This window comes from Homalodisca vitripennis, chromosome 2, assembly GCF_021130785.1.
Source record: "Homalodisca vitripennis isolate AUS2020 chromosome 2, UT_GWSS_2.1, whole genome shotgun sequence".
Lineage (NCBI taxonomy): Eukaryota > Metazoa > Arthropoda > Insecta > Hemiptera > Cicadellidae > Homalodisca > Homalodisca vitripennis.
Genome location: NC_060208.1, coordinates 187959975 through 188081161, shown reverse-complemented (window position 1 = coordinate 188081161; position 121187 = coordinate 187959975). Strand labels below are relative to the sequence as shown.

At 33.3% G+C, this 121187-nt stretch overlaps 2 protein-coding genes across 2 annotated transcripts; one reads left to right on the top strand and one right to left on the bottom strand.

Annotated features, from left to right (window-relative positions):
• Positions 1-19443: 19443 nt before the first annotated feature.
• Positions 19444-40094, bottom strand: LOC124355174 (modifier of protein aggregation 4). Its single transcript, XM_046806176.1, has 3 exons — positions 39936-40094; positions 21438-21561; positions 19444-19768 (listed from the first exon to the last, which is right to left on the bottom strand). The coding sequence occupies exons 1-3, from the start codon at positions 39940-39942 to the stop codon at positions 19705-19707; spliced, it is 195 nt and encodes a 64-aa protein (XP_046662132.1). The 5' UTR covers positions 39943-40094; the 3' UTR covers positions 19444-19704.
• Positions 40095-46635: 6541 nt separating this feature from the next.
• LOC124355936 (cleft lip and palate transmembrane protein 1-like protein) lies at positions 46636-112960 on the top strand. The gene is made up of 15 exons (XM_046807087.1): positions 46636-46836; positions 48461-48618; positions 50474-50574; positions 52663-52853; positions 53294-53420; positions 53961-54101; positions 55997-56142; positions 56812-56817; positions 57408-57425; positions 60491-60752; positions 103313-103672; positions 107689-107883; positions 110338-110473; positions 111258-111373; positions 112773-112960. Exons 2-15 carry the CDS (start codon positions 48463-48465, stop codon positions 112867-112869), a joined length of 2052 nt encoding a protein of 683 aa, XP_046663043.1. The 5' UTR covers positions 46636-46836; positions 48461-48462; the 3' UTR covers positions 112870-112960.
• The last annotated feature ends 8227 nt before the right edge of the window (positions 112961-121187 follow it).

The following is a 121187-nucleotide window of genomic DNA, read 5'->3' as shown; positions in this document are numbered from 1 at the left end:
TTTCTTATTCATAGGGAATGTTTTTTTAGAAACTAATATATCACATTCTATTAAATTTGTGATTTACAAATCCTGTTAATTTAAGAAACAGTAACTGGTGGGGTCATTGCTATTAGTGTTTATACTCAATTAGGTCTTATCATTATGTAGTGATTAATGAAATCACAAAATATATTAATGTTTTGAAAAGAAATATTTATCTTATATTAATTATATCTTGATGACATTTCAGTATTTGTACTGATAATAACTACAACTGTTATTACCTATACTCATATCCAAGTTCATCAAGAACAATGATAATTGCAGCAGCTGAAAATCTAATATGTTAATTTTATTACTTAAATTATTGATTAAATTTTAAGGTTTTAAAATTAATTTTTAAACATTAATAATTGAACGTGCTACCATTTTATATGTCTACTCATCTACAAAAAATTCTCGAAGTGAAACACACACAAAGTTTAAGCTCTTGAGTTAACAAGAACTAAACTATTTAAAAATAATTATATTGTAAATAGGGGAAGGGCATTGCACAGTAAGGAGAATAAATTGGACAGAAGAAAGTTATTTCAAGCAGCCAATCATTATATATCAGGCCAGAGTCTCTGTGGATGAGACTCCATTAAAACTGTAGGATTTTGGTTGCCATTTGTCATTGGACTGTTAATTAAGAACATTATCTAAAATGGCTGATCCAAAAACAAGAGTACGTTTCCATTTAAATACATGAAGTATTTATGATCTTGTCTATTTATAAAAAAGTAGTGTTGATGTACTCAAGAATTAGCAAAGCATACACAAGACAAAATTCAAAAGCATACAATTTATGACTATATTTGAATTTATTTTAAAGAGATGAGTCAAACAATCAAAGTTCTAATATTTTTAATCACTTTAGCAGAAAACTATTCTAAAAATATTCACAGTCTCTCTAAATAAAAGATTCTGTGTTTGTTAAATAAGGAAAAATATTCACAAAGTAAATACTATTAAAGAAATAAAAATTTATTATTTTGGTGATTTTTCTGAAAATTACTCAAATTTTTACTTTTATAAATTAAGAAATTTTCAATCTAGTTTACACGAAAATAAAAACTTTTTAAAAATATTCAAATCAAATTTAATTCATAATATAGTTGCTTCTAAAAATATAACTTAACAAGTGCAACAAAATCTAAATCTGTACATTGCTTCAAAATAAATTAGTTCCCAACGAATGTTATTGCACAATATTGAAAATACTTCTTTATAATAATGTAATACAACCCATACATGGATCTTACAACAGCAAATAACACTTTTTTAACTGCAACTCTTAAATAAATGAAATAAATACCATATTACTTTCATGCAATAACAGGTTAATAAACAGATATGTAATACAAAAACAAGGGTTTATTTGGTGTTCTACATCGTGTACCAGAAAGTATGAATGATTGAACTGTTGTTATAGCCAAGATAATCATGCCAGTTGCCAAGGTACTCATTGACTGAACAATGTACATGCAAGTGTTTACTTACCCAGAGATTGGTACTTACCAGAGCTTTAATGTTAGTACTATGTTCACCTTCTCAGCCTCCTTGAATATATGTGATAACTTCCTTATGGAGACAGTTATCACAGTTATATTAATCTATATTGGGTGCATTTTGAAAAGTGGTAAAAATCAATTTTCAAATAATCTTTTTTGTCTGCAAGTCTTAAAACCAGTTTTTTTTCTAAATTGTACTTGGTTTCTGTCATTTTTATTATTTAAAAAAGCCATGAATGCCAGAGGGGGAGTGAAGAATAGCCTCATACTCAAAATATGAGTTTGAATCAATTTGTTTAAGTAGTAATCCCAACATTGAACACTGACTTCAACAGTTCATCTGTTATGTCAATGATCACCTGGAAAAACTGTGTAGCTCTTACCAATGCATGTTAAAATAAATCACTTTTTCATGTTAGGTTTAAAGTGTGTTTCCGTTTTCTGTTGGCTTTTACCTAACAAGTCTTTTATTCCCTGAGATAAAAATTCTTGCCATTGTATATTCAACATAAAAAATGCATTAATTTCATTTCCGATTATTAATCTTACAAATTTTTATTTTCTATGATAAAAATAATCCAATCCTAGCAGACGCCTCACTGAGGTTAGTACTAGGACCAGGGCAAGCTACTTGGGTGACAATGTTTTAGGCAGAGAGAGGAAGTACCGCAGTATTAGGCTGAAGCAAGAACCATGATATAACACAGCCACAAGTTACGCTTACTTGAATTATAATATAAAATTAAAATAAAACTATGCTTCCTAAAGAATATTATATTGTTATGATATGAATGAAAGTAGAAACGATAATGTTACTTTACTTTTTTAGTTATGTTGGTGGAGAGGTGGGTATGCCCAGGCTACACTTCTCCCATGTGCCACCAAGCTGTACAATTTTGCTATGAACAGAGTTCCATGAGAATCTTATTTTATGTTCCTTGTTGTTTATGATTTTTAGATTTCAATCAGTAAAAGTATTCAGTTAAATGGTTTTTACTTTTTCCATTATTTGAAATATCTGTTTTGGCAACTTTCCTATGAACAACAAATTTATATGCTTTCAATTTTTAGTATTCCCAGGTTAGAGTTCCAAATGGCAAAACAAACCACTCACAAAATCAGCTGCTGTAAATATCACCCTTACATTGAGACTATTCATGTGGTATGAACTTGTCTACAGTGTTCATATTGTAACTTGCCTACCCTCTGTAAGACTTCTTACTCCAGGTATTGGCACATGTTACGTTAAGATAACTGTTTGAAGTTAATAATGAGAATAAAATATTTATTCAGTATTTTATAAGGTGTTGTTGTTTAACCCAAACAGTTATGCATTAATTGTACCATTCATTACAGATGGAGAACCACAAAACTTACTCTAGACATAATATTAGTGGACAGGTGCTTCAATCATAAATATTAGATATTAACATTATTAATTGACTACTTTTGTTCTGTCTTCAAACTCTAACATGGTGAAGCAATATCTAGTATTTGATCAGTCTCACCATAAAAGAAGGCATTCCAAAAGTATATGCTACAAAATTAACATTTTTTAATGTAAATAACCTTATATATGGATCACATGTTAATCCTGCTGCTTCGAGCCCAGATACTAGGTACAGTTTAATTTCGAGAATGGTATTCTAAATGACAGATCTACACACTGATGTTACTAAAAGACCGTTTGGTCTAGAAAACATATTTGTTTTCATAAAAAAGTCTTTTACTCACAACATAACACAACCAGCTGCACTGTTGATTTTAGTCCCGTAAGAACATACACACATACTTTCCATTTATAATATACATACAAATTCTTTTTAGATTTGTCAATATTTGTATTGGTTACTCAGAAAAATTACAAAATTTTTGTATTTAATCTTTTAAATATTCAAAAAGTATACACTTTATAAGCAAAACTACTTAGCATTTGATACTTATTCATCATATCTGTAAAATGAGATGTCTCCCATAAATCTACAACCTATTTTAAGTGTATAAATGTACTCATATTTTAACACTGTCATATGGGGTAAACTCTATGTCATTTTACAACGGCAGGTTCTTAAGGGCTCATTGGTCATAAACATCCAAAACAATTTTATGAGTTATAGATGTATTCAATGATAACTGAAATTATATAAATTAAATGTTGGAAAAGTGGTAAAAATAATTGAGAAGTATAACCAAACTCATGTACTTTGTAATAAAAAGTATTACATTTTGTTTTCAAAAGTTTATCAGACGAATTCAACGTGTTCATTGGGGACCACACTCTTACGAACACGTAAAAAAGTAGAAACATGTCATTTTTAATGTCAGAAAATTAGTGATAAACTCATAGCTGATAGGCCTGTTGTATCTGTCATTTGAGTGATTATGAAGAATATGCTGGCACTTCTGTGAATACTCCACACACTCATAGCTCACACAAATTTACTCAGAAAAACAATTAATTATGATTCCTGTAAACCAAATTATTTTCTTAAAATTGCAATCTATAATTAATGATTGATGTTTTGAATTTTGCAAGAAAAATACACTTTTTGGTGATTTGGTAGGTTTCACTAATTTTAAAATTTTACTTGACTTATAAATAAAAATTAATCACTAAATGACCAATTTGGCAAATCTATTTTAACATATTCATTGGGGTCCGAAGAAGATTTTGAGGAAGAGAAAAACAGGAAAAGATTCCTGAAATATTTAAGAATTCGGGAGAATAATTATATTTACACTACGTCCAAAGTTAAATGACACTAAAAAGCTATTAACACTTTCAGCTGAAGTTAACCAAAGAGGCAGAAACATTTGTTTACATTTAAATTTTAGAAAATTATCTTATAAATAAAAATGAATCACTATATGTGAAGTGCTAATCTCGAGAACGGCTTGACCAATTCTTTTTAGTCTTACGTAAGTAAATATATTTTCTTCATTGGGACAAAAAAAAACTCTATTTCTCTAACAATGGCACTTGAAATATCTTGGACTGGAAGTAGATTACACAAAGCTTTTTACTTAAGTAGGTCTTTAAAACCAACATATGTATATATTTTCTTGATCAGTTAAATAAATTAGACCGGAAATTACTTTAATCGGCTGGAACTGACTCTTTTTGACCGCAGTAACTTTTCAATCATACATAAGTTCATCAGAACAAAAACCATCAGGCAAACTATAACTATGACACTTGACAATCTTAGACAGAAAGTAAATTAAAAGAGCCGAAATTAGACGCTTTTTCATCAAAGATGGTTTTTGATGGTATATATTTTCTTGATTGGGACTCGAAGACAAACTCAACTATGGCACTGGAAATACCTTACATGCAAAGTGAATTTAAACAGAAGGAAGTTCACAATTTTTGGCTGATTTATGTTTATGAGACTTACATGTATATTTTTATATTACAACAAAACCTAAAATAGAAATAGTTAAACTTTTATTTAATTTTTTAATCTCACCACCATGAAAACTACAATAATATGTACTGTATAAGTCTATTTCTGTTCAAAAAATACCATATGGCTCCATTATACATTGTAAATGCTTTCACTAAAAAGGTTTTGTCCTTTGATTTTTAAAAGTGTGTGTGAAGCTGTGGGTAACTGCTAGTGTTATATCAAACTAATACAATTTTATTTGTCATTCTTATAGATTTACATTTTTGCTATCTTCTATATGTAATACATTTTACATAACAAAATATTTTACAATTTTTTTCAAAGGCTGAAACTTCATATTTTATTTCAACAAAATACTGTTATTTTCATTCTACATATGAAAAGTAAAAAAAAAAAAAAAAAAAAAAAAAAAAAAAAAAAAAAAAAAAAAAAAAAAAAAAACACATATGAACTTTACATATGAAAAGTGTGCTTAGACACAAAACATTATCATTATGATATAATCATCATCATCATCATCTGACGTTTCTGTTATCACGGGTCGTCGTACACAGCCTCCTCCACTTTTGTCTGTCATTCCAGGTCTCCTCTTCCTCCACCTGCATTTTCTGTAGTCCCCTTCTCTCTATGTCTTTCCACACTTGATCCTCCCATCTTCCTCTTGGTCTTCTTCCTCTTTCCTCCTTCTCCAGTGCTATTCTAGGCATTCTATTATCTCCCATCCTCTTCACATGCCCCATCCACTGTATTCTTCTTCTTTCCATTGTCTCTTGCAGTGAAACTACCTTCAATCTTTCTCTGGTTATTTCGTTCCTTATTCTATCTCTTCTTGTAGTCTTCTCTATCCCTCTTAAAAATTTCATCTCTGCAGCTTGCAATCTGCTTAAATCATTTTTAGTCCACGTCCACGTCTCTGCTCCATATAATAAAATTGGTTGGAAATAAGATTTATACATCAATACTTTTGATTCTTTCCCAATGTTCCAACTCCACACAATCTTCTTCACCATATTGAAAAACTTTCCACTCTTCCATATTCTGTTTCCTATCTCTTCTCTTATTTTGCCCCTATCTGTTACGATACTTCCTAAATAACAGAAATTCTTCACCTTTTCAAGTCTTTTTCCTTCAACTAACATGTCTTTGTTATTTCCTTCCCTTCTCTCTACTTTCATTACTTTACATTTTTGTATGTTCATCTCTAAATTTGATATAATACAAAAGTAAATTTCTTTATGTGGATAAAACAGTATGAAACATGAATGAGTAACTACACAAAATCTATGTTTTATGAATTTTTGTAATATACCTTGCAAAGACTCCAAAAATACCTTGCTAGTATAGTTCATCATTGCCAGCTCCAGGGTTAAAATACAGCCCACATTTAATAACAACTAGTTTTCTACTTTTGTGACATTGATCATCAAACCACAACTAATTTTTTTTTTTTTATTGGATCACTGTAACAAATTTTCCAATACACATAGTTGTATCATATAATTATTTGTAAATATTCGATTATACTATGCATGAAGACTAAATAATTGTATTATTTCTTAATTAAATGTAAAATAAACTCTTAATATATATTACAACAACAAAATTTAGCTTTTAAATATTGAACAACTATAAAAATTGATGTGTAAAAAAAACGGTAGGGGTACATTTTCAAATGTTCAGTTCTTTGGGCCTAATAACCTTGTCAAACATTTCATAATGCAAAAATGAAAAATATTTTTATTTAGTGAAAAATAATTTTGAAATTAGAAATAAAAAACAGATGAAATAGCATACATATAGAGTAAAAAATATATAGTGGTAATTGAATTGAATAAAAATTACATAAAACATAATAAAGATTTACTACAAATAAAGAGTAAATACAATGATTCCACTTAAATGATGATGATGACTAATGTGATGTTGAGTAGGATGGTGTTGATGGGACATTGACATGTTTAAAGCCAAATTTAGATATATTTCCTGAAGCAGGATGGTGGACAACAGTGCTGCAGGCTTGACAGAAAATTCTTGTGATTCTAACACCCAACTTCTTATAGGTAGACAGCACAATTTACCCAGCAGACAAATTGTATGGTGAGACTCAAAATCACCCACAGATACAACTAGCGGTTGCGGAGGTATAGTAACCAACTTTTTGATAATGTTAAACATGAAGTCAGACCTGCTTATAACCCTACCTTGGCTTGTTATTTTGTAGAGTATGTAAATATTCAAGATAACCATGACTCTGATGATTAATTTATACTTCATTCACCTTCCGCTTTGAGCTTCAAAACAAAGTCATTCCATCTCAAGCTGCCTGGTTTAGCCTCTGAAATCTGAGGGCTACACCTATCTGAAGGCGGTTTAGAATCACTTTTTGGCGACTGTCTATAGATGAGGCTTGGCTTCAGAGAATTTTGCGCTTAATTGGTTTGAAACATTATTCTATTGACCCTATTGGATGAATTGCGTTCAAGGATCTATAATATAACACAACAAAATAACTATTTTCATAATGTACTTGCTGTTTAGAATTCTCCTGGTAAGTGTAGTTCTCAGATTTGACCTCTGAAATCTGAGGTCTACACTTACTTGAAGACAGTTTAGAATGACATTTTGACAACTAGCTATAGATAAGACTCGGTCTCAGAAAGTTTCACATTTATCAATTGGTTGAAACCATTTTTCTATTGATCCTGTTGGATGAATTGCGTTCCAGGATCTAGAATTGTATCTACAAAATGTATCTAAAGAATGTGTTGTTAGGATCTCTTCTGGTAGGTATAGACCTCAGATTTCAGAGGTCAAACTTATGACAGCTTCAAAATGGAATGACTTTGGTTGTTTCGATGGTCAAGGTGGAAGATGAATGTAGTACAAATTACATCAACTATGTTGATCATCCTCCTCACTAATACCTTTGGACTATGTTCACCAATTAGAAAAAATCATACCTGCATTGTTGTAAACTATTTTCCTTCAATATTTATTTGATGATTTGCAAGGTCGTCATGTGATATATACACTTGTTTTTAAACCAATATAACCTGTATATTGATTGTAACAATGTATCAGCATGGGTATGATCTGATGATTACCACACCTGCTCAAAAAGTCCTAGAGCCATGACCCAATGTACATTATATAAGCACACAAGACTGGTTTTACTTGAAATGGAGAGAGAAGCTTCCCCTAATAGAGAATCAATTATCAGTCACCTAGTAGAAGTAGAAATAAGAGGGTATTGAAAGTGTTAAAATATGAAATGATATATTTTCTACAATAATATTATTTTAAACTATACCATTTTAAACTTAATACTCAACACTGACTAAATAGTACAGGTCTAGATTATGACACTGTAAATATTTATTACGTTACTATGTTTATTTACACCATTTATATACATATGGTGGTATATATTATGTACAAATTTTGAATAATTTAATTTGAATTTGACTATTTTTAGTTTTATTACACAGCTAGCTAGATCCTTAAAGAGGATGTATATATGGTCTTCAGTGTCTTTATTTAGTTGTCTGAAGACTTTTATTTATGTGTCTGATGTTCAGTTTCGAGTGTACCAAGCTATTAAAACTATAACCTGAAAATAATACATTGTTTCATATTTTTGGTACTTTTGACACCATTCCCAACCCCCAAAACCAGTGTGGCTGATTATCAGTTCTCTTTTTAGGAAAAAATCCTCTGATTTCAAGAAAAATCAAGTTGTGTGTTTATATAGTGCTAATTGCCTCTCAGCTTCTTAAATATTGGTATCTCAACCTTTTCTGTACGGTAGGCTGTGGCGAAATGAAGTGAAACATGAAATGAAAAATTATTTATTTAAACAGGCAACGTTAGGGCTATATTGCCTTTCTTACACTTAACCTGTGACAACAAGAAATTAACAAATTAATAAAATTTTAACATTTAAATGAAAAATTAACAGACAAATAAAATAAACTACTTTTGTAAACCCTAAAAAAACACATTCAATAAAATGATATTTGAAATTTACACATACAACTAAACTAGTTATAACTAATTATTCTTCCTAAATCATAACTTTAATTTCCACACTATCTCACATCCATCCCTCTACCAGTGCCATGCCCTCAGCATCTGAGACCAGACATGCCTCGGCTAACCACTTAAGAGTCATATTCTTCAGTATCACCACAAACCGGGATTGGCTGTCAATGGAAGTAATTGTGGTGATGAGTTGGACGGGTTTTCTTGTTACACATTCCCTATATTTCACAAAAAGGATAAAATAGTACGTAGTAGCTAGTAGCTATTTTCTGAAATAAATAAATTCTGTCACTGCCAGCCTGGCTTGCATATTGCATAACGATCTGACAATACATTACGTTGTCTTTTTATCAGTACCAATGAAGTAGACTCTGCACCAGTACAAATAATGTGCAAGAGACTGGTTTACATAGTAATTATCAATGTACAGGGTTTCCAAATAACATCAAATATTTGTTTTTAAGCATAACATGGAATCAAGGTATTTTCAGATATTAGATGTGACCAAAGGATTAAATAAAAGAAATCCTACGAAAAAAATTGAGAAATGAAAATGGGTTTTAAGCACATTCATGATGATATTTTATACTTACTAAAGAATAATAAGCATGCCTAGAGGTAAAAGTGTTATCAGACTTAATGAATAACTTTGACTATTTAATATTTAAAGATGTTATGAATCTCACTCCCAGTTTTGTCATGCAGAGAATGTGTTCTGTAAGATAAATCCTTGATAAAGTCAAAGATAGAACCTAACAAGAACATTACAATGGAATAGCACAAGCATGGGATGGACAGAGCCATACATAATATCATTGAATAGGCTGGATTCTAATTACTCAATGCCTCTAACATAAAATGGATAATCCTATTGCAAATTCAGAGTGTAATACATTTTAAAACATTTAGTTGAAATTAGCTATTACAAAGTTCCAAGGTATTTGAGAACTATATACATTGAAAATATTCATTAAAATTTGCAGATATACATCGATCAAGGATAAAAATGTCAAATTAAGGAACCCAATCTAAATTAACATAAAGTAATTTGTTGTACTCTAGCCTTCATTGGAAAACGCTGATTTAGACTGAAAAATGTTCAGTTCTTCCTAGAATAATATTTGTTCAATAAAAAAGTCATGGTAATGTTGTGGTTAAAATCCATGCAATCATAAATATCCATGTCAGCTTCAATGATAATTTTATTAATCTTGAATCTCTGTCATCTTAAAACCAAAGGCATTTAGTAACTTTCCTTTGTCATTTTTTTCATGTTTATAATAGTTTCAATTGCACAACCTTTTCAATTGTAAGATAACCAAGGTAGTTATGTGAAAACAGCTTTACTCCTGCACTTTTATCCTTCCAATTTAAATTTGTTCTAACACTATCCTCATTTATAATTTCTTTCAAAATGTTTTACAAATTTTAGTTAAACCAGAAAAGGAAAAAACAAGAAAGGAAGGTTGCTAGTACCTACAATATTGAACCTTTAGCCTCTAAAAGTAGCAGTCAAAAGTTTCCTTGGTTAAGGCCATTTTCAGCCTCTATACAGAGATTAATTCTTTATAACATACACATTACATGGTCAAATCCTATAGTGTTGTATATTTTTGTTTTTATACATTTTCATTGATATACTCAACATAAATATAAATAAAACTTTTGTTAATGTTCAAATTTTTTTGTTTTTGTTTTACTTGATTTATATAGTTAACACTACTTAATATCGATAGCATATTTAAATTGAATTGTATATTTGTTTTATTTTGGTTTTGTATTTTATCTATTTGATAAATGATATAAAGATGTTTATTTTAATACCTGTTCTCATCCTACTGATTTGTCACCCAAAATACTCTATTGATTAGTTTTATTTAAGTTCCTGAAAAAGCTTATAAAAAAGTGGAAATTTTTATATACTTTGGTAAAATTTTGAGCAATGAGTGTTCAGCAAAAGTACATTTTTCAAAATTATTGTCCTAAGCAGCAAAATAATAATAAATGTATTGATAACACTTTTGTCAATATAGGGCATAATGAAATAACATTTTATTGGAGATTGAATGATAAGTAAATACAATATAATATAATACAAAATTTACGGTGTTTTTTACTAAATTTACTTACAAAATAAATTTTGTAGGTTATACAAATAATTATTATTTTATGTTACTAACTATGCAGTATATACAGCAAGGGAATCCGTTGCCAACCCTTTTAACTTGACGGTATATTTGACCCTCCAACTCAAAATATCTTTGACTATATCCTATTTTCGCCAATATATTTATGGAGGAATTTTAACAAAACTCTTTAGCTTTAGCTCAATTCAAACTGAAGATTTGGAGGAGGCTTATGGATGATACCTTTGTTGTTTTTTCTCATGGAGACACTAAATTGAATAAGTTTCAGAATTACATTGATAGTATTTCTCCTTCCATCCATCTCACAATAGAAGTTGAAGTCTAAAACAAACTTCCTTTTTTGGATGTGTATGTATTAAGAGATAGGGATGTCCTTAGTACTACAGTTTTTCAAAAGAAAACAACACACAGGAAAATATTTTATACTATCAATCTAACCATTAAAAATAAGTCAAAGAAGGAATAGTCTACTCGTAATTTGATAGAGCAAAGAGATATTTGCTTGGCTATTTGCTTAGATAAAGAGGAATTTATAACAGTTGAATTGGACAATGGATACCCTCTATCAGTAATAAACAAGTGTCAACGAACCAGAAGAATCAATCATTCCTAAATCAGATAATCAGATTAATAATAAATTTACGTTTATGTCCATCTTTTATATGCCGGGATATCAGAGAAAATTAAAACACTGGGTAGAAAATATAACATTAGAACTGTGTTTAAACACACAATACTCTTAGTCTCGTAAAAACAAAACCGAAAAATGGCAAATAGGTTCCAAAACCTGTGTTTACAGTATAAAATGTAGTTGCAATAGGGAATAAATAGGACAAAAAGGCCCCATTAAACATAAGGGTAAAAAAACAAAAAGAAGACACGAGAAAAGGGCTAACAGAATAGTAAAAAATTGTACATCATTGTTGTTCCGAAGACCATTGTATGAATTGGGATGAAGCTAACATAATACATCGGGAACCTAATTTCTTCAAAAGGAAGTTAATTGAGGCTTCATACATTAAATTTCCAAACCAACCGATCAGGCCCCTTTCTGAAAAATGAACTAACAAGAAAATCTTTAAGTATCAAACAGATTAGATATTTGTAATAAACCAATGTGAAGTCACAGTATAGTTTTATGAAGTTTATCTAGAATGAACTAATTATAAAAAATCCCACACCCGCCCCCTTCATTTTTTGCCGCTATCTTGTTTCTACCATGCCAATTGCCATTTATTATTAGCCACTGGTCAGTTCTATTTGGTTAGCCGGTGAGTGCAGATCTATAGTGACCTGTATTATATAAAGGCTGGTCCATCCATAATGCACGATGATAATTGTTAGTCACATCTTAACGTCAAGTATTTTGCCCAACTTAATTTGACATTTTTTTGTTTCAGTGTTTGACAAATTCAACCATGGAGCAGCGCGTTAAGATTGTTGAAGCATTTATTTTACGAAAATGGACGTTCAAATCAAAATGCATTTTGTGCACTTCGTGATTCAGGATAATCGACCAAATGTGTCCACAATCGGGAAAATTGTGCGCAAATTTCAGCAAACCGGATCTGTGGGAAATGTGAAAACACCTGTGCGTGCTCGCCCAGTTCGTTCTGCGGAAAACATTGGTGTTGTTCGCGATAGTGTGGCAGAAGAGCCGTTAACCTCGACTCGTCGTCGTGCGCAACAATTGAACATCTCACGAACATCACTGATGCGAATATTGCATAAAAATTTGAATTTACACGCTTACAAGGTTCAATTAACTCAAGATCTGAAGCCTACTGACCATTTCAAGAGTCGTCAATATGCCGAATGGTTGGTTGAACAGACAGAAGTCAATGGTGATTTTTCAAAGAAAATTATCTTCAGCGACGAGGCACACTTTCTCACCTCAATGGATTCGTAAACAAGCAGAATTGCCGCATTTGGGCAAATGAGAATCCACGAGCGATTGTTGAAAAGCCGATGTATCCAGAAAGAGTGACTATTTGGTGCGGTTTATGGGCTGGCGGCGTCATCCGGCCGTACTTCTTTGAAAATGACGTCGGCTAAGCAGTTACCGTGAATGGTGTTCGCTATCGTGAGATGATAACGGACTTCTTGTGGCCAGAAATTGAGGATAGGGACCTGGACGATATGTGGTTCCAACAGGATGGAGCCACTTGCCACACATCCAACGAAACAATGGCTCTTTTGCGCTAGAAATTCAATGGCCGTGTTATCTCACGTCATGGCGATGTTAATTAGCCGCCACGATCATGCGATTTGATACCGTTGGATTTCTTTCTTTGGGGATATTTAAAAGAAAAAGTGTACGTCAATAAGCCAAGAACAATTCAAGAGCTAAAGGATGAGACAATTCGGCATATTAACGACATTGAGCCTCAATTATGTCTCAGAGTCATTCAAAATATGGAGCATCGGATAGAGGTATTCCACCGAAGCCGGGGCGAACATTTGGCCGTTATTTTGTTTCACGCATAATTGTCATAGATCCTTATATCATAATAAAATATATTAAGATAATTCTCTGAAAACTCTTTGTTTTATTTACAATTTACCTCGTGCATTTTGGTTGGACCACCCTTTAGTTCAGTTTAAATAATTAGTCTTTAGTTTTATTTGTGTGTCACAACGGTCTGGTATTTTTTTATTTTAAACTAGATTGTAATTATGTTATTTTTATTCACCTGATGAAGAGATCAGATTGCTGATCACTGAATGATGACAAATATCCGGAAAATCCAGTTTCCTTACAAAAATAAGCCAAATTGATCCAGCCGTTCTTGAGATTAGCGCTTAGTATTTTGCGATTCACTTTTATTTATCAGTTGTTGGTTAACCATCTTGTCATAAACCAATGCACTAAAGAAGTGATATCTTGTTACCTGGGGCATATAATAAATATTATAATGTAACTTATTTTAATTAGCAGTCACCTGTGGTTTTGTAAGCAATCTCCTATTGAATAACAGATAGTCATAGGCATATCCTTTATAATGCTATTATAAACACTCCTGGAAATGACTAATTGTCACTGGAAGATGTTCCAATCTCCTGATCAATTTCAGAGTAACTAAATTTTTAAGTTTAAAGAGCAATTTTTTGAGGTTCTAAAGTCGGAGGGTGAAACAATTTTTATGTACCCATGAAGTACAAAGATTTCCTTTAACATTCCATAATATTTGAATGAATAGCTCCAACAGTTTTAATAACACTTGAAACATTTAAGGCCAGAGTGGAGGAATACTAAATCCAATTCCATAGTAATCTTAGTGGAAGTACATATGATGTAGTTTGATTACCTAATTTTCAATCGGATGTATATGATACGTATTATTTCAGAGTTCATTACTAAGAGGTTAAAAAGAAAACAAAATTTTCATTACATCTTATTTCAGTTTTAGCGCGTTAAGAAGTATTCCTGATTCAGATAAATTAACACATACACCATAATAGACTTTTCCTAGTTTCCATGATCCAAAAATAAACACATATTGTGTCTGAAAAGCCTACTTCAGTCAAAAAGCATCTCCATCCAGCCATTGAACCTACTCCCAGTCTAAGGTACTTTCAGTGCCTTAGTAGGGTTGTATTGTTGCCCTGACCAAGACAATATACAAGGATCATCTGGAAAGTAGTAACTGTTAGCCTTGCATGAAGCACTGATGACGCGTGTAGCCGCTGGGCAGCATCAGTGGCTTGTCTGCCTGCTCTGTATGAGGTTGCATGATACTAGTAATTGCCTGTGTTGTGTCAGTGATTGTTTATTATGTTTAAACAAATTGAGAACACCGCCAGTTGAGAAGTGAGGACCGTAATTACATTTTTTAATGCATAAAACATTTGACCTTGTGGTATTCATCGCCAATTAAAGGAGGTATATGGAGACAATGTGTTGGACAAGTCGTTTGTTCGGTGCTGGTGTAACTTCAACCCAGGGAGGAGGAATACACTCGACAAGGAGCGTTCAGGAAGACCATCTGTCACTACAGACCAACTGCTGAGCTCAGTAGACGAATGCATGAGGAATGATCGGTGTGTCACAATTGATGAACTCTTTGAACATTTTCCTAATATTTCTCAAACAATAGTTCATGAAATTGTCAAATACCATCTGCATTATTCAAAAATCTGTGCAAGGTGGGTCTCTCACAAGCTTACAGATGATCATAAAATTCAAGTGTATGGCTGCAGCACTGAAGGAGACTCTTTCCTGACTCGCATCATTACTGGGGATGAAACATGCATCACCTCAGAGTAAACAACAGTCAAAGGAATGGTATTATGATCATTCACCAACCAAACCCAAAAATTCAAGGCAGTTCCGTCCAACAGGAAACTCATAGCAACCATTTTCTGGGATTGACAAGGTATACTGCTCATTGATTTTATGGCCTGTGGAGACAATTAATGCTAAAGCATATTGTGAAACATTAAAGAAATTACGGCAGGCAAGACATAATTGCTAGCGATATTTATTATCTACAGGTGCCATTCTTGTTCATGACAATGCAAGACCTCTACAGCTGCGATAAAACAACAACTTTTGCTGCAATTCAAGTGGGACACCTTCGCCCATCCACCGTATAGCCCGTACTTGGCCTCTTCGGATTTTCATCTCTCTATGAAGCTTTATGAATGAATTGTGTAAAGTTTGAAAATATTCTGTGCATAAATGGGCAAGTAATATAAAATCAAACATTTAAACCTGTTCGTGGGACACTCTGTATATACACCTTCAAACAGATTGAAAAATATTGCTTGTGCTATCAAAACAGAACCTAACCTCCTCCATTACAGTTTTACTGATATTGAAGTTCGAGAAATGGCTTTTAATGTTAAACAACAAGTCAAGTGTTGTGCATAGGCTATTGCTTTTGGCAACATTACAGAAGCAATTAGAAAATTTCAGGTTGGCTACCTAGGAGTTGAACCACCTAGCAATCCAACAATAACTAAGTGAAAAAAATCTTTTGTTAGAAACTGGAAGTGTTGTATAAAAGTACTATAGATGATCAAATGAGGAAAGAGAAGTACTAGTATCCACATCAATGATCCGCTTTCCAGGTAAACCGAACTCACTAAGGAAGATGGAACTTGAAACTGGTGTTCGAAAGTCTTCAATACAGAGAATAAGTAGGAAAAACAAAATTAAATTTTATAAAAGTCAACTAGTCCATAATCTTTTTAAAGATGATCCGGACAGGAGAGTGGAATTTTGTTCTAGTATCGTTGAGTTTCATGACCTAGATCCTAATTGGCATACTCAAATTGTTTTGAGTCTACTTACTACCTCAATGGAGCTGTAAATAGGCATAATTGTAATTATTACAACACCCGTAATCCACACATTCTTCAACAGACTCTACTCAAATCAAAAGAAATTACTGTTTGGGCAGCTGTCTGTTGTAATGGGGAGCTATCTTACGACATTTCAGACAGTACAATGACTAGGAATAGGTATTAACAGGTTTTAAATGAACAAGTCTTGCCTCATTTTACATTTCCAGAAATGGATCAAACAATCTTTCAACAAGATGGTGCTCCTCCTCATTCACAAATCCTGTCAAGCAATTACTAAATGACAACCTTCATGGCCGTTGGATTGGTCGTGGAAGTTATTTTTTAGATTGGCTGCTCAAATTCCCAGATTTAATTGTGAGTGAATTCTTTCTATCGGGTTACTTAAAGAAACAAGTACATGGTGATCAGTTGTTAACTTTGGGGGACGGCCCATCGGGGGTAAAAAGAAAATCTTTAATAACAGCCTATCTTGTACATAATTTTAAAGATTTAGTAGAACTGAAAACAAAACCGCAAACCGGACTTTAAAAGGTTGATTCAGTCGGAAGAAATTGCTGTTTTAAGTTTTTAAAATATCTAACCCTTTCCGGGCCAGGCGGCAAAATATTGCCGTCGGTGACATACGCAAAAAGCACCAGGCGGCAATATATAGTCTCCTTGATATTCGTTGTTTTCTTAAATAAATACGACGTCAAATGATTAAAGTTTAATGTTTTTTTTATTCCCTGGTATATTTGTAGATAATTAATATGAATATCATTTTTATTTTGGAGGCCTATGCATTTTTATTTCGTAATTGTCACGTGACATTATCAGCTGACTCGATCTATTGTTGTTAATTCTTTATGCTTTAGTGTAATCGTACTATTGTACGCTAGATTCTTCTTCATTATTTTATTTTGTGGTTGTAAATATTAGTAGTTTTAGTCGTTACGTGCTCAGCTATTGTGTGTAGTAGTTACAATGACTGACAATTTGCGATCTTACTGGAGTGAAATTGTAAGTATATTTGTAAACAGAAAAAGTGTAAATAAATTTCAAATAAAATTGTGTAAATATTTCTTGGTAAATAGTGTTTTTTAACGGTATTGAAACTGTTTATGGATCCTACAATCATCTGTTTACCGGTACATCCATAATGTGAATATTTATTTTAAGTTTCTTGCAATGTAAGAGTCAGTTGCTTTAACACTTATAAAATGTTGCGAAGTACAATTATGCGTATTTATACAAAATGTGTCATAACAAATTTATTTATGAGAGAAATAACACACAATTTTGTATGGTTGTTCCTTTCTAAATGTACAATATAATAAAATAGCTCCCCACAGTAAAATTATTTTTCCTTTTTTAGTTATTTGCATAAAATAAAATAAAACATTTTTTTGTAATCTATTAAAACATTATTTTTTAAATTACTTAAAACTACATCTATATATTTTTTTGTTGATAGTATATATCTATACGAGTAATTTGGTGCAACTTTTAGGTCATTCTCTAATTTTTATGAAAAATTATAAACTTTAATCTAAGAGACTGCAAAATCGCCAATTTTAGCCTGGCACTTTTGACTAGTCACAAGGGGATATGAGATGTGAAAAAATTTTGCAACATCTCATATTTGGTCCTGGTCCTGAAAGGGTTAATACATTGAACATAAGAAATAACCAATACTGTACGATTTAAATGAAATACTGATTTGAGTGAAATAACTGCAATTTTTCTGACTCAATCAACCTTTTGAATTCCGGTTTCAGAATTGTTTTAAATTCAACTAGACCTTTAAAATGATGTACAACCAACATAGGCTGTCATTAAAGATTTTTTCTTGCCTCCGATTGCTGTTCCCCAAAGGTAACACAACCGATCACCATGTTCACAGAAAAGTAGCTTACTATTACCAGCAACGATATGCCAAAATTGATTGTGACATCTCTGTTATTTAAATGTAATAAATTCATTACAAGACTTAATTGTCACCCTATATATATATATATATATATATATATATATATATATATATATATATATATAGTCATTCATAGTAAAATACACAAAGAATCGTTTGAAAATTTATATACAGTAAAACCAATACGATCAATAAAAAACAATTCAAATACATCAAAATTAAGAAATTTAGAACAAGCATGTCAAATTGTCACAAAATCTAAATTTCCCTATGGATTAAATCTTCGATAAATTTAAATCATCTGAACACTCATCTAATCTTTACACCCATAGTTTGAACATATGTTTATCATTTCAAGAATATTATGCTTATTAATAATTTATTTATCTGTTTACATGTATGTTTTAAATTATTTTATGTGTTTTGTTATGTTGTTTTGACCTGAAGAAGCGTAATGCGAAATATAGTTAATTAATATTAATATGTTGGCCTTTTTCTACATATATATATATATATAATTATATAGATCTAATTTCAATATATATTAAACCACAAAAAGTACTTGCTTCACTTGGACTCAAACCCAGACCTCTCACTTGCTGGGTGAGTGCACTACCACTACACCACAGAGCCCTTACTTTTTACAAATGAATTATTTTGTATTAGGCTGTTTGTGTCACATATGTGTTAATATAACCCAACTAACATATGATTTGGAAAACCAAATGCCAGTCAAACGACCTATTTACATTAATTAAATTTGTATGAACAACAATAGCCTAATTTAATTTTAATAAAGATTGAATTATAAAAAGTACTTGTTACGCCAGGAATCGAACGTTCATGCATCTAGACGGTTCATCCATCTAACCCACAATTGAGAGGCAAGTCAACTGTTCAATAACAGTGCCTCGTCTATTGCTCATGCACCATTATTTATTCATTTTTAAGTATTAGCAAGAATTTTCTAAAATCTAATATACATAAAATTATAACAACTTTAGAACAGATTTCTTGATTATTTTATCATTATCAAAAGAGTGTCAGCTTCTTGCACACATACGTCAACAAGGTAAGAATATCTTCTGGCATTTCTATTTAATCATTATATTTAGAGACAATAACACAGATAATCAAAAGAACATTTCTGTACAAGAGCGTACGAGTCCAACACGATCACTGCAGTCAAGCTTCCCAGATAAATAAATCAATAAAAAAAGTGCAAACAAAGCTTTTTACAGCTCTTTATTTCCAAGTTAGTGAGAAATGGCACTATCTAGCATGTAGAAAATTTAACGCTCTAAAAGTTCATGATTTTGAGTGACTTGACCGAGACTTGAAACACTTCTGTTTTAGCTGACAGTTCCTTCCTTCTGCATTGCTTTCTGCTGCTTCATTCTCATCATGTCTGCATCCCTGCACAAATACACACAAAACATAAATAGTTAGTTGATATGATAGTTGTATGAGTAATACACTCCAGTTTAGATTAATTTTGTTATTTCCTTTCAAAACATGTATATCTGATATTATTTTTAAGAATGCTGTAAAAGAAAAAATTATATAAATTTGAGGAAATTACCAATGTAAAACCTAGTTAAAGGAGTCTATAAACAGCATACAAAGGTATTTACACATTAAAAAAAGTAGAACACACAAAGACCATCAAAACATAATTTATATTTTTTGCTAAGTGGATTGAAACGGTTTATTTTATGTTGAGAGCAATTATAAGCCTAGGAAAAGCAATAAATAAAGAAAAACAAATATTATGGTTCAGATATTAAGTAAAGCCCTCCTGTAGATTTTGTACACAAAAGTATGAGATGTATTCAAAAATTACCTGACTTTAACCCTTTGAGTGCCGCCTGGGTTTTTGTTTGTTTTGTAGATAAATATATTGTCTTTATAAATATAATATATTTATTAGTAATTTAACGTTTTTATACCAATAAAAAAAACATTAACAAAAACTTTATGAGCAAAAACATTTTGTTTTTTATTTTGACACAACGTAGTGTTATTGAAATATTTTATTTTTTTATTTTCAGTTATGCTATCTTATACTCCATTTAATTCTTTACAAAAAGACATATAACATTTTTTGTTATACTTATAATTAAAGTTTGGAAAACAAATATGAAAATATGATCCGCTACAAAACTAGAAAGTTTCTAACCTAACCTGACACTCTGTGTCTTGTCTACACTGCTAAATGCTTGAATCTAATGCCTGTAAAGGTCCTCATTGTCAGCAATGTTTTTACGACTCATTGTTTATAAAAATCACTGAACAAACACAAAAAACAAACACTATACAAATGTATTTAGTAAAGTACTAGCTGCTTACGATCACCGTAACTCACGGTCAAGTCATTGTTCTACTTACACACAGACTAGAACAACATAAACAAACAAAATAATATGAAGATACTAACAATACAAACCCATTTAAACTTAAAAACTTTCAATATTTACAATAATTTGTGAAATAAACACCAGCGCAAACAAAACATGTGACGGCTCGTCCGTGTCGCTCTCGATTCTAAACTCGACTAGGACGCGCTCTCTTTACAACCACCGTAAAAATCAGAATCTACCCAAAATTCAACAAAACCTTCATCAAAAGTTACGTTGAAGCCTTTGGAATATCTATGTATAGTCATTGAGCCGATTTAGATAAATACTATATAAAATATAAGCATTACTGCAGAAGTCGCTAACAGCGATTCTGGCATTTCTTGCATATAATGCAGGATCGCAAATAGCGATGCTCCAGCACTCAAAGGGTTAATCTAAAAAAAGGATAGATATTCATTTTAATATGATTTTAATATTAATGTTCAGGCATTTGTAGTACATGGAAGTGAATATATAAATATAAAACAAATTTTGTTTGATACTTAATACTTGTTCTTATAATTTAACACTGAAAAATACATTTTACATATAGCTGATGAACTCACTTTCATGCTATCTGATAAATTAATTAGTTGGTTTCAAAATTACCACATATCAAAAACTACATACCACACATAATAAATACTTTTGTGTGTATTCAAATACACCATCCATAAAACACTCACCTCTGTTTTCTCTGTTCTAAAGTCATTCCTTTATTGGAATTTTTGTCATTAGCCGCTTTCTTTTTGTTGATCTCTTGTTGTTTCTTCTGATTCTTTTCTCTTGCCAATTCACGCTGGTTACCCCCTGTAACATATTTTTAAGTGTTAGTCAAAGTAACTGGCAGCATTTCAAAAACAATATAATTAATTACATTACCTCAGATGGTAAAATTAAGGTTTCTGCTAGTTACAAAAAATTGAATGTTGTTTTCTAATGCACTTAAGAGTTGAATTGCAGTATAATGCTAGTCAACATGCTATTTTTTTAAAAAATCATTATTAAATTCAATGTTAGTACGTACTAGCTCATTCCACACCCTGGTATTCATAATCAAGTATTTTTTCTTTTATACTGGGTCAATTTCAATTTACAATCAACGACCAAAAGTTCATCCAAAAAAAGGGTTCAATTGATACACTGTAAACTACAAACCAATATCACTGGTAGTTTCAAAAACTGTTGAAAAATCGTATGGACTCTCATCTCCCACCTCAAACAGAAAAACCTAGTCGTGGAGTATGAATATGAATTTTTGCTGGGCAAATTAACAACACTTTTATTATCAGCTTGATAGCATATATTAAGGATGGTATAGCTAAGAACAGTAACTGTTAAATTGTTTAACACAGCCATTTTCTTAGATTTTAGCAAGATTTTTGAGTACCTAGAAGACAAGTGCATTGCTGTAAAGAAAATCCTGAAGGTAAACTTTATGCAAACTCCCTTTATTAGAAACAAGTGGGTTAAAATTAATTTTCTGGGTGATCTCAGTTAGTGAAGCTCAAACTCAAAAGTCATTGGTGTTATTAAATCTTGCCGTTCCAATTGACTACCACTAAAAAAGAGATGTCCCACATGGCTCTGTACCGGGTCCTATCACATATTATCAATATAGAACACATATGGATTACATAATGATCCTATGGGCCAATGAAACTATTGACTTTTTTCACTTTAGGGTGTTCAAAGTGATTTTTTATATTATTTATGTACTTAATGTAAAAATTATTAATAAACTATTACAAAAGTAATAATTCACTGAACTCAACCCAACATAATCACTTTTTAAAATATAAGTACATACATAATGTGTACAGCAGCTGTTGTAGCTGTCAGCTGATAAAAGATCAATAGAGAAAACTAAAAATAAAAGAAACTTTAACTTCCAAGATATTAAGGAGTTTTGATTAATTTTCTTTACAGGCATATGCATTTTACCAAGATAATATATACATCTTCAAAAGTTGCATAACATGAAAGTACGCAAATGTGCTGATGCCAATTATGTGATGGCCTAACACATTACCATTCCAAGGGTTAATAAAGGATAATTTGAGAGGATAAAAGGATTACTATTGCCTCCAATATGTGTGACAATAACAATTTCTGTGTAATATCTACCTTGTTCTTTAGATATAATATCTTCATTAAGCAACAAATGGGTAAGCTTTCACAAAAAGATAAACAATTCCAAATATGGTAATCACACTGGTTTGAAAACTATCATATGAAGTGGGATGAAGACAGTGTAATAAATACATTGGGAAGAGAATTTTTTCAAAAGAAATTTTTCAGTGATTGGAGCACTTGTGGTGTACTATTGAGTACCTACACCACTATACTCTTGATTCACATGTCAACACTATACTACATCCTCACTTACTAAAACAAATCTTTTAAACATGACAATATGAACCAGCATCTGGCATTGATTTGTTTCAACAAACGGACTTGTTAAAAAAATTCAAACTTACTGTATACATCTAATACCTTTATTTGATAAAAGTATTTTGCCACAAGTGTAGGAACTTTAAAGTGAATTATAGCTTGAAACACTACTTGGTAATTCTAGAGATAATCGTAATCTGGCTTCATTATCAAACAGTTGATAACAAGTTGCACATAATAGAACACAACAGATTAGAATAATACTGGTATTGTATAAATGAAATGGTAAATGTATTTAGTATTTTGTTTATCAACACATGACAAACAAATTTGGGAATAACTCAAAATCTAAACAGGCAGTATACATTTTTATAAAATGAACTAACATGCAAAGAATTAAAAAAGCATCACTTGTTAAGTGACTGACCTTGAAAGAAGAAAAGGCTGAAAATGTCAAAATAAAGTACAAGCCTGTTGGAGGGCCTACCTTAAAATAATGGTGGTTGGCTTGGGTGGAAGTTGACAGGATCAGTGATTTTCTTATATAAGTGTACCAGACCCAAAACTTTAGTTTGGAATTTTTGTTTTTACTATTTTTTTTTGTAACTTGATTTAGGTTTATTTCATGTTGTCTGAAGAAACCGGATATTTCCGGACATTTGCCATTGTTCAATGCTACAAAAACTCTGTAATACTACGTTTCTGAGATCTGCAATCTGATCTCTTCCTCATGTGAATAACTAACCTAACACATAATTAAAATCTTGGTTAAAATAAACAAATTATACCAAAGCCTTGTGATACGCTTGTGACACGTATACGACACAGATCACAATCGGTCTGAATTCACCGACCTAGGACGGATTTAGCAATGGCAAATATCGGGAAAATCCCGTTTTCTTCACAATCCCTCTATCGTCAAAAACAAACTTCAATCAAAGAGGTATTTATTATTGAATCATGACCATAATAGCTTTTAAGAGTAAAAAAACCCCATTTAAATCACAATAACACCCATAATTCTAATATCCAACAGGAAAATAACCTGTATATCTATGTTATATCGATTTCAGGAAAATAACTTGTTCAAATTAAAGTAGTTAAATATTTGTATTAAAAAGTAATGAAAGTTATATTGAATAGATGCTGTGTACACGAAGCAACACTTTTGATCAGAGGAGTGTTGACAAAACATCAGAGGTGTTGACAAGAATTGACACCAACAATTGAACAAACAGCTGGAGTGGAGAACACACTTCACAACAACACATAACTACTTCCTTCCATTATCCCACACAAATTGCCCTGTATTTCTCCGGCTTGCCATTCAATAAGACTACGACACAGTCCATTGCTACTTTGTTTAATTAGGCAATCATAAAACAATTAAATATGGCATGATGTTGCTTTAATACATAACTATAAAATGAAAAATATGGGGAATCAGGTCTTTTAACAAACTAATTTAGACCAACGTAAATAGATAGTGTAATTTTTAACTTTTCAAAATCCCAACATGCGTTACTGATAGAGTACAGTTCCTATTAGACGAACACATTCATGACGTCAGCTTTGTACCAGACTTTAATTGCTGTTATTTTTCAATTGAATTATGTTTATTCAATTGTTCTCCGTTTCCTCCAAGGGATACCTAAAAAATCAAGCAATCCTGCACCCGATATGGTACACGATAGTCTGAGGTATCATTTAAGCGTGGGATCAAATTTAATAAATCACCAAGACAGGCAAACAATAAAAACGCAAAAACGAAATGCATAGTAACGTGTACACCATTGGGTGTACAACGAACTTTACAAAAACCCGGTGTGTACCCTAACAGGTACACAACAGCAGTTGTGAAAGATCGCGTAAAAATAGAGTACACATGGTCATGAATGTGTTAAAACAGTAGACAGAGGTTTTGTGAATGAAACTGTGTAATCTTGGTTTAGATTTATTGTTTTATAGTATAAATAAATTTTCGAAGTCCATAATATCAAAAAGTTGTATAAAATATGTACAAATAACATAATATTAATTAAAATAATATTTTATTCTTCGATAGATGTGGTATACGCCTGCCGGTATTGATATCTACCAGTGGCCCACTTGTAAAATTGCACAATTTCTGTCCAACTTCTTAGTTTTCATATATATGAAACATAAAAGCAATATTTAATTTACCAACATTTTCAAACCGATTTTATTTTAACAAAAACAGTGTTGTCTTTTATGTCATTTCATTATTTATTGTTGTAGTTTGAAGTAGTTGAAAAACGCCAAGTGTTTAGTTTGTGGAGTAGCAACAATGTTGATATACAAAATATTGGTACTCACCTATTACTACTGAAATATTTAGCAGGCGAGCTGACGGGGGCACTAGTGGCACAGATTCGGCTGAATATCTTAAAATCATAAAGTAAATTTATAATATACATCCTGTCCACTTTGTGGAGGACCCATAACTGACTGAATTTATTAGGATTGGGAAAGAGGTAGATATTAACTAAGAGGGCCAACAATGTAAATTTAAATTTTCTGAAAATTAATTCTTTTTAACAAAAAAATTCTCAACAAATAGGTATTCTGTTATTTAGAATACAAGAATTTGTACAGATAAGAGTTAAAGCCATTAAGAGTAATACACCCTGTTTCCGGTTTAACCTGAGGTGACATCATGACAGAGTTCAACAGCCCAACTATAAATTTAGGGGGCATCAAACCAGTTCGGTCCAGTTGCAGTGCGTCAGAGGACAACATAAAGGATGTTGGCCATTGTGGCAATCTGATACTTCCCACTTGCCGACACGACATGACACAACACTGTGCTCTGTCTGTGTCCGGCACACAGAACAATTAGTGGCAATTTGGTGTTGAGCATCTTATTAGTTAGCTCCCTTATTGCTGTGATTGTCTTAGACAAACAGTTCAACAGTTCAGTATTCACTAATTACAGTGGCAAGAGACAAAAATTAGAACTGTATCAGCTCATATCACATTAATGTTACATTAATTCACATAAATTATCTCAGAATAAAACACTAGGTACCTAATTAAATAATAAACTATGAATCACTCAGAAGCTTACAATGTCTCATTAATTTCATTCTTATTTATTTTAATCACTATTATTAATAATTTCCAATTAATGTCAAGATGTAAAATGTACTTCATTCCCTCTATAGAGTTTAACCGAACATTATTTCTTATTAAGTGATAATCTAAATAATTTTAAAATGTTGTTTAATGTTATTAAATTATTATGTTTCATTAATATAGTCTAGAAATTACTTATACAAATTAATAACATTTGGATTTTATTAATATTGCAACATAGTAAATAAATTCCTTTCCACCTCTTCATACAAAGTTCTGTGTGTTTAATAGTGTATTGGCTTGCATGTGCCTACATCCATGTAACATTTTGAAATAATTGTGAACTGTTTTACAAGGTTATACATACTCATAGACACCTAAGTATAACATTTTTTCTCTCAGGTATCATCACAAATTTCTATAATATGAGTACAAGTAAGACCACTATACCAAAATCACTTCCAAAATATTTTGCAGATTTTAAATTAATAACTAAAATTTCAATATGTATATAATTATAAACCTTTTAACACTTTTTAAACTTTTTATTTTCATACTATGTACATTTCGAATTCTGGGAAAATAAAAAGTTTAAAAAGGTTTATAATTATATACATATTTATCAAACACTTTTCGAGGCTACATCTCTAATAAAATTTCAAGTTTTATTTTTGTGATGGTTGTTTATTAAGATTCAACACTGTATATCGTTTACAGTGTGCTTTTATATACTCAAATCTCAGATTACAAATACACTTTAACAATCCTGCAATCATGGTTTGACTCTGATCTTCTCGTGAAGCACTACGAATATTGTTAATCAGAGTTGCAGATTTTTTAATAAAGCATTATAAGAAATTTAACCCAAAGCTATTTTTAATGGTAAATTATAAAACTTTCCATAAATGAATTACAAAGAAAAAGCTCCTGCAAATCATGTCAGTCGACACAATTCTTATAGAATCTGAGTTTATCCCCAATAAAAGGTTTTTTTATTTTGTCACAGAAAAGCAAGAAGCTAACTTCTGATAGAGAATGCCTAACAGTATACACGATTTGTATTAAAATATACTACAGTTGAAAACAGGATAGATAAGCAAGAAGAGGAAATATTCAGACTCTGCTCATCCTCAAATAAGGAAAGTTACGTCAAGTTTTTCAGTGTTGAATAACTATAACCTTGAGAGAGAACAGACAACTACTAGTCCCTATTCTACTACATACAAGTAACTGGTTATCAATTCATCACTTTTCAGTTATGTTTCTCTACTTAGATTTTTTTTAAACTTCTTCCAATACTGTAATAGTATATCATTGTTACATATATAGAGGTTTTAATAAAAATCACACATTTTTATGTTTATTATGATCAGAGAAATCCAGTTGTTTACTTCAATAATATACAAGGTTCGAGTATGCCACATCATATTGAATAACAGGTTTTGCTGAGGTTGTATGCAAAACTTCAAGTTTAAAGCTTATTTCATTCTGATGGGTAGGTTACAGATGTTACTATGTCATATGATCATACTCAGTTTGTTTACAAATTTATTTATTCTCTGATTTTCTCTTTGCCACCATGGTTACCTATAAGACCGATGTAAAAAATGTTCACTAATGCTCAGTAAAACCCCAAAGAGTGGCAGGCAACATCATTGAATTTGGCGATGCCTCATTAAAGCTTCATGCAAAATTTCAAGTCTATAGATCAAATTGTTCTCAAGATATGCAGACAGCCGGACAGAAATGAAAATTTCCAGTTCTTTGAAATTTGGCCAATGCTTAGCCTATAAGCTCATTTTTCACAACTAATTAATATCACTTTGAAACATTTCATTTGTTCTCTCTTCAGTCTCAACACTGGCTATCAATAAACATATTGTTCATAGTTACTTGTATGTAATTCAATATATTACACCAAAAAAACACAGATTTTTTGTTGTTGCAAAATCTTTTAAATAGCGATAATTTTAAATGATTTTATTATAATGTCTTGTTATATCAAATATAAAGTCTCATTATGATGGCTCACCATTTTAGTTTCATACTTACCTGTTTTACATTCAAGATACCCATCACTGTTCAAGTTCAGAATCAGAATATTCTTTATTCATTATTCATTATTTTGTATTGAGAGTTGTACTGAATGGTGATAGACATTATACTTATGATTTTTTAAATTAACATACATAGTAAATAGGCTGTTTATCAATATTATACAAGAATATTTGTATTAGAAATTATTCTAAGTTTTCTATAAATTTCTTATCACTAATATTTTGTATATCTACTGGTTCAACCTTGTAAGTGAATCTTTGATACTCCTTTCATTATTAGATTTTTAATTTGGTTATTCTTACATATGTTTGTTACTTACAATAATACTATAATAATAATTATTATTATTATTACTCTCCCAAATCTCATAGAGTTGAAATAGGGGAGTTATTGTAAAAAAAAGAAGATAGGTTTTTCGATTCAGCCACTATACATTCTGGATGGCTGGTCTGCCTCACCCTGTATAACACATTCACTACCAAGGGTCACAGTAAAAGTGAGTAGTGACACTTCCAATATATATGACTCTGTGCCCTTGGTAGTGCTCTTGATAGCCAAAGCATTAAACTTCATTCTAAATGGAGTGGACGCTGTCTTAAAGATTCAAACAAGTTTCACGCCAAATATTACTTGAAATTAGTCATTAGTTAATTTAGCCATTTAGTTCATTCTAATTGGAGTGGACATTGACTTAAAAGATTCAAACAATTTTTATACCAAATATTACTTTTAGCTAGTCAGAATACATAACTACATAAAATAATAATAAAAGATTACTAAAGATAGCCTACATTTACACAGAAATTCTAGATGCCAGTTAAATAAATGAAATAATCAAAAGTCATCAACTATTCTTAAATGTCTTGTGATATTTACTTCAATAAATTAATATGTTATCATCAAACTTGTCAACTAATAAAACTGTTAAGTAAAGGATCATATTTGAAGTCTGTCCATCAGCTAATTTAGCATGATTCAATATCTTTAACTGGTAATTTATTTAGTTGGTCTCTATTTCTCAAGTTATTTGAAACTACCCACTACATAGCTAATATATTTGAGACATGATACTTTCACCAAAATTCCCAAGTCAACTTTACTAATACTGTTCAGTAGTTTACAGTTCTGATGAAGTAGACATGTTGTTGACTAATTTTCACAAGATGTATTAAGTAAGCATTTCACACTTGTAAAAGGTGATAAACATGTGCGTCATTAATTAGCTTAATCTGAACCTGACTAAAACCACTAGTTATATTACTACCAAAAGAGTTAATTATCAGAAAATTGTACCGTGACATAAAATTAGAATACAAAGATTTATTTAATTTATTTTTCTGATACAATATTAGAACTAGCCTTGATTAAATCTAAAAATTTAGAATTAAATAAAACTTTTCCACAGTGTAAGTGGTCTTGAAAGAGATGAGAAATAAATAAAGAATTTCAATAGATAATTCTATAAATGTATCCACCACCGGAAACAGGATTAAAAACAAGTTATAGGATGGTTTGGACTGTATGGCGAAAGCAAGGAGACCAGAAATAGACAATAAACCACAACAACAAGACTTTCACCTAACGAGAGAGGTGAATTGAGGAAATCTGCAGAGACCTTGAATGGAGTTAATGTTCAACACTACTGAAAAACAAAATATTAACAACACTACATAACATAGAGCACAAAAATTGGTTTACTTTGACATTGAAGCATGTGCTGTAAATTTGTTATTTCGCACTAAAGGCGTGAAAGTAGTTGAAATTCACTGCCAGAATTGTGATATGTAATGACAAAAACATTGAGCGATGGAATGGCATTTAAATGGATAAGAGATTTAAAATGTGGCTAAAAAATATTCATGATTACAAAAGGAGTGGATGACCCTCAATAATCACCGATTTATCTGAGTGGCAAAACTAATCAGATCTCATGACAGCATTTTGCTAGGAACAATCTGATAATCCACCAATTTAGTGCCCAGTGATTATAATTTGTTGTTTCATTAGAAGAAGCATCTTGAAAGTCAGCACAGCAATGACAACAATAGCGTCAAAATGATTGAGCTGAAGTCACTATTAATTCAGGTAGCAATCTTAAATGCAGTCAGTATACAAAACGTAATTTTTAGTTATGATAAGTACCTTAATCCCTAAACAGTTTTATTTTTGTACCTAAAATTATGTTGTTTGACTGAATGTTTTTTCTCTGTTTTTTACATGGACAGTTTTGTAAAAGTTTAGATATATATACCTTTTTATGCAAAAAAGTTATTTTTAATTTTTTTTTTTTTAACTTTCATTATCCGTGTCCATGTCATCATCACGCAAACAAAGCCAATCAGCTATTTGTACCCGGCTATTGCTATGATACAATTTTCACTAGAAAAATTCATAAATACTTCAGGACAGGTGACATGTAACATGTGGTTATTATCTGCACTGTGTGACTATAGCAAACTCATCAAGGTGCAGACATTCATAACAAGTACTGACATCTAGTAAAAAAATACTAGACCCGCAGTTGTCACAGAAATGCTATTTTGTACAATATTACAGCACACAACCGAATAAAACAAGAACAATAAAATGCTGCGTGATATAACATTAGCAACCCAATTTTAAGCAACCACTATGAACGTAATATTCAATCAGACCGTGAATATTAATAACCGTGAAGAGGTTAATATTGATGGAAATTGTGTAAATAGTAGATCTAAATATGCGCTTTGATATAACAATAAAATTGTGAAAAAAGTTTACTTCATTTTAGTATATATCAAAACGTACTTACTTTTATAAACCATGCTTCATATAATCGATGGCATTGCAATTTTATCTGCTTCTATATGTAAATAAGTTGTTAATAACAATTAACTAAACAGTTTATTTATTGTTGAGTAAGTACTAAATTGTTATTTTACTGTATTAGTTTATTTTTGGTTTCATTCTTTACATGTTTATATTTCTTTAACATCAGTGCTGTTTTATTTAATATTATGCCCATATATATTGAATTTAAAAAATAATACAAAGTAAAACCGCAATTCCCAAAAAAACTTATAATTTTGTAAAAATTCTAAATTAAATTAATTAATGAAATTAATTATGGCTGCTCATCTTGAAGTTTACTTTTATAAAAAGTGACTTGATGAGTGCTTACTATTTTTTTTTATATACCTCTCCTAAAACAAGTCAATAAAGAATTGAGAAAAGTTTTTAAGGAAATTATTTTAGTATTGTATATAATTTATTCCATGAATATATAAAATATTTACCTCTGATATTATAATTTATTATATACCATTACTTATGTGCTAGTAAATTGTTTTTTGTTAACATACACCATTAGTATAGTAATATTAACTTTTATTTGTAGTAAGTGCAGATTCATCATATAGAACTTAAAACGTTTTTGGAGAAAATGGGATATTTAATGAAATTACATGTATTTTATTTACTATGACAGGAAACTTTACTACATGGTTGGCAGATTTAGGAAGCATGTTCATTTGTCAAATATTTGTATGATTGCAGTACAAGATTACTTAAATCAAGGTATGTAATTACAAAATACATGGAAGGATCTTTTGCGGTAAAACAATTCATAATAAAAATTGAAGTTTTTTTTCTTTATTTTAACAAATATACATATTTAACAATCACATTTATAGTTTTTTCAACCCAGCTACTCAAACATAAATTCTACAAACAAAGAAAAATTTCAAATTTACATATTTTCTGAATTTTAAGGTGCATATTAATCTATTGGAAAGATTGAATTGAAGTTCTGGAAAGCACAAATGTGAAAGATATTTTATTTACAGACATGTAAAATTATTAGCCTTAACAGATTAAAATACAACTGTAACAAATAATATATTAGAGAATTTTTTATTATATTACAATAAAATATATAAAGGAGACAATATTAGATTTTTTATTGAGTAGCCCTTTATTTTCACCACTCTGATAATAAAAGTTAAACAGTACATAAAACAACAATGTATGAAATGGTACGAACTGAATGTCAACAGTACGGTATGGTTGGTGTGTATGTCTGATAACAAAGAACTAGTCATAAAACAAGTACTCTAGTTGTACTAAGATTGTTATCTAACTTTGAACGATTCACTAAAGTATGAATCTATTTTGGTTGTGTTAGAAATCTCAACAATTATTCACTCCCATGTTTTAACTGATTTATAATCTGGTTTCGTACACAGTCTTGATTATTCATATAGAAAGAAGTTAGTTAATAATCACTGGTTCACTGGTAATAACTACAGTTTTTTTTGTGCCAAAGAATACTCTGCTTAATAGTGTCAGATTAATCTGTATCTGAAAATAATTAATCTTAAAGTGTTCACATTAGCGAATTTTAAACATAGACCTACTCCAATGATTTCTGTTTACTTTATATACAATTATTATAAAATGCATATTTCAACAAAGTATGCAATTGCTTATTTATTTCAATTACAGCTGTAATTAAAGTCAACAATAGCAGGTTTAGTTTTCAAAGTTAAAGGACTAATACATTACCTTTCATCAATATCTTGGTCCTACCAATAAAAAAAAAACTTAAAAAAATTATTTTTAATCCTATGCTACAAGTCCTGGTCATGATGCATTAGAGCACTGCCACATTGATAAGTGAGCTATCTGCACACCCAAGACATCAAGTCAGGATAGATGTTGTGCCTAACGTTAGAGATTTTTTGTGGTCCGGTGTGCACTTATGAGGGAGTGGTCCTGTTGTAAAGCGTGTGGAGGTCCACCTTAAATTAACAATGGTTGGCTTGGGTGGTTTACGGGACCAGTATATTCTTGTATAAGTAAAAACAAAACAAAAATAATTTTACAAAACCACTTGATTTGTGTTTTTTTTTTTATGTTTTTGCTAGGCATCATATCATAACCATAATAATAGCTTATAATGGTTAAAAACCCGTTTTAAACCGTAGCATGGTTAGAAAAAATTACTTGTAGTTGGAGAGCAATTAAGCAAAAAAATGTAATTAAAAAGACATTTAACAACCCTTTTACTGCCGACGTCCGACATATCGGACGTCGGCATTTTTGTTGCCGAAAACGCCCAACGTCCCCGATATGTCGGACGTCTGTTTTTTTTATTGTTACTGGCTACTGTTTATGTTCAAATGCCGAAATATTCAGGTATTGTTGGTTGTTTAGGAGGGGAAAGGATAATGAAAAGAAGCCATTTGAAGAACTTTGGATTTCTATTTTTCGTCGTCTTTGACTAGAATTGACGAACTAAACCTAGCTGTCAAAACCAGATGATCGGGTTAGATTACTGAAATCTTCGTTCATTGTTGTTGTTTTACAATGTTATCGAAAGTTTTTTGAAGTGTTTACTTTTGTTGATCAAGGATAAAATGGTAGTAAAAGAGTTACATCTAACTCTCCTGTGAGTGAGGGAACAATAATTAAACCAGTCTAATCGATGTGGGTGTACAAGTGCAAGACGAACTGAGTGACAATTTCCTTCAGAATTTGTCAGATATTCAGATGCCGAGAACGATTCTGATAATTAGTGTTAGGGCTATTGATGACAATCAAAGTGATGTGGATGACACTGATGACGATCCTGACTTTAATCTTACCATCAGATAATGAGGAGTTAATTAGATAGTGAGGGGGATGTGGCACAGATAAGTTTACCTTCAACTTCCACTGGTAGGCCTAGAGGAGGCCTACCAGTTTTGGGGAAAATCCTCATAGTGCAGCTATGTTTCAAGGTAGCACCCTTCAAATTTGGTATATGTTCTAAGCATTGCTCTAGTTTTTATAATGATATCATGCTCAAAATTTTAGTATAATTTTAAAAAATAAATTATCAGATGCCAAACACAATTTTTATTATTTTATTTATTTTTTATTTACATAATTTTTTAAAATTAAATAAAGAGTTTGTTTCAAATTAAAATTTCTTTTTATTACTTGGAAAAACAGCATTTAAATACGAGTAAATAAAGTAAAAATTAATGCAAATCTAAATGAAAAAATAAAAAAGATACAGCAATTTTTTTTGTAAATGAATGCACAACACGATTTTCCCCCTGGCAATTTTTGACTGGTACGATAAAAAAAATGGCCGGCAGTTAAAAAGGCGTTAAATGTATGGAACATAAAAAAATTTAAATATAATAAGACAAAAAATTGCTCATCAAATTTTAACTAAGGCTTGGTAAAACAGTCATCTTTCTGAATGAACACAATTTTTTTTTTTAAACTCCAAAACACAGTATGATTTTGACTGGACAACAAGTTCATATGGCAGGGAAATTTAAGCATTGATAAATGGATATTCTCGGACAGATTAATATGTCTTCAATATAATAATTGCCTTAAGTGTTGGTAAAGCAAAACCCCCTACTGTATTTATAAAAATACTTATGCATTGAAACGCAATGATGTAGTTATTAAATTTAATTAATTATAACTTATAAAATACAATTTTTTTTTTTTTTTTTTTTATTTTAATAATAATATAAAATTAATCAGTATTATTCTAGTATTCTTAACAAACATGTTAAAAAATAGATATATGTTTAATATTATTTGGAAAGATAAATTCTGATGCAGCAATTGACTAATTTATTTAAACATGTGTTTAAGGGGGGTGGCAACCATGTCTCAGTATTCTGGTGAAAACATACCAGTTTATTCACCTTCGCTATCCACTGTTGTGAAGCTTGATATAGGACGGAAAAACATTTTTTAATGATTACCAGTATTGAAAAGGTTGTTGCTTAAGTAAAAAGGTATGCACCCAAATTGACAAAGATGGTGCCAAATTATTAAGCTTAATAAGTAAAAAAAATGAAATAAATAAATGTAAAAGCTATATCTTTCTTTGCCACTCAACTTATGGAATTACAAAAAGTACACTATTTTACATGTAGGCTAAACAATTTTTGATTACAAAAAAAAATTATTAAAACAGAATTCATATTATTGATAATAATGCATTTTTGACAAAATAGAATTTTAATTGAGTTTAGTAAACTTTCTCATTTGTGCCTGCTGTATACTTTGGAACAGCCAGTTCGACTAGCTAGTGCTCTGTGCTGGCGAGGTGCACATAGAAAGAAATTGAGGTTATATGAAGTTAAATATTTTTTTTTTATTTAATACATAAAAAACCTAACCACTATATGATTGGCTCTTAAAAAGATACTTCCTGAGTCCAGCTCAATAAAGTGAATTCAGTTGTTCATCAACCTCATTTTTCAAGAATTGATTTCAGAAATGAAAAGCAGAAACAATGAAAGATATGTTAAATGTTCTTGTTATGATACACCAACATTAACAAGTTTCTAAACAGCAGCTTTGCTACATGACAGGACAGCTATATGACAATACACATTGGTCTCTGCATTACACTTATACACTTATGCACTGAAATGTAATGATGTAGTTATTTATTTGAACTACTAACAACTCCACAATAGTGCTATTTGATTGCCACTACACTGACAGTCAACTAAGGAACTATTACGAAAGCACATAGTAAAAGTTTAACAAGGACGTTACAAACAGAAAATTATTTTTTTCTAATTTGTCCAATTGTGTTTTTTTTAAGCTGTTACCGCAAGTCTTGTATTTTCATTGATGCTTCACTTAGTATGTAATAATAATAAGATGTTTTATTAATTTTAGATTTGTCCTGGATAGTTCTAGGTTTAGGCATTCTGAGAACTATCTTAATAGGGATGCGGACCCAATTTATCAACTACAATCTGGCAAGAAGAAAAAAAAAGAACCTGAAGATTCTGACAGCAATTTGGTATATGAAAATATTGCTAAATTTGTTTACAATATAATTTCTGTGATTTTGATTCATTCCCATCATGATTACCCATATGACCAATGTACAAGTACTTGTACACGCTCAGTTGAATTCCATGGAATAAAATGCACAAACATTAAACTGCCTAAATAGAAATGAAACTTTATGTAAACTTTAAGTCTATAAGTATTAACATAGACAATTAAAAAAGGCATAACAGGCTAGTGGTTCAATTGACAGTTCAATAATGCATACGCATGTACCTTTAGAAGTTTTTAGTAGTGTAAAAGACACATACATAAGCAATCTAGGATGCACAGCATAATACTACATTAACACAATAATGATGATACAATAATGATAATTCATGCTGTGTCACGGTGCCAATGCTAGCTGACACTGTCTTTATCCTTCCCATCGTTTTCATCATTACTGGAATTATCATCATATTCTTTATTCATAAAAATCCCAGCTTAAAATTCATTTGAAAAAATTTTTATACAAATTTCTATACAATCGATACAATTGTGTTTATTTTCTAGTCATTTACAGATCATAAATATTGCGTTCATCAACTACGTATATTAAATAAACTAATGTAATGACAAACAAATGACTTATATAAGTTTACAAAATTCCACTCTTCTATCAAAATCATCTTCTTGTAGTTTTTGTAATAATTGTATTTTGTAAGGCTTACAACTTTATGTTTTTATACGAGGTGGTATCGGAAAATTCCTGGACTAGGTCTGGTAATTTTTGTTTCTTACCTGGGCTATTATTCGTTGTTATCCCCTTCAAAGTAAGCTCCATTTGAGTTGATACAACAAACCCAGTGTTTTTTCCATGACTGGAAATGTTCAACAGCTTTTCCAGAAAGATGTGAAGAACTTTGTGTATTCTTTTTGTACGTCTTCAATACTGTCAAAACGCTAATCTTTCATTTGCATTTTCATTTTTGGGAAGAGAGAAAAGTCACAAGGGACTAAATCTGGCGAATAGGTGGTGATGTTGAACGGTAGCCATCACAGTAGCTATATTAATTTTGGCCAAAAATTGTTGTTTTCATGGAAGCGTGAGCTGGTTCGTTGTTGTGATGCAACAGCCAGTTTTTGTTTTCCCACAAATCAGACCTTTTTCAATGCACATTTTCCCTCAAATGCATCAAAGGACAATACAAATCTACTATATGTCATTTATTGCCTGACATCTTATGAATGAGATGCCGAATTTTTCCAACAATTTCATCTGCTTTGCTCTAGGCAGGTCGTCCTGAATGATGATTATCTTCAATTGAAGTTTTGCCGGCCTTGAAACGAACACACCACTCAAAAATATGTGTTCTACTCAGTAAATGTTCTTCAAAAAAGCTTATTGAAGCATTGCAAAAGTTTCCATTGGTAATTTCTTAAGTTTAAAGCAAAACTTGAGTAAGCTCTTTGCTCGAATTTATCAGCCATCACAAAAATCGCTAAGTAATGATAGCACACAACAACAAAACTCAGCACAATGACTCAGTGACTATTGTGGCAAAGGCTACTGGCACACCGGCTTGTACACTACTTTTTGGTCTTCCAGTTTTCAAATGGGTTTTTTACATTGCCTGTCAATTCAAAACGTTGAACTGATTTTTTAAGTACTGCTGAATTGACTATTGGATTACTTTCAGAAAATGTATCACCAAACAAATTCTTTCTTTCGCAATATAACCTGACATGGTCAACATAGCCACACATCATTAACAGTGTAGCCTATCTCTATCAAGGCTAGTCAATAACATTACAACAAAATCATCAAAGTAAGTACTCAAGATGCTTACATAATAACAGTTCAGTTGTATATGGTATTTATGAAAGAAATATCAACAATCAACTTAGAAAACCCAAAGTATAAAGATTTTGATCAGTTCTGCCTTTTTGACATCATCTGAAATGTGCTTTCTATTCAGTTTGAGGGTGCCAGTGCAGTACGTTTTGTTGGACTGCAGTTAGGAGGCAAAAGAAAAATTATTATAATAATTCTCCACGTATAAAGTGTGTCCTACAAACAGTTTACCTCTTATCAGATGCATAACAACTTTGGTAGTGTGATCTTTGCTTCCAAAATCTGGCTCCCAGAGTATGCAGCAAATCAAACAACTAATCCCTGAGGCTCAAAGAGGGAGTACAATTTGATGGCATATTTATGATTTTTTCCCCTTATGTACTGCATAAACACAATATTAAATGGCCTCTCCACAGTACTAATCCATTGTCAAGTGAAAGTCTCTTACATGAGCAATATATATATGTGTATATATATATATATATATATGTGTGTGTGTGTGTGTGTGTGTGTGTGTGTATATATATATATATATATATATATATATATATGTGTGTGTGTGTGTGTGTGTGTGTGTGTGTGTGTGTGTGTGTGTATATATATACATATCAACCAAATTCCTTTAGCCTGTCCTCTGTTTCAGAGCGATCACGTTCTTGCAAGAGTGTAGGCCTGCATCTCAAAATAAATAAAAATCTGTCTCTGCTTATTTGTTCTCGCAAAGTACTAGATCAAATAATCTGGATGTTTTGCAGTAGTCCTGGTAGTGGCTGATTCTTATTGTTCCTATGTGAAGCAAAATAACTATGAAAACTTTTAAGTTCTGGTAATTCAACACCTTGCCACTTATTTAAGCCTATTCTTGAATTTTCAGTTAATGTTGGTTTTAAAAATATTTGAAAACCTTATTTGTTTGTTTCTCCAACAATACTTAAAAAAAAATATATATATATCAGAGAAGTAGGTTAAACCAATCGATTGGCTAGTTGTCACCTGGTAACAGTACTTTTTAAAACCTATTTTCCCTTATGAATTCTACGCAGTGAAAATCCTGTGTAGAAGAAGCAGACGGAGGATTGTGATGGTTAACATGTCATCCTAATGATCACTTTCTTCCCCATTCAGTTCATAATCACCATCGTCACTTCATTCAGGATCACTGTCACTTTGGTTTAGAACAACAATTTTATTTCTAGTCACTGAAGCAGCAATAATTGTACAACTATAAATAAATATAATTCACTTTTTACAATACCCTAACACCCAAAAGTAGTCAACACAACACAAAAGCATGGCGGCACAACAAAAGGCACGAACCAGAAACTGACTGCACACAAGAGAGGTTGTAGTCAGTACACAATGCTACAGATCACAAAACGTTCCCCAAGTAATGCTAGTTGGCGACTAATGAAATAGTTGTATGTGGGCATAAGCACAAGGAATCCTGTGAGCAGCACTGATTTGGCAGTTCAGAATCCAGAATTTCCTTCTTGATGCACTCAATGTGTTAATATAACATAGGTTATTAATACTCTAGTTTTATCAAAGAATATAAAGCATCCATAAACTTAGGCCTACCAAAAACAACTAATAACAGCAAAACTATAATTTTACAAATAAATTGCCTTAGACTCGAAACAGTTCAATAGTTCTTATTGGCTATACTATTTAAAACAAATAAATTAAATTGGTGCCAAAAAAGTTATAGCAAAACAATGATTACTGATAACAAACAAAATTGTAAATAAAAGCCATGAGTTAGAGAACACTAACCCAAATCTAGAAAATGCTCATAGTGTGCAATGTTGGCTAAATCTCAGAACAAAATCAGCATTATGTGATACAACTTGATTGAAAACTAATAGGCCTATCTTGCTTGATTTACTAAATAAATTTGAGATCAGATTAAATATGTGTTAAATGTTTAAATACTTCTTAAGAAGTATATAACTACTTAGGCTAAATGGATTATATATTATTTTAAACAAAAGAAACTTACGTGTCATTTTGGATTGTAACTTGATCTCCGACTAGCAAGCAAATTTTCCAGAAAACTTCTTGGCTACTGAATTGCTTTCACAAAAATTTCTGCCAAACAGACTCTCCCCCTACCTTCTCTTCTCTTCTCTTCTCTTTCGTTCCCGATGACGAATAGTCAACAGTCAACAAAAAGAGTAAGTTAAAAAAAAGAATTCTATCTAAGCTTTTGGTACTGTAAAACCAACAAAATAAACTGCAGTATGCAATATGAATTATAAATTCTAGACGTTACTTCGTAAATTACTTAAGTATATTTCATTGCTTTTTCTGTGCACTCCTAAGGTATTTCGGCAATGATTAACAAGAGCAGTTCATAAAATATACACGGTGAAGGTACTTAAACCTGGATTAAAATCTCTTACACAGATATTTACAGTTTCTTCCATACATAATTACAATGTAAGATAATGTTTTGTATCAACAAGAGGCACACATTTTAATTGTAGCCAACAGTATAACCAGTTTTAACCACTAGAAAAAAATGGTTTTCTTAACATAAATATTAGACAATACTACAGAATTCAGAAGTTTATTCATTAGAATTGACCAATCGAAACAATGTAGGTTACTCCAGCAAATTATGAACAAGATAAGTTATCTATACTAGGCAATTCTTATTTAGGCTAAACATTTTTTTGATTTACTGTAAATAGGATTAACAGCTAGTAAGATTTTAATTTTATGTTTAAATTTACGCGAAGGCAGTTACTTTGTAGCTAAAAGGATTTTATTGTACAACTTCAGAACAATAACCACAAAACTTTTCCAAGTTTTAGAATATCTGTTATTCTCAATAAAATATTACTTGAGTGTAAAGCAGTGTAGCTATGGCTTCTATTACAAAACATAAAGTCATTTAAATTCTTTAAACATGTACAATAATATATCAGATAAACATTGCATATTGATTAAGCAGATTTAGCTTGATAAGGGTTTACAACGGGCCCGATATATACTTTTTTATAAATAACTTATATAAGCTAAGAAATTGTTCCCCTAAAGCATAATGCATAAGGACGAGTAGTCACTCGGTAATAGTCATAGAAATGTCCAAAGTACGCAATGACAAGTGAATTGTTGATATTCTACCCCTTAAAACTGTAATCATTAAGATTAAATTGTAAACCCATTGTTTCCTTGAAGGTGGCATGGATTTATTTAAAAACCAATACCAAGTTCAAAAAGGACACCTGTACATTTTATTGATTCAGTTAGAGCTTTATGGCAATTATAATTAAAAGCCATTAAACTTTTTGGTCATTAGCATTTGATCAGTTCTGAATTGCATTAGAAGCACCATCAAGTCTCGACCGTAAGAACCCATTCCCCCCCCCCCAGATCAGAAGATAGAAAGGGCTAGGTTGTCAACAAATAAATGAGGATAATTTAGTTCATCCTGAACCTTTGAGGGTAGGTCATTAATATAAATTATAAAAAAATTAAAGCCTAAAACGGAGCACTGCGGAACTCCCTCTTCAACCATCATTTTAATAGGACATGACACCATCCAGAATACAGGAGTTCCATATGACCCGTTACATGAACTAAACTTACTACAGCCACTAATCGATAACAAGTCAGTAATATCATCAAATAATATAATAAAACAATATCACGACGACGACACAGATGTTAAATAATTAGCATACGGACAATAAAAGTATTTCAATAACAATATCGATACCAGGATAAAAACTAACAATATTAATGATAATAAGTTGATGCCCAACAGTAATAACAAACCATATTAATTTCAACATAGAGAACTCGTAATAATCAATGACCGAAACAACAATTTGTGTAATATTGTCAGGTTAGAGGGATTTAAAATACTTGAAGGATTTAAAGATTCAAGAGCATTATTTTTTTAATAAGTAAAATAAGAATGAAATATATTTATGTACTGTACTCAGGTTGTAACATCCGTGGTATAAATCGATAGTAGCTTAAGGGGGTGAAGCAAAAGCTCTTGTACAGATACGTCAGGCTTGAGTTCCGTTGGGCACTTTGAATTCAATAAGGTGGAGGATCTCAAATCATTGAGTGAGGACATTGATGGGTTTAAATGCGAAAACCAGTCCTTCGTGTACTCAAACGCGGGATGTTGAATTTTTAAGTTCACCGTTGTCAAACCCACCCAAAGACAACACTCTCGATCAACTTTCTTCTAGATTCTGTCATGAATTGTTAAGTTTTTTTTTTAATCGGTACTCCAGATTAAAGGAGATCACTGTATTTTTTATTAATTATACATAAAATTTAAAGAAAAGTGTGTCATATTCAAATCGGAAACGTAATTATCATTTTTCGTCGTCAGAAAATGGAAATAATTACTTTCAAAATAACGAAAGAATTACCCTTCCAAAGTTTACATTTTAATTGCCATCCTTAATGTTTTGAATAGATTATTTGTTGAATTTTTGAGAGATGTGTTTGAAAGGAAACACTCTTTTCATTGGTTTTTCACATTTTATAATAAGGATGGAATGGTCGCTCAAATACGGGAGGAGTGGCCATCAATATACAGGAAGAATAGCTCTTTTAACGTTTATGCCTTTTAAAATGTTGATTTTAATGGGTTAATCGTTCAGTGATTAGCTTTATCAAATTTGCCTGCAGTATTAAAGACAAACAAAAATAACCCTGGAGAGAGAACTCATCTTATTACGGTATTTATTGTATACTTTGTGTGCGTATCAGATATTATTGACATATTAGGAAACCTGATGTCGAATGATTCCATAAATAGTTTTTTTATAAATCAAATTTACTTGGTATTTAAATTTGAGAAATAATTTAAAACATGGAATCAAACTATTATTCTAATACAGGAAGAGTTATGTAATATGGCAAACAGTAGTAGATGGCAATGATGGAGAAGATACAAAAACGACATGTAATTTATGTCTGCAAGAGTATTACAAGAATATTTGAATTCCTAAGTGGAAATTGGTGACTCAATATAAGATCGCTATTATACATTTGTTTTTATTAATTTTCGTGCAACATTGTACTGATTAAATAAATACACTAATATATAAATATAATTGTGTGTGTGTGTGTGTGTGTGTGTGTGTGTGTGTGTGTGTGTGTGTGTGTGTGTGTGTTGTGTGTGTGTGTTCAACACAAAATTTGAATACTTAAAATTTGTTTTTACCTGAAGGCTAAGGGCAGCCGACTCTAGATAATTCAAAACTCTTGGTAATTCGAACGAAAAGGCCGGTCCCTTGAAAAACTCTCGGTATTTCGAACTTACCGCAGAGAACAGACTAATTTTGAACACGCAGTAATTCGAAGTCTTGTCGGCGGAACTCTCTATAATTCGAAATGACGTAAACGAATTGAGGTTAGACCGATACAGAACACACAGTAATTCGAAGTTCACTCGACAGAACTCTTTGTAATTCGAATTGAGAGTCGGCCGGTGGGAAACACGCATTTCAACTTATTCCTGTCATAACAAGAAACTTTGCATCCTGTGTCCCAGAGCATACTCTTTGCAGTGTTGGTTATGTTTGCGCCGTGTTGTGTGGAAGTCGTGTTTGTTGTGTGTAAGAAGTGTATGTCGTGATGGCTACTAAGCAAAAATATAAATGTCTTTCTCTTTCGGAAAAGAAAGAAGTGATCGCGGAGGTAGAAAGTGGTAAAGCGAAGTCGGAAGTTGCAAAAAACATTTCAAATCCCTGCGAGTACCTTGTCTACCATTCTAAAAAATAAACAAAAAATAGTTGAAGTGAGTTCCGTAGCAGGAAGAAAAAGAACGACAAAAGGTGAATATCCTAGATTAGAAGAGTGTTTAGTCACATGGCTTAGACAGTGTAGAGATAAAAATGTTCCTGTTGGAGGTTCGCTTTTAAAAGAAAAGGCAAAGGCATATGCTAAAGAGCTTGGCATCCCCAGCTTTGCAGCAAGCGAAGGCTGGTTGGCTAATTTCAAAAAACGTAATGGTATATTTTTTAAAAAGGTTTGTGGGGAAAGCGCTAGCGTTAGCGACAGTGTGTGTTCCGATTGGCGTGCAGATTTATCCAGCTTAACAGAAAGTTATGAACCACACAACATTTTTAACACCGACGAGACCGGCTTATTCTTTAAATGCATGCCGGACAAGACATTTACATTTAAAGACGAGAAATGCCACGGAGGGAAACATAGTAAGGAAAGGTTAACTCTTCTGTTGACTGTTAACATGGATGGTTCCGAAAAATTGAAGCCCCTCCTCACCGGGAAAGCAGCAAAACCTAGGTGTTTTAAAGGTATCCAGTCATTTCCCGTAACCTACCGCTCGAACAAAAAGGCGTGGATGACAACGAAGTTGTTTAACGAGTGGTTAAATTCATTGAACAGCGACATGAAAAAACAAAATCGTGAAATCCACTTATTCCTTGATAACTGTTCAGTTCATAACAACCCTCCAAATCTCTCGAATGTGAAACTTCACTTTTTTCCACCAAATACAACATCCAAGTTGCAGCCTCTAGACCAAGGCATAATTCAAAACTTCAAAGCATTTTACAGACATGAAATAGTCAATATTCTACTGGATGGAATTGACAGTAATGAAACTCCAAACATCTCTATTCTCACAGCCATGTTGATTGTTGAAAAAGCGTGGAAAAGTGTGAGTCAAACGACAATATTTAACTGTTTTCGTAAGTCTGGATTCTGTGTTAACACACCCGATGAAGAACTTCAAGTTGTGCAGCCAACACCTTGGGAATCTCACCCTGTAATAGGAGATGTTCCATTTGAAGATTTTGTGCAAGTTGATGACGAAGTTGCAGTATGGGGAACCATTACTGATGCTGACATTTTGGCCGCTAAAGATGAAGAACAACCTGATGTTGATAACGATGAGGAAGACCAGGAGTTCCCGCCTGTCACACTGAAGGAAGCCAGCACATCCTTAGAAAAGCTGCGCCATTTTTCTCTCAAGGTAAAGACATCGCAATAAACTACTGTAGTTAGCCTATCAATTTGTTAAACTGATTTAAAAATGCCATATTCTCCACACTGCAATTTATCCATCATTTTTTTTTACTGAATTTGATGTCCGAAAGTAGCGTAGACTTTTTTTAACCTTAGGGTCTTAGGGCTGTAAAATCAGCTGTTTGTTTACTTTAAAACTTCAATGTAAATACTGTATGTCATAAGTTATAATACAACCAACAAATTACGTAATTTTCTGCATTTGTTACGAAATACGCTGTGACAGTTGTTTTCTTTCTTTTCTTTGCAGACAGAAGTTGGGCCGGAAGTGTTCGACGCATTATTTGTGTTAAACAAGGTCGTCGATGAGGCACGAATCAACAAGAAAAAGCAATCAAAGATAACAGATTTTTTCAATTAATCATCAGAAATTAATGTTCTTTAAGTTTTGTTAGTTTGCCGTACGACATTGTGTGTTTAATAAAAAAAACTCTTGGTAATTCGAATAGTTTTCTTTTCCTCTCAATAAATCGAAACTCTCGGTAATTCAAAACTCTCACTAATTCGAATTTGTTTGCATGTCCCGCCAATTTCGAATTATCGAGAGTCGACTGTATTAAAAAAAGGAACACCAAAAGAATGGGTATTACGAGAGACATTTTAGGAGGAAATAAGGAAAAACAATGTTATTTGTATGTAAGACGTATGGACAACTTCACTAATATATAAATATAACTTGGCCTATTCTAACTTTTTTGTATTTTACCGCAATCCGTATATATTAGGATTACGAATTCTCAAAGAATTGCTTATATTTTATTAACATGCGGTTCAAATTGAGAAATCTAATATTATAAAACACCTCATTTGCGTTTAATTACTTCATGTTTTTACTAACCAGTGCCGGTATTAGCATTACTAGCGCCCTGGGCGAGATTTCTTCGGCGCTCCCTAACTGCAATTCAATTACATACGAAAAAAGGCTACCGGCACCTTTTCGTCCGGCGCCCCTGGGCGGTTGCCCAACCGCGCCCTACCCTAACGCCACTTCTGTCACTAACATTTTACTAAGAATAAATTACTTGTTATCACTAAATATGTAAGTACATTATGTGGGGCTACAAACTTAAGGGAATTATGCTTTTGGGGAGGGGGGGAAGTGAAATTCAAAATTATTATAAAAGGAATTATCCTTTAAAAATCGTAATTATAGTGTGTAATCTTTACACGCACACAATAATATTTCACGTACTTCCAGTTTTACCTCTTGTTTCTAGATTTCTTCCAACTTCAAAGCCAGCAATTAATTGTTTATTTATGAAAAGTATGACCGTTTAATTAAGATTAATGAAATTCTTGTGGCCAAACTATAAACATGCCTTTTAAAAGGATATGCAGTTTAATAACAACAGCCTATGATGTGTTAGTCACACATTCAGAAGTAACTAACTAACTTTTGTTAATAACATGAGTAATGGCATGTTGTGTAATATAAAGATTCTCGTCGTTTACTGCAAATTAATTTAAATATAAGGGAATTTTATAGAATTTGTAATCACATTATATAAGCGTGTTGTAAAACAAAAGGGCAGCAACGACAAGCTATATAGGAAAATCAGTAAATAAAGCAATTACGTAAGGCTGGATAGTGGTAAGAACAAGTGACGTCATTGTGCTCCTGAAATATCTATCATTCCTCTACCTCCGAATCAACTGTCGTTAATGTCGTCTGCTAAAGTAGGCTTAGGCTCCTGCATTTTCAATTTGGTCAGGTGTTGGCGTTGTTGGTGCTAGGGTAATGGTGGAGGTGTAAGGTGACGTGTACTGTCACTGTGTTATGTTTGTTCGTAGGCTTTTCTAAAGACTGTAGTCTAAATTTTTATAATAGCTAGTTGGAATGAATTATTTATAGAACTTACAAGTTTCACATAAAAGTGAGTAATGAGGTATCCTGTACAATTTTTGTTTTTACTTGTAAATTATACTATGTTAGGATTCAGCAGTTTATTGAATAAATAAATATTGCCGGTTGATTTGATAATGTAGGTTATCCTTCCATTGAAGTTAATGAATTTATTTATACCAATAATATCTTTACCCAAATTTTTACAATCAAGATCAAGTAGGCCTAAGTGCTGTTTTCAGTGATTTTGTTCAATAAACTGGTTTGTGGTATTCTTAACACATTTGATTTTCTTAACTCTAGAACTGTCAATTAGATTACTCTGTATTGGTGGGTTACATTTGGGTGTTTTGCAGATGAATTGTTAAACATTTCTTTAAAATTAGGTATAAAAAACAATATAACCATACGTATTATATATGCTTTTACTTTCGCCTTATCCATTTGGTCAGAATGATTCAAATAAAGGTCTATTATTTAGAGGTGGTTAAAGGGAAAATACTCAAACAATGGCCTAGTTGTAGCACAGAACCGGTACCAATGAAAAACTCAACATACATATTGAAACAGCCCTGTCAAAAATCGAGACCATTTGACCAATGTATCTCCTGGAACAGTAACAATGATCATCCACGATAAAGATTCAGCAGCAGTATAATAAGAGGCCACCACCACAATAGAATCAGTATATTCTCATCATATATAAAAAGTAACTAAAAGTTAAACTGTTTTGTTTGTTACATTTTATAGATACACAACACAGATAATTTTTATATAACATAATTCGTGTAAAAATATTTGTTTATATAGTTTAGATTATAAATAAATATGACTTTATTGTGGTGGTGGCCTCTTATTATACTGTAGCCAAAGATTCAACAGTATCTGTGTTGAATAGAATCAAAGTTATTAGTGTCAAAAGTTACTTCTGTGGTAAACATTGGCTTATTATGCAGAAAGTTACCATAGATTGGAAACGAGAGAGTAAAAACTCCAAGAAACAGAAACCAGACTAGAAATGTATGACCAGTTTTTTTCCCAGAGGCATAGATCAAGAAAGACCAGACTAATAGTTCTGGATACAAGTGGCCTTATTGGCTGGCGGTTTTAGTAAAATTCTGTAAAAAGATTTATGTGAAAATGACCTAAAATGTTTTGATGTTGGTATTTTTTAATATTAAAGTTTAGCCTGTACTATTCTAAATCAGCTTAGCTGTCCACTAGAAGATAATATTGAAATTGTGAAATTCAAATTCCTTTGAGTGGGGTAAGATGTGCGAGAGACTGAGTATAATTGAATTTATTTAAGTATGTACTTTAAGAAATTCAATACATGTAATGAATCATCTTTATAGAATTATATTAATACAAATTTTGTTTAATCACAATAGGCCTATAATTTAATATAAATAAGTATTGCTTTATAAAATAATGTTATAGATAAGATGTCAAATTATCGTTAATTAATTACTAAAGACAGTCGTCTGATTTTTTTTAAGTAAGTGGTGACTGACTATTATTTTGTTTTAATTAGAAATTGAGTTGTCATTGCTGAAAGCTTTGGATGTATGGCTACCTACTCTTCAATATTCAGTATTTGCACTATTCTTAATTTAATTGATGACGATTTATTTTCTTTACTTTGTGTGTTCCAGTAATGCAATTACCCTCCCTGACAGTGATACTATCTGTAGTATTTATAATATACATAATCCATTCAATATGGCATCTTGCGAAGCTCTTTATTCCTCCCACGTGCTCTCCGGATGTTCGTTGCATCAATTATTTCCTTCGCCAAAACCCTCAACTTCAGGTAAGCATCTATAACTTTCAGGTAGATTGTTCCTGCAATATTTTGTAGGGAAGTATAAAAATTCAATAAAAATTTGCTGATGTTGTTTCATCATCTAAAATGTTCCTTTACAATTATTTCAGTTTTAATTCCTGTATAAAAGTATTGTAATTTTTTCATGTCTATTAAAAAGTTTTCTGAAATCATATAAATTTGTTAATGTAAAGTAAAATATTGACTATTGCTATGAATATTTGGATGTATAGAATTATGCATGCATTTCGTTTTGTAATGCTTTATCACTATCGTTGATCTAGTACTATATTGACTCTCCCCATCATTCTGTTAATAAGATAACATCACCTTACATACCAGTTGCTTTTGGCTATGAAGATGGTCAGAATAAGGCAAAAGGGGACTGAGTATTTGATATTTTGGTATTATCAGGAGGCCACTTTGTCCCTATCTACTATTTATTATTGCATGATATAAGTAGGTAAAAACATATGTATTATAAATAGAAAAAGTTAATCATTATGAACGCTCTTGTGATCTGAGCTTCAGGTACTATCTTGAGGGATGTTTTTCTTCTTTCACCAGAAGTGTGGGGTGGCACCAACCACCAAAGCCTGCATTGAAGGCCAGGGCATTTCCGATTGGTACTTTTTCAACATCACATCACGTTGGACGATCTAGCACTAAATCTGTACTTTTCCGACGTTAGATCACGTTGGATGATGGTAAGTTGGAAAAATACCAATTCAAAATGTTCCTGGCCATCAGTGTAGGCTTCAGTGGCACCTTCCTGCACTTCTGGCAAAAAAAGAAAAACATCCCTTGAGATGAACCCAAATTCAAGCTCAGATTACATAAAGGTTAATTTTAATTTTGGTACTACTAGTAACACATTTTATGATAATCAAATCTACATTATCTACTTACTTTGCATGATAACAAGTAGTAGATAAGTACAAAATGGCCTCTGGATAATACTGAAGTACCGAATTTTCTTGAAGAAAGTTTGTATTTTTCATCAACGCAAAATATGTAAAACTCAAGCTTGGTAAATCCGTGGCATGTGCCTCTTTTTTATAAGTTCAGCCTAAGAAAATATGGTTTGAGTACCTGTACAATTAATGTTAAAGGTGTATTTGGATTCATGAGGAAGCCCCACTGTAGTTTTATCCCACTCAAACTTACCCATGTTTACTATACCCAGTGTAGGTACCCATTGGCATGTATAATCCAGCCAGAAGTGAACTGTCCTGGGGCTTTCACCAAGATAAAATTGTTAATGTAAATGCTATTCTTACTTTGAGACATTTAGAAGATTGTGTTTTGCAATGCAGAATAAGCCCTGTAGAATACTCACCTACTTCATTGTTTTGATTGGTTGTGTGATAATACTCATAAACCTGTGAATGTAACAAGACTTTTAAAGAAATTTAAGTGGGAACAATTTAACTATGACTCACAGTGTTAACATTGCTTCTGGTGATTACTTCCTTTTTCCTGTATCTGAAATTTAGTGTTGTTGACAAAATCATAGACAGTTCCTTTTCGTGATGAAGGGCTACAGAAGATTGTGTCACACCACTTTAAATCTTTACATAACGATGGCTATCATGTAGATCAAACATTTTAAGTATAAATTTTCTTTGGAAGTAAATATTTTTTCTTAACATCTATATTTCTCCTTTCACAATTAAGTTAACATTTATTTCTGGATATATCCTGGATTACATTGTTTCATGAGTACAGTACTTAACTAAATGTGAGTAGAGATTGATGAAATAAACCTTCATCTGTTCCTTGATAATGCCTGATGTAGGTTACATTACTAATCAGCCATGTTCTGAGAATGTGTTTATTTCAGATGGTACTGTTCACATGTCCCAGACTGAGACCTAGCAGTGAGCGGGACACAGAACTCACAACCACAATACGCGAATTTGACTACAATACTGCCTTCGAGAAGTAAGTCATGCTATAAGGGGATGATATCTGTTCTGAAGGATAGATCTGTATTGCATGAAATAATCATTTGGCTATGCAATTCCTTGCTCTGTGAACCGGAAAAAAAGTAATATGGGGTTTGCAATTCTATGAAATATATCAAATAATATGGCAGTGATAAAAATAGCCATTTATTATAATAAGAACAATGATATTTAACTCCCAAAACTAGCAGTAAAAATTAGTTTGTAACTTTTGACGTATGAAAAAATAAAATATCTTTAACAGCTTCATTGTGACCCTATACTTTGTGGTTCAGATTCTATGTAACAGTGTATGGAACACTGCACAAACAACAGTGGTGTTGCATCTGCTGCAGTCAACATGTGAACTTGTTAGTTTATATTGAAGAGTTGACGGTACATTGCTATAATGCTGTGGAGTATCTTTAAAAGCTTTGGTTTCTCCTCACATTCAATTGTGTTCTTTGACGTTGGACATTGAGTCTGAGTTGCTGGTTCAAATCCTGTCTGTGGCTGTTGCAATTTTTATCAGTACTATCGAACTTGTATTGTTGACTCTCCCCCTTATTCTGTTTGATAAGATCCTTATACAGGCCAGTGGCCCATGAAGACGGGCAAAATAAAACTTAAAACGGGATCGGCCTTGTCTTTTTTTAAACAAAAAAGAAAAAATTACACTGATTATATCATTTGTATAAGTATTTTACTTCTCAAATTGGATTTATTTGAAACAATAATAAATTATAGACATATTTCTTATTTCTAGTTATCTCCAAATTATAGGAAATATAGTTCCTTTAAGCTGCTTGACCATCTAAAACAATGACTTAGTTTATCTAAGAGACTTACTGTCTTCATCTGTGGAGGAAGATACTTTGTTTAAAGTGTATTATTGATGATATTGATGATTTGAAAGAATAACAGGTTTTCATTCATTGTTATCATTATATGTTACAATAGTCCATTTGGCTCATTAGGAAGAAGTATGTATATTTTGTTAACAACTGAAAATATTGATTAATTTCTCATGATATGTACATATATTCATCTTGAAAAGTTAAGATTAAAAAAAAGTTTGAACAGCTGTTATAATGATATTAAGTATACCAAGATGGCCAACGAACATAGTTGAAATATTTATAAGATCAAGTTTTGTACCAAGTTCAAACTTGTTTCAGCATTCCTTTCACCAGTTCACCAGCAGGTGATTGAAACATTTTTATGGGATTTACATTATGACTAATTTATACTATAATGGTAATCCAAAAACCAGTCTTGAAAAAATTGTTTATTACAAAATGTTTAGGAAATGTTCTCAGTATTCCAGAACACTTTATGTTTTATCTCTAGGTCCATAAATAACAGGGTTGTGAATATTTTTAAAGTTTGAACAGCTAGCATATTAAAAGTAAATGGTGTACCAAGCTACCCAATAACTTAAGCTGAGATATTTATCTATAAGATAGGTTTTTGTACCAAGTTTTAACTTGTTTGGGCTTTTGTGGGGACAGTTATCGTTTCCAAAAGCCACATTATATGTTTCAGTTATCAAAGAACAGCTTAAGATTTAAGCATGTACAAAATAAAGAACTACAGTGTAAATACTTATGAAATTAAAAATTTACAACAGCATAAGTTGTACATAAAAAATTATCAAACATACCTAAGTGTCCAAAGTTTAATACCAGCACGACTAATTTAATACCATGACAACCAACTCATAACTAAATGATGTCTCTCACGTCGAAATTATGGAAGAAGTTTGTTTTGAGCTTCTTCATCACCAACTTTTTTGGATCTCTTCAGACGGACATTGACTCCAGATTCAAGGTGTGAAGTCTGTGACAGCATCAGTTTGCAGACACTGTACTAAGCAGAATGTGAAATGGAGCTGAACAAAATATTTGCTCTAAACAACTCTTCCAACCATAGAAGTTTAACTGGAACAACCGTTTACAGTGTAATTTGATGGCAAGGCTACTAGTACTACCATTTACACGGAACATAGTGCAGCAATTTATTTACTGTACAACCTGCACAACTTCAGAGAATCGGGATTGTACTCATTCTCAAGGGCCTGTTTCAGGACTATAACTGTAAGACTGACAAGAGAGACGCTCAACAACGGCTCACTCTACCTGCATCTATTTGTGTTGCCCCGGCGAGTGTCTGTAAATCACTGGAATGACGCGAGCCAAGCGAGTGACCGTGTCTACACACGTGTGGCTCTGTCTCATTACCAAGTGCCTTCCAGTGCAACTTACCAATTGCTCACTGGTAAGTAATTGAGTTATGATAGTAAAGTTTTATTTAGCTTGGATATTTCTTTCCCAAAATCTGTAAAATTAAGTGTTGTGTAGTTTACTTAGTAATGTCTCATGATCTTATTTGAATCTGACAGTCAATAACGTGAGATAATTGTGTTTATATAATAAAACTTTTTAAGTAGAAACTACATTATGACAATTAAATTTTTATTTTTATACTGTACGCTATTCTAAAGAAAAATTGAGAAACACCTGTATAGTAGTTACTTAGAGTAAATGCAATAATTATCAGTGCTATAGTAAAGCTGTTTGGTGGTTATTCACTCAATTACATGAACTTTCAGTAATAGAGAGATGATATTAGGAATGTAGATAATTTAAACTCAAGAGTTCTGGGAAAATCCCAATTTTTGGAAGTGTGTTTCAGTTCAATGCTTTTGTTGTGGTCAGGTGGGGTGGAGAAGAAGCAGTTGAAGCCAGTAACGCACATAAAGTCTAGTATCGGAGTAAATGTCCTGACAGGCATCACAGCACTTCCTCTGATTGGGATGCCAGCAGAACTTCAGCCTTACCTCAGGTAGTAGGTGAAAGAGGTCCGACACTTTAGTATGTGTAAAGTGCATGGGTGATCTGACATTAATGGACTATTTTATAATGTTAACTCTTTATCATAAAATAATGAGTAGTGTGATCAGTAAAAACCATGATTGAGATTCACGTGATGCCTGAGTCTGTTTATGGTAGACCTTGGACATGGCCTTGGTCATGGTAGGAAAATTCTAGATACAAGGGATTTTTATAGAATGATAGTAGTAATAGTAATGGTATGGCCTTAACATTAAATGTGTGATTGATGAAGGAAGCTGCTAGGAAGCCCGACTGACAATGCAGAAGATTCATAATCATAATCTTGTATCCAATAATTATGAATTACAAGGCACAAGTACAACTTTTAAAATATATCATCTAACGTAATGTTATAAACATTTAAAGCAATTGTAAGATTTGCATAAATAGTTGCTGCACTATAATTGATAATATTTTACCAACAAACTTACTATTACTTAAATCTATTAGTATATCGTAAATAAAAACTTATGTTAAATACCGTTTTCAGCACATCCCAAGATGGAAATTTTTTGCCAATTGTACACTTTGATATCATGAAAGATCGGCTGCGCAACCTGGTGGAAATAAGTGGAAACTCAACAGTTGACATCAAGTTCAGCTACGCTCCTGTATCAATCGGGCCACTGAGGCAAGTGATTTCATTCAACCTATGTACAGTACAGGTAACACATTGAGATCTCCAAAATATTTATCTTTGTTTCAGAACTTTTTAATTTTCTGTCTTCCAAATAGATCAATCTGAGTACAGATAGCTCAAACTGTGCATTACAATTATGTATCATGCTTTTATAATACCAAAATACCCTGGAAAAGCTTGTATAACAAAACCCAGTACAAAATACTGTCAGACAAGTGTTCATTTTTTAAAATTTACGCTACTGTTTTATCCTGTGATAAATGTTTGCCAAACATTGGCAATCAGCGGTTAATTACTTTGGTGCCTAGCACTTAACGTTTTTACTAGTTGAGTCTGAAAAGTGTATATGTGAGCCAATTGAGAGCCTGGGAGTGTAAAAATGAGTCTAGCCTTTTCTGATTATAACTTCCCTTTTGTAGCAGAGCAAAAATGTCACTTATACAATGATTTTAGTAAAACTTCAATTAAAACGAAACTGATCATAAAATTATACATTGTTCTGTATCATTACACAAAATATGCTCTATAAGTGATTTAAAATATTTTATAGAGTAAACAATTGTAGGAAGCATTGTTATTTTGTAGTTTTTATTACTTTAAAGATATTTTTGTTTGTTTAAAACAAGTCTTGTATGTAAAAAGGAAATAACTAATGATGTATCATATAAACGAACACACACATTCTTAAAGCCTGCTATAAACTATTTTTAATAATTTTACAATTTAAAGTAAGTTTTTTGTTCATTAAATATCGATAACATAGTAGAATTCCAAACAAAGCTTTATTTTTAAGTTTTTTTTATTACTATATAAAAATAGAGGTACATGAATCATTGTACTGTATGTCACATGTTATTAATACAAATGTTGTAGGTTATAGATTTTAGTTTATAAAATAGTTAATTCTTCCAAATAACGTCAACTTGCCTATACTATTAGTCGAGATAAACTAAATAGTCACATCAATATTTATTTAAAAAAATTAGACACATAGAAGCTATACTACAAGTACACTTATGATTATGTATACAGGGTGTTCACAAAAGGGTGTCACAAATTTCCGTGGGAGATAGTATTCATCATTTCAAGCAAGAATATCCTACAAATATAGGTTGAGAAATGTGTTGTTTAGTCACTAGCCACCATTTTGTAATTTTTATAAAAAAATTAATGTCTATAACTATTTAAGCTAAGGAATCCGAGTTTGGCACATAGGTTTGAATAGATAAGAGGAAAATTTTGTTTTATTTTCTTTAATATTAACAAAATGGTGTCTGTTGAAAATATTTAAGGTTAAATAACAAAAAAGTGCCAAACATGTTACAGTTGAGAGTTACAGTTGGTTGTGCTCGCTGATGTGTTGATGGATTTCAATGAAATAAGTACCGTTGGAATTTCAAAGAAATTGCTCAAACAGTTGGTATCTAGCAAATGTTGTATAACTATATAGGTTTTCTTTTAGTTGGCTTAAAACGTTTCCAATGGACACCGTTTTGTTAATATTAAAGAAAATAATATAATTATTTTTTTATTTTCCTCTTATCTATTCAAACCTATGTGCCAAATTTGGTTTCCTCAGCTTAAATAGTTCTAGAGATATTAATAAAAAATAATAATAATGACGGCTAGCAGCTAAAAAACACTTGTTTACCTATACTTATGTGGAATCTTTTGCTTGAAATGATGAATAATATCACCCACAGAAGTTTGTGACATCCTTTGCTTCTTCTTCCTTAAAAAATTGTAGAGTGTGTTTTCTAATCTCGTTGTTTGACTTTAATAAATTGTACTTGTGATAGTAATATGTTATTTTGTTTATTTTTAATGAATCTGTAAAATAAATGTATTTTTTCGGAGTATGTTGGTACAGTGATATTGTTTTGTAGGCTGATGCTCCATTTGAACCTTGCATTTGACTCACTTCGCTCTGTTGGTTTTGCTGACAAAGATTTAGATGAAGTCAAGGGTATTTTCGCAGACACGAACATTTACCTCCTCTGCGCTACTGTTTTCATATCCTCAATGCATGTAAGTGAAGTTTTTGTTTTAAATGAAAACATTGTAAAAAGGTATATAATTTTAAAGTTTAAGACATTTTCTGTACTTTTACAAAGTAATAATTGATGATAGCCTAATTGGTAATAGCACTTTTGTATTGTAAGTACAAAAAAAGTTACAATTCTAAAATCCTACCACTTTCATTAAGAATAAAATCCAGAAAAGTCATATAGTTTTAAAATACTCACAGATAATGGAGTTTAAATTCTTAATAAGGTAGGAGTATGCCTCACCACATGTCGCGTAACAAACTTTGCTGAGGTTGCATTAAGTCCAAAACACATTTATTTTTTTTAGATGTTCTGTGGACAGATAGGGAGACAATCATACAGAATTATATTTCTCTGGCAGACAAAATAAAAAGTTTGTGGGGGGGGGGTGGGGGGGGGGGGGGGTGGGGGGGGGGGGGGGTGGGGGGGGGGGGGGGTGGGGGGGGGGGGGGGTGGGGGGGGGGGGGGGTGGGGGGGGGTTGAGGATTAGGTTGTTGTAAAACTTTAATTCGTAGCCCAAATGAACCGAAATACTGGAACCCTTGCTTCCAGGGCAGGAAACAACAGAGAAGCGTAACCTTGTTTCACAATGTTTTCCAAAAAAAAAAAAATAAATAAATAAAACTTTCGTTGGGTCATAAACAAAGGAGAAGTATTTGGTCCTGTCAGGTGTTTCATGTACTCTGTGGCAGATACATGGATTACCTCACATTCATTCCCTTCTTTGGTTATATAACAACATCCGTCCAAAACAGATTTATTTACAGCATAATTACTTCTGAAACTCCAGAATGCATCTCTGATCCTGTTCTTCATGAGTATGTACTGAAACGTATGGTTCACGGACCTTGTAGAGCTCACAATAAAAAATTCTCCTTCCATGAAAAGATGGCAAGATTCACTAAAAGGGCTTTGACCAAAAACACTCAAACAAATGACGGCCATTATCCTATGTACCGGAGACGCAGTCCAGGTGATGGTGGGACTAACAACATTAAATGACGGCTAGTGGAAATTTTGCTGTGGAGACAACCACTGGAATGTCTCATATTGTCCAATTGTGATAAGAATGTGCACATCAATGTTGAATACTGCAGCTCTGTTAAGATAAATAAGGTATATACTTTGTAAATATATACACAAGGGACATGGCCAAACTCTATTCAACTTGGTGAGAGGCGGCTTAAAAGAAAATGTAAAAGATGAGATGACTATTTATCAATCCGGACGTTACTTAAATAGTAATGAGACTTCCTGGCGCTTCCAGGTGCATGATGGGAAAACCAACAGTAATTCATCTCTCAGTACACTTAGAAAATAGTCAGCGTGTATACTTTAACGAAAACAACGTCAATAAAAAGATTGTAAAACCCTTCGCCTACTACGTTGACTGCATTCTTTGATTTATGCCATTATAACGATTTCGCAAATACATTTTTGGGTCATGAGGTTTCATACTACTTCACTCTCGACACATCTAGGAAAGAATTCAAGGGCCGCATTCAAAGAACACCTGTCCATTGTTACGAGAATATTAAATAGTCAGATGCACTCAGCCGTGTGCATTCTGTTCATCTGGCAAAATTTGCGTGCTATTGTCTTCGTTTGTTCTTCACAAGGCATTGAGGGCCGACTTCTTTCCAGCAATTAAGGACAAAAATACTGCGATTACATGTACAGAGAAGTATGTCAAGCACTTACCCTGCTTGAAAATGATAAACATTGGGAGACAATAATAGAAGAATCTGTTTTGACTATAGATGTATAAACACTTTGACTCGCTCAGCGTCACGCGTATGCGATCTGCTTGCAATACTGATAAGAACGTGTTAATTTTCAAACCGTCTAACTTAGTTGGAAACTTTAAAAAATAATTGGGCTGATGATATCTTACATCGACACAGGGAAACCATCCCTGACCTTCAGTACAATGACAATCTACATTGAGGCCCTAATGGCGATGCAATACCTGGTGAAGTCAATGTGTGAAAAGGATTTAAGTTCGTTTGGCTTACGCACTCAACACTTATCTACTGAAATCAACGCCGAACTTCCTACAGAAATAGTTTACAGCAACAACGACTTGCATCTTGAAATATAGGAGATATTACCACAGCTTCTCCCCGAGCAACGAATGGTTTTCGAAACACGCTTAAAAATGGAGCAATTATTTTCTTAGACGTTCCTGATGGAACGGGTGAAACCTTCCTCATCAATCATCGGTTTTGCTGGCTCAGCCGAGAAAAGAAAATCATATTGATCTTGTGATAGCATTCTCTGCTATTGCAACGCTTCTATCTGGCGGAAGAACTGCACATTCCGCAATAAAACTACCACTTAACCTAGCTACTGAAACTGCTCAATGTAATATAAGCAAGACCCCTTGTCCAGCTGAAGTCCTCCGACAATGTAAATTACTGGTTTGGGATGAACGTGCGATGTACGAGGTACAAACATACCTTTGAACCACCTCGTAAATGTCAACACTTTTAGAAGCAGTCAACATTTAGTGGGTGGTTTAGTCGTTCTGTTGGCAGGTAACTTTAGACAGACACTACCAGTTATCCAACGTGGAACGCCAACAGCCAAAATTAACTCCTTCTTAAAAAAATCCTTGATATGGAGTCTTACTGAGTAATTTCACTTGACTCAAAACATGAGGGTACACTGTCATAACGACCATGATGCTGGCCAATTCTCTGCTAATTTACTCAAGATTGGTGAAGAGATTATTACTGACCGCCATTAAAGGAGGTTTCCTTGAGAAGTTTGGACAGTTGGTTGCTCTGTTGAAGAACTTATACCAAATGTGTTTCTAGACTTACCACAACAACTACCAACATTAACACTTTATGATACATCCTAACTATTTTAGTCCCTAAAAATGGCAGTGTAAACAAAATGAACAGTACAAGTTCAAACGTTATTTATGATGAAATAAACTCATTATCTATAGATTTAATTATGGAAGAAGATCAAGCGGTATATTACCAGTCGAGTATCATAACACTTTGAAACTGTCTGTTTCCCACCCCACAAGTTTGATTTAAAAAGGTAATGCTACTTCGGAACTTTCCGAAGAGCCGCCGAGGTTTTCTAACGGAACCAGGCTGCTGATAAAACCTTGAAGGAAAATGTCAGAAGTTATCATTTTAATTGGTTCTGCATAATGAGAAGAAGTACTAATTCCCAGAATACCTACCAACCATCAAACATGCCCTTAAATTCCAAGTGTCTCCAGTTCCCCGTGAAAGTTGCCTTCTCAATGACGATCAATAAATCGCGAGGACAGACCCTCAGGGTTGCAGGCCTATATTTGGAGACTCAGTGTTTCTCCCACGCACATTTGTACGTTCCTTGCTCCCATGTTTCAAGCAGAAGGAACGTGCACATTTCCATACAAGAAAACAAAGTTGTAAATGTTGTATATAAATATGTTCTATAAAAACTTGTGTTGTGTAATTATGTTCATATTGAAAATCGTTTTAACAACCTAGAGTTAACTTGTTTCATCTCTGTTTTACAAACAAATATATATGTCAATCCCGCACGACTTACAGATACATTGGTAGTGTAGAATAAAATTTATATTATATAAGTATGAAAAATATGTACTTACTCCAAGTATGATCTGCCTGTACGTAGAGCCCGTATTTAATATATGTTAATAGTTTCTCAGTAATTATTTGGGTTATTTTTAAATGTAACTTTAAGATTAGGTACATACATTTTCCATTATTTTCAATTATTTACAAAAATATAAGAAACTACTGTAAATACATACAAAATTACAGAGATTTAAATTTCTCTAGTCCCGTATCCCAGCTTCTTGGTACCAAATGAGTTAATCTTTTCAATATTGCCACATTAGTATAACGTATATTTAGAAGACAACAAATTCCCTTTACAGTAGAGATAATTATGTAAAAATTGCAAGTAAGTACCTTGGAGAAAATTTAGCGTGCAAGGTAAAAAAAGAATGTAACTGAGGCAACAATCTATGCACTTAATGTTTAAAACCGAATATTTTATATGATTTTTAATAGCTTTGCAGCTACCTTTAAAGTAGTTTCGTAGCATTTGTATTTTTCAGTAAACTATAAATTGAACACGATTCAGTTTATTTTCCCTGAAGATGAAGACATGTTATGAAACCTTTAAATATGTGAGACTTCCAAATGGTGTAGTAATCTGTTACAAGGAAAACACACAAGCGAAGGAATAATGACTACACCGATTGTTCATTTGTTGTATTTTCACATAAATTACTGGGCGTAGTGACCAGCACAATCTTTAGTACCATAATTAATAAATTATTAGTGATTGGAACAGTATTGAAAAATGTCATCCCAATTCTCCAAGATCCGCTGATTTACCAAGAAGTGTTAGATAAGGGACTGCTTCTCTGTCACCGAAACGAACAACAAAATTCAGAAAACAGAAAAGCTGAAGAGTTGTCTCTGGTGGAAGAGAAGAGTGTCGATGCTGGCAAGGTTTCTCTCACTGTAGTTGCACCGACTGGGCGGGCGGCCATATACGGAACTGGCAGTGCCTACTTTCCCGGCCATCAGCCCACAGCTTCCTCGGTCTTGCCGTGAGTCCTGGGCTGAATCATCTTGGCTCCGAGCCCGGGCTTCCTGCTGGTTCGTGGGCGTCTGGTTCTACTTCCTTCCTTGGGTCCTAGAGAGAATGTTCAAGATTAATATAAGAATATAATATATATTCTTCTAATATTCCTATTACATTGACACCGTTGAAAAATACCTTGCAGGAAGGAGGGCGTATGGCCTGGTTATATAAATTTGTAAATCAGCAATTGAAACATTGCTTATATAGAAGTTATTTCATATCTTAAGAAATTGGTTTAAATTTGTTATAGTAATTACCAGGGCCATCATCAGCATTGGCGGGCCCCGGCAGAGATATCCATTGACACGGTTCGTTCGAACAAAAGTGTTGCGGGGCCCGCCCCGGGCCCCGGAAAACTGTCTGAAAAAGCTGTAATGTCCGTAATTCCATCATCCTTTCAAATTATCCTTCGTCTACAACAAACCTTAAACAAAGAATAACAAGGTATTCTAAAAATATATATGTATATATATATTAGTAATTTTATCATGTGTAAAATTGTTGTCCCTTTACCAGAAATATCCTAATTCAAGAGTTGGTATTACAATTTAGAAAATACGATCAGACCAATAATACTAAAGGCCTTGTGTATTAAATTTAAAATTATTGGAGAATTGTGTTTCTTTTAAAGAAGATAATCTGTTTTCCAATAAGAATAGGTATTCAATAATTCTACAATAATACAAAATTCCTCTTTACCGCACTACTAAGTCTGCTTTACAATATTTTCGGACTAATTTAATGATAGTTTTTCGGTATAAAACTACCTAAAATGAAAATTTGACTTCGTCTCATCGTTCTTACGGCAGCACTTTAGAATGAACTAATAAAGTAAAAGAATGAAATCGACAGAAACAAACCACTGACAAAGCATTCGATGTGAAACGTTTGACCCACATCACTTCTGACCTGGCAGAAAGCGAGATGGATGTTTAGTAAAGCTTGCGTGCAGAAGCTCGCTCTGTGCGTGCATCTGTCAGAAAGTTGTCTGCAGAAAGTTCGTTATAATCTGCGGATTTAAAACTGCTCAACTTCTGACAATTCCTCTTCGTGAGAGTTCCAAGCCTATTTGAGAGTTCAAATAGTTTCGAATAGAAAGAGGCTTATTTTACAGTTTTTTCATTGAAATAGCAGTGGCTGAATTGCATAAATCCAAGCATTCATAGGAGTTAAAACTGAAGTCGTTTGTAAGGTCTAAGGCCTTTTATTGCAATATTCACTATTTGTTTACTTTAAATGGCAACCTTGCGAAATGGGAGTCTATTGGGCCTCTTAGAATGTTTTATACAACACCAAATGTAACCTCTAGTAAAATTGTTCAACAGAAAACGTACAAATCTCATAAAACTCCAAATTAATAAACTAGATATAACTACATCAAATTGTTAGTAAAGAAATACTATTACAAGTAAATTGTATTACTAGTACAAGGGCGTCGCCAAAGGGGGCAGGAAGTAGCAGCTGTCCCACTAGAGATTCTAAAAAATTACCAAATGTAAAGCAACCAAAGTCCTATGTCTTTGACTTGACTGGTCTTTGAAGTGGTAGAGAACTTTATGAAAACCCCTCGAAAATTATGTTTTAATTAACCGAATCAAAAGAGAATCTGTCCACCACTACCATACTTTTCTCATTCTCCGTATCAGCTTCCTCCTCCCTCCCTAGGCCATCGGCTGGTGACGCCCCTAATAATCTTAATAATAAGTAATAATCTTAAAATTTTTAAAATATTTCCTATGCGATTTTTAAGAAACCTCGGTGGGATTAATTCTACTGTTGAGATAACTAATTTTCTTTCAGGCTTCTAACTGAAAAATGTTTACAGACACGAATGAAAAACTGACCGAAACTGACTGATCTTTTTTATACGCGTAGATTTCCAAATTAAGAAACTAATTTACTTTCACACATTGATTTAACATGCGGTAAACAATATTTTCATGTAAAACAAGCAATGCTAAGTTTTTGTCAGTTAACAACATAATTGGTGCAGTAATTGATATGTTAAAATGCCTGATTAGTCTGAATAAGATCTCATTAGGACCCTTAAAAGTAGTTACCTATAATTGAAACATAATTCACGGCTTAATTATCACACACACACAAAGATAACCAAAATGTTCGTTGGACTATCATATAAGCAATACAGTTTTATTAAAAACTTAGCATGCGTAATACAAAAACTAAAAACCGTGTACGTTTATAAAGCTGAAATAATACGCCACGTATCCGATGTAAAAATGAAAGTTTTTTATACTAGTATATAAAAATCTAAAGACGTTTCTTTGGGTGTTTGTATGTATGTGTTACTCAATCATGTCAAGAACGTAGCCAGGAAAAATTTTGGCGGGGGGTTCAGACAATTGATATTCTTACGTAGTGGGCAGAGAGCAAGGCCCCATATAGTTTCTTAAAAAGTTCTTGGCCCGTTTCTTTGTTGAGAACGATCTTTCAGCAGTGATACTGAATTATTTAAATAATAATAATAATAATCGTTTTCACTAAAAGAAAGTAATTGAAAAAATTGTATTGAAAATGTTGGAGGTTCCGGATCCATTGAACCCCCTCGCTGGCTACGTCATTGCATCATGTAACAACTACTGGACGGATTGTAATAAAATTTTACACGAACATTCTTAGGGTCTCTGGTTAACATACTGGCCTATTCTTATTTCGAAAATCCCACCGGGCTACGCTACACTGGCCTTGACAACCCCCTTAGCATTCCATTATCCATTATATTTATGGACTTGCTTGATCAGTAAATAGTAAATGTGTTTTCATCACGTGTCAAAGTCAAGAATAGTGAGTATAATAGTTTATACATATTATAACAGGTGATTGTAAATGTTTGTTGTGCAAATGTCATGCTACGTGCAGAAGCTTTTAATGTCTGGTTTTATTTTTATTAGGATTTTAATCGATGGAGGCAAAATGCCCTAAATAAATGATCTTATACATCATAAGTATGTTAACTGAATAGTTTATGACTTCTTATTTAGTCTCCCTTTGGACTTGGGATATCCCCACACTGGCCTAAAATAGTTCAATTGTGCCTGAAATCACTGGAGTTATACAAGAAAATATCAAGAAATATTGGAGAAAAATTCCAGAAACTTTAGAGGTGCTTATAAAAACCGGTTTCATTCTCCGATTTCAGGTCCTTATTTTTAAACCCCTATCCAAGAGATCGATATATTTGAATATTTTTCAGTTAGTATCACTTACCTCAGGAATGCTATATAAAGAGAATATTTTCATGGTTCCTGTTATTGAAAATGAAATTACGGGCGAGTTTAAGAATAACACTGCCAGTAAAGAAATAAAGTCTATTATGTCTTCCTATAACGTTTAAGTCGATAAAAACAATTAATATTTGGTTAGAATTTCCTTACAATGAAAATTCTATGAGAGATTAGTCTCTGAGAACTATATTGTTCCAACTATAGAGACGTTCACTATAGTGACCCACAGAGGTCGTCTGGTTTAAGGCGGGCGGCGGCGTGCCTCATCTGTGTCAAACTGCTCTGTGACGCAGTCGCTTCTACCTTGTCACATATGGCATCATAGCACGTATTACGAGCACAGTACGTTCTGTAGCAACGTTATATAACATATACAGCAGTCTCTGAAACATATGACTGTATCAGACAGTCCTGTAGTGACGATTCTCCACAGAGGTCGTCTGGTTTAAGGCGGCGCGGCGGCGTGCCTCATCTGTGTCAAACTGCTCTGTGACGCGGTCGCTTCTAGCTTGTCACATATGGCATCATAGTGCGTATTACGAGCACAGTACGTTCTGTAGCAACGTTTTATAACATGCACAGCAGTCTCTGAGTAACATATGACTGTGTCAGACAGTCCTGTAGTGACGATTCCTCCACAGAGGTCGTCTGGTTTAAGGCTGGGGACACACGGTCCGGGTGACTGCCCGTCCGAGTTTTGTCCGGACTCCGGATGATCCAGAAGTACATTGTGAAAGTTAGTGAAGAACACACGAAACCCGGACGGGCTTTTGCCCGTCCGATAGCAAAGACGCCCGGGTGTATTCTCAACTGATCATCCGAGACCCGGCCGAGCGTTCACCCGTCCGACAGGTGGCGGGGCATTGTGTCAAATAGGGCGGGAACACACGGTCCGGGCGAACACGTGTAGTCAGTGTTGTGACCGTCGTGGTGTGCGCATCTTGAGTTTGGTGGTTTTGTGCTTGGTTGTGATTCAACTCTTACCTTAAGGTCACTGGCCAGCATTTCTGCTGGTTTAATGCAGTTCCTCATGTCGTTATCCTGTCTACGAAGCTGTGGTGATATCTTTTTTGGAGCACCTCATCGAAAGTGGAGACAGACATGCGAAAATAGTTGAAGAATTTTTCTTCATCTACTCTTAATTCTAAAAATAGAGTATTCTAAAAAAAACAAATCACTGCTAATAGTTTACGTCTATCTTCGTCCATGATCAGCCGAAAATGACGACAAGTGGAATAAAATCTCCCGATGAGAGTTTGCTCGGATGTAGTGTGTTGTTCCATCAAAATATCGTCCGTCCGGCCAATCGCCCGTCCGGGCATTCAGTCACCCGGACCGTGTGTCCCCAGCCTAAGGCGGCGCGGCGGCGCGCCTCATCTGTGTCAAATTGCTCTGTGACGCAGTCGCTTCTACCTTGTCACATATGGCATCATAGCACGTATTACGAGCACAGTAACGTTCTGTAGCAACGTTATATAAAACATGCACAGCAGTCTCTGAGAACATATGACTGTGTCAGACAGTCCTGTAGTGACGATTCTCCACAGAGGTCGTCTGGTTTAAGGCGGCGCGGCGGCGTGCCTCATCTGTGTCAAACTGCTCTGTGACGCGGTCGCTTCTAGCTTGTCACATATAGCATCATAGCACGTATTACGAGCACAGTGCGTTCTGTAGCAACGTTTTATAACATGCACAGCAGTCTCTGAGAACATATGACTGTGTCAGTCAGTCCTGTAGTGACGATTCTCCACAGAGGTCGTCTGGTTTAAGGCGGCGCGGCGGCGTGCCTCATCTGTGTCAAACTGCTATTGTGTCTTCTGTGTCTTCTACCTTGTCACATATGGCATCATAGCGCGTATTACGAGCACAGTACGTTCTGTACCAACGTTATATAACATATAACATCTGTGTCAGTGCTTTGTGACGCAGTCGCTTCTACCTTGTCACATATGGAATCATAGCTGCGTATTACGAGCACAGTACGTTCTGTAGCAACGTTATATAACACGCACAGCAATCTCTGATAGTTATAATATAAATGTTGCCTTCTTTTATAAGGTTGTTTTTGGTTGTCAGTTTTAACGTGAACGAATTGGACATAACAATGAGCCAAGATTGAATGGAAATTAGTCCATTCATTCAGTCGTGGCTGAATTTTAATTCCAACACGTTATAAAGTACTAGTATAACATTATTTTCGAGCTCCCGTTTGTATGACGATGCTGTATTTAAATTGCCTTCTTTAAAGAAAGTACCTACTAACTGGATTCTAAAAAATACTAAACGTTTTCATTGTAAAAATATTTTAAGTATATTTTGGTTTTATGTTTTACAAAATAAACTGAATATTAAATACTATATACAATTTCTTATAGGTAGTATTTCGTGCTATTATATAGATATTACAAGATCCATTAATGAGTTTCACTCAAAGAAACAGTCAATAACAATTTAAACACACGACAAGGTTTTGCACTAAACATAGTGTTTTAAAAAGTCGTTGTTACACAAACATATTTGAATACCAGCACTATATTATTTTTGGACTGTAAATAATAAATCTATGCAGTATCTCTAACATTGTTTCTAAGTCTGTCACTTTTAAAATGTCAAAATATTAAATCTACAATTCTTTAAAACTCTACATATTTTAAAATTGTAATAAGGTCTTTTATAATAACAGTTCTATTAATTTTTCTGCTTTTTCGAATTAAATAACGTGGTTTAGCAATAATATTTATTTTAGACACATTTAGAAAACAAGGGTAACTAAACATCGTTTTATCTTAATCAATCTTAACGGAAACAAGGCATTAATTAAATACACAGCCATACAGCCATGCCAGAGATATTTGTTTTCTATTATAGGGGTTGCTTATTTGTTAAGGATACTTGTTTGCTCATAGGCTTTAATTTAATAATTAGTTATAATTATTTTTGTTCATTATAATTTTTTTCATAACACCAGCCTCTTAGCAAAGCCGCGGGATTTATCGAACCTAAGACCACCAAACTGAATTCCATTTCGCCTGTATTGACAAACTAGTATTTTATTGCTTTTGAAATACTGAGGGAACTAAAATCGACATTGGACAAAAAGAGACTGCCAATTTCGGCCATTGTACTTGGAATTAGCAACTTCTTTGCGCTCTCTCTAACGTTTAAGAAATGCCAGTGCACCATTTTGCAGTAATTGCATCATCTTTTTCCTCGATGACATCGTTTTCCATACAGTTCACTATAACAGTTTGTTATAACGTGCTATGACGGAGTACCACAAGGTCCAGTGTTGTCACCCACTCGGCGAGCGAAGGAAGGGCGCTGGCTCACTACACCGTCCACACAGACACAGAGCCGACTGCCCACGTCAGCTCATTATAACCTTGTCTCACTTTCCAGCCGGTTGGTTCCAATCAGCTGTTCGCGATGGGATTACTCTGTTTGGAGGTCTTTGGTCCGCCAACGCCTTCTGCATCGTCATCGCCTCGCTGGACAATGCTGATTGAAACTGTTAAACAGTTGGTGAAAGTGTCTCTGTAGTGACCGAGCGTTAGCTCGGTAACCAACGCTGCGCTGGTTGCTAGGTTATAAACATGGGATCCTAACGTATAGTAATAATATTGGTTTTTTTAACGTAGATTAATGACCTTTAGTATTTGTAAAACTGCACATTAGTCATTCGTAGTTATCTGCAGTTTAGCTCAGTTTGAACCATATCAGTCTAACAGGATTTCGGACATTTGCAATCGTTATGATTACGAAAGGAATAGCACAACGTTTCGAGGATTGGAATCTATCCTCTTCGTCAGGTGGGGGAGGTATTAGTACATAAAAATAGAGAACATAAAGAAAAAAAGTAAAGTAAAAGAAAAGGGTTAAAACATGCCCAAAAGCTGCTTGGAATCTAATGTAGGCGTTCTCACTGCAGAGAATGTAAGTCCCGAGCACAAGTCAGGAGTACGAGAAACACAATCACACATCACACCGGCACGGATGATAAAGTGCATATCAGTCTGTTTATAAGGTTAAACAAATTGTAAAGAAATTTCAATTTCCACATAATACCCGTAAGTGAGATCAACTTTGATATAAATTATTTATCTAGTTGCTACATAGAGATCTAGCAATTATGTTAAACTCCACAAAGATAAGTACGTCTTCTGATTCTAAACGCAACTAACCGTGGCTTCTAAGACGTACGTATTAAACTGTGTAATTGAATTGTTTTAATTTACATACGTTTAAATCGACACAATAATCTGCCAGTAACAGTATCAGAACCTATTCTGAAATGGGAGGATTTACATATTAATGAGTACATAACGGTTGAACTACGGAAAGCAACAAGAGCCTTCCTTAAACGAGCAGAAAAAATTCATTGAAGTGGCGGGAGACACTTTTGAAAATTTACTCCAATTTGGTTGAATAGGTTTAGTTTAATGTTTTCCGGTAAAATTTACTTTGTACTTTTACGAATAAAACATCACCAAATCAAAAATTTATTCGCTTTCTATGTACTTTACTTACTCCTTTTTTTCAGAATGAAATTTTCTACAAGTTTAATTAAAAATTTTGATCAGTTTCTTAGTGAAATTAACAAAGTTATTGGTGCTCAAAGATGAAAATATGTTTCTCACTCAATTCTTTTACATTTGACATTGATTTACTCAAATTTACAGTTATGGGGCCTGTGTTATTCAATTTATCAGGAAAAAAATCATAAGAAATGATTGAATAATCGTGTAACAATATCCGACCATATTCCGGGCGAAATCTTTCGCTAGCCGTAACTCGCTAACGAAGCATTGCCGAACCCATGTTTATAATATAAACTTTATTCATTATTTTTACATGTAAAAAGAGCTCCCACAGTTTATGCATATCTTCACGAATCACCTTGTATATATAAATAATGAATCTATCAATGCCCTTGGAAATACTTACTGGCAAAAACATTTCTTTCAATAATACAATTACGTAAAAACTTAATTTACATTACTACTAACGTTTGCAATGACAATAATAAAGCGGTCAAACCTTTGAAAAAATGTTATCTATTTTGAAAATCCAGTGTTCAATCATGAACTTTGTAGCTGTTATAAAAGCTTTGGAAAGGATAAAAATATATGCATGGCTACTTCTAAAGATTAAACTAACAAACGGCTGGAATTGATCCAATTCCTGGCTGCCTGAGCTTATCATTTACTCTTGGGACCTAGGTTCATATCCATGTTTGGACACAGCTTTTGTTCATATTGACGCATAATCAACGGTCTTGCCTACAGTGACGTAATAAACGGTTCCGGGTTAAAACGTCTTATCGAAATAACACTAAAAAGGTTTAAATTAATAAGAACTGAGCGCATCTTAAGCAGGCTACGAGAAGTTGGCCGTTGCTGTTGTAGTTCTTAATAAGATACGCACATTGACGAAACACAATATAATTTTGAAAATTTATTTTAATAATCAAGGAATTTTCATGCTGGTAAAAGACATGGAATTTTGTTCACATGGTGGTGGAAGGCTAGAACTTATGGTGTATCACGTGTAGAAAATGCTTGATTGTTTGTAAGAGCAAGGAGACATAACTTTAGAAGAAAACAACTTAAGTACCCTCCCACCTACTCACGTGTTACAATTTTAATGTTCTTACTGTGCCAAATTCGTTGTTCAAAGAAAATGTGATATGTCTCACCGCCAGCCCCAATGCCCTCATCAGTGCTATGGGCAGCATCGGTGCGAGGCCTCAATGCCTCCGGTCATCAGTGCTATGGGCAATCATCGGTGCCGCATTCCACACTGATGACCAGAGGCATTGAGGCATCGCACCGAAAGTGACAAAGGAAAATCATCTTTCGAGATAGTGTCCATCACGTAAAAGAATACAATTTTGGAGGGTTGAATTACAAATGTCAATAACATTTTTATAAACCTACAGAACACATTGATTTAGTGGTTTGATGTAAGCTAACAAAAAGACCCCAACTATCACAAGAGGATTTACAAAGTTATGTCACACATAAATTGGATAAATTACTTGTAATACGACAAAACATGTTCAGAAAAACTGTAAATTGATTAGCTCTTTTTAGTACACGAACTAAGTTTTTTTTATATATATTGACTGAGGTGGAGGTGGAGATAGCTAGTTTGGTATTTAAGCTCCACAAATTACGCCCCCAAATGTAAAAAAATTGTCATTTTTTAAGTTATCGTGTAAAGTAGATCGTATCAGTACCTGGTTGTAGTTTAGAACTTAATTGTTTTACAGTTGGCTGTTAGGCACCGTTGTAAAATTGTAACAGCCTCGAGTTTATATGTAGTGTCGCGAGAATAATAACTACACATTCCCGTGCAAGTGCAGTACATATTTACCACCGACATAATGAGCTCGAGTCAGTCAGACAGACGGACGGACATTACCTGTTATCAGTTGCCGCTATCAGTCGCGTGAGTGAGTGGCTCCCATGACCAAGGTCGCACTTCTCCCACGTACAGGGCGTAGCGAGGTAGTGCAGCATAGTGTACTGTAGTGTCGTGTACGTGTACTATACGTGTACGTTATATTAGTCAGAAACGTTAATTTAATGTAAATATATTTAAATTTCATTTATACCGTAAAATAACCCAAGTTTGAAGGAACAGCACAAACGAAAACATCGAATAGTGCACCAAATACCATATAAAACCGTTTTAAATATATTATTCAATAGTAGAACAATATAATAATACTAAATTATTTGTAAGTATGTTACTTACTAAACATTCTTGTACTTTAAATAGTATTTCATAGCATAAGTTACAATCCATTGATGGGTTTATGTTTCGAACTCACTTGTCGCTCCAGAATGTGAATCAGAGCGGAAGTTCAACAATGCACGGAAGCGGAAACTACCAACAATTCACCTGACGTGGATCACCTGATGGCAGTGGATTATTCGCCAACTATGGTATGTACTCTAAATTCTGCCTAGGCGTAGTGTTATGATCGTAGGTAACAAATCTACTGCATGTGGGTTTAACTTATCGTTATCTTATCATGTTTCTTAATTATCCCTACTGATAGATTATTGCTTTTGTGATCACTGCAGTTCTTATATGGTTTTCAAGGTCATAATAAACAACTAAACTATAAAAGTCGACAAAAATGTGCCTCTGTGAATATACATGGTTTTAATTACAGATCTGCGTGTGTGCAAAGTGGTCGGGGAGCTACTAAATCTAAACTATTTGATTACGTTATTTGAACCCGCGCTGTGGCAAAATGATTCTAAGACAAATACCTCGTCTTAGAGTTATGGATTTGGCGACAGGGGGTATAGAATGAGGTAAATATCTAGGTGATAACAAATGTTGTTGGTCTTAATGAACAAGAACATCCTGAGTAAACAATAATAAACCTTTAACACTTTTGTAGATGTTATTTGTACAATGTACATTTCGAATTCAAAGAGTCCATCACCAGGTATTTTTACCATCCTATAAGTACCTAATGGTGGGTTCTTGAATTCGAAATGTACATTGTACAAATAACATCTACAAAAGTGTTAAATGATTTATTATTGTTTATTTATATCATACTTTTTTCGAGGCTACATTTCTAATAAAAAATATCCTTTTTTTATTTAGTTTTTTAACTATCCTAGAGGTTTTGTTTGACCAGTTAATTTTCTGAATAGTGGGTGTAAAATGGACCATTCCGTAATCAAAAGGGAAGTTAGTTTTAATGGACCAAAATCTTTAAATATACACAGTGAAGGCAAAATATAATGACCAATAAGTACCTAGAATGGAGTACCTAGCCTAGAAACAATTTCTAAGTATATAAACACAGAAATCATATAATTATAAGTAGTAAAAGTATTGTTAAGAATGGACGTCAGATTTGTATGATTACTGTTGCGATGAACTGTTCCTGAAACTTAAAATAAGTCACTGGATTTCTCACAATGGTAAACTGAACATATAACAGGATTGTTTAATTGCGGAAAAGTGAAATTATTGGAATGTACACGACTGCCAGATCCGAGAACTCCTGCCCATGGCCGGGTTCGCGGTAGACACAGACAGCCAGACAGTCCACCAACTGCCCGATAAGGCCCTTCCTTGGTAGGTAGGGTCGGATCAACTCGTTGGGCAAGGTTCGACTACCATCAATGGTAAATCTACGTAAATTCTAGTTAGTGATACACACAATTCACGAGTAGTAGACGTTATGACTGTGCTTAAAACCTTGTATGCACCGAACCTTTTTGTATGTAATATTTATTAATTGTGAATTATTTTTAAAACTGAGTGTAGAACTTTTATCGTGAATTATCGAGTTATGAACAATAATTGATAACAAAACTCTGGAAATATCCATAACATTAAATTTAAGTATAATACGCCGGAAGTAACCGGGTCCGAAAAATTACGATTAAAACTGGTTTCCATAGATTATTGTGTTTCATTCCACGGCTAGGCTAATATGTACGAAATATACTCAAAGTACTGCCGAACAAGTAAAGTAAAAGTCATGTATCTAATGTAGACTTTCTCTTCTTAAGTTAAAAATATTACGCACTTCTTCCATAGCTGTAAAACGCTAATATATTTCTAATTTATACATCCTATTAATATAAGGCACGCTCCACCACGTGTCGCAAAATTTAAAGTCTATATATAGCTCGTTTTGTTATTGACAGATATAACGACAGACAATAACACGGCTAAGAAATTTTAACATTCCCAGCAAACAAAAGAGAAATTGGGCCAGCCTTTTAAGTGATAGGATTCAATGACGCTCAGCAAATTCCTGGTAGGAAATTGTATCGTCATAAAAATAATTCTTGTCTATTTATAAATGTACTTTTATGCAAAAGTTTATAAATATAATATTTCTCGAGTTATCTTGCTACACGATACATTTACATTTTACTCTATTAGGTTTCACAGCAGACCTTAAATAAAAGTTCCTGTGAACTTCGTAGAGTACTACAACGCAAGCGTGCGCTGCATTCAACTCTTCTCACAACTTTTAATACCGACTCTCCGCTCTATCATTTTTTCTGTCCACTCTATGAATAAAAATGTCACATAATTTCTTATGAGTATACTGAGTGTATTTACAAATTAATTTATTCTGTGATTTCCTCGTTGCCGTTAATGGCTACCTATAAGACCAATCTAAACATATTCGCTAATGCTCGATCAAATTCCATGGAATGGCAAACACCGTCATATAATTCAGTATTGCTTATATAAAATTGAAACTCCATACAAGGGTTCAAATCTTTAGTTCAGTTCGTTTTCGACACTTCGAAAAGTCACACTGACAGGCAGACATACACAAATGAAATTTTTCTTGGCCTCTCGCTAACCCTCAGAGAGGCCAAGAAAAATCTCTTTTTTCTTTTTTTATTGATAGTGGAAATAGATCAATTTGACTACGTTAGGATTCTTAGTTACATCGTATGCGTATCTGTACTGAGTGATTGATATAATTTCGTCAGCCGTTTACCTTGAAAATAACAAGATATTATTATAAAAAGTGAAATAGACACAAATAGAGACACTTACCTAGATGTTTTGTTATAAACAATTTGGTAGTTTTGAAATATTTTTTACGTAAGACATATTTCGAAAATGGAGGTCAAATAAAAAATTTTAGATTAAACACAATAGTTTTAGTGTTGGTTTCAGATATACAATGCAATTTTTTTATATACACTAAAGAAATCATAAGTCCGTTGTTTATGGAAGTGGAGAAAAAATATAAACTGTTCTGGGACGCTTATACGATTTACTAAAGTGATCGTAATATACAATTTCTTGGTATCTCATACGGTTTTCGATGTATACATTACATATACATCCAATACATAATAGTTCATTCTATCACCCAGAAATGGTGAGATAGGAATGCTGAAACAAGTCTGAACTTGATTTACCTATTAAATATATTGACCAAATTTGTAACCGATTTATTTCCATTTTTTTGGTCGCTTAACCCTTTTTTTTAATTCACAACTCCATTATTTATAAACATAAAGAAGAAAACTAAAACTGTTCAGTAATGCTTATAAAATTTCCTAAAATTTTTGTTATGAACATTTTTTTAAAATCTCGAATGGTTTGCGAGATATTGACTATACATACATGTAAACCCCATGAGAATAAATCAATAATACAGGGTGGTTATAAATTATTGTACACATTTTAAGATTGAGTAAATAAATAACCAATCAACTTAAAAACATGGAAATTGTTTTATTAAATAGCAAATTTAAAACAGTTTTATTACCAATGAAGGACAAAAAGATTACTGTTACTCATACTTTTACAAGGAAACTAAACTAATTCCACGTGCTCTCCGAGGTTTGCACGCAAAGTTTGTAGTCTAAATTCAACCTCACACCATGTGTTTCTGAGCATTGCTGGAGTTATGCTTCCAATAACCTCTCGAACTCCTATTCTTGAGTTCCTCAATATCTTGAAATTTTTTGGCGAAGACTCTGTCCTTGACATAGCCTCACAAAAAAAAGTCTAAGGGTTGTAATGTCTGGGGAACGTGGAGGCCAAGGAATTGGACCATCCCGTCCAATCCAACGACCAGGAACCGTGTCATTTAGGTAGTCACGTACTATCTTACCCCAGTGTGGAGGGGGCACCATCTTGCTGCCAGTAAACATTTGGTTGCCTATGCTCAATTTGCGGTATTGCAAAAAGTTCAAGCATGTCGAGGTATACCTCTTTAGTGACTGTCGGTTCTGCGAAGAAAAAGGGTCCTATATCACTTCATCTATAACTAATGCACACCAAAACGTTTATTTTAGGGCTGTCTCTTTCTTGTTCTCGAAAATTATGAGGATTTTCAGTACCCCCAAATCCTACAATTGTGTCTATTCACCTTACCAGAAACATGAAAGGTTGCTTCATCAGAAAAAATTACTTTTTTCAAGAAATTGCTTTCTCCAATGTTTATTGTTTGTTCTTCGAGGTCAAGTAATCTAACAGCAAAATCGTAGCGTCGAGGTTTTATCGTTAGGTTTTAGTTCATGTAATAACTGAATTTTGTATGGATGGAGCTTAAGGTGTTTGTGCAAAATTTTTAAGACTGTTGATCGAGGTAATCCTGATTCCAAACTTGCACGCCGAGTAGACTTACCAGGGCTCCTCGTAAACAATTCTCTTACTTGATCAACAATAGCTTCAGAAACTGGAGGTCTACCAGCACCTTTTCTATGTTGGACACTTCCCGTCTGTTCAAACTGCCTATACCAGCGTTTTATAGAATTGTTACTCGGAGGATTGCGGCCATACTCTAAACGAAACCTTCTTTGAACAGTTATTACAGATCTGCTTTCATGAAACCAAAGAACACACCTTGCTTTTTCTTGCACATTAGCCATTTTGATATTGAGGTTAGTTTAGTGTTTGTTTAGTCAACTGTAATTAACAGCTGGTGTGGAAAGATCCATTGTTGACCAGCTGACTATGTCACCTCACAAGTCATTAAGAATCATAACCTTACCCACAGTTTAAGTGACATTTTTACTTTCTTTTTATAACTACTTTTATAATTATTGTAATGTGTACAATTATTAATTTTCAGTCAGTATATAAAACTGTTTTAAATTTACAATTTAATAAAACAATTCCTATGTTTTTAAGTTGATTGGTTATTTATCTATTCAATCTTAAAATGTGTACAATAATTTATAACCACCCTGTATACTAGTTGTCACAAGATCTAACTACTTCTTCTGACTAATCCGGAGGGACTAATTTATTTGTAAATTTTTGTTTTTAATCACCAAGTATTCCTTTTGCAAAATTTGATATTTATTTTTAAAGTAACATGAATTTTTCAGACAAATAGGGTTAAAATTATTAGCATCATAATAACTCTTTATAGTGTCGAGAGTATTTTATAAGCAGATACGTTAAGAGGAAGATATTTAGCATAAAGTTCTGGATGCAGCTAATATATCTTTTGTGCACGAATAAAATAATATAATATACTTTAATTTAAAAGCAAAACATGTAATGATACAAGTTTAGTTTAATCATACTCGATGTTGAAATACTTGAATTGTAATAATTGTTCACCGAACATAATGTATTTTTAATTCGCACACAAAAACCATTTAATTTATAAAAAAATAAATGTTTTAGAAAAACAATCGAAATTAGAGTAGTTTCTCTGGATAAATCATTAATTTGAATAGCTCTTACACTATCTTATCAGTATATTATAAAATGTTATCAGTTATAATTAAAGTTACGATATTACTTGGGTATTTATATATTCCCTTGACTTTAATACAAATTTTAAATAAAGTAACCGAAACTGCAATCGCCTAAGAGCCGATGGCCAATTTGCACTTTACAAGGACAGGTATTTTCTTAAAATCGATAAAGGAACTTTTCCTGAGTAATAATCTTCGGCAAGAAGATAAAAATCTCGATTTTCGGTGATTATCTTACAAAGAAAGTGTCCACAAAAAATTATAAAACCAGTGAACTTCAATACCAGAACAGTTATGTAGTTTTATAGCCATGGCTATAAAAAAAGAGAGAAACGCCTCAAGTTAATATAATTTAGAGATTTCGCTGTTACGTACATTTATCTATTATAATATACGATGATTTCTTTAAGTAGGTTATGTCTCTATTACCTAAGCCTGACTGTCAGAGGCTAGAGCTTCTTGGTAAAGGCCGAAATATGAGGTTATAAAAACACACTTTTTTACCCAAAATATGAAAGGATAGTTTTTTCTCAGATTATAAATTTTAGCTTTATACAATTAAAACCATCGCCATACACAAAATAATAGTACATCCATCATCATCATAAAATAAATAATGGTCTGTAAATGAAAATCTGACGATGATTTATTTATGTGTCCGACCGATGGTTGTAATTCTGTGAAGCCAAGAAAAGTATAATTTGAGAAAAAACACTATCATTTTATATATTTAACCCTGTTGTCCCCTCCAATTTCGACCTCCACAATAACGAACACTGTTGATATTGATTCCTTTGTAAAGCAGAATTTCAGTATAAATTCCAAGCAAAACCATGTCGTGTACTTTGCAATGTGAACTGGCTCTTGACTCCTGAGCTATAAGATTTGGTATAAAGTTGGTCCACTCCCAAAATATAGACTATTTAATTTACAGTAACATTAAACGGCCTACATCTATATATATAAAAGAAAGTCGTGTTAGTTACACTATTTATAAGTCAAGAACGGCTGATCCGATTTGGCTGAAAATTGGTAGGGATGTAGCTAAGAACTGGGAGAAAGACATAGGATACTTTTTATCCCGTTCCCGATTCAGGATTCCGCCCCACTGGTCTCTAAAAGTTACAGAAATATCCGTAAGAAATGCATTGCAGCAAACATATGTTATTAAGTGAAAGAGCCTTTTCAAATTTAATCAGCTGCTCTTTGTAAACATATAATTATAATGCGACAAAAGAAATATATGTTTATAAAAATCATTTAATTAATATTTTAAATTTCTTTACACTTAGTTTGAAAGCATAGAGTAAGCTTAAGAGAAACAGCAAATTTTGTTTCAACTGTTTCTGCAATCACTGTTAATCATAGACTTTACTATCCAGATAATACAATTCAAATTTTACGTAAAAAATTCACCTTTAACTGCAATATTTATCTAATATAAACCATGCTCGTGCTTGATCAGAAGAGCAATGCAGATATCAAAATTACTATCTTACGTTGGCTACAAATATAAAGAATGTCATAAAACCAACCTTAGTTGTTTTTTTGACAGAAGTTGGTTCTCAAAACTCCGTGTGTACATATTCTCTCAATCGAGACAACAAAGCAAGCTCAATCATGGCATCGGAGATATAACTAATTTGATCCAGAAGTGATACACGCGCAAAGCCTAAAATAAAAACCATACGCAATTTCGCTTAACATCTGAAGCTCATAATCATTAGACTGTAATAATACGTACCTAAAATATGCCTATTTTCGTTTCAAAATTACATTGAGCGCTTTCATTTATTACTTTGTATGTGCGCTAATAAATTCCGACTTTTTGACTCCTGTCCACGATGGTCTCTAATATAGTTCAATTGTATACAAAAATCATGGAATATTGGAGAAAAATTCCAGTTATTTCACAGGTGCATACTGAGACTGTTTTAAAATTTAAATCTTAAATAGATCATGAGCTTGGAGTATCTTTCAGTGACTATCATTTATCTCAGAAGGGTAATAACGACATTCAAAAGAAATATGCCTCTTATGTCCCAATTTTTCTGTAGGAAATCGTGTGCGAAGCCGTGGGTATTTGGTTGTAATTGGTATTTTATTGAAAATGAAGAGTTTTTGTTATAAAATACTACGAATTTATTGACGAACTAGCTGTTACCTGCAGCAAATTGCGCATAATTGCTTTTACTAAGTAATATAAGGACTTCGGTTCTAAAGATTGCGTGCGAAGCCGCGGGTAACAGCTAGTTAATTATAGAAATGATAAAACTAATGCAAACTGACGAATGCTGTATAGTTTACCTATTACGAACGTGGAGGTTGACGACCTTAAAAGTTGATAAAAAATTACGTAATTACAACTTTCTTCAATTTTCATAGATAAAGATAGAGACTGTCGTCAATATTGAATAATAGCCTATTGTCACATGATATAAGTAAAGTGACGTAGTGCATGGATTATTATACAGTTGTCCATGCAAAATATCACGCAAAAACTAAAAGAAGAAATCCCAAACTGATTTTAAAAGTGCTTAACCAACTGAGTTTACAGTGGCAAGAGGTTGTGCAAGTGTCCGATAGTAAAAACTACTAGTTTAAATGTGTGCAAGAGCTCTCGCGACCGCTAGTAATCAATCTCGGAAAGAGAATTGGAGAGCGGTGTCGGACATTAAAACCTTCAATTCTAAAGCTGCGTTTAAACTGGTAAAGAAGTTATGCAAGTTTTGTGTCCGGCAGTAAAAACTACTAGTTTAAATGTGTGCAAGAGCTCTCGCGACCGCTAGTAATCAATCTCGGAAAGAGAATTGGAGAGCGGTGTCGGACATTAAAACCTTCAATTCTAAAGCTGCGTTTAAACTGGTAAAGAAGTTATGCAAGTTTTGTGTCCGGCAGTAAAAACTACTAGTTTAAATGTGTGCAAGAGCTCTCGCGACCGCTAGTAATCAATCTCGGAAAGAGAATTGGAGAGCGGTGTCGGACATTAAAACCTTCAATTCTAAAGCTGCGTTTAAACTGGTAAAGAAGTTATGCAAGTTTTGTGTCCGGCAGTAAAAACTACTAGTTTAAATGTGTGCAAGAGCTCTCGCGACCGCTAGTAATCAATCTCGGAAAGAGAATTGGAGAGCGGTGTCGGACATTAAAACCTTCAATTCTAAAGCTGCGTTTAAACTGGTAAAGAAGTTATGCAAGTTTTGTGTCCGGCAGTAAAAACTACTAGTTTAAAAGAAAGAGCTCTTGCAACCAATGACAGACAGTTGAACACCAGAATTGGAGAGCAGTGCAAAAATAGCAATGTTCATATTATAAACATCATAGAGATATTACTGTCATGTGTGAACAAAGTTTGGACTGACTGTCGTAACAACCAAAGCCAGTAGCTGTCGCAAGGTACTCGAGATAAAAGTTGTGAATGTTCATATTATGTGACAGCAGTTGCATAACTTTAACCCACCAGTGTGAATGTAGAAATGATCAATGTTAAAATCCCAAACACTTCATGGTCTTATTTTTAATCGTATACTCATGGGAAATGTGTTATTTTAAGATCAAATGATCCAAAGTCATTTAAAAAAAACATCTACTCATACATTAGTTTTGCTCATATGCCCGAGAAGAAAACAGCGTCATGTAGGAACAATGGCGAGATTTCCGCGAGCTCGTAAGCGAAACTTTATTGGCCATTCAATATCCCAAGTCGTTTCCTCACACGAGCTTAGTGCATGAGCTTGCATGTATTTACACACGCACTTGACAATTTTAAAACTGCTAAACATTAACAACAAAGATCATTGCAATTACGCATCACGTTCAAGAAAACATGATACATTAAAATTGAATTTTAATTGATATTTTGTATGTTACAATAGAGAGCAGTGAGAGTGCAGTAAGGTTAACATTCTAATTTTCATACCTAATTCAATGATAACCAATAAAATGCAGTCAGAGGTATGTGGCAGTAAATATAGTACCAAATTTAGAGTAATTGTAGCATTGATCAATGTTAAAACCCAAAATTTTGGGGTTAGTTTTACATATTTCCTTCTATTATCGTAGTATAATCTTGGATGTGAAGAGCTAATAACTACCTTAAAAACTATTTATTAAGTCCAGTATACATTGTCTAAGTTTAACTTTCACGACTTGATCCAAGACAAGAATATTAACCATCTAGAACAGGACCTACATTTTAAAGGTTTTAAACGTTAAATCAGCGTAATATTTTAAAGAGTGAACCTTTGCAGGTACGATATTGCGGCATTATCCTCTATTGATAGAGACCTTTAATTTGATGTACTTCTCAAACTATGCTCTAATTTAAGATTTCCTTCTGATCCTTGTGGGCTATCCACCTGACATGACAAAAAAGTGGTAGTGCATCTTCCTTCAAAAAGTAGATTTATAGGTGCAGTAATGATGTACCGTACCAAGTTTTATTGCTTTACCTGTGATCGCGGGAATTATCAAGCCCGTACAGGACTTTTTTTACACCCTCTAGTATAATAAGAATCCCTGTATATAATGTCCTGAATGGCTGACTGGATGATTCATCAATGCTCACATCAAAAACCATGAAAGTTAGAGACATTGAATCTGGAAGAAAAGTTTACTAAGGAAGGATTCTTTCGGACCTTAGCACTCCACCCCAATGGGCTCTAAAGTTGCGAAAAAATTTCATAAGTATCGTAATGCAGATATCAAAGGCAAAGTTACTATGCAACTTATACTCAAGAGTTTAAGACTATTATAAAACTTATTTTAGTTGATTTTTGACAGAAGCAGGCTTCTCAGACCCACGTATGTCATCTTCTTTATCGGGGCAACAAATCAAACTCCACTGTGGCTTCAGAACTATCTTACAATGGAAGTAAATTATGACGACCAAAAGTAGATACTTTATGAGCGAAGTATGTTTCTCAGATCTGTTTATGTATAGATTTGTCTTAATCGGGAAAACAAATCAAACGTAACTTTAGAGTCGGAAATAAAATGTATTCGAACCAGAAGTACTGCATGCACAAAGACAAAAATAAAAGTTATAGCCAATTTTGTTTAACATCCGAAGCTGTTAACTTTGAACACCGACATAACATGTATGCTACCTAAAACATGCTACTTCCATTTCTAGACTACATAGAGCACCATCATTTATTATTAATAAGCGAAGGACTTCGACATTAGGACTCCTCCACACTGGCCTAAAATAAGTCCATAGTTATTGATATTGTTGGAGCTATTCCATGGAATCTTGGAGAGAAATTTGAGTTATTTCATGAGTATACTTATAAAAAACTCCTTCACTCTCCGACTTCAGGGTTCTAAAAACACCTCTTCAAATTTCAAGCTAAAATGGATCAGGAGATTGGAATATATTGTGAAGTGTTAAGAATTGCATTAAAAAAGAATATACCCACGGTGTCCCTGTTTTTAACAGTAAATAGCGTGCAAAACCGCGGGTAGTTTTCAATATGCTAAAGAAATTGTATTATTCTATCCTGGTTTGTTTTTTATTATAAGTGATAAATATGGTTTGTTTACTTTCTCCTATTTACATTACACTATCGTAGTGGTACAAAAACTAATTTTTTTAAATAAATGTTTTGCTATCAGGAAAAAACGGCGCGCGCGCGCGCGTGTTTGTGTGTATGTGCGCGCGCGCTCGTGCGCAATGTGCGTGCTTCAGTGCCCATCACACTGTACACCTAACATGCTAGAGACCATGATGATAACCCGGCATTGATTCAATTAGGAATCTTGGCGATAGCTTAAAAATATCTTCAAACCGTTAAATAAAATATTGTTGTATTTCTTTTCTATAACCTCACATTTTAATCATAAACCCCTTAATAACGATTTTCATTAAATTTAACTAATGTATAACCTATTAGAAAGGCTACGTCATAAACCCCATACCCACAAAATTTCCCATTTGAAACTTCCTTTTTAAATTAATATTAAACTTAACAAACAGATGGTATATGGTGACATCTATATGTTGGTTTAATCTGTATAAAACCTACAAAATTAAGCGGGCTGGTGTCAGCTCAAGGGCTAAAACCGTCAAGATAAAAATCCCGATTCTCGGTGAATATCTTAAACGTCACCACAAAAAAATAATAAAACCGGTAAATTTCCAAAACACAACAGTTATGTAGGTTTATAGCCACGGCTTGCAAAGAAATTAAAGGAAAGAAACTCTTGAAAGTAATATGATTTAGAGATTTCCCTGTTACGTAAATTTGTCTATTATAATATACAATGATCACTTATGTTAGCCGTTAAGTAGGTTATGTCTCTATTCCTCTGAGTATGTCAAAGCTACGATAAGCTAGCCAGTGACAACAATGGGGTAGTAGGTCGAGGTTATGATAGCACATTAATAGTCCCACCCCTCAGTACGGTAGAGGGTGAGAACGGGCTCCCATGGACTTCCACGTTCCGCTCGCAGTCTCTCTGCCTTGGGCAAGTATCAATAGTCTAGTTATGGACAGGAGTTTGTTTAATAGCAAGTTTTATTTAGAAATACTATCCATAAATTAATAATAACCCTATAGCCTAGTCTTGAGTAGCAATATAGCATGGAAACGATTAGTATTTACTAAGAATGAAGAAGTATTAGGCTATGTGTGGTGTAATAGATCATTGTTAATTGCTATCATATATTTTAATTTCTAAATGAACCATTTTGTTTATATGAATATTTTGTTGACAACACTGATTATTTTTGTTCTATAATAGGGCCTAGCTCAATTGTGTTTAATTCAACTTAATTTCAATTAAAGTCTGTGTGTTATATCTATTACATGAGGTGTAACGGTGTAAAATTAGGCTCACATTTTTAATATATCCGACTATATGATAGTTTTGTTATTTAAACACATGATTGACAGAAACGGATAAATAAATACAAAACGTTTGATCCTTAAAAATGTAAGGTCTCTGTGGTGTATTAGGTAGCATATTCTCTACTACAAGAGTGAGATCCCAATTCTAGTCTCGACGAAGAAAGCACATTTTTGTGAATCGATGTTTATTGGAATTAGACTTTAAAATTAGAATGTGAATACCAAAACTGAAATACTTACAAAATAACATCGAAACACAAGGTAAGATTGTGTCTGAAGAAGTGTCCATATTCCTCTGTGTGTTTACAACTTGTTTCTTATTTTGTATGAAATCCTCAAAATAAAAAAATTGACAAATTGAAATTAAATTTCTCCTTTAATACTAATAGGAATAAGTCCTAAAAATGAGTTTGCTCATGATTACCTTCCGGAACCAAATGGTTCTGCTGTTTCTATCACATTAAAGCACATTTTGGGTGTTAAACGCTCTATGTTATTCTACAAATAAGTTGTAAAATTCTATACTGAATGTGCGACTTAAATTCATTTTTAATTTTTTACAAATACAAAGATTGACAAATCTTCTTAGACCAAGAAGTTGGCATACTTTGAAAGATGAAATACATTGAGCAGACACAGGACTTTAGACAAAATTAAAGGTTTTCATAGCTCTAAAATCATAACTCTAGCAGTAGTTGAGCTCCGAGAGATCGATGTTGAAGAGCCAGAGCCAGAGGGTAATGACTAATGGGGGTTGAATTATTGAGACCCTCAGACCTATTCACTCTTTTCGTGCAAAGGGTTTCACGGAATATTAATCTTGTGTTTATACACCAATTAATTCTCTTGTTATTACATACTTATGGATATTCCACATGAATGAAATAGTTTGTGTGTAAATACAAAGTGGGGAATTTGAGCTTTATACATCTTGAGTTTGATTTTTTTCGGTTATGTCTGAAAGTAAAAGACAATTGTTTCAATTGGTACTGCGGTTATAATTAAAACAGGAAACAAACGCTGTACAATTGATATTCGAGTGTAATTGTGCTCGTTTTGGGATTATGGTATTATAATATTTTCCAGAGTTATACTATAAGGTTGCTCTAGTTAGTTCGTACTTTCAGTCATATAAACAACGATTTTAACAACATCTGTTTTTTATAACTATTTTTTCTCATTAAGCCTCAGCGTCAGCTATGCCAGCTTCTGGTTTTTTATTTATTATTATTACATTTTTGAACCTCCCCGGGATTTGAACCCGTGATCTCTCGGTTAGAGAGCCGAGACTGTAACCATTAGTCTACGGAGAAGGACAATAACTATTTTAATTCATTGTTTTTATTCTCATATATTATGGTTTATGATAATGCCGTAACCGCTTATGTCCAACCTGCTAAATTTGTTCCCCTCCTATGTTTTAAAAGTTATATAGGACTGTGTAATTGCTTACCTATTAATATTGTTACATAAAATTTACTAATTATTTTGTAAACACTATTGTGTAAATATTTAGGTAAGTTTTAACTCATTAAACTGTAATTTTTTGTAAAACAAGCTTCATGTTTCAGCAGGTATTTTTATTGCTAGTTTAATAAAAAGGTATAGTTGTTTAGGGTGGCAGTACAATGTATTAGCAGAGTACAGGTACCATCATAATTAATTATTAATTAAATATTAAAAATGTTTTTGTTTTGAAACTATTAATTTATTTCCTCGCAGATACTGCCCGTATTGTAATAAATCTCAGCGTTAGTCATATTTATATTAATTTTTACAATGACATTTTAATTTTAGTAAACTCATCAAGTCTGTGAGAAAGGGAACGCACAACGAATATTAGTGTCATCGTACTTAGGTGTAAAGAAGCTCAGTATTCCTAAATTAGGTTGTGGCTACGATGTGGATTGGAAGACTGTCGGATCAGTGTTGGAGAAGGTCTTCGAAGACTCGGGAATCGGCATCACCATCTGTATTTTCACTCCTTGGAAAAAACGCAAAGGAGAAGCAGACACGAGGACGTGATCCAGAGGAAAGTAACTTGCCGTCCTGCTTGAACCCTGAGGATACTATTCTGGGGGCAGAACAGTCTTAAGGAAAGTGTAGTATTACGAAAATGTGGGAGAATGTTCCAGATATACGGGCCAACCTCCGACACAGAGGGGTAATAGCGCCGTTGGAAAGAGAGCGGGCATTGGTTTGGGTCAGCTTCTTTGATCCAGTTGTCGCCTCTCCTTTTATGAGCGTTGGGTGGGCACTGTGACCCTTCTCCACTCGTTTAGTAAGTTCTGGACTTCTCCACTTGAATATTCTGAAAGCACCAATAACCTTATACGGAGCTGTAGGAGTTAAGTTGAGCTCCAGAAGAGAACTTGTGAAGTGATAGAGTTAGTGGTAATATTCATGATCGTGACAGATGGATTCGTGTTAATAATAAAGGATTCAATATTCGCCGAGTATTTCATTCAAGAAAATCCCAAACATTATATTTTAGATTTTTTTGTTTATTACATTTTTGGACCTCCCCGGGATTTGAACCCGTGATCTCTCGGTTAGAGAGCCGAGACTGTAACCATTAGTCTACGGAGAAGGACAATAACTATTTTAATTCATTGTTTTTATTTTAGAGTTTTTATTACTTCGCTTTAAACATTATTCGCTAACTAAAACATTCTAACGGATATTTAGCAGAATTGTCAAAAATTACAAAACTCTATATCACTCATTAGGCTATAATTTCTATTTTGTCTGCCGGGGAGATGTAAACATTTATTTTCTATATTATTTGCCTGTCTGTCCACAGAACATCTAAAGGTTGGGACACACATAACCGCACCGTGCCCGACACGTGAGTCGGCCGATTGTCGGTGCGGGCTCGGCTCGGTTACCGTGAGGCCACACATGTCCGTATGCAGTCCGAGCGCAACATCTCACTGTTTGTACTAGAGCATGTTTCTTTTGAATTCAAAGTGACAGATACTTAAAAAATATTTGGAAGATTAAGTATTGCTTGAGAAAATTGTTAATTACATTGTTGTTATGTTTATTAATAGCTGTGGTGAATGATACATTGCAATGCTACAGTAAAGCTTTGTACAATCAGCTAGTGTGTAAAATTTGTAAAATAATATCATTATCTTGGTTATATGTTTAATGTATAATGTATAATTTTTGTTCATTGTGTTTCATTGCAGTGAATTTCGGTCAAATACATTATAAACAGTGTATTTGGTGTTTTTTTGTATTAAACCCAAGAGCTATAGTGTGATGCCAGAGAGTTTGCCATGTTGCAAGCCCGTTTATAATAATTTGTAAAACATAGTAAATATTTGTAAAATATATACTGGAGAACATACAAAAAACAAATTTTACAAAATTATTTCTTTTATAGCTCCGAGGACAAATAATTTTATTGCCAGAATTAGTCAAAAATAGTAGAAACATAAATATATTTTCTAAAAAAATTAGAGTATGGTTGATTGGTCAAAATGATATTGAGTATATGTTTAAGATAATAAATTAGTGTATGATTAGTCTTGTCTGCTAAGTTATAATAATATTTAAAGTTAGAACATTATAAAATAATTATTTATAATATAATATTTAATGCTACATGTGTAAAGCCTAATATTTGAATTGTAAATCATGCATAAATCCTTTTTGTTTAATACAGCACAATAGTTTTATACTAAAATTTAAACCTTGAAACGTAATAGTACATTATTTACTACATAAGTTACAATAACTAATTTTTTATCATTTCATTTCTTGCTCGATTCAGCTATTTTTATTTTTTTTACCCTTTTTGTATATAGTATCCCCAACACAGGAACAGCCTCTTATGGGTACCTAAATTTCCCTTATTTTGTAAATCTATTGGAATAATTATTAAGGTTTAAGAAAAGAAAGAAAATCTAAAAGGATGTAACCTACTTTTTATATTTTATTACTCTAAGTACATAAATTAGAAATAAAGTAAGTAGAAAACATTTTTTTTTAATTTGTTATTTTACTGCTATTGTAAAATACGTTATGTCATAGTCTTATTTATTACTAAGCACTGGCAATAATATTTATTTGTAATATTCAGTTTGTTATTATGGGGAAATAAATTATTTTAGTATTATTATTATTTATTTTAACATGGGTTTTTCTTGTTTGAAAATCTCATTGTAAAAAAAAATATTTTTATTTTTACTTTATTGAAGTGAAAAGAATAATAAATAAAAATGTCATAGAGACATTCTAAATATGACTCTTACAAAATACCGGAATAAATTTATCAAGTAACTTCAAAACAATCAAAGAAAAATAGATTTTTGCTCAAATAATTACATGCTTGTTATTTTTTAATTGATGAAAAATGTTAATAGACTTTTTAAATAGTTTCGAATTTAGTTGTTTAAAATCACTTAATGTACAACATGGTTTTCAAATTTGTTGTAATAAGAAAAATATGCACAATAAGAAAATATGACTAGTTTACTCTAATGTAAGAAAATGTAATAGCCTACTTTTATCAATAAATATGATTTTGTACGCGAACACAGGATGTAGAGTTAGTAGGCTATACTAAATAATTCAATAATATAGAACGTGTAGACTACATAAATAGTTTTAAAAAGAAGAACGCAACAGTAAACAACATCTGATGCCGCTCGTAGACCGCACCGTGCCCGTCAAAAATTCAAACTCCACATATCGGTGACGGTGCGGGCACGGTGCGGCCACGACGGTTTGGTGTCGGTGCGGACAAGTATGGACTTGCAGGTTGAAAACTGCGCTGCAATTCTTTCACCGTATGACGGCCAGCATACGGCCGACTGACGTGTCGGGCGCGGTGCGGTTATGTGTGTCCCAACCTTAATATATAACTAATGAACTATAGACTTGAACATTTATATTGTAATCTCAGTAAAGTTTGTTACGCAACAAGTGGTATGTAGTACTCATTCCTTCTTTTAGTATAATACTAAACTTATACCATCATCTTACATGATATCCTGCATTAACCTTGAGAAAAGATTAAAAATGAAACCCCGTTTTAGGATATGATTGAAAAGAAAGATAACGGCGTATATGTGAACTAAATGAGCAGTTTGCCAAAACACATATCAATTCTACTCGGTGACTACAACGTCCCTTTGAGGATCAGCTGGCCTCTCAGTCAGTCTAAACAATACTCTTAATCTAGAGCGATAAATCTCCAGCGACAGTGCGGTATAGTATACAACGGCGCTGCGCGACTCGTTGGTCCGGCCCACGAAGGACCTAACTTGGCTCGTGACGTCACCGCAGCTTTCAACCAATCTGAGACGACCTAACCACTTCCTCGTTACGGCGGACTTTAACTTGGCTATCAACACCCGTCGGCTGTCAGCTTAAATTGCCGCCATCGCGAACGTTAAACCCACTTTGTGCCTTGAGCCTTCGTCTCTTACGTGCAATTGGCAAATGTGTTTTTACAACTTTAGTAGTTCTGTATGAATATTAGTTCCAATGAATGTAGTCTGTCAGTTTCATGTGTCAAAAACTATAAGCCATTTTTGAGTTTGGAATTTTAACCTGAACAACCAGAAATCAGAGTTCTTATTCAAGTACTTTACACAATGACAACTATGATTGGTGCAACTAACTTAAGTTGATTGAAAAAGACCTCTTCCACGTTAGTATTCAACTTTTAAACATTTAACCTAATAAAACAATGTTTTTCACTTGTAGTTTCTTTCCTTGAAACACAACGCCACGCTTTTTAAAATATACTTTTGAATAATCTTAAAAAGAAAAGCAGTGCTTCCTAAAAATGTACTTGATTTTATTGCTCTTAGCAACAGAAACTGAGAGTTTATGAAATCCAATAAATAATTTTTAAGGGTTAAAACTTCGCCCGAGTTTGAGAGTGTACTAGAATTTATGTGAAGACCTGTTTGGAGTCGTCAAGACAGAACACACCAAAAACGGAGACACATGAGGTAAAAGTCTACTTTCATTTAGTATAGTGGTCATCATCATTCGCTGCCATTCTCCTAGCTACAAGGAGAAATAACACTCAGTTCAGTCAGAAAAAAACTACGTGTGGTAAAATAATTCTTTTAAATATTGGGACGTATTTTAGCGTCTATTACTATACCATATTATGAAATCAAATACCATGTTATTTACATAAATTTGTACTTACTACGCATTATTTTATGGCTATTTTATAATTAATTAATTTGAGTGGAGTGAATTACACGAATGTTTAAATAAATATTGTTCATTTAAGAGCTAACATGAAAATAGAATCAGTGGTTTGTAAAGTTTAATTTTATGAATGCCATTTTCTTCAAAACGTACTTGACAGTATTTTTCTTTGGTTATTATAAATTTTCTTTACAGCACTTTAAAGTAACATGGTTTAAAGTGAAATAAATGTCTCCCATATTGCTAATTTATGTAAATTTAACGACTTTAAGAAGAAAACAAAGGTGCTAAAACAGATCCCTGCGGCACTCCCACAGTTGTGAAACTGATTACGTCATAGTATCTGTGTCCTCTATCTCTGCACTTGTAGACATAGTTTATGTGTTCCGTCCTGTTCCCTTTTTACCATTTCCTTGAACCTTGAAGAGCCACTTATGGGCGACGCTTTCCAGAAACAGTATGAGGTCAATACTTGTACGTCTGGAGCCATTGAAAGTTCAAGAGTGATTTATACATAGGTACCACAATACTGTACTATATAATAATTCAAGATTTGGCATTCTACTAATTATAAAAACTCATTATTTTGAGTAATTGTTGCTTTATGGATTGCATCCGATGATTGTTTTACTTCTTATTTATGATATTATACTTTAGGTGGTGTATTCCGAATTTATCAATATTAAACAACCATAATTTTTATTTGTTCAGGAAAAACGTATTTTTAATGAGAGTGATTTAAATCAATAAATTTATATGAAATAATTAATTGATAAACAGTTTGAATGACCAGTACACGTGAATTAACAATATTCTCTCTACGGCACTGGACCAACAAAATGCAGTAATCAGGTTACATAATTATTTGAGCAGGTTTTATTATAGAGCTTAACATAAACATGATTGTTGGATAAAAACTTGACATAGGTAGAGAATAAACCATCCTGCATATCGCAGATTACTACGAAAGCTGCAAATGTTGGAGGGATTTATGATAACCGATATCAGGGCCGTAGCTGTTCGGGAGGAGCCCACCGAAAAAGTCAGTCAAGGAAATTATGCTGTCTATCAGAAAATTATCGTAAAAATGAACCTTTACACATTTTTTTTTTAGTTACGAACCAAACATTTTTAGTAAATTATTACATGATCAAGTGGATTTCGTAGCAAATTCGATGTTTTAAGGTAGTAATCATGATTTTAGAAATAGCATAATATTGTCGATCAGGATTTCTACACTAAATGTATCCTTCAAAGTTTGAAATAAATTAAAAACTCATAGCATGACCATTAATTGAATAAAATCTTAGTTTAGAGCCAAATGCTTAACAACTTGTCTAAGAGAATGTAAAGCTAGGTTTGTTTTTGCAACTACGGAGGTTTCACGGCTTCCACGTGAGGTAAGAACCTATTCCACTGTAGAGGAGGTCGCAAACGCTGTCAGGGAAATTGGGTGCCAATCATCTCTACTATTAGTCCATCAGTATAAAGTAACTTCGCAACGACCCCTTCAGAAGAAAAGGGCATTACCTCAGTCTTCTTCCCCAAAGGCGAGTTACCTTCCTCCCGTGCTATTTTGACAATTTTTACACAATGTAATATATATTTTTCAATTACCTTTATTTCTTAAACTATAGTATAATTTGTTTTGTTCACATAACTATGTAAGTTAATTAGGTATTACTGAGACAACCACACAAACAGTAATCCTAAACTGTTTATTAGTAAAGTTAATCTATGATTCCAAAGAATCATAAATATATAGGTATATACTAAAAAAGGGAATTGTTATAAGTGGTGTAATAAACAATTGCTTCAAATTAGTGTTATGTCTATAATTTACGGCACAATAGGTTAAAACAGATTTATAGTGTGACTTTCATCTCTAAATCCAGTTGTCGTTACCGTAAATGCTTCACGAAACTTGTGAGGGACATTCTAAAAGTAAATGGCAAGGTCAAGTTTGTTATAAGGGACAACAGATACATCTTGGAAGTTTGGATGGATTTTAGCCAAAATTTAAATGGATATACTATGTGATAAATGTTAACCCAGGATGAAATTTCAGTAGACATTTGAGAAAAGGTGATAAAGCAAAAGCGTTCAAACTATTTTAAAAACAATCAGGCTAGCCGCGAAATTTACATAGATTTCAGTTAATGTTGACATGATGTTCTATAGGACAATCTCGATTTCGCCACTGTTTGAGATTAGGGGACGGATCTCTATCATTAAAATCATGATGTATACAATTTTACTTTAAACTCTTTGAGATCGGATAATTTTTTACAATTGTTATAAACTTTCTATGGGATTAGTGATAACACAGAATTATTATTTTTTTAAAGATTGCAAAGCAGAACTTCCCGAGGTCAGGACCTGTCAAGGACCGGGAGCTACTAGAGGATAGGAGTTGCAAAAGATCAAGAGGAGAGCTCCTTAAAGTCAGTGGGCAGAATATTTCTAAGGCTAGGATCTACCAGAGGCCATAAGCTACCAGAGATCAGGCGATCCCAAAAATCACGAAGCCAGAGCCAATCGTTTGAGGTAGTGAGGTCTCAGTGGCCGAGATCTGTCAGAGTTCGGGACTTGTTCGAGACTAGTGGCTTCCGAAGACAGGGACCCGCAAAGACAGGAGGTCCTAGAAGTCGAGAGCTGCCAGATAACGAGAGCAACCACAAGCTCGTACCTGATAGAGGCTGAGCTTCAAAAGAATATAAACTACAAGAGTTGCCAAAACTTGCCATAGACCATGAGATGGTACAGGTCGGAGGCTGCCAAATTCCGACAGCCCCAGAAAGCCATTCCAATGGTCGGAGCTACTGCAAGCCGGCATCTGCTATAGGCCGAGAGGTCTTAGACAATAACAGCTCTCATGAATCGGGATATACCGTATTTCGAAAGCACCAAGTGGACTGGTAAAACTAGAGCCCGAGTGATCTTAGAGGCTGAGCTCTCAATAACCGGGATGTCTCATTGTTTGAATGCTCCCAGAGGCTATTAGCTACCAGAAGTCAGGATTTCCTAGAGGCTGAGAGTCTCGAAGTCTGGGATATCCCAAAAACATGTAGGTTAAAAGAGGTCGGGAACTCTAAAAAGCCAGGAGCTTAGTATGTTAAGAGTTTAGTTTAATGTATATTCATGGCTTTTAAGACACGAGGTGGGATCAGTGACATATGTTTTAGAACATCAGTCCCACTCGAACTGTAATAAAGATCTTCTTAAATCTTGTGGCCGGTATGCTGTAAAGCCTTTGTTTTAAACAGAAAATGTCTAGTTATTTCAAATTTCATTTTCATATCATACTCAACGTCAATTAATCAAAGTATCATGAAAAATTATACAGTATGGTATAAACCGAGCTGGACATTGGCAACTATTTTATAGATAACCTTTGTGTGTGTTAACAATCCTATTGTAAAATGTAGCCCTTATAAGATGCTGGGATAAAAAAGATAAAAAATCGAATTAAATTCTCTGGAGATTAAAGGAAATATAAATGAGTACTTTTATGTATTTTTATTATTTTTTTATTTTTGAAAGACAGGTATTTGGTTCTTTTGTCCTGTTGGGGAGGGGGGGAGAGAATTATTTATAACAATTTGTTGATAAACCATGAAGACAGCAACAAATTCTTATCCATTTTGAAATAACCCTTTCGACCTTTATAACTTGTTCTGTTTAATGCCAATAATAAAAGTCTAGACGTATATAGGCCTACATGCATAGCCCTGTTCAGTAGGGCAGTGTTTTAATTGAACAAGTAGCTTTCTCCTATAGGACAAGTCACTAGATAAACTCTAGAGACAGTGAATATTGTATCTAGGTGAAGGTCGGCGTGTCTAGGGTAAGAGCAGATTGTTGGAACACGCTCAAGTTTAACTTATCAAATAGAGGAAGTTTTTTATTGTTGTTTTATAGCTTGCTTTATACGGTAATGGTAGTGGATGTTTCAAGGGTAATGTGTCATAAGTGGGACACTGGGAAACTTTTGTCGGTCTAGTGTACCAAGAGTGCAGAAGTTTAGTCAAGTTACTCTGAACACTCTAAAACCCATCCTATGACGTTTTTTACTCTTCTTTCTCTTTCAGACGATGGAATTTCTAAATATTTTTCAAAGTGTTCCGAAAAATTATCATGCCGACCTAGAGTCACCAAAGCATTAGTGTTGTAAAAAAATCCTTCTAAATCAATAATGATGTCCAGATTTGTATTTTCAAATGAGTCAAGCTACCTTAATTCCTATTAAGCCGGGATATTTTAATTAGAGAAAACGAAAGTTTTAAATATCAAGAACATTTATAATGGCCGTGGTTTTAGTACTCTTGTCAATTTAACCTTTTTAAATTGCCATAAATGAAAATAGAATCGAAAGAAAGTAATGAATATAAGGAGGAAAAGAAAGAGAATACTCAAGTGACGCTGGTACCTACAATACTGACTTCAATGTTAATACGATTGTATTACGCATCTGTTAGTAAACCACAGCCTTGATTACGTATCAGTTTATATATGGAATCCGATGCTAAAATGCGTTACCATGTGCAAAGTTGTGGTTGCGCACTATCTTGTGACGAGTAATGAAACAGTAATTGTAAACACAGGCTTTTCATATAAAGAATCTTGGAATTTCAATATTTCATACGAAGACAGTAAGGAATTTCTTGGATCTTGTATTAGTATCCTTTTTAACATCCAACCCAACCTTTGGTTTTTCAGCGGTTGTAATTACAACATTGTTCCATTGTTGTTGTTGTGTGTTTAGCCCGTAACAATGTTTTCTGATAAAGAAAGAGCAAAGTGTGTATTTTTTGTGGTTGAACTGAAAATCATAATTTTCGTTCAACGTTATATTTCGACACGAATAGAGGGAAGATCCACCTCATGAAAATAACATTAGACGTTCGTTCAAGAAACTGGGTTAGTAGTGTAGAAGAAAATTAATTAGTAGACCAAGAGTATCAGACGAATTGGTTGAAATATCACTGATAAATATCACTAATATGCGCTTAGAAGTTTTAGGAAATCTTGATTCCTTTCTAATCCACTCATGAAAGAAACGGATGTCTTGCCCAAATTTGCGCAGACCCTGTACCGCATCATCAGGCGATCATCTGCCTGCCTCGGATAATCCTCTCCGTTGCTCCTTAACCGCCCAAACACGCCTTCGCGGCACGCCAAGAAAGAGGCGAACAATTTTAGATGGATCTATAAAGATTTAACAACGGGAAATAAAATATTGTAAATAATAAATAATTAGGCTGTATTTTCTTAGTTTTCATCAATATGTATAAATAACATTGCTCTATATCCACCACAAATTACACTATGATAGTGGCCAATGTAGAAGATCGTCTGGACAAAAGTTACAAATATTTTTCCTTACTTGAGAGCGCATGAAAATTGACATTTTTAGATATTCCCAGATTCCTTGATCACATACAACCAAGGAATCTGGTAATCTGGTGGAATTATATGACATGATAGGTCGTTTTATTCAAGTGCTTTCCTGGTGAGTTTTTATGTGAAGTGTGTTAAAGTTCTTTCATGAATGAATTGTGCAGCTTTTGGGTATTCTTATTTTTGTGAAGCAGTTCAAGCAAAATGTGATGTGAATTTAAAAAATATATGTCCATAATTCCATTGAACACATATGGGTTATCGTTACATCGAGTGTTATTCTGCTACATTGTGTCCACTACACACTCAATTTAGATGTGATTGCGTATTATTTGGAATTTGAAATATTTTTCTTAAAACTGTGAAGAAATCGAGTGGTCGATAGTAAGCAAACAATGTTATTTTGTATTTTTTGGGCGACACCAGCTTTTTGGTTTTGTTAAAGAGGAATATTTATTGCTCACCTGCTACTAGAAAGTACATAACTTGACACTTCTTTCGTATTCAAATTGACTGTGCCAGTAGTAACACTAAGTACCGTAAACCCTTCATAAAATATACTAAGTGCTGTCTAAACTTTTAACTGAACGAGACGGTTTTTCTTTTTTTCTTTTAAAATGCTGTTTACACTTCTTACCATACTTTGTCGAATTAAAAGTTCAACTGATATTTAGTCTGCTGAAATAAAGTGAAAGTATTGGCCACAGATTAAATTACTAATTAGGCAATACTATCAACTCAAATTGTCAATTCACGGGCCGATCATTCTAATTCTCCCCTCTAAACTCTATCACCTATATGAACGTGGACGACCAGAGACTTGGTGGACGAGTAAGGCCCATATAGAGATGTGAGACATCGTGTTTTTATAATTACTATAATCCACAATCCACTCAGCCACGAGCTATAGTAAACTTGCTGTAGGCTATCAGTGCATGTTCACTGGACCGGTGATGTTAGCTAGTTATCGCATGTTTATGTTTATGGCGTCTGGAAGAGCATAGCAATAGCTTGTTTCACGCTCCACTTACACAGCTGGGGGCGAGGGCGGCGGGACTCGGCCTGAATGGCTGAATCCTCCCTCTCCAACCGGATATTATTAGCATCTTATTTAAACTACGTTCTTAAAAGTTTATTTTACCCTGACACACCGAATTAACGACTTGAACCGAAAGAGTGTATGTTAAGTAAAAAATAAAAGTGTTGTTATCCTACCAGATAGGCTATTTCAAATTCTAATTTCAGCCCATGTGTCGAAAACTATAAACCATCTTTGAGTTTGAAATATTAACCTGAACAACCAGAAATACAGAGTTCTTATTCAGGAACTTTACATAGTGATACACTAGACGGGTGTCACTAACATAAGTTGATTGACAAAGACCTCCTCTTCCACGTTAGTATTCAACCTTTAAACATTTAATTTAATAAGACAATATTTTCCATTGAAGCAAATGATCCTCAAACTAAAAACTCTCGATGAGACGCCAAAATAGTATTTTAATCCAAATTTTTTGTGGTCAGGCTAAAATTTCACAAATTACATACTGTCATAAGAAGAATTCAAGAGTTATTATCAGCCCGTTAATAAAACTTGAAAAGCGATTCATCATCTTCACACTACTCAGATTATTATTGCCTGGAACATTTTTTACCTTGATAAAGGTGTAAAACTACTGAAGCCTGTTCTTTTAAATAATTATTTGTAACTTAAAAAATCTCGATCGTTCGTTTCTACAGAATTAATGCCCGATTGGGAAATATTACTGTTTTTTTTGAATGGACAACTTTGGGTGACTATTAGCAATCGAAAAAGTAGGTAAAAAGTTAGGAAAGAGCCATTTTCTAAGCTGTACGAATAACCGTGTTTTACTGTTTAGCATAGGAGACAATGCAAGTCCGGCTCTGCTATTAGACTCACCAGGTGACCAAGGTTAGCACAGTCAGTATCGTGTTCCCATCACGCAACTCCGATTCACCAGGGATTAGACTTGCCCTTGGAAGGTTCATTGATGTACAAATTACAGACACTGAGGTATTGAATAGTAAAGTAACTTTGGATGTTGAATAAAGTCATGTCATTTGTACCTACCATTTTCTCTTTAAACATTGAATGGTAATGTGTCTACCTATACGACTATTTTTAGAATTTCAAATAGGAGATAGTATTTGTTACAAAATTTAAAATAAGTCATTTATACACACACTAAATTGTCGTCCTATCACTTACAAGCTATTAAAAACGAATAATCACTTTTAAATCTGCAAAATAGATAAGATGTACAGCCAAACATATGTTGGGTTAAATCGTTTTGATAGATGGTTGGAACACTTTTAATATTTTACCTAATAACATACCAACATTTTATATATATAAAATAAAAATAAAACTATATATATATATAAAACTCATATTTTATATATTCATATTATGTGGAAATGCAAACATAAATAAAAGTCCAGTTAGCAATTTTCAGGTTTTAATTTTTTCTACTGGTTTGAACATGTTAATGTAGAATCCAATGTTTCGTAGTATTTTGAAGTCTTATGTACGGGACTTTATAATTTGGATTAGTCAAGATGATAAATGACTTAGGAATTTCCTATGAGCAATATGTATATACATTCATTATTAACTCACCTAATGAAGAAATCGTACTAATCTTATAGATAGAATTTTGGAAACATGCTTTACATTTCACCACCCAAACGCTACTGAACCTCTGATTGAGTTCAACATTTGTATGGAGCTATTTCAAACATTCCTATTTACGTAAAATTCCAACAGCGTCCACTCTTTAATATGTATACGTCCCATTTAAATGCATGTGGATAATAAAATAGTGAGAGACGCTTAAACAAAGGTTCCATTCAGTCTTGAAACCAACACGTCTTATTCTATACCATTCTGTAAATTATTGTTGTTCACAGAGTTTATCCTGATAAGAAAATTTGAAGTTTTATTTGAAGGACACTGTAACACGAGTATTTTAAACAGTATTAATTACGTAGTTCTTAATAAAGCACTACATAAATATAATATATTTATTGTTGTAAATATATCGCACAATAAATATATTGTGTGTTGTAAATAGCAATGGTGAAAATATTAAACGTTTATTACGCGTGGTTCCGGTAACGAATTGAAACTATTTAATGCATTAGTAATATTATTTACACGTTGCTATACAAAAAAACTTAAGCCACAATAGGAGAAGACCAATTTGACTATCCCTATTCTTTTTAACCTTTCTCAGGAAACCGCTTGATTTAGAGAAAATTTGACACAATTATAGAGCTAACTCTTTTACAAAACCGGAAAAGTATAAGTTTGCTATACTTTACTCTAAAAACTGTGTATGAAACAGTAGTATGATAAACCAGAAATTAATATCTCATTTATGTAGTGAAATAATAAACAACTTTAGGCGTATGTAAAAACGTGACACAAATGAAATAAAATATGAAATCTTTTGCAATTTTTCAATTGCGTAGACAGATGAGTTCAAAAAGTGTGCTAATTTTGAGCTTTCTAAGACAAGCGGTTGGCAAAAAGTTGCCCACCAGTAGTGTTCTGGGCAGGGGGCTGGGTTCTCTGAGTATTCATTTTTTCAAACACATTTTCTATCCTCCTTCTTGTTAGGGTTGTTTGCTGTCTAGACTTCTTTTGAAGTTCTTGTGTTGCTTTGTCTTTTGTGTTACATTTTTCATTCTTCGAAGAATATTTTCATTGCGGACACACAGTTTTCCCCAGCAGGCAGACCCAAATGTATGAAAATCTGGCCACTTTGTAAAATGCCACTTGTATCCTCCTATTGGTTCATACACAACTACCTGTAGGGTATAAATACTTTATGTGTGAGTCTGCTTCATATAACGTTATTTAGCGATTCGCTAATATTTTGTGTATAGCTATGAGCACACTTTGAACGTAAGACTGGATTGGTTATAACCAGGAAGATAAGTTTTATTTCTAGTACTAATGAAGGTGGAAGGTGACTAATGCTCTGAATGTTTTTATTCAGTCCCGTCTAGCATTGATTTTTATACTTAAACTAAGTATCGTTATCATTAGGGCACACCCCTTGTTCAAGTTTTTCATGGCACAAACCTAAATGAAAATATTCTGCCCATATTGCAGATTTCAAAGCATCAAGTCCCATTGTAGCACTTTCCTGGTGGCTATAAGCCATACAAGATTTAGATTGTATCGATGACGACATGCAGTTAGCCTTGGCCAACCATTATTTTCCATTGGAGAGAACGTTTTTAGTTTTCTAGTATACTTTGGCATTCATTAGCACAGAGAGTATACATCAGCTTCCATTCAGTGTCACTGTAATAAATAGCTAAACACAAACTTGTATACAAAACGAAATAGACTATGAACACTACCTGCACGAAAAGCTCAGTCCGGTGAAAACGGCAATACAGACAGTGAAAGCTGATTGCAGACTCTTAGAAACACATTTTTCAAAATAAAGATAATTTTTGCCACACTTTTTGTTGACATGTAATTTTAAAGAGGAAATTTCAAACTATCCATAACTATTGAAAACCGAGAATCCATGAAAAATTAAATTCCAATGTGGTTTGCTTCACTTATAACCCAGATTTTAAAGTAAGAACACCACATACATGTATGAATACTGTGCATACTACCTTGACCATATGGCTACATACGTACACTTGCCTGGCTTGAGCAGGCCACTGGCAGTTGTGTTCTTTTAGAAAGTTATAGCAATCTTTAATGTTTTGCTAGAAAAAATATAGACATAAAAGTTATTATATGTGTGCGGTTATCACACAACATATATTATGTAGGCTGCGACAGCGATGGAAGTTTTTATTATTACAGTTTAAGCACTCATATCTTATAAGTAGGATGTGTAAAAACTATTATACGAGGGTCTCCATCATATGACACCATAGACAGGATAAGAAAGAGTTACGGAATTCGACTTAAGACTCTCTACAATAGCTACTGAAATTTTAGGAGCTATTCAACCAAATACAATGGAGTGTTAAGTAGGAATTCGAGTTATTTACTGGTCATAGAACTGTCTATAGACTGCAGGGCCTGAAAAACAGCTCTTTACAATTTGAATTATTCGAAAATGGGTTCTGACCGTCGGTTATTTTAGACCTCAAAATTGTTTCGTACACAATATGATTTACATTTTTAACCGGCTGTTATACGGCACGGCAATACATGGAAATTGTGTGTGAAGCCGGAGTAACAAATAGTATTAAATAAATATAAATTTCCATTCGAGCTAAACTATGATTTTTTAATGCTTTCATGACTAAAATAATCCAGCAATTTCTGGAATTGAAACTGAAGGAATGCCAGTTAGCAGAAGTAGCGCACAGTCATACACGCTCGAACACTGGTAACACAATTGGTCGACTGCCATGCTGACGATCTGTTGTTTGAATATTCTGACTCATGCATTCGCAGCTGTGCCAATTTGCAACCTGCTGAAAAGCGCGTTCAATTTCTTGATAAAACAGATTCTTGTAATTTCTGTACGAGCATGATTTTAGAAAATAAGGAAATAAAATTAAAACTAACAGAATACAAAACAATGGTTTGATTGATTATAATATTGGAATTGCACAACTAATGTTGAGCGCAATAGATTTATTACAAACTCCAATAATTTTTACTGGGTAAAAAATAATAAGGGAACTGTGTGGAAATGTTGTTGCATATTAAAATAGCTTCATTCTTTATTCAGTATCGTGCTTTATTGTGAGGTAGAGGTAGGAGCTGTTTTAGCTCTCTCTTCCACTGGAGTAAATAATACTAATCACATTTAAGTAAAAACGATTGAAAGTACTAAACAAATTGAAAATTAAACTGAGCTATCCGCTATTTATTAGTAAAGAACATTATTATAAAAGAAAATATATTTAAATTAATAACTTCAAAATATTCAATTCATCAATCTTAAATTACTCTTCACTTACATCCACTCTTATTGATACACGACAATAAGTTATTATACTACATAGTAATATACACAATCACTTAACAATTCACACCACCCACCCACGCACACCCCACAGGCACCTCACAGCCACCCCACAAGCCCCGCAACAAGTTATAGGTTATCACCCCGAAGTAGATCGGTTCTGTAATTTCTGATATTGGCAGGGAGCAGATTCCACATGCTTGAACAGTGAACGATCTATTGAAAACTGAAGCACGGTGGATTAGGAATAGCAAGGAAAGAAGCTCCCCTGTGTAAGGGTTATTCAGTGAAATTGGATGACTACTACTTGAAAGAGACTTTGGTTTGATTATTGAATATAAAACAGTGAGAATATGGTAAACACGACGTTGGTGAAGTTTCAGGAATCGTTTGAAATAAGGATAAACGTGTTAGGACATCCAAGATTGAAAATAAATCTAATACTTACAGTCTGGGGCTCGCTGTGGCTTGTCTGACAACTCGCTAGGTCACGTCATTTATCACTGTGTCACAGTAGTTGAAGTAAGGAAACTCATTACTTACCCACAAAATTTTCTTCAATAACATTTCATATTCTATGTCAATATATGAAATCAGCATAACACTGGTAATGTTATCAGTAACTCTTTAAACCTTCACAGTGATGCCGAGATGGAATCAAGAGTTACAATTTTAAATAACTTTACAGCATGAAAACATTCATGAGAACAACTTTTTATGTTACCACCAAAAACGGTTTCATTTTGAACGATGAGATCAATTTTAGTGGGATCCACCCTTGTTAGGTCAAAGAAAAATATTTAAAAATTTAACTTATTACAGAGATAGTGTGTTTTTAACTTGTTTAAAATTAGTTCTAGTGAGTTTGGCTCGTTTTTTAGAATAATTTAAAATTACTCTAAAACTAATCACTAAGAAATCTTAAATTACTCTTAACACCAATTCATCTTTCCTTAACTTATGTCATGATTTGACAGTTTTATAGATTGTAAAGAGTATTAATTCATTTTCACTACATTTAAACTGGATTCTTAGTTATTCTTAAACGTAAGATTACTTACAATATAAATCTTACACTGATTTCCCACCTACTATACTAAACACAGTAGCAACTGATTAGCGTATTAAATGTCATATACAAATATAAAAATGAAAACCTACCTGCAACTTTGATATCGTAATATTATCACCAACGCCTCTGTAATGTTGCTTGAGATATATCCAACCTCCAACATAACATATTTTGATGTTTATTTATTGTCTCATGGTAGTTTGTCACATACAGCTTTAATCAGATTTTTCATATTAAAAATATGTACGTTGTTATACTTTATTAAAATTAAAAAACGCGTATGTGAAGTAACGACGTATATTTGAACTAGTTTATACGTCGTATAGTAATTTACAGAAATCCGTTTATAACTCTAATTTACTTCCTAGCTTCCCTCTATCTAAGTTGAATTACATTAAAATATTTGGATTTCGAAAAAAACTAGATTATTTTTAGATTTCTTACTCTTCTGAACATACTTATACTGTAATCATTGTATTTAATATTAGAATATATTTTTGTTGGAACTTATATATTTAAGAAAACAAACATTGGTTGCTAATATGCAGTACTTTAAGTGTGCAAGCAGATTTTTCCCTCTAAAACACTATTTCGAAGAAAATTACTGAAATATACAAATTTTAAATGCTGATTAAAACAAAAGTTTTAGTTTCATAATATTGACGTTACCTGTTTCCAGTATCATGTCACATCTTAAGTTTGTATGCATCCCATCCCAATAAATAAAATAATATTTCTTATCAAGTGTGGGGGGGGGTGGGGGGGGGGGGGGGTGGGGGGGGGGGGGGGTGGGGGGGGGGGGGGGTGGGGGGGGGGGGGGGTGGGGGGGGGGGGGGGTGGGGGGGGGATTATAAAAAGCATTTCTTGGTGGCACTCCTGGACCAGAACTTATGGAATTAGTCAGAACAACATTGAAACATCTCTTAAGGCCTGGGGAGGAGCTTTTCATTTCCTGTTTCGGAAGGGGAGAAAGTGTGTTCGGGCTCCTGTATTCAGGTGATTGTTGAGAACATGGCAACCGTCATTAAGAAATTCGAAAATGACAAATCGACAGCCTTTGCCCACTGCATATCCTCTGATTTTGGGGGAGCCTAGACAAATGAGTGCTGGTGTTGCTGTGGCTTTTAGAAATCGCTTTGGGAAACCTTTACCATCTCAGTGTCCCAGTACACATTTGGCATGTCAGACAATTGAAGATGGAGCTACCATATATAGTTTAATAACCAAACAGAAATATAATTGGAAACCATCAAAAGATGACTATGACTTGGCCTTTAAACAACTAAAATTAAATTTTCAAAACAAGAAAACTAAAACGATTAATTTGTTCTCCTCTTGGCTGTGTACGGGATAATATCTCACTGTATCACTTCATCTCAAATGTAAAGGATTTCTGTAAGGCAAACGGGGGCACTAGTTCAAATAGTAACATATAAAGAAGAGTCTTCAAGAACCCTAAGAAATGGACTAAATTTTGAAGAATTTATACACAAAATGCGCCAAATGATAAACAAGGAAACTATGCAAACATCTAAATCCCCCAAAACACCAAATAACAAATGACAGAATAACATTAATTGGACAACACAAACAAAATTGCTCAAACAACTTGCCATCAGTGAACGAGGACAGATCTCCTAATCCGGCCCAAACTCAACTCTGTGAGCAACCTAAATCGCCTCAATTCAACCACCAGACTATGCAGCCTGGACTTCACTACACAACTGGTCCAGAGGTGATGTCCAGCCAAGAAGCAATGAGAGATAAAAGGTCTAACATCAATCTAGATACAGAACAATCGGCAGTGGAGAGGGCCCCAGCAAGCTTCGTGACACTGTACGGGGAGCAGCTGAGACCGCAAAATCGGACTGGTGATGTGTTTGTGGTTCCGGGAGACCTCACATTTTCTGAGGCTCCTAAAGCAGAGTAATAGTGGTTTTGGTGAATTATTAATTAGTCATAGTCAGGCAGTACCTGCCTCAATAGTGGGTGGCTCCTTGGTTGTAACAGCTGAAAAAAAACTGCCATCCTCCTGTGTCCAGGAGTGTAACCTAGCTGATAGTGATTATAAAATCCATACTTTAAACAGTACTTCTAAAGTCACGAAAATGTTAAGTAAAAAAAATGTAGAAGGTAAATAGTTCGTTGACTTTAAACAATACTTTTTCTTTATGCTGAAGATATTCTAGTAAATGATGATAGTTTAGATAATTGTAAGGGTATACATGAGGATAAGCATTTAAAAGAAATGTTATATGAACGTAAAACAGGTAACATTCAAAATAAATCAGATGGATTGTCTATTTGCACCAGAATGTACAGCATCTGCCATCACGTTTGGATATCTTGAAAATAAATCTGGAGGAAGTACATCCTGATATACTAGCATTGTCAGAACACAAAATGTCTGAGGAAGAAATCATGGTATTGAACATTCCAAATTATAAAAAATGCTCCTTCTTTTCAAGATCTAATTCAATTGGTGGAGGGGTTGTCATCATGGTGAGAAAGGATATTAAAAGTAAAACAATCTTAATTCCTGCGGTTCAGAATTTACTAAATGAAAAAAGAATTTGAATGTTGCCTGTCCAGAAATAACTGTTGGCAAGTTTTCCTTTATTCTGGTATGTGTGTACAGGTCTCCTAAACAATGTTTTGTAGAATCTTTTTTAGAAAAATTTGACATCTTATGTACAATATTACATGACAAATTCAAAAATATTATTATAACTGGTGACTTTAATATTAACGTTTTAAACCATGACAAAACATATTTTACATTTGTAAATATTTTAAAATCTTATAATTTGGATTACAAAGTAAACTTCCCGACTAGAATCACTACAGAATCAGAAACTGCAATAGATAACTTTTTTACTAATATAAATAGTAAACCCTTGAAAATATGTGGAATTATAACCCAGATCTCCGATCATGATGCTCAAATGTTGGAAGTTTTGGGATTAAATAAGTTACAAAAAAAATGTATACAGGAAAGTTCTCTAGAAAATATACACAAAAAAATATAGAATTGTTTTTTGAGATATTTAGGTAGTGAAAGTTGGTCTCAAGTGTACCAAGCTACTGTGGAAAGAAAATATAACATGTTTTGTAATATTTTTTCACACACATTTTTGAAATTTGCTTTCCTAAAATTATGGTAACCGATAGAATGTTTGATTTTAATCAGTGGATTTCAGATGGACATTAAAATAAAAAAACAAAAAATATTAGAATTAGAAAAAGATTTTAGAATGTTTAAAGATAAAGAGTTGAACGTAACAATTAGAAGTTTAAAAAAAAGTCTTAGAGTTGAAATAAATAATGTTAAAAAAAAACTACTTTCAAGAAAAAATAACAAGTTCGGGAAATAAATTGAAAGCAATTTGGAATATTGTTTAGATCTGAAATAAATAACCAAAATAAGTCTGTTAAGAATATAAACATTGAAGACAGTGGTAAAAAAATAACCAACCCTATTGCAGTAAGCAACTGCTTAAATGATTTTTTCGTCAATGCAGTAGACAGGCTTATAGTACCAAACATACATTTTAATCACACAAATAGGGTAAACAGTGAAACCATTCCTAATATTCCTAATGGTTTAACTTTTAGATTTGAACCAATTGATGAGCTTAAATTGGAAAAAATTGTAATGGCCATTGAAAACAAGTCATCTGCAGGAATTGACGAGGTCCCAATAACAATAATAAAAAAGGCCTTTTATTTAATCTCAAAACCACTCACTCACCTCACCTTATTAACTCCTCATTGATTTCTGGTATATTTCCTCAAAAGCTAAAAATCGCTAAGGTAATTCCAATTTTTAAAAAAGGAAATCTATGTGATCCTGCATCATATAGGCCGGTATCATTGCTCCCTGTATTTTCAAAAATTTACGAAAAAAGTAGTTTTTATTCAGCTGTTAAATTATTTAGAAAGGAATCAATTATTGGATGAATAACAATATGGTTTTAGGGTTGGTAGATCAACAATAACAGCAAGTATAAATTTTATTGAAAATATAATTGAGTCAGTGGATAAGCATGATAAAGTAATTGGCATATTTTTAGATCTAACAAGAGCTTTCGATAGCGTTTCACATGACACACTATTAAAATGTCTTAGCAAATTAAAAATAAAAAATAAAGAATTTAATTGGTTTGATTCGTATCTTAAAAACAGGCAACAATGTGTTGAAATACAACATGTAGCTGATGATCCTTTATGCAAATACAAATATATTAAAACATATCGCTCAAAATTGCAAACAATGCAATATGGAGTACCCCAGGGATCGATTTCTGGGTCCTCTCCTCTTTCTTTGTTATGTCAGGGGGTTGCCTGGATTGGTGCCTGGGGGTGGCTCTGTCTGTATGTATGCTGACGACGTCAGCATCACTGTCTCAGGCAAATCAAAGGAAAGTATTGAAATATCCTCATTCGTTGGTCTTTCAAGGATACAACAATTTTTAGCAAGTAAAAAATTTACTTTTAAATTCAGGAAAGTCTAATTTTATTTCGTTTTCCTTAAAACAGGCGAGATCAAAGTTAAACCCTCATATCACTGTTTTTAATGAAGAACTGCTTCAAGTAAATAGCACAAATTTTCTTGGATTACTAATAGATAATAATCTTAGTTGGGACCAACATATTGATAAGATACTTAAAAAAATGTCATCTGGACTTTACGCATTGCGTCAAATGGCTAAGGTTTGTAGCATTGACTTTCTAAAAACAATCTATTTCTCATTAATACATTCACATTTGGCTTATGGATTAAATATTTATGGAGCAACGACAAAAAAAAATTTAGACAGAATTTTAGTTCAACAAAAAAAGGCACTTAGAATTATATTACATTTGAAAAATACAGAAAACAGTTAAAAAATACTTTGAAGAGCTTGGAATTCTGACAGTTTTATAGCTTATATATTTTCCAAACCGTTCTTTATGTTAGACAATACGACAAATCAACAGACAATAACAATGAACATAAATATAACACAAGATTAAACAGAAGAGTAGAAAAACATACATTAAACTTTTTTGAAAAGAAAAACTACATTCATGGGAACAAAATTTTTATTTAATTTGCCAAGGGATCTGAGATTAGAACCAGATCTTGGCAAATTCAAAAGGAAATTAAAAGAACATTTGTTAAAACTTCCTTTATATTCACTTGATGAGTTCTTTTCAGGATAATTGATTTATATTTTAATAATGGTTTTTGTGTGTGTGTGTGTGTGTGTGTGTGTGTGTGTGTGTGTGCGTGTGTGCGTGCGTGCGTGCGTGCGTGCGTGCGTGCGTGCGTGTGTATGTTTATATATATATATATATATATATATATGTTTTGAATAGATAAACTTTATTGGTAAAATAGTAGTAGTCTATAATACTTTGAACAATTAATTGTAAACTGTTAATTACTAAGCATAAATTATGTTAAACTAATTAATGTTATTTTGACCCTATTCAATGTACAGTGTGCATTTTTACTTGAATAAAGTATTTATTGATTGATTGATTGATTGATAGTTAGTATCCGAATAAACAAAAGTGCTTGTAAATTCCTATACCTTTATTTGCTAATAATATAAATAATTAAAAAAGAATATAACCTTAACAAAGATCTCAGCATTAGATCATTATTAATTAGTTGGTCTGTTTTAAAGAAGACATACCATAGTAATCATTCATTGGTTGAGCTCTAGCCAATTATGACATAGCTCCACCTCCACACGCTTTTAAAAGCAGATGTGCATTACAGATTTTACCAGTCTCAATTAACATTTTTTGTCTAGAGATGGCTCTCCACAGTAAAGCTGAAACATCTCAAGATTATAATTGCGTTTAGCGATGTTTTGCCATGGTGAGAACCAGCAAACTTGGAAGGTTTAGTCATGACAATGGCTACACCTTATTGCTAAGATCTGATGACTGTGGCAGATGTGGAAGGTGCAGAAGGTAACTCCGGTGGACTGGCGTAGGCTGAGGCTGAAGCCGCTCACGCTCACCGAGGCCGAGCAACAGACTCGCCAGTTTGACTCGGAAAGCATGAGATATCTCTCGTACGTGCTCTATCCACTTTGTGTGGGGGCAGCAGCGTACTCTCTCATTTATGAATCTCATCGCAGGTAATACAGTGTTTGTCAGATTCAGAACATAAAAAATGAAAAAAATATTTGAAGCCAACAACAATAACAAAAAACACTATTCTTTGGATTTTGTTTTGAAATGCAAAGAAAATTTAATTCAAATGTTGATATGTATAGAAGAATGTCAGTCATTAAAGTTTGAGGTAATTTAGATCTAATGTATTTTGTCTTATCAATGTATTTTATTTGAAGAGCAAGTGTTTAACATTGTGAGAAATTTGAATGTTTTGTATAGTTAAAAATACAGTTTTTCTTATACTGGGGAAAGAGTATGTAGATCTCCCCTTTCTTGGACAAAGATCCCTCTCCACCTACAAATTGCCTGTCTCCCTATTTTTTTATTCCATTCAGAGTTCACTTTTGTATCATAAAACCAGGAACTTAGTGTGCAAGGCACTTGAAAACCAGTGAAAATAATATTATTTTTTCTAAAATGTGCTGGAGAAACAAAAAAAAGAGTGTGAAGAAAGTTCCATTTGTATGTTTGTATTTAAGGTATGATAATTAAATTTGCCAAAGATTCTAAATACCATTCTATTTAATTAATATAAGTAACAAGATTATACAAAGTACCGGCCCTAAGACAGAGCCTTGAGGCATACCTATTTGTACGGATAGAATGTTAGCTCTAAACGCTTTTCATAATACCATTTGATTATCTTTTCAGCTTAAACAGCCTTGTACGTCCCTTTAAGTAGTTCTCAAAACATGTCTTTTCTGACCCTATGATTCCAAGTGATTCTAGTTTCTTAATAATGATGTTGGGGCTAAGGGAATAAAAAGCTTTATTGAAATCAAGAAATACTGCAGTTGTTAAATTTCCCTCTTTAATACCATCAATAATTGTCCCAATAAACTTGATCATAGCCATAGTAGTTGATTTTTCTTTTGGTGAATCCATGTTAGTAGTTGCTCAGTAGGTCACGTTTGGCACAATGATCTAGAAGTCTTCGGAGCACAATTTATTCACATAACTTTGAAAACGTTGAGATAAGCCAGATTGCTCTATAGTTGTTTGTATCAGTGCTGCACCCATTTTTGAAATTCGGGAAAACTTTGGACATTTTAAATATTGAAGGAAATGTTGCTTCTTGAAAATACTTGTTAAATATAGTGAATTGGAGAGCTAATTCATTGGCACAAAGTATTAAGGAGAGTCACTCTCAATGTTAACTTAGGTACACTGTAATCAATACTGTGTACAATAGTGGTGTAAACTAGAAGAGTTAAGCTACTCAAATACTCAGCTACTCATTTGCTTGTACAGTCGACTCTCGATAACTCGTATTTCAAGGGAACGGCTGTTTTCTTCGAGTTACGTATAGTTCGACTTAAGAATAGTTCGAGTTATAGAGGTAATATTTCACTAAATTCAACTTACAGAGGTAATTCGACTTACAGAGGTAAACAAAATAAAATTCGAGTTATAGAGGTACAAATAAACTATGTTTTTTATTTCCTACATCCTTTACAAAACTAATGTATGTACTGTAACTACATACAGCATTTGTACTTACTGTCACACTGCAATGTATGCCTACAATTCATACGTACATACAATTCAAATTTGAAAATAATCCGTAATCTTCTTCTGCCTAAGGCTTTTTTCAGAATTTAAGTCTATAATGTTCTCAATAACAACAACAGCAGAGAACACGTTGTCTGGTACGTCACTTGATTGTTCTAAGTAGCTACATAAAGTGTTCACTGCGGCCTTTTGTAGACAGTCGGACAATTCAGCGACATGTCCAGACCTGTTCGGCTAGGTCTATGACCTAACACAAGGTTCGCTGTAAACACAGCACAGCTTTGTGTTAGCGAGGGTTGATATGAAAATTTCGAGTTGTAGAGGTAATGTATTTAAAGACTTCGACTTATCTACTGAACTTCGAGTTATAGAGGTAATTTTTCTGTTACTTCGAGTTATTGAGGTAAAATTCGGGTACAAAATTAATTCGAGTTACGCATGGTTTTTTTTCGAATTAGGCAGGTTTTTCTCAAGGGAACGGAAAATAATTCGAGTTATCAAAGAATTCGACTTATTGAGGTTCGAGTTATCGAGAGTCGACTGTAATGTATAGTTTTTGATTATAACAAATAAATGTAAGTATGTTGCTAAAGTCCAAGGATTTGATTACATCTCACCTTGTATTTGTGTTAATCCTTTCCTCCAATGTTTTAAATTTGATTGCTAATGTATTATTATTTCTACAACATATTAACAAGGCAGGTTCAAATCTGAAGGCAGACTTCTGTAAGCCTACCTCTGAAACTGAGTTAGAATACATTAGCGCATTACAGACTTATTTTATTCCAATATTTACTATGATTTCTTAATGGTTAGACATTTATCTATTGAGATACCTGAACAAATGAGTAAACAGATTATTGTTTCATGATTAATATAACTATAGCATGTTTCATGTTCAACAGTTGGTACTCATGGTGTATCCACAGCCTAGTAAACGGTGTTTACGCATTTGGGTTCCTGTTTATGTTGCCCCAACTGTTCATCAACTACAGGCTCAAGTCTGTGGCCCATCTACCGTGGCGCTCCTTCATGTATAAGGTACGTGTTAGTCTTGGAATAATTTTATCAAAATTCAATTTTTTATGTAATCAAAAATATAATTTCATTGCCCAGATGTAAGCATTTAGTGACACAGGAAGCATCAACTTCGGAGATCTGCCAACAATATATAGTCGATGGTCTTGTTCCCTACGTAGAAAACCAATAATAATACATTTTCGATTGCAGGCCAAAACTAATCATTGTTTATTTATTGAATTATTGGTTAAAATATTAGTATGCAAATTGCAATTTTCAGTATTCATTCATTTTTGTTCATTATGATCTGGAAGTTGAACATTTATTTACTTAGTATTTTCTTAGTTAGTTTTAACAAATTTTGAGGTTTCTTAATCTCCAAGAGAAAAAAAAGAATTAAAAATTACAGTTAAGAAATAAAAAAGTAAGTATTCATTTTGGCTAGTACAGGATGTCACACTAACACCAATAATACTACAAGCTGTTTACATTCTGACAATCCAGATGACGTGTTAGGCTAATGAAATGTCTCACTGGCCCATTGAAATCTTCAGGTCTTCCATAATCTTAACAATTCCATGTAAAACTGTAAATTATTAGAATACAACACTAGTGAATAAGGGATAGAAACTCATCTGAAATTTTAAATAAGTTTTGAAACAGACAAAATTTAGATATATAACACGCGTTATTTGTAGATAATAAAAATACGACAAGCCAAAATCGTTAGTTTTTATTATTGATGTTTTGTTTTGACACAACCTTCTTGACTTTTGTATTATGTCATTTTGTTTTTGTGTTGCAGGCTTTTAATACATTTATCGATGATGTCTTTGCTTTCATCATCACTATGCCGACAGCTCACAGGTTGGCCTGCTTCCGGGATGACTTTGTTTTTCTCATTTACCTCTACCAGAGATGGTAAAACTATATTATTAAATCCTTCATATAAAACTATTATTTTCATATATACAAAACAATGCATGGAAAAAAAACAAAGTTACTGCAGTATATCTCAACATCCAGTAATTTTGTCAGCTATGTGTCAGTAAAATATTATTAAAAAAATTATGGTTGCCTGTAAAGTCGGTTTTACGGGCGAAGATTTTACGTGACAACGTCTTTTTCTCGGTAGAATATTTATTGATATGAATATTATTAAATTGCACAATAGGAACAAGGAATTGAATGAAAATAAGAATTGCACAAATTTTAACTATAGAAATATATTTTGTTTACTAAAACATTGTACATAATTTGAAATTAATTAAAATTTGTTATTGTAAATGGTAAAGTTGAATAAAACATTTACTAAAATTGGAATTTGAAATTCTAACTCCGCGTGTGGTGATTGGTCGGTTTAGTTCGTTTGTTTGGTCGCACTGTTATGACAGGTTAGAGGTTATAATTTGTTATTTTAAATGTTTGACTAGCAATACGCGCTGTTTCTTCTCAATCGACTGAATTACGATTGATTGCAGAGTGATTTAAACTAATAATTTACTTAACACTATCAACATTTGTCAATAGTATGACATAACCTATAAACTCAGTTTCTCAACTTTTGTGTCAATCTAACAATTAATCAATCAATCATAGTTTACGATAATGAAATATCAGTGTACAATTATTTACCTTTATTGTTGTAGTTTGTTGTAAATGACGAATCTAAGCACTCCACATTTTCACGAATAAAACATAGTTATCTGCTTTATCCCGTGCGGATCCCGTGCGGCGGACCCACTAGACGGGCATCGTAACGTTACCGGGGCGTTACACTTTTTCATGAGTGACTCCGATCCACAACCTAATTTAAGACGTTGTCACGTCAAAAATGTTTTATATAGTAAAAATAAAATATGCAATTTATTTAATATGATTTTAGATGTTTTGTAGTTGCTTTTTATACTAAATACTGAGAAATTACTTATTTCAACATTTTTAAAGAGAAATTTATATTATTTTGGAATGTATTAAATGACAAAAACAAACTTCAAACAAAGGTATTAAATATCTCACACATTTTTTCCATTATTAGTTTTTAACATGTTTGGTTCCAATAGTGACAGGGGCATTGGAACATTGGGTCGTGTGTGTGCCAACATTAGACACTCCGCTTCTCAGTTGTCAAAGTGTTAAATTATAATAATATACAGTTTTGTTACAAGTCAGGTGTTTGTAACCACAGTAAATGTTAATCATAAATCAGTTTCCAAGTTAAATCATAGAACTCAAGATGAATGTAATGTCATTAAGGGAATTAAGTTATTAATTTAAAAGGATGATGAAGATCTTTATAAACTCATGACTTCTGTCTTAGGCTGTACCCTGTAGACACATCAAGGATGGACGAAGCAGCAATAGCAGGCGGTGAAATGAAAATTGCAGATAAATCAAAGGACAAGAAGACGCAATAAACAACGAGCATTCCGATAAATACTGGTGATATTTTTTCTTATTGTATTTGTTATTTATTTTACAATTGACGGAATAAAGTTAGACAACTTTTGTTGTGTCATCTTCTCTTCAGATTCTCCCTCGTGATCTTGAATCAGAGTCTATTGTGTTTTCCAGGGATTCTATTGTGTGTTGGGATTCCAGGTAACCAGAGACTGCGAAGGAACAGTTTATCTAAGAAAGTTTGTCCCAGGTACATTCACATTTATCCATTCATTTTATAAGCTTTGAGGGTGTCTTAACTTTTGATTTTGTTGTAACATGTTAAAAGATGCCTTGTGGCACAGAATCAGATTGAGAGTACTCAAGATCACTCATTATAGAGCTGCAGTAAAGGTGTTAATGAATACAGAATACCATGTTAAAAGATGCCTTGTGGCACAGAATCAGATTGAGAGTACTCAAGATCACTCATTATAGAGCTGCAGTAAAGGTGTTAATGAATACAGAATACCATTTTTATGGAGTTACTAGTTTAATTATCTATTAAGCAATAACAGATAAGTCACAATGAGAACTATTTAGGCAAGTTTAACTTTAGATGCACTAACCCCTCAAACTGGCAGTAATTTACTTCTCTACTGCTTTATTTTAACATATTTTAATTATGTATATCTTATGTGTAACTTTGAAAATATGACCAAAATATTATGTATGAAAGTAAATTGTTTTACTAAAACTTTAAGGAACAATAAAATGTTAAGTTATGATTATAAATAATTTTTATTTAATGAGAATGTTTTTAGTTCCTAATGTGTATGTTTTACAATTAAATAATTATGTAATCGCGTATATTCTGTATGTTAGAAAGGTCCTAGACAATATTCTAAAATCTTAAAAAGATTGAAACTATATGTTAAATAAGTATAGTTTTTTTGCAAATTATCTGAAATAATTTTGGAAGGAAAGTTTGTTTAGCTTTTTGTTATAGGTCAACAGCTATTAGCTGCAGTAGTTTTCGTAGGATTAAAGAAGTCCAAAAAATTAGTTTAAGTAGTTTAGAAAACTAATTTATTTTATAGATTAATTATTCATCTATCAAGTGATAATTGTTCATCTATCAAGTGATAATTGTCTAAAAAATACAAGATCAGAAGTATGAACCGTAACAAAAGTCTGAAGTCCAAAACGTCTATGTAGCACCAATATTCTGTATTGGCAGTCGGGAATTGATAAATATTTTTGAAATTTTACATGGACCACCTATGAGACTCATATTTTCCAAAAGGTAGGCTTGCATCTGAATGTGTTTTATATCATTCTATTTTACTAGTAGCTGAACTTTATTGTTTAAATATATTTTATTCTTTATTTTGGTCCTATAATTCTTGAATTAATTTTCAATCATCTATCTGAAGGAGTCTAGTTGCTCTATGTTGAGAGTTTCTGCTGATGATCGAGTGTACTAACTTGAAGCGACGCAACACAGTATCAAAGGACCAACAGAAGAAGTAACATACAGATGGACTGCACTTTTACTCTTTGACCCTAAATTCAATAGAGTTCTTCCATGGAATAAGCGTGGAAACTGTGTACCAAATTTCTAGGAACTTTCTATCAAGAATTATTGCATAGACTTTAGATAGACTTACAGACATACAGATGGACTGCCATTGAGCCTTTTGACCACAGAATCAGTAAGGTTCTCCTTTAGACTAATAGGATTCTATGTCCTAAGTTTGGAGTTTCCTGGAATTTTTATCGTTTTATCACACAGGCGACAGATATAGACAGGCAGATAAGAGTCCTTGTAACCTAAAATCAGTAGGGTTCTTCCTTGAGCCTAGAGGAACGTTTCTCAAGTGTCTAGGACCTTCTATCAAGAGTTATCGTTATAAACATGTCATACCCGGATGGTGAACATGCTTGTAGACATGTTCAAAAACAGTGTGAGAAAGATATATCTATGTGTTGAATACAGCCACATCATACAAAACAGTTTTACCAAAGAATTGAAAAAATATGGATGGATCTAGTTTTAGAACAATAAATAAATTTTACTGAACAATTCTGATTCAGAAACTACATAAAAGCAAAGGTGAAAAATAGATAAATCTGTTTTCTTCCAAATCAGATGTGCTAGTTGTCCTATAAAATATTTAGGATAGACTGTCAATCATTTATAACACAAAATAAAGAACACCATTGTGAACAATGTTTTGAGAGGAAAAAATCAATTTTGAACATCTCTATTTATGATGAAAATCATGTTATGAATGAAATAGCAAGGTCTACATGTGTTAAACAAACATTGTGGGAAAGGAGGTGTGTTTAACCCATCAAAGCAATATGAAATATATTGAGAAATATAAAGAACGTGTTTTAAATAAACAATTAAATTTCCAATTCAAACTTTATTTTTAGTGCCATCTTTAATGAAAATAAACTTAAACAGATGAGCTGTGCCTACTCTTTCTACTTGATAACATTCAATGGAGGACAGGAAATACCTCCACTTTTTATGTGACAGATTTCGTACACTTGTTTATGGGATAGTTTTACAAGTGCATGTTTTAATAAGTTGATTGTGAATTATAAGGCTATTAAATATTATGTGTAGTGTTTTTGTAATTTTAACTTTTGAACAATGATATTCAACAAATATTTGTATATTGTAAGTTTAATGATGGAGTTTCTCCAAAAACACACACAGTTAACGAATACATCCATCTTTTTTAATTTGACAGATTTCAGTAAACCTAATTAACAATGATGTGTTGTATACAGGTTTGGTGAACTGACTACACCAAAGTGACATACAGGGTGTCTATAAAAGAACTCCGGGGTTTAAAAAATTAATATTTTTAAAACTATAAAAGATAGCAACATTTGATCAATTCCTTTGAAACAAGCAGCTCAAAGAGTTTTGCTCATACCAATTGGGAATGTTTCTCTCAACAGTTGGCAGCACTGCGGAGCGTTGACCTTGAAATGACGTAGCGGCTGCGGCAGGCAGTCAGTGTCGTCTGGACTGCCGCGCTATGGCGACCCCTCAACAAAAGGCTCAGTGTGTTATTTGGCTCATAGAAACTAATTCTGTTGTTACTGTACAAAGAAACTTTCGACGTAGCTATGGTGTTGACCCGCCTACAGACAAAACAATTTGTCAGTGGTTAAGTGCGTTCAAGGAAACAGGAAGTGTTTTGAAGCAAAAGTCGCCGGGTAGGCCGCGTGTGTCTCAAGAGAATGTAGACAGAATCCGAGCTTCATGCACTCGAAGCCCTAAGAAATCGGTAACAAGACGCAGTCTGGAATTGGGGTTACCAAGATCAACAGTCCATAAGGTAATTCATAAAAGACTTCGTTTAACTGCCTATAAGATTCAACTTTTACACCATATCAAACCGGCAGACAAGGTTAAGAGATTCGACTTTTCTGTTTCCATGCTGGCTAAAATTGATGAAGATAATGATTTTTTTTTAAAGTGTGGTTTTTAGTGATGAAGCTACTTTTTATGTGAACGGAACTGTAAACAGGCATAATTGCAGAATTTGGGGTTCACAGCCGCCCCATGAGTTTATTGAGTACGAACGTGACACGCCCAAAGTGAATGTTTGGTGTGCTCTTATGCATGACAGAGTCATAGGTCCCTTCATTTTTGCCGAAAGGAATATCAATGGTGATGTCTATTGTGACATGTTAGAGGAGTATGTTTATCCTCAGTTGGATGACATTGAGGCGGAGAAAGGTTTAGTTTACTTCCAACAAGATGGGGCGCCGCCACACTTCAGTTTGCGTGTGCGTGAGTCACTGGACGCTTGTATCGGTAACAGGTGGATTGGAAGGGAAGGACCTATTCCATGGCCACCAAGGAGCCCTGATATGACTCCGTTGGACTTTTTCTTCTGGGGGCATATCAAGAATCTTGTTTATGCGGAGAAAATTCGAAATGTTCGCCATCTCAGGGAACGAATAGTGAATTGCGTGGCGTCCGTTCCCCCAGACATGCTCGCCAGGACATGGGAAGAGGTAGAATACCGTTTCGACGTGTGCCGTGCCACTAACGGAGCTCACATTGAACTTTACTAAGTTGTTAAAAAATCTTGAAAATGTAAGCTTTCTAATCATGTATAAAACATGTATGTACGTTTTTTACTTTATTAAAATATTTTGTCTTAAAACCCCGGAGTTCTTTTATAGACACCCCGTACTTAGAGGTATCGAATGAGACAACTAAGCCAATTATGGTTTCTCATAACAAAAATAACAGACAAAACAATAAAGCAGTGATTCCTGTAATTAACAAGTCCAACTACAAATTTAGCATGATCTTCGTTGTGTAAAATACCAAATTTTATTTATCAATTTGCCTTTAAGTTACAACATTTTGCATTATAACCCAATGATTTTAAAGCAGCTTTTCTCAAATGAAAACTTTTCAAGGTATTAAAAATGAAGTTTCATTTTAGAAGACTTATAGCATATAACAATAGCACTTCTATTGTTGAATCAGTGAAAGGTTATTTTGTAAATTAAAGTGATTAAAATAATTGTGTTCCATGGTTCAATTGAGGTTCCCCAATTTTCCTGTTCTCTTTATGACTTAGTTTACCATTTTTGTGAGACAGGAAGTATTTGTGACAGACCTAGAAGCTGCCGCCCGTCAGTTTCTTGATACTGTTCAGTTTAACCTGCAGTAATCTCCGAAGAAGTAACTCCACTGGCTATCCCAACAGTTAAAATCATCACACAGTTTGTGCTAAAGGAGTAAGCGTTTAACCCTGTTAGTGCCAACGTCTGTATATACAGACATTAGAAAAACTACAGAGAAATGCCATCGTCTGTATACATGGACATTGTGAAAACCGAAGAATGCTGGCGTAATTATTACAGAAAGAATTCTAGTGTGACAATCAGAAAGAACCAAATTACAAGAAAGAAACTATTGATAGTAACTTTGTAAAACACAAAAAATAAAAAATTTAATTTAAAAATAAACAACATAACTTTTACAGTTAAAGAAAAAAATACCAATAAAAACTTTGTATGTTTTATTTAGTTTAGTTTTGCTATTATATTTTATAGTATAATAGTTTAAATAAATGGTCTAAATGTACAATTAAGAGCCTATCTAAAATTATTTTGATTTTTTAGTAAAAGTTTACATAATCGCTAAAATAGGCTTGGGCATTTTTCAGCAGTACCTTAAGAGAAATCTCTGGAATTTTTTAGAAAAACTTTTATTATGCTCTGACATTAAAAGGGTTAAAGTTTAATTCTTATAAAATATGAGAAATTACTTTCTTCACAGATGAAGGTAGGTTTCACTTATACAGATACATAAACTTTCTTCTGTACAAGAGGCTCAAATCGACTCGTGGTTAAATGCCACCTCCTGTATAAGTAGTCCAAATTGGCCTACTTATACATTCATAACTACGCAATGTGTTATTCATGTACAAGTGCTGCACTCTATATGTGATACAGGGAACTATTTCAAGTAGTTAATAGCTGCAGGACATTTCCCTGTCCTTTTTTAAGTTTTTCTCTTGCTTGTTTATGTTTCTGCATATCATCGTAACCAAGGCGAGTTCAAGTCATAACATTAGTTGTAGCAAAATAGTTCAGCAATGCTATAAGTATGCTGTTTTAAAATATTTTACTTTGTATTTTTTGTAACTTTAACATTAAAAATAAAAGTTACTTTACAAATGCAGACGAAAAAATTTAAAACTATTTTATTAATCACCTTAATATTTAAATACCTTTAAAACGCATTGTGGTACTTTAGTCAGTGTTAGTTTTGAAGGCACGTTTAAAGCTTTAAAACAGTACTAAAAACGTTATTTTGGCTTAAAAAATAACTTTTGTATGAAGTAAAAAGTTAACCACTATTTTTTCATGGGTTAACACCATTGTGTGCGGGCCGGCCCACTTAATGGGCGGCTTGGCTGCGCGTGCAGTGCGTGCCGGCCCCCTCTAGTGGGCCTGGCTGTAACTGTTTTCTCCCCATGTTTCAGTATAGCTCAGCTACTCGTCCGAGACGGTTGAATCTTTGCCGCATTTTTCCAGTGGTAGTCACATTCCGTTTCGGTTGTTTTCGTTCTTAGTTCCCGCGATGCGGTCCTGCCTGTTTCTAGGCCCATTGTGTACTCTAATATTTTTGTGTTTTGTGTTGTGTTATTATGTAACTGAGGGTGATTTGTATATATTCTACCGTTTATCTGTAGTGTTATATACTTATTGCAATGGATTCTGCAGTGCCTAGTACCTCTCGGTCTCAGCACCTTTGTAAGTAGAAATGTTGAAGAGGAACATGACAGTGATGGCTCTGTGGACGAAGTTCAAAGACTTGTTGATGATTCGTCTACTGATTCTTCATCACATGATAGCGACGATGATGATCAGCATGAAATTGTGTGCCCGACTTGGAGCATTTCCACCGCAGGTATGCGCCAGATTGAATTTCTAAGAACTGATACTTTGTTGGCTGCCATTCCCGGGTAACGGTAACTCCAATGGATTTCTTCAATCTTCTTGTTGACGATATATTTCTCGAAAGAATTTGTCAGTTTTCCAATTCTTATGCTTTCAAACGAAGTTTATGCTAAAACCTAACTTGACCCCTCATTCCCGAATTAATGCTTGGAAGGACATTACAGTGCCAGAGCTAAAAATATTTTTGGGAATTTTTGCTGCACACTGGAACAATCATAATCAACCGTCTTCAGCATTATTGGAGAACGGATTATCTTTTTAACTTTAAGTGTTTTTGCACGTTCATGTCAAGGATAGGTTCCTGGTAATTTTGCGTTTTTTGCATTTCTGTAGACACAAGTCCTAATGATAACGACAATGCTATTAAAAAAATCGAATTAGTTATATCCTATTTCAACAACAAAAAATGAGGAGTGATTTATTACCCTCAAAAAGAATTGTCTCTTGACGAGGGCAATGGTACTGTGGAGGGGTAGACTACATTTTAGACTGTACATAAAGGGCAAGCGACATAAGTATGGTGTCAAAATATACACCCTAACAGAGCACCAGGGTTTTATATTGAGATTTCTTTTATATACAGGAAAAGCAGACAATGTTGTCGGTAGGTGTTGGGCACACCGAAAAGTGGTTCTCCATCTGTTGAAAGACTACTTGGAAAGGGACATGCTGTATATATGGACAACTTTTACAACAGTTTACTCCCTAGCCAGCAAATTACTCTCTGAGAAGACCTACTGCACCGGAACATTGCGTGCTGGAAAGAAACATACACCTATGGAGGTGACAAACACAGTTTTGAAAAAAAGGTGAAACAATTGCGCAGTACGCAAATGGAATTATGATTGGCAAGTGGAGAGACAAAAGAAATGTTACGTATATCTCAACTGAACATGAGAACGATTTAGTAGATTTTTTGTAGACAAACGAGGTCGTGCAAAGAAAAAACCCCCTCCCGATTGTCAAGTATAATGCTCACATGAGTGGAGTTGATCGCGCCGATCAAATGATGGCGTATACAACCCTTGTGAACGCAAAACCATAAGGTGGTACAAGAAAATATTTATACATGTACTACAAATGATACTTGTAAATGCGCATAGCCATTTGCTCTCAGAGAGTAATTTGCTGGCTAGGGAGAAACTGTTGTAAAAAGTTGTCCATATATACAGCATGGCAATTGGGGGGGGGAGGGGGGGAGTGTCCCAAGTAGTCTTTCAACAGATGGAGAATCACTTTTGAATCAACAACATGAATCAACAAAAAAATGTCCCTTTACGACTTCAGATTGGAAGTTATAAAAGGCCTTTTACCCTCAACCAACTCACACCATTGAAACACCTCCTCAAAAAAAGAAAAGGGTTGAGGCTCACAAACTTGGAAAGATTCCTGGCAAAGACAGCAAAAACAAAACATTGCGAAAAAAGTAGTAGGCAGTGTACTAAAGTGGGAAAACCAAACACTAAGACACTATACCATCGTGAAACATGTCCGGAAAACCCTGGTCTGTGTATGGGTCAATGTTTTGAGACCTACCATGATTCCTTGTACTAACAAAAAACATTCGGGTGGGAATGTATATACGTAGTGTAAATATCATAACTAGGAATAATAAGGAAAAGGAATAAATTACTAATATTAGACTAAGTGAAGTAAATTTAGTAGTGGTTGACTTTCGAGGAGGTAGACAGTGCAGAACTAACTAAAAGTGCGGCCCGGCCTACATGTGGGGCCTGAGTGTATATAGTGTAAATAACATTACAAAAAAACCAAAAACAAGGAATTATAACTGTTGTTTAGACTAAATAATACTGTACAATTAGTGGTTGTGCGCTTTTGA

Bases quoted from the DNA above. Each gene is read 5' to 3' on its own strand.
- LOC124355174 (XM_046806176.1), bottom strand. The intron at 19,769-21,437 runs GTGAGTGTTTTA...GTATTTGTGCAG, and splicing joins TTAGAACAGAGAAAACAGAG to GGATGCAGACATGATGAGAA.
- LOC124355936 (XM_046807087.1), top strand. From the start codon at position 48,463: ATGCAATTACCCTCCCTGACAGTGATACTATCTGTAGTATTTATAATA. The intron at 53,421-53,960 runs GTAGTAGGTGAA...TACCGTTTTCAG, and splicing joins GAACTTCAGCCTTACCTCAG to CACATCCCAAGATGGAAATT. The intron at 103,673-107,688 runs GTAATAGTGGTT...GATCTGATGACT, and splicing joins TCTGAGGCTCCTAAAGCAGA to GTGGCAGATGTGGAAGGTGC.